General features: G+C 48.4%; 4 gene segments (V, D, J or C); all 4 read right to left on the bottom strand.

Annotated features, from left to right (window-relative positions):
- Window positions 1–14,473: 14,473 nt before the first annotated feature.
- LOC127034974 (immunoglobulin lambda constant 1-like) lies at window positions 14,474–18,239 on the bottom strand. The segment is given in 3 exon segments: window positions 14,474–15,141; window positions 17,766–17,910; window positions 18,231–18,239. Coding segments are annotated over 3 exon segments (477 nt in total).
- A 33,075-nt stretch (window positions 18,240–51,314) lies between these two features.
- LOC127035037 (immunoglobulin lambda variable 5-37-like) lies at window positions 51,315–108,127 on the bottom strand. The segment is given in 4 exon segments: window positions 51,315–52,023; window positions 55,081–55,116; window positions 107,612–107,932; window positions 108,059–108,127. Coding segments are annotated over 4 exon segments (726 nt in total).
- Window positions 60,287–76,064, bottom strand: LOC127035035 (immunoglobulin lambda variable 5-37-like). The segment is given in 4 exon segments: window positions 60,287–60,981; window positions 65,936–65,970; window positions 75,532–75,853; window positions 75,950–76,064. Coding segments are annotated over 4 exon segments (726 nt in total).
- LOC127034934 (immunoglobulin lambda variable 5-39-like) lies at window positions 100,466–101,617 on the bottom strand. The segment is given in 3 exon segments: window positions 100,466–100,506; window positions 101,117–101,446; window positions 101,572–101,617. Coding segments are annotated over 3 exon segments (417 nt in total).
- Window positions 108,128–144,179: the final 36,052 nt, after the last annotated feature.

The raw sequence follows: 144,179 nt of genomic DNA, 5'->3' as shown, positions 1-144,179 counted from the left end.
ACGGAGCCCCTGGCATATTGTATTGACTGTCTGATTACCAATAACCCCATGTAGCTTTGGCGTAACAGCACACGTACTTGCTCAGATAACTCAGTGGTGTAATTACTGCAGTCTCAGCTGGAACACAACAGTGTATTTTCTTGTAAGACAAATAGAGGAATGAGTCAGATTATCTCAATTTGATAGTTGCAAAGATCAAGTGCCTCCAAAGATCAAGTGCCTCCAAAGATCAAGTGCCTCCCAGCCCATGGGCCTTCCACCTCTGTGCTGCACCCACCCAGAACCCGACTCCTTGAGAGCAGCTGGGATCCCAGCCCACAGGCTTCCACCTCTGCGCTGCACCCACCTGGAGCCCGACTCCTGGGGCTCTAGCAGCAGGGTGGATTTCACCCTCAGGGCACATTTATGACTGTGAATATCCCCATATTCAAGTAACAGGCCTGATTTCAGCTGGAGAAGTGGGCGTAGCTGCACTGAAGAGAATGGAGTTGTGCACATTTCTACCAGCTAAGGATCTGGCCCAACTTGTTCACTGATGTAGCGAACTAACGCCTGTTATTTGCCTCTTGAAACCCTAGGGAAGCAGGCCTCAGATGGCATGTTAGCTCTTGGGTTTTCACCTCCATTGGTTAAATACATAGGCCAGATCTGTCACTTGCCTCCCTCTGGCCCTGCGCGGGGGTCATAAAGGACACTCTTTTAGGGCTTTTTCAGACACTTTGTATCTTTTAGGTCAAACATCCAATTTATTATTTTTTTTTATTCAGCAAATTGCAAAATGTTAATTCTGGACAAATCACTGATGAAAGAGACGTGTACTTGTGGCTGGGCTTCATGGTGACTTGTTTGTGTATTTGTCTCTCTTTCACATGTCAATAGCCACTGGAGACGGTTTCACTTCCTTTTTTGGGAGCTTTTTGGCTTGTATTTTCTAGTTTCTGATTGGTCATTTAGGCCAGAAGAGGTTAAATTTAGCATGGGGGCGCCCCTACAGCGGTGCAGCTGCATAGAGACAGCAAGGTGGGATGGGGCTGTTTTTTACTGTTGCAATACAGATCTGAATCACTGAAATATTGTCCTGTTCGTTCTTGAAAGCATTTGAATAGGTGCTAACATCAATGTATAGACTATATTTCAGTCCCCAACTTGTATGTTATATCTTTTTTCACCAGCCTTTGTTTTGTCTTTGTGCTTTAAAAAATAGGATATACATTAAATGTAATGTCTATAATATACACTGCCCTGGAAGAACCCTGGGGGACAGCATTAAAATGAAAGATCCTCTCTCTCCCTGTATTTGATAGGCCCAGTCCGGATAGACAACTCTCATTGATAGCTGTGGGAGTCTGGTCTGAATAAGAAGAGGAGGATTTAGTTCAATAAATTTACCTTCTTTTTCTCAAACGTAAGAGAAAAGACCCTTTTGCATTTTAATGTTGTTCTCTGCAATCGAAGCAAGAGAAAACATGTTCACTGGAAGGGCAAACACGGCCTGTGCAGATGTGATGCCTGGATTAATTTCACAGCCAGCTCACACTGACACTTTGTGAGGAATTAAACCATTGAGCTGCACAGGAGTGAACATGCACACATGAGAAGGCCTTGATTTTAGACGAGGACCAGCTCATGCTGCCTCCTCTGTGTAGGGTCTCAATGGGTAGTGCCTGTAGTAGATCCTGATACAAAACCAAGGTCCAACAGAGCTAAGGAAACAACCCGGGAAGGCGTCTCTCATGTTTTCCCCAGGGTGACATTACAGTGGAGTGCATTGCAATGGTGTTGTTCAGTCTGCACTGAGATCATTCCAGGGTGGGTGATGAGAGGCAGTTGCAATAGGATATTTTCCAGAATATTGTTGGCTACTTGTACCGGAGAAACAACCACATACTTATATCAGGCTATTTCCTGCCATCCTTCCTCTTGTGAAGTGGTACCTCACCTTGCGAGCTGTCCTGCAAAGGGTGAATAAGTGTGGTGGAATCAGACTGAGCATGATGAATTCCTGAGGGACCCAATAATTACTGAGTAGGCTTCCCAAGGGGCCTCCAGAAATGAGCCATGCACTTTACAAGTGCCTACCTTTGGCAAATGCAACCCCTGCATGTGCTCGAGGCATTGACCACTGTATACACATATTTATTACTTGTACTGCAGTAGCGCCTTGGAGCGCTAGGCATGGCCCAGGACCCCATGGTGCTAGGTGCTGTACAAACACAGAAGAAAAAGACAGTCCCTGCTCCCAAGAGCTGACAACGGAGGGGGCATTTCATTGATTAAATGGGGAATAAAATCAAACCATTCGCCTTTCATAATAGCTCAGGGGTGTGGACAGCCAGTAAGAACTAACACGATTGGAATTTGTTGACTCCAGTTAATGTAACTGAAGGACTAACACCCCTCCGCACCCCCAATTAAACAAAACTCCCCCCCGAGAGGCCAGGCTCTGTACTAGCAGATTGGCAGTGCATGGATGGCCACCAGGTTTGGATGCTGTTGAAGCAAAGGGAGAAGCATGTTCTGGAGTTGAGGGTCTTGAGACTGCACTGCTGGAAGCCCTTTAAATAGAGGGGCACTTAATTTGAGCTCTTCAGCTGTCTTGGAGAAGCCTGGGGAGAGAAGGTCTCTTGGATACTCAGGACTTGGAAGCAGATATGGAGCAGCGGCATGACATGTTCCCCTGGCTAACCCTGCTCAGCAGGCTGGTTGCCACATTCCATACCAGCTAGAGTGGTGGTCTAGAGTGGAGGTGAAAACTGCACAGAAGCCCTTGTTTGAGCATAATTGCTGATTCTGGCCCATGTGAGCAGCGTCTTTTTGGAGGCCCCTTTGTACTGAATCCAGTCCTGCTGTAAGAGGTAACGGCAGGAGTGAATTGGGCCCTTACTGTTCTATGAGGGTGAAAGAGTGTGTTTGCTTTCCCGGCATTTCCCACATCCCTTTCAAGGGAGCACACTGGCCAGTCTAGTGTTCACGGTGACTGCCGGAGGGGGCAAGGGTTAGCTAACGAACCTGACATTGCTATGAAGTGATCAGAAGAGTCACTCTGCCTGCTTGCACTGTGGGAACAAGGAGGAGGAGAATCAAAGGGGACTTTGACTCCTGGCCTTTCCCTGATGCAGTTATGACAGTGGGGGAAAGGTACGACTGCCTCGTCTTCTTCCCGTGGCCCTAGAATTTCCACCGGTTCCTCTGGGCTGGGGGTTTTGCAGGAGGGGGAAATGTCTGAGGCCTTGTCTGCGCTGGAGAGGTCGGCCACTGTAGCTAGAGCGACAAACCTTCCTTGTGGAGATGCAGCTTATACTGGCAGAAAAGCTCATTTGCCGGGAGAGCTTATATCAGTTCCCCTCTCGAAATAAGCTGTGCCGGCAAAAGGACTTGTTTACCTGTGTAACTGCATCTGCACTGGGGGTTGCGCTGGCCCAGCGCTGTCAGTTACGGGGGTGATTTTTCCCACACTCCAAACCGACGTGGCTGTGCCAGCAAAACTGACGTATAGACCAGGCCTAAGGGTCAACGCTGCCTTGCTGTGCAGCAGCTGTACTGCAGGCCGAGTCACCCTGGTGCAGAATAGACCCCCTGCCAAGGAGGACACACTGTATCTCCATAGAGAAAGCATGCAGGTACCTGCTGCGGGGAGAAGTGGATGGGAATAATGCTGTTGACAGGAGGTGAAACCTCCTTGCCCACCTAGTAGTCTGTGCTCACAGCCACCAGTGTGTGTTCCTGGCTCCCTGCACCTCAGTCTGCCTGACTGCTGACCTCTTTGTATGGCTTCCTCAGACCCGATGTGCAAATGGCCCCATCATCCCTAGGCACTTCTTGGGCCCTGCTTAAGCCCTTGGGGTGCACAGGCTTCATGAAAGGCCTTCTGGACAGAGTGAATGCCGCCCTCAGAAAATAACCGTTGCTCACATTAAAATGCGATCAACCCCGAAGGTGACAGACCAGTGGCTGCTTGATTCTCACGTTACCACCTGCTGGGTCAAGTCAGCAGAACAAAAGCAACGAATCTTGAGCTGACCCCTCCAAAATAGCCCAGAGCCACAGCTTGCCACCTGCTGCGAGCCAAAGATGAGCTGGACCCAGTGACGTTCTGAGGCCCCACCCTGCCTGGCTGGTCTTGCCTGTCCTGCACCTGTTCTTTCTCTTTCCCTGGTGCCTTTCTTTCCGTTAACTGTTGGGTCCTGTGGTCCTTGTCTCCCGGCTGGAGCTATTCTTAGTGCACAAAATTTGCTTTTGAGTTTCAGCCCCGCTGCCCTCAGGACCTTGGAAGCTATTTGTGTATCTCACAGCTGTGAGCGCCAGGCCAGTGGAAACCCCCTTTCCTGAGCTGACGTTGGCGACACTTTCTGACTGAGTTGGGAACATTGCGTCAGCCTGTCCCTGCTTGCTGTACATGATCTGTAACCTCTGTGATCCACGTTTGCCCAGATCATAGTCACAGATTTGTTCTTGGAAGAGACAACCAGAAATGAAATTGTAGGTCTGGCCAGAAATCCGAGCTGTAGCTACACACAGTGCAAGTGAAGCCGTGCTACTGACTTGCACACACTGGAGTGGGTAAAGACCATCATGACTTATGCTAATCTAGGACCAGATTCTGCCAGCTTTCCATGGAGCAGCCCTTGTTCTGCTAGTAGCCCTTGTAATTTCAAGGGCACTATTCCCAGAGTGCTTCTCAGCACGAATTAGGGGGCAGACTTGGAGGGGTGTTTTGTCTTTGTGTCTGATTTAGGGCCAGATTCTGCCTCCTTACTAGTATTGAGTAGCACCATGAGTCAGGCCATAGAAGTAAATGAGTCTCCTCGCAGATTGAGGGGCTTCGCATTGGGACTAATCAGAATCTGAGCCCCTTAGAAATATTCACTCACAGACTCAGAATCAGACCTTCAAAGGTCAGAAGACCCTAGAGCAGATTCTAGGATATTTTCTCCCTGGTCTAAGCCTCTTGGTGTTTTTCTACTTCTGTTATTCTGGTCTTATGCTAAACTGCGTTGGTATATGCGCTGTTATTACTGAAAGACGCAGTCATATTCTGCAATGACTGTCCACATTGCTACAGCTCAAAGTGCAGTGGCTGCAGGGCCTGAGGCCATCACTGGAGATTACTAAGAGCACGTGATCTACGGGTGGTCCCGGTCCTGCTCTCATAACCATGAGGAAGGACCCATATGCCTATGAGAAGCCCCTTGATGTTAATAGGGCTCTACCTGGGCATGAGGGGCTCCCTGTATTGCTCTGATTGCTGGATCACCTACAGTAGGGCTGGATTTTCAGAAGAGTTCAGCCCATTGGGTACATGGGCACTGAGCACTTGGGAAAGTCTGGCCTGTGATGTCACACTGGGAGCAGGGGTGAACTTCAGCCCCCAGGAGCATCCAGATCATGAAATCACACAGTAGGCCCTATTTGGTGCTGTTGGTATGGACCATCACAGATGGATTAGTGTGTGTGGGGGTGTGGGAGTGTGTGCTGAGTGCTGGCCCAGTACTCATGCCATTGTTCGCCTCAGAGTTTCCCCTTGGTGTCTGTGTGGGGCAGAGAACATGGTTCCGTGCTGGAGATTAGCTCTGTAAAACCAACCCCTTCTTCCTGGAGAGTTCTGCTCTCTGTGGGTCTGGGGTCTCAGATCTGCCACCTCTAGACACAATTATATTAGAACTGCCTTTCACACCAGCAGCAGAACTGGTTACTAACTTCCAATTAGTGCCACCTGTGCGACCCCACTGAAGGCCCAGGGACTGCATATGGCAATAATGGGAAGACAGTGGGCTTGCTTCAGGGTCAGTGTGGGCACTGTTTGGCCTGCAGAACCTTTGTTACTGGTGTTGATGGGTGAAGAAGAAAGAATCCAGCTTCACCTCAAGTGAGCCCAGTTGGTTGGCTGCTGAGCACTCCTGAAAAGCTGTGCACCCTGGGAGCTGAGCATGCCTGAAAATCTGCCCCCCCCCCAGCTCTCTCAGGAATGGGGCCCCATGAGCCCAGTGTGCAGGGCTGGCAGCTATAAAAACATCTGCTTCCACACTGAGCATTTCTGACAAGGAGTCACTGAGACATAATCAACATGGTGCCTTGTGAAGCTACTTTTATAATGTCACTGTTCAGAGTAGACAGCTCTGGATTTATGCCCTGGTTGTAATTGCTCTAGTATCATATGTGGGTCCCTAGCCCAATTCCAGACTTTCATCCATTTGATTTACAAGGAATCACAGCCGGTGACTGGCCTGGGAAGGCTGCAGGTTCTCTCTATAGCTCTGGGTGTGCCTTTAGCCCCTATCACCACCACAGAGCCCTTTCTGGCCTTAGAGCCCATTGATTGCTTCCCAGGTGGAAACACTTTGTTGGATCACCTGACAGGCTGGGGCTAAGGGCCCTTCCACTCTGGTGCATTCAGAGCTAGGTAACTGCTGGCTGCTGCTCTGTTTGGATGGTCCCCGTCTCTGCTCCACTCAGGATGCGCGTGTGCTCCTAGCTGTCTGTGTCTTGTAGACTGAACCAGGTACAAATGTCACTATCTAACACAGTTGTGGGGCTTTGTTTCTGGTGGGTTCAAGAAGAGATTCCTCTAAAGGAGAAGCTGCATGGGGGCTGGGGGGGAAAAGAAAGAACTGATGTGATTTGAGGTTAGTCCAACAAGTGTGTGAATAGCTCAGTTACTGATGCTGAGATTAGCCGCTGGGCTCAGCTTTGAGAGCCAGGTGAGGGTGCGGGTGGAGGCTGGTAACTGTCGAGGGAGGTTGAATGTGCCTTGGTGGGAGTGTTCTTGGGGGTAGCAAATGCTACATGTCTCCCTGTCTGCATGAGCCTCTGAGTCCTAGGGAGTGCGCAGGCGTGGAGGGGCCTGGCTTGCCCTAACGTGCCCAAGCAGACTCCCTTTGTGGGGCTGCACACTATTAGTAGGGCTACCCCACCCCTGGTTGCCTCCTGCACAAGTGCCCTGAGGGAGAGGTGTCCCTGCCCCCTTGACCCAGGCACCAGCTGTGGAAACCTGGCCCTAAACTGGCAGTTTGGTTTCTGGAAGAGAAAATCGAGGCCTTTTTAAAAAAGGAAACTTTCTTCTCACAACAGCCCCCCTGACCCCTGCCAGAAGGGCTCGGCCTGCCCGTTGTTCGTACCCCAGCCTTGAGCCAGAGATGACACTCGTGACTGGGGGAGGGGAGCTGGGTGCACAGGTCAGGCACCGCAGCTAGATGACTAACTGCCTGCTCTGCACAGGAACTGAGTCTTCTGTGAGCACAGCTAGGCTGTTTGTGCTGGGGGCGAATGGAGGATGGTTAGAAAATCTGGCTCCCAGCGTCTGTCTTTCTCTTTGGCTACCCTGTGAGGCCAGCCTTTCGCGTGGCTGGGGGGACAAGGAAGGGAGTATCTCATTAATCGTCGTATGTGACTTAAAAGGGGTTGAAAAGGGGGGTTTCCAATAAAGGTCTAGGGCTAGACCCTCCGCTGGTCTCCCTGGCACAGATCCGATGACCTCTGTGGCGTTAGATGCCCCTTTATGCTAGCTGGGGATTTGGCTCGGAGAGACAGGATAGCCAGACCGGTGCGATTGTCCTGGGTTCTGCTGCTGCCTCACTTCTGTTTTAGCCAGTGATGAACAAACTGGGTCCTCTAATATGTGCTGGCCTATTTGCTATGTTGCACATAGAACCAGGTGATCAACATGGGATTGCAGGCTCAGGGGACCAAGATCAGCTTTATTAGTGGGCTAGATGCATAAAATATGACATGTGAACTAGGAGCAGAGAACCTCATTCCCTGGCATTATACCCTTCCCCTCCTGTCTCTTCCCTGGGCATGGCACCCTGTTATATTGACTCATCTCCTGTGTTAGCAATCCTTCTGCCTCTCTCGTGGGGGCTATGTGCAGCACAGGACGAGCCTTAGCTATGCAGGGCCAGCATTTCAGCCATGGGCAGCTTCGCACTTGCATCTTCTTCTGTGCTGAGCTTGTACATCAATAACCACAGGTCTGGAACTAAAGGTGTGTGTAGGGGGGGAGGGGGCAGCTGCACCCCCTGGCTGGAAGTGGTTTCCATCATATACAGGGTTTACAATTTGGTTCAATGGCTTGCAGCACCCCTGCTATACAAATTGTTCCAGTGCCCCTGTCAATAACCTCTCAGGGAAGCAGAGAGCTGAAAATTCACAGATAGAGTTGAATTTAATGGTAAGTGAGACTTTTGATGGCATGAAGGTGCACTGCCTCTTGTTAACACTTTACATACTTCCCACTAGACCTGGTAGGGGCTGCAAAGGGGCAGGAGACTGGGTTTGGGAAGCATGGCAGTGTGCCTGGAGATGTAGAGGGAGCGGCATGGGAGGAGTTTCAGGGGACCGGGAAACCCAGAGGGACAGGATGGGGGAAGGAGAGTGAGGGGGCTAGGAGCAGAGCTCTCTGCTTTCTGCCCTCTGGGTCTGTGCCAATGCAATTGCTAAGAGCCTGGGAAACCCCCAGTTATGTTCTTCCTGCCCAGCGCAATGCTCCTTTCAGATCAGTCTTCAACCCAGCAGTACCCATCAGCCGCCCATGTTACACACACTCTGCACGCGTGGCTGTGATCACCAGGGAACACAGACCTTTATTGCTTCAAGGCTCTGCAAAGCCGCACCCTGGTGAGCAGCCTGGCTGGAACCCATGGGAATTCTCAGCTGCGTTAAGGGGTGGGACCTTACATTCCTCTCCTGACCCCCCCCCCCCTTTGCTGTCTGCCTATTAACAGCTGCTTCGATACAAAGAACTTGCTGCAAACATGGCGCGCCCTCCCCCACCCCAAATGTAGCAGCAGCCGCCAGAGTCAGCTCAGAGCAGCCGAAGCACTGAGCCTCTGGGTAGCTGGGGTGAGAGGCCTCATAGAGATGTATGATGTTCGTCGGTAGCGCTGGCCGGTCACTTGCTATTCACAAATGTATTCGAACAAACTTTTCTCCCTCTGCCAGCACACTGCAAAACCCACGGCCCTGAGCTTTATAAGATGAGGGAAATAAGAAGCAATCCAATGCATATGCAAGTACTGCGTCACCCACTCGTGTTAGGGAGGGCTAGGGCGCAGGCCTTGGCCATGCTATGTGTGTGTCCATTTTTACCTTTACTTAAAGCATTTCCAAGTTATGTACATCTGCTGGATTACGCCCACTGGCTCTCCACAGACACGGCAATCACTGAATGGTTCTGGTTTTATTAATATCAGAACAAGGCTGCATCAGAGGCTGGAAGGACATTTCCTGGGAATGCAGAGGGGTGAGAGCAGTGGGAACGTGGGAATAAGAGCAGATATCAAAGGGATTAGCAAAGTTCCCCACGTCAAACAGGAAGCAGAGTTACTGGAAATCAGCAGTTTGGTTCCTGGCTCCTCTGGGGAACCCCCTACTGATTGACACAGAAACTGGTTGAGCACCCTAGGGATTAGAGGGCTAAGAACACTCTGAGCTCTTCAGGGACTTCTCAAAGTTCTTCCCATCATGTGTCACCTGACAGGTGTAGGTGTCCTGGGTCTTCCACTGAGCTGCATCCAGAGGGGAAAGCAAGAGGCTTCCCTCCAGGCCCCTGGCAAGGGGTGCCCACAACAGCAGTCCCAGGAAGCCCTGCCCTTTGGGACATGCTCATTCCTTCGTCCTGCTCCTGGAGGAGCAGGATGCTGAGCTGGGATGGGGAAGGGCAGGTTGTTGTACCTCGGGGAGCATCCTCTGGCAGCCTAAATGGGCTCACCCTTGTCTGAGGCCTCCTGCAGCAGTAGGACTCCGCAGCACCCCCTTACTCAGGGCGTGTGGCTAAATGCCATGAGCCTTGTCCTGCGTTGTGCTGCCCCACTCACAGAACAGAGAGACTCCGAGCTATTGCATAAGCTGCCCCCCCGCTGCCTAACTCCACTACTCTGACAGGCAAAGGACCTAGGCGGGGAGCAGCTGCTGGAGTGCCCCCGTGCATGCGGCACCTGGGCCCACTCCTGTGGGGAGCCAGAACAGCAAGAGCAGTGACGGGGCCTCTTCAGCTGCCCGTCTACCCCAGCAGTGAGCCGAGGGGCATTTCCTAAGTGTCCTTCATCAAAGAGGAGGAGTGAGAAAATGCACCAGGAGCGACAGATGTTACTCGTGTAGCTCAGTGCATGCTCAGAGACTTGTATCAGAACCAGGAGACACTAGAGCCCAGGGTGAGTTTTATATCCACATCAACTAGCTGTTCCCTCTTACCGGATAGGTGACTTTGGAATAAAAATGGGGAAATTCTCGGCCTTGTGCCCTCGGTGCTGGGACACTGCTTAGAAACCCTGCACCCCATCACTTCCCGTAAGCTGCTTTTCTGATCCTGAAATCAGCTAGAGTGTGATCCAGCTCCCATAGCAGTCATAAGATTGACTGACTTCAATAGAATTGGCAGGGTCCTGCTGAACCCCCTTGTAAAAGGACATTTTAGAGGACCATTCAACAAACAAGCAACCCATAAAAAGGCATTTTCAATTATGAATGTCAAGTCTTGTTTAAAAGGCTTCTGCCTAGCAAGAGCCGCAGCAACTGACAGAACCTCTGAAGTTCATCTCGCTCGCAGAATGAAGCCAAGCAGCAGAGAGGATTCTGCAGTAGCTCACTGATGTATTATTCATTGATTATTCACTTCCAAATGGGTGCTTCAGGACACGGTTCAGCAAATCTTTTAATCAATAATTAGTGAGATTTCCTCTCCCAGCTGGAAAGCAGAACAGCCTGAGTTAAACTGGCTTTTCTGCACCTTCTGGAGACATCCCTAGTGGGGAAAATGATCAGATGAGGGGCGGAGGCTCGTCAGGCACACCAGGGCAGGGACTTGAAACGAATGGAGAGCCCAGTGCTATGACTTTACAGCTCCTGCCTGGACTCGCTGCAGAACTCTAGAGCTGACTTTTCTAAGGGGGATGGCTTGGTTTGCACTTCCTGGCCAGAGAACGTAGTCCTGATTTCAGAGCTGTTGAGCACCCAGAACTCCTATTAAAGTCAATGGCAGCTGGGAATTCCCCATATCTGAAAATCAGGTTATTTATTGGGCTCAAAAATTGACACCCTAAATCAGTGGCCACCTTTGAAAATTATGGCTACAATATGCAGGCTTTATGCAGTAAATGGCTGAGAAAGGAGACTCCTGAACCTGTCCTTTAAAAGAATAATTGTCTTCCAGTTTAGAGGAGCTATGTGCGGGCTTCTATGCAGCTTGGCCACCGGACAGTATTTTCCCCCTAACTGAAATCTAAAATTCCTGTCAAAGGCTGTTGGAAAGAGTCTAGGGGTTTTGGGACCCTCAGGCTGCCCCTAGTTGACAAACACCTTGTGGTATCTTGCAAAAGAGAACGATTTCTGAACACTCTACATAGGAGAAGCACCTGTCCAGGGGAAAAAGATTAAAAGTATAAAGATGCACATGAAAGGAAAAAATTGTCTCCATTGGAGAGGAGACCATAAAAGGCTATTCCAGTTACTTACTGAGGATGTTCAGCTGGGTTCCTCCACCACCTTGATACACACCTGTGCAAAAACCTCCCGCTCTGTAAGAGGAAGATCCCACTCGCGTTATGAATCCAGCACGGAAAAACTCCTTTGGGGTTATTCCTCTGATGCCCAAGAGCAGGATGAGATGTCTTCTCTCTGTAGAAACTTCTGGCACAAGAGGTGAAATGAGTTTTTTGGGAACACCCAGCAGGGTGGTCCTAGCAGGGTCCTGGGGATGGGCAAACTGGTTTGAATAGAATACACTCCTCCACCCCCACCCCTTCACCCATTTATAGAGCTGAATTTAAGCCAAAAGTGTTGGGGGCAGGGTTAAGGGTCCAGTCTCATCCCATTGTTCTGAGCCTGCTGGGGACAGCTGGGCTCATAGGACCTGGTCCAAACCACTGAAACTAATGGAAAAACACCCACAGGCTCTGGATCAGGCCCAGAATCATGGGGCTGTAACTGACCCCCTGATGTCCTCATCCTGACCACTGACATCCCCCTCTGTACGGAGCGGCTCTGGGCCACAGCAGAGAATCTGGCTCCAAGGGTTTGCTCTGGATGGATTCCCTGAAGGAATGTCCAACCCTCTGGGAAGTGAAGAGATTTCTGGCTAATAGGGAAGCCGTTCCAAGCCGTAAGGTCCTGTCTGCTCCCACCTGAGGTCAATGGCAAAGCTTCCATTGGTTTCAATGGAACCGGCCTGGAAACCTAATAATTGATGTCATTGAGGACATTAGGTCAGTACCTGCCTTTACCGTTCCTCAATGATTTCAAGTGCCTACCTGCATGCATGGCTTTCTGTACTCAGAGACCATCTCTCAGGGTAATGACCCATCATGCGCAGCCCGGTTCATAACTCTTGTGAGCTCCGTCCTGCTTTTACCCCTCTAACGGGCACTAGGGGTCTGCCAGACACTTTCTTTTTACCGTTCTTCTGTCTCTCTTTTTTTTTTTTTAGGCCAATGTTTTTGCCCTGGTTCCAGCTGTAGTTCTTGGCACCTCGGAGAGCCAAGCCACTCAATTTGGTGCCTGAGTATGGACTTAGGTCCCTAACTTTGGTTACCCAGGGCAGTAGGGCTTAGGAAAGGGGTTGGACTGGCAGGCCTAGAGCCCGAAGCCCTCTTTAGAGGTGTTGCATGTAGGATTTCCCCATGATGCCCTGCTAATGCGCCTCAACCCTAAGCGGGAAGGCCCGGCTCTAGGGTGAGTGGTCCCAGTTGTCCAGGCCAATTCAGCCCTTGGCCATTCCACTATAAAGGCTCATAAAGGGTCCATCTGTGGTGGTAATTTTGGGGTGTGGTGACTTGGCCGCTAGGAGCTGAACCTCGTTTCTTTATCCCATCACTGACACCATTAAAAAGCTTCGGAATGGTGCTCTCTGGTTACCATGGCTGTTAGCTAAAGGGTGCTATGGTCGCAGCAAGGGGCTAGTGAGGGGTTCATGATGCTGATCACTGACTTCCATCGTTGGAGAAAGAGGACACATCCTGGGCCTGATTTCCCCCCTCAGTTACAACTGTGTAAACTGGGAGAAACTGCACTGAAGTCCGCACAACGAGCCCTGTGTAAAGCAGGGGTCAGCGAGAGAGGATCAGGCCCAGTTTCTCCCAAGTGCTGAACTCTGGATGGCAGAGGATTCATGCCTCAATGTAGAGGCAAAAACTTGGGCTCAAGGCCCCCTCCCCTCCTCTCCTCTTCTCTCCCCACCCCACCCCACCATGATCTTTGGGGTGTTTGAGATTCAGATCCAAAGCAGAACTTTGGGTTTGGGTTCATCTCAAATTTCAATGTGGGGAGGGACAGCTCAGTGGTTTGAGCATTGGTCTGCTAAACCCAGGGTTGTGAGTTCAGTCCTTGAGGGGGCCATTTAGGGATCTGGGGCAAAAATCTGTCTGGGGATTGGTCCTGTTTTGAGCAGGGGGTTGGACTAGATGACCTCCTGAGGTCCCTTCCAACCCTAATATTCTGTGATCCTATGAAACAACTACATTATAGCCACTTAACAAAAGAAAAGTTACTCTGTGCCTGGAGCCTTTTAATAAGTAAATGTTTTAAAACATGACTGCAAACTCATTGGCTCCATCTCACAGCTCCCTCCCTGTCTGTGTGTGTGCATGTTTCTCATTGCACCATGCATAGTACTGGCCAGTGTCCATTGTACAGATCTGGGTAGAAGGAGGAAAGAAGGAGAAAGGTTCCTCTCCTGTTCTCAATTCCTAATTCCCTTTCAGAGGTGGAGAACCTGGCAGGCCAGGGAGGGGACCCCAAACACTAGTGCTAGACAGTGCATATCTCCTTCTCACATCCTTCCATGAGCAAACCGATTTAACCCATTCCCCACATGCTTTGAGCTCCTCAATCATTATTTTAAAGTGTACATCATTACTGAAGACTCTGTTTTAATAAAGTCATCTCCTTTGGTTGCATCTAACCTGGGCACTTGGAGTCCTTGATAACTCTCCCGTGCGAACTTGGTTCCCAGTGGTACCTAAGTGCTGCTGTCTGGTATGTCCACTGTATCTGCCCTAAGGGGAAATAATACCTCCACACGGTGTGCGGTTTTGATGCAAGACATTTGTATTTAAGAGTCTGATAGTTTCTGATGAGTCAGTTCACACTATGAGCAGCCTAAAGGTGTAAACCTCAGAGAAGCCTGGATTGTTCTGATTTAATTGTAACTAGAGTGTTCGCATTACACAATCAAACATCTCTGCATTCTGTCATCCTTGCTCATTTGGAATTTATCCCATTTGACTCTGGGATTAGCCCCATTGACTTCAATGGGATTTAGGCAGAATTTGGTCCTCTGTAATTAATCAACAGAACTTGCTTCAGGGGAGAGTTTCTGCAGTAGGGACCCCTGGGTTTGGTGTTACCATCTTAGATCAGATCAATCGTTAGCTCTTCTATGACTCCCAAGGAATAATATGCCAGCTCTGTGCTGTTAGCATTCACGTAGTAAGTAGCTAAGAAAAAGTGTAACACGAAAGATTCAGATGCAGAAGGATGAACATTTGAATGATAAAGGTACATGTTTTATTGGAAGATATTGTAAATAGTTCAAATACAGTCAGTAAGTGTGAAGAGGACAGTAGAGGTTTAACTCTGCACAAACACAGCCACAGCTGAATGGTTCTGGTTTTATTAATATCGTAACAAGGCTGCATCAGAGGCTGAAGCAGGAAGGACGTTTCCAGGGAATGCAGATGGGCGAGAGCAGTGGGAACATGGGAATAACAGCGGGTATCAAAGGGATCACACAAAACAGGAAGCAGTTTTGCTGGCAATCAGCATTATGGTTCCTGGTTCCCCTGGGAAACTCTCTAGTGACTGACATGGGAACCAGCGGAGTCCCCTGTTAAAAACACTCTGAGCTCTTCAGGGACTTCTCGAAGTTCTTCCCATCGTGTGTCACCTGACAGGTGTAGCTCTCATGGGTGTTCCAATCTGATGCAGTCAGAGACAGATAACTGCTGGCCATGTACTTGTTGTCACTCTGTTTGGAGGGTTTGGTTGTCTCCATTCCAGTGGAGATCTGCTGGCCATCAGCTTTCCAGGTGACTTGGACTGACCCTGGGTAAAAGCTGCCAAGCAGACACACCAGTGTGGCTTTGTTGTTTGTCTTTATCTCTTCCGAGGATGGAGGGAAGAGGTGCACGGTGGGAGATGCCTTTGGCTGACCTTCAAGACAAGGAAACTCAGTGTTAGAAAACCCAAATCCAGAGACTGCTAGTGCAGAATGTTCAACATTCCAGACCTCTGCAGTGTAACAAATCCAACTCCTCACAAGCGTTGTGGGCAGGGTAATCATCTGAGATGTAAGATGTTGTTTTGGTTAAGGTGCAGGACTGGGAATCAGGACATTTGGGACCCAATCCTTGGTCTTTCACATCCTTCCTAGGTGAACCTGGCCTAGTTAGTAACTGTCCCTCTGCCTGTAGCAGTCAGATAATATCACTTGAATCTCTGAAGGCTTGATCTCATATTCCTCTTACACCTGTATCTCCCACTGACTTAATATAACCGCTCAAGGCCTGCCAGGCATACACTGTTGGTGCTAAGAAAAAATCAGTTGGCCTGAAAGTGAGTAAAGAATTACATTCCAATCGATACCCACTGGACATCTAGCAAGAGCCATTCACAAAGAGAAACTGCAGCTGATTCTGCATTGTGCTGTGTTTTAGAAATCTAGAAGCAGCTTTCTAAGGATTTTGGACTTATTAGTTCAGGGATATTTCTTAGGATCTAAGGTTTACTTAGAGTTAATGTCTGTGGTTATGGCACGAGAAGCAACTTCAGTGCACCCAAAGAGGAATCCCTATGGAAAAATCCTGTAAAATGTAATTACAAAGATTCCAATAGTATCCAAAGGCTGGGACAGGGGATCTAGACACATTTAAGACCTAGTTACCAAGTTAGCTTGTTGCTGAAACATTTTCAGCAGCTTGTTAATGTACAGAATCCTATATGGGACCAAGCCCAGCCAAAGGACTTGAGCCAGTATGTGTCTAAGTTCCTTGCTGGATAAGGGTTCCAAGGTGAGCAAAAGAGACATTGCAAAATATCACAGTATTGGTGGATTTCACGGTGGTACAGAGTAGAATCCCCTTGCACGATGTTGTGCTATGTTACTGCATGAAGATATGGAGACAATAAAGGACCTACTTGCTTAGGAATGGATGCAAAAGTTTGGGGAATTTTTAACCCCGTAGTAAAAGGCACTTATCTTCGAACTGGGGCCAAATTGAGAAACTCTTCCTCATTCCAGGTAGCAAGGAGGTCAATGGGCCTGTTTGAAGAGCAAGGTGCTACTTAGGACAAGTAGGCTTAGTGTAGCCTGGGCTGTAGTTATTTCATGCTTTACACAGGTCAAAGCTACAAACAATGTTGTCTGAGGTAGTTCAGGCAGCCCTGATTTACTGAGCCTTGGCTAGCCGAGATCTATCTGCTCCTCAAGGTTTTACTGTAACTGAAGCCTGCTGGCCCAGCCAGCATCCTGGTCATTGAGCTCTGAGCCTGGCAGACACAGAATGCAGCTTCTAGGAAGCCGTCCAGCCTTTCCAGACTGGCCAGCAATCTCGTTCGTGTGCTCCAGGCTTGAGAGAGGCAATTAGTGCTGCCTCTTTCAAGCCCTCTTTCCCCCTGGCTGCTCCAACCCCACCTCATTTATCTGTAACTCTCCATGTTTCATACATATTGGATGTCCTTCAGCACTGTCAGAAAATCAGGTTTGAGTGGTATTTCCAAACTGAAGTCCACGATAGCTACAGTCATCCAATGTACAATGGAACCGATCCTCCGGGTCAGGAATGAGTCAGTCAGTGCAATTACACTCACTCAGTGTAAGGGTAAATCAGTGTAGTTCCATTGCTGCCAAGGGGGCTACATTAATTTACACCACATGAGGATCTGCTCGTATATTTTTAAAATTGCATCAATATCTTAACTCACTTTAAATTAGCAATTCTACAAATAGGGCTGGACAAAAATTGCCCATCAAATCTTTTTTTCAGTTGAAAATTCTGTTTTTATCTCAATGGAAATTTTTGCAGAAAGTGTTAAAAAATTTCTTGTTTCAAATGCAAAATCCCCAAACCAAAAGGTTTCTGCAAATATATAGGGTTTTTCTTTGTTTTCAATAATTATTGATAGAAAATATTTTTCAATTTTCTGCTGTGAATTTAGACAAAAATATTTTGATTTTTTTCCAGAAATTGAAATCCATTTTGTGCCTAAATTTTACTAAAATGAATAGTCTTCAGACTACTCCAGAAGATCAGATTTCAAATCACAAAGGACAAATTATTTTTTCATATCACATTAGATTTCCAGAGATTGTACATATATCTTAAAGAGGGTTAGGTGAGTTTTGGTGGAGATCTATTGAAAACAAAGGGACTATGTTGTTTTACCCTGGCTGAGAACCTGGCACTTGGTTTCTTTCACATATCGACTTAAGAAATGTCTAGTCCGTTAAAACAAAAGACAAGGTAGAAAATATTTTAGGAGGCTCGCACCAGTTATTTAAAAATTGGGACCTGACAGCAGAATCTTCATAGATTTCATGGGCAAATTCAGACACCTGTTCATTGGGAAAAGATGAGAAAATCCAGCATGGGACACGTGCACGCTACTCTGACTATCCATTGATTAAATATTATTGTTCTCAACATCATATGAAGGTCTGTGCATAAAAGGAGCGGAGACCCAAGCCTGGGACTAAGAGAGAAAAGGAGATAACAATCATGGAAACATGACAGGATTGGCATTGAGAAGAAAAGCAGGTGAGTAATTCAGTGACTTACCAAGGACGGTCAGCTGGGTTCCTCCACCGAAGATGTTCCACAATGACACACGGCTGTACAAAAACCAGTCCCAGTTGATGGCAGGGAGAGGTCGCCACCACTGCCCACGATGGGGAAAATAGACACGGGACAACTTCTGCTCGCTCTCCAAGGTTCACTGGAGTGGGAGTTAGAGTGAAATCCTGGTTCTGCCACAGACTGACTTTGTGCCCTTGGGCAAGTCACGCCATTTCTGTGCCTTAGTTCCCCATCTGTAAAATGGGGATAGTACTTCCCTATTTCACAGGGGTGCTGTAAGGATAAATTCCGTTATGGCTGTGAGATGCTCAGGTATGACAGTGATACAGGTCATAAATCTGCCTAGATAGACACACAGGATCTGTGTGCTAGGCAGCTGCTACTGCACTCGGTTCCACTGCACCTGTGCTCCCCCAGAACTCCCATGGTCTGGGGATCTGCAGGTACCTCCAACATTGCCTGTGTGTGTTGCTGTGGATGGTCCCCATGGATCTCCATCTAGCACCATTGTGAGTGGAGGAGGGGACACAGAGGGTGTTGAATTGGGGCTGCTACGCTGTTGGTCCTTTCACTGCCAGCTGCCCCTTGTAGGTCCCCAGGAGGGAGGGGCTGGCAGATTTCTTCGGGATGCTGATAGTGAACATACTGAGCCACGTTCAACCCTGATGAAATTATAGTGACTTGTGAGAATTATACCAGAGAACAATTAGGCCCATTTGCTGTGAGTATTTAATGTATCCAATTGTGTATTTCATGTGGGTGATATCCCTGTTTCCAAAGCACATGTCTGTAGCCCACACCCCTGGGAGCACTGACATCTCTACAGACATAGTGTAAACACTATCCTAGCATCACACCAACAAGTGGCAGCAAAGAAACAGATCTGTCATGCTGGGGCTGCATGTGTGTGGATAGGAAACCAACACCACGTGCTGTCCTCATCTCTCATCCGAATAGTGCAGCCTTCCCTGCACCTGTCAGTGAGAAGCTACCACATCCCATGACACGTGGTGCTGCCTTACCTGATCAGGATCTCCAGATAGTTCAAAGGGCCCGAGGTCACTCTAAAGAAGCAGTGTCATGATGTTCTCTCTTGCATTTGGCTGGTGAAGTCTCCGCACTGGACATGTAGAAGGAACAAATAAAGAATGCTCAAGATCCATGTGCCATGAAACCGATCATCACCACCTTCTGCTGGGATCCTGTTAGTACCAATACAAGGCAATGTTGGGATCAATGTCCAGTGTGCAACAGAGTTCAGCACTTTCTTGAAGGGAGCCCCAAGTTGCTTTAGAAATTAACTCAGTGCCACCACCAACAGCCACTTGCTCTGTATTTCCCAGCTGTTCTCAGCAGTAAATCCCTTTCCTGTTCCCTGGACAGAGCTTCCATGAGACTCTTACCATTGCTGGGCTATTCCCTGCCCCTCACCTTAGGAGAGAAGCTCTGGGGGCCTGCTGCCCAGCAGAGTGCCGCTGTGGGGCCCCTCTCACCAAGGGCAGGACCAGTAAACATCTAGGCTGTGAGCTGTGTCCATGCTCAGCTGGTTTCTTCTGAATTAAACCAGGGCACTGGACCCTCCTTTTGACTTTAAATACAAACTCCCCTTAGTGCCTAGTGTGTGTCAGCTCAGCACGGCCAGGGGAGTGAATGGTACCAGCCTCATTTCCGCAGTTGAAGCCAAGAGGGATCATGTGGTGTGTTTAACAATTGATCCGGCACCTACTGATGATGGTGGGGAAGCTCCTGTGACTTGAGTGGTTCCGTCTCACCCTGCGAGAATTCCCTGGGTAGTGGAGGGCAGGCCTGAGCCGCTAGCAGAAGGGCCCAAGTCCCATTGTCAGAAGTGACTTAAGCACTTGGGCCGGAGTGTTAAAGGTATTTAAGCACCTAAATGTACAGGGAGGCACCTAACAGGATTTTCCAAAGCACCTGTCTGCCAAATGCCCATTCATTTCAATGCCTTTTAATTCTGGCCCTTAGGCTCCTGAATCCTATTGATTTTCTGTTGAACTTAGACTTTTAATGGAGTGAGTCATTTTTGAAAATACCCTAAGTACTTCATGCAGTTTTTCAGTCCATTCGTCAGTCTACTGCAGTTCACATGTGTAAAGGAACAGGACCAATTCCTAAACATTGAGCAAAGAAAGTTAATCTATTTCCAGAGACTTTTTGTCAATCAAAGTGGTGTTAAAAGTCAGCGCGCACCAATAGGTTCTGGCAGCCAACTCTTTATGGCACATGCTCGCTCTCCCTCCCTCCCCTCCCACTCACACTCACACACACTCTCTGTGTGATCCCTTCACACAGATCCTTGCATTGTAAGCTCCTGAAAACTTCTGAGAGCCATTGTCCCCTCTGTGCTCTGCACACTTTTGGTGTTCCACAAGTCAATCATCTGGAAATCTTAACACACTCACCCACCCCTGTACTTGGAGTGCTATGTTGGGGTGGTATTGCAATGGTGGGACAAATAGGTGTGAGGATGTTAAAGATACTTATTTAAGAAACCATCATTCTTTAAAAGTCATTCATAGTGCAGTTCTCCCCCGCTCCCCTTCCCTCTTATTCATTTCTGGAGGAGGTAGAAGTGAATGGCTGGCCGTTAGTCCGTCCATCCATCCATCTGCATCACCTATATTGTGAGTGTCAGATCCCATTGTACTGCCACCAAATATCTGGCATAGGTGATACAAATGTATCCCTTTACCTCCGGGGCCCATGGCTGTAGGAGAACCAGTATTCCAGAGTCTCCTTTGACTGGCTGGCCCAGCACGGCTCAGAGGTCTATGATAAACGCTCTCCAGGAGGTGAGTTCCCAGCTGTACATATGCTGCTGTCTGGGAAGGGCGGGGCAGACTCCCAGGTGCTTCTCAGAGTATCCAGCCTCATATGCAAAATGAAACTTATCCCTGGACCCCCAGCACCATTTATGGGTTTTAATGGGACACAAACTGTCTGCTCTGGCCCATCAAGGCCCAAACTGTGCAACACACAACACCTACTAAGGGCCCCAGTGTTGTGAACCCAGAGAATCCCAATCATCAGGACTGTTCTGATTTACTCCTAAATAATGATGCTTTTCAAGTGTAATATCTTGAATCTGAAGGCTCCCAAAGCACTTTACACACTTACACAGCTGGTCAAACTGGACATGAGGATCACTGCCTTCACCTGTAGTTCAAATACAGGACCTATTGCACAGTGGCCAGCGGCACTAGTTTATTTCAGGCAGATTTCCCTGTACAGCTGAACCAGCTGGGAGGGCCGGTTGGGTGGGTTGAGAGCTGTCATCCAGGTTGGTGTTGGCAGGATATTAAAGGCCACTCTTCCAAAGAGGGGTTTGAGTCTCTACTGATCAGAAGTAGCCAGGAGCTCTGTTTACATCCTATCCCAGGTAACCTCCATCAGCAGTGTTGTGCCCCTCACTCAATGGGCCAGATTTGGACACTTATTTCCCTGAGTGTCGAGCTGTTCAGCCAACAGCCCATTGACTCCAATGAGGCTACTGGAAAAATGCTCAGGGAGAAGCAGGGAGCTGGAATCTGCCCCATGCAAGGGCAGAGGTTGACTCAATACTAACTCAGAGCAGGCTGTTCTCTGCAGGGCTAGTGACCCAGCGGAGCATTGACCCAGCCTATAAAGAATACCATATAGGGTGATAAGAGGTAAATTGATTTTATTGGAAGAGAAGATGAATATTGCAATTAATACACGAGGTGTAAAAGGGACAGAAGAAGTTAAACTCTTCACAGTCACAGCGATAGTCAAATTTTTCTGATTTTTTTTATTAATATCATTACTAGGCTGCATCAGAGACTAAAGCAAGAAGGACAATTCCAGAGAATGCAGGGGGGTGAGAGCAGTGGGGATGTGGGAATAAAGACGGTTTCATATGGATTGATAATATCCCCCACCTAAAATAGGAAGCAGATTTGCTGGAAATCAGCATTATGGGAATGCTACGGACAGATCCTGGCTCCCTTGGGGAGCCCCCTACAGACTGACACGGGAACCGGTCGAGCCCTCTGTGGGTCAGAGGGTTAAGAACACTCTGAGCTCTTCAGGGACTTCTCGAAGTTCTTCCCATCGTGTGTCACCTGGCAGGTGTAGCTCTCATGTCTCTTCCAATCTGATGCATCCAGAGACAGGTAACTGCTGGCCATGTACTTGTTGTCACTCTGTTTGGAGGGTTTGGTCGTCTCCACTCCAGTGGAGATCTGCTGGCCATCAGCTTTCCAGGTGACTTGGACTGACCCTGGGTAAAAGCTGCCCAGCAGACACACCAGTGTGGCTTTGTTGTTTGTCTTTATCTCTTCCGAGGATGGAGGGAAGAGGTGCACGGTGGGAGATGCCTTTGGCTGACCTACAAGACAAGGAAACCCAATGTTAGAAAACCCAAATGCCAGTGCAGAATACAAGAAATTCCAGATCTCTACAGTGTAACAAATCTAACCTCTCACAAACATTGTGGGGAGGGTAATTATCTGAGAGGTTCACCTGGTTAAGGCACAGGACTGGGAATCTGGACACTTGGTGTCCATTCCTAGTTCTGCCACAGGCTTTCTCTGTGAACCTGATGAAGTCACTGACCTGTCTGTCCATGAAAGGGGATCACATCACTGAACTCTCTGCACACAGACTTTTTCTCAAGGTTTGTTTTTTTTACATATTTCTAAAGCGCTGAGACAGTTGGTGGAACATGCTGTAGACGTGCGAATTATTATCAGTATTGTTTCCAAGCTCCCCTTTTAATTCATTGTTGGTCAGATACAGGGAAATATGACTTCTAAACAGCTGGCAACCTAGGCAGTTTGCACAAAATTCTTCATTAAGTGCTAGATTTTGATCCCCTTCCTCACATACAGTAGCACCTTCCTTCTGAAATGGTGCTGTTTAGTGCAGAGGAAGATGCCACTCATTGAAGTAGCTCGGAAGATATTTCCATGGTGAAAACTCTCTCTCTCTCATTTCTCAAGAACAGACTATCTGCGTATGAGATAGTGAGAGCCATTCACAGAGAAAACCTCTAGGTCATTCGGCCTTGTGCCCATCTTAGAAATATATAAACAGCAGATAAGTACTTTCCTAGGACTACGTTCTATTTATTATTTTGGGGCTATTTCTTAGTATCTAAGCTTAGAGTTTAATTTGTCTGTTCTGGCCTTGGGGGCTGTTTCGCTAGAGGCACAGAGGAATCTGGGGGTAACCCCCATTTTTCCTAATGAAAGAAAATGCTATAACAGATAATTACAAAAACAGTACGATTCAAAGCATAGGACAGGAGAGCTACATGCATTAATAGTGTTTTATGGAAAGCACTGTAAAATTCTGTACAGTTTTGAGAGAGAGTGAGTTTGTTTTTGAACCATCCTATGGAATTCCACAGCAGGGATAAATTCTCTATTCTACCAAGTGGGTCAATAAACCCATTGTTGAATTATCATTGTCTATCTGGGGCTGTAGGTCTCTCTGCTAAGGGTCAGATCTTCTGATTAACACCTGGGTGACAAACAACCTCCTACCACACCCTGGTTGCCTGTTCCTGGTGCTGAACAGCCGAGTTACCAAGCAAGCTTGTTACTGAAACGTTTTCAGCAGCTGTAAAGTACAGACTCGTTTATGGGACCAACGTAGTGTGCATACGAGTGCTTTGCTGGATGGGGTTCAAAAGAAGAGGAAAACGGACTTTGCAAAATCCCACAATGAGGGTTGATTTCATTGTGGGTGCAGAATAGATTCCCGGGGGCCCTAGTCTGGTGCTGTGTAACTGCATGGAGACATTGAAGGCACAACCTGCTCAGGAAGGGCCCAAAATTTTGGGGAATTTTTTAACTCTTGCTAACATTTATGCACCAGCGTTGTCACGGGGGCCAGATTGGGATGCTCGTCATCACGCCAGGTTTCATCTTACTCCACAGGTGGTTGGTCCAGTTTACATTAGCAGGACCGTATGAAAAGCAATTTGTTACTTGGCATGAGTAGAGCTGTGGCTGTCTGGGCCTTAATTATTTCATGTTTTATGTAGGTTAAGGCAGCCAGCAATGGTGTTAAAGTCAGGCTGACAATATTAGCTTACTGAGCTCCGGCTAAGCCAGGTCCACTATGTCCCCAAAGCTGTTCTGTAACTGAAGCCGGCTGGTCCAACCAGCATCCTGATCACTGAACTCTGAGCTTGGCAGACACAGAACCCAGCCTCTAGGAAGCCATCCAGCCTTTCAAACTGGCCAGAAACCTCATTAGTGTGCCCCAGGCTCGAGGGACACAATTAGTGCAACCTCTATAAAGGATAAGATCTGGCATATTTCAAAGGTTTTGGGTGGGGTTGGGTTGCATTTCTAAACTGAACTCCAGTGGTAGCTACAGTCATCCAAGGTACAATGGAACGGATCTTCCGGGTCAGGAGTAAGTCAGTCAGTGCAATCAAACTTACTCAGGCTAAGTGTAAATCAGTGTATCCATTGCTGGCAAGGAAGCGACATGGATTTACATCATATGAGGAGCTGTCTTCTATTTTTCAAATGTTATCAGACACTTGTCTAGCTCTAACTGAGCAATGCTACATATAGGGCTGGTTGAAAATGACCCATGAAAATTATTTTCAGTGGAAAATTGGTTTTCAACTGCATGACAATTTTTGTTGGAAGTATCTGCTTTTCTGAAAAAAAATTTTTGGTTGAAAATCCAAAAATGGAAAAAATTGAAATAACTGAAGCATTTTTGGTTTTCAGCTGAAAATGCTTCTTTGGGATTTTGGACCCATTGAGATGAAAATGATTTTTTTTTTGCTTTTCCTAAAATTATTAACCGTATAAAACCATATTTTCTGCCCAGCTCTCAGTGCTAAGCATTTCCCTCCAATGGCCCCTGAAAAATCAGATTTTAAATCACGAAAGACCAATGATTGGACACCTGTCTGTAGGATTTTGGGATGAGTTATGGTGGAGCTCTGTTGCGAACAATGGAGCTAGGACAGTGCAGCATCTGAGAACCTGGCTCTGGGTTTGTTTCATACACTGACTAACACCCGGTGCTACTGAAAAATAGTTTATATCTTAAAAGAAAAAGAGGGAAAATCTTTTCCTTAAGGGGCTAACTCTAGGTCATTGTAACTGGGGACCCAGTGGCAGAATCTCAATAGGTTTCATGGGCAAATTCAAACTTCTATTCATTGGGAAAAGAAAAGAAAATCCAACATGGACCGTGTACACCCGCTATCTCTATCCAGAGAGACTAAACATTATTCCCAACACTGTGTGAAGGTCCATATATAAAGTGAGAGGAGTCCTGAGCCCAGTGTGAAGACAAAGAAATCAGGGAAAAAAAACCATGGAAAATGTACAGTACAGGCAGGAGAAGGAATGTTTATGAGTAATTCAGTGACTTACCAAGGACGGTCAGCTGGGTTCCTCCACCGAAGACCCACCACAGTGACACAGGGTGGTACAAAAACCTGTCCCAGTCGATGGCAGGGAAAGGTCACTACTACTGCCCAGGTAGGGAAAAAGAAGCACGGGACAATTTCCATTGGCATCCCATGGGAGCGCAGGTTTATCCTTTCTGGAGAAACTGATCATACAATCGGAGGATTGAAGATCCACTGGGAAGTGAAGCAATGGAGTATTCCTTGGGACAACTCGCAAGAACGCCAAGTCCTGGTCCCCGCACACAGCCCATGTAAGAGAGCAGAAGATGGTCTTGTCGTTAAGGCACTGGCATGGGAGTCAAGAGACTGAGGTTCAAGTCCTGGCTCTGCCACTGACTTTGTAGCCTTGGGCAAGTCATGTCATCTCTGTGCCTCCATTCCCCATATGTAAAATGGGGGCATCACTTCCCTGCCTCACAGAGTGGTATAAGGATAAGTTCTATCTTGTCTCAGAGATGCTCAGGCACAACAGTGGTTGAAGGTGTAAAGGTACCGAGAGAGAAGCAAAGGAGCTCTGTGTTCTGCTACCGCGCTGGGTTCCCCCACTACAGCGCTCCCCCAACCCCCACACAGGCTGTGGATCTGCCTGCATGTCTGTGTGGCTGTGGCTGGAGCCCATGGAGAACGGTTGTGGGTGCTGGAGGCATGTACACAACTGGACTGTGTTGGTCCTTCTACTGCCATTTGGCCATGACAGGCCAGTACTGGGCCAAATTCATCACTGGTGCCATTGTAGTGACTTCAGTGGAACTGCGTCATGGAAGGAATGAGGTGCATTAGCTGTCAGTACTGAATGGATTCTGTGGTGTATGTTATGGATACGATAACGGTGCTTAGAAACCATGTGTCCGTGACCCCACACCTCTGGGAGCACCAGCATCTTTCTAGACACAATTAACGTACAGCATGTCCCTGTGACCCACCAGTTAGTGTCAGTGAAGAGACAGATCAGACATGCCAGGGGCTGCACACGGGTGAATTGGATGTGATCCAAACCATGTGCTGTCCTCGTCCACTCTCTGAATAGTGCAGCCTCTCTGCACCTGTCCGTGAGAAGCTAAGACATCCTCTCCCAGATTGTCCCAACTTACCTGATCAGGATCTTCAGATGGGCCAGGGGACCAGTGGGTCACTCTGAGTCACTGGGCACAGCCCTTCTGCACGGAGCTGCGTCATCACGTCCTGTGTTTGCTCTCAGCTGAGCCATGCAGGGGGTTGGTGACGTCTCCACATTGGACGTTCCAGAGGAATGACTCCAGATCCATGTGCCATGTAACTGATCACCCCACGCTCTGTCTGAACCCCAGCAGGCATTACTGGATCAGGTGCAGGCATTACTGGAAGCCAGGAGCCAAGCAGGATGCTCAGAACCTTTGGTGCTTGGAAAAGCCATGTCCACCGTACAGCTGGCATATGCTGGAAAATGCTCCAGCCCCTGTAGGTACCAATACAAGGCAATGCTGATATCATCAGAGAGCATGTCTGCTCAGCCCATGTCCAGTGTGTAGGGGTGGTTCTCACTTTCCTCAAGGGAGCCTCCCAGTTGCCTTTAGAAATTAACTCAGTACCACCAACAACAACTATTTGCTCTGTATTTCCCAGCTGTTCTCAGCAGTAAATCCCTGCGCTGTTCCCTGGACAGAGCTGCCATGAGACTCTCACTATCACTGGGCTATTTCCTGCCCCTCACCTTAGGAGAGTAGCTCTGGGGCCTGCTGCCCAGCAGAGTGCGGGCGTGTGGGGCCCCTCTCACCAAGGGCAGGGCCAATAAACATCTAGGCTGTGAGCTGTGTCCATGCTCAGCTGGTTTCTTCTGAATTAAACCAGGGCACTGGACCCTCCCTCTGACTGTAAATACAAACTCCCCTTAGTGCCTGGTGTGTGTCAGCTCAGCACGGCCGGGGAGTGAATGGTACCAGCCTCATTCCCTCAGTAATGGGCTGCAGTTGAAGCCAAGGATCATGTGGTGTGTTTAACATGTGATCCGGCACTTACTGCAGTTGGTGGGGAAGCTCCTGTGACTTGAGTGGTTCAGGCTCATACCCTGGGTAGTGGAGGGCAGACCTGAGCCGCTAACAAAAATGCCCAAGTCCTGTTGTCAAAGTGACTTTAACACTCCAACCCAAGTGCTTAAGGTATTTAAGCACCTATGTGTACAGGCAGCTAGCTAGCGGGATTTTGAGAAGCACCTGTCTGTCAAATGCCCATTCATTTCAATGCCTTTTAAATCTGGCCCTTAAGCTCCTGAATCCTATTGACTTTCAGTTGAACTTAGCTTTCCATGGAGTGAGTCACTTTTAAAAATACCCTAAGTATTTCATGCAGTTTTTCAGTCCATTCATCAGTTTATTGCAGTTCACACGTACAAAGGAACAGACCCAATTAATAAACAGTGAGCAAAGGAAGTTAATCTCTTTCCAGAGCCTTTTTGTCAATGAAGTAGTTGTATAATCAGTGCATGCTCTGGTTTCTAGTAGCCAACTCTATGGCAAATGCTTGCTTCCCTCTCTCACACACGCTCTGTGTGAACTTCTGAAAATTTCTGAGCGCCATGGCCCCTCTGTTCTGCACACTGTGCTCTGCAAATTATAACCTGGGATTCTTACACTCCCTCCACGTACAGACGTGTGTGTGTGTGTGTGTGGGGGGGGAGGGAATGGTGGGACAGTAGGTCTGGGGATGCTAAAAATAATTTCTTTCAAACTTCTCCATATTGCAGCTTCCCTCTGCTCTCCTTTCCCCTTATCCCCTTCCGTAGGAGGTGGCAGTGCATGACTGACCATCCATCTGTGTCACTCATACTGTGAGTGGTGGCACCTAGGTGGGATCTAACAAATATGTGGCATATGTGATACAAATTTATCCCTTTGCCTTTCTGGCCCAAGGACTGTAGGAGAATCAGTGTTCATGGATCTCCTTTGGCTGCCTGGCCCAGCACTGCTTGGGGGTCCATAATAAATGGTCTCCATGATGTAAATTCCCAGCTGCACACACGGTGCATGCTGTTGTCTGTCCCTTGGAGTATCCAGTCTCAAATTAAACTGATCCCCCAGCACAACTATGGGTTATTAATGGGACACAGACTGTCTGCTCTGGCCTGCCATGGCCCAAATTGTGCGGCATCCGAGAAGTATCACAGGCCTGAGTGATTCCAGAGAATCCAGATCATCAATAATGTTCTGATTTGATTTGAAAAGCATCTTGAATCTGAAGGCTCCCAAAGTACTTTAACCATTTACACAGTTGGTCAAACTGCACATAAAAGTCACTGCCTTCCTCTCTGGCTGAAACACAGCAGGTGTCACACAGTGGCTATCGGCATCAGTTTTTAATTCAGGCAGATTTCCATGTACAGCTGAACCTGCTGGGAGGGGAGGTTGGGTGCATAGGAAGCTGTCACCCAAGTTGGTATTTAACATCTTGCCAAATGCCACTCTTCCAACAGGGTCCTTTGTGTCTCTACTGACCAGATGTAGCCAAGAGCTCTGGTTACAGTCGATCCCAGGAACCAGCCTGCAGCAGCATAGTGCCCCTCACTCAATGGGCCAGATTTGGACATTTATTCCCTGAGTGTTGAGCTGTTCAGCAAATACCCCATTGACTCCAATGAGGCTTCTTGAAGAACGACTAATGCTCAGGGAGAAGCAGGGAACCAGAATCTGCTCCATGCAAAGGCAGAGGTTGACTCAATACTAACTCACAGAGCAGGCTGCTCTCTGCAGGGCTAGTGACCCAGCTGAGCATTGACCCAGCCTAGCCCTGCTGCTCTGTTGGGAGTTGCCAGGATCCCAGCACAAGCAGGGCTGGCTGCAGACCCACGGGGGTTGTGTTACAATCTCATGCAGCCCCCTATCACCCAGGGATTCCCTAACACAATGTGTGCTCTACAGAGAGATTTGTGCAGCAGCAATTGTCACACCTCACACAAGGCTGGCTGAGAGCCAGAGTGACCAGTCTTGGGGAGAACAGTCACAGCTTGGGTAATGATCCTCCCCTGATCTCCATGATATGACACATCACTTAGTGTGACTTCACATTAGCTTGTCTGAAACACCAAAGCCACAGCTCCTTACTGAAAAGAAAACCATATAGGATGATAAAAGGTAAATTGATTTTATTGGAAGAGAAGGTGAATATTGCAATTAATACACGAGGTGTAAAAGGGACAGAAGAAGTTAAACTCTTCACAGTTACAGCAATAGTCAAATTTTTGTGATTTTATTAATATCATAACTAGGCTGCATCAGAGACTAAAGCAGGAAGGACAATTCCAGAGAATGCAGGGGGGTGAGAGCAGTGGGGATGTGGGAATAAAGATGGTATAATATGGATTGATAAAATCCCCCACCTAAAATAGGAAGCAGATTTGCTGGAAATCAGCATTATGGGAATGCTACGGACAGATCCTGGCTCCCTTGGGGAACCCCCTACAGAGTGACATGGGAACCGGTCGAGCCCTCTGTGGGTCAGAGGGTTAAGAACACTCTGAGCTCTTCAGGGACTTCTCGAAGTTCTTCCCATCGTGTGTCACCTGGCAGGTGTAGCTCTCATGTCTCTTCCAATCTGATGCATCCAGAGACAGGTAACTGCTGGCCATGTACTTGTTGTCACTCTGTTTGGAGGGTTTGGTCGTCTCCACTCCAGTGGAGATCTGCTGGCCATCAGCTTTCCAGGTGACTTGGACTGACCCTGGGTAAAAGCTGCCCAGCAGACACACCAGTGTGGCTTTGTTGTTTGTCTGTATCTCTTCCAAGGATGGAGGGAAGAGGTGCACGGTGGGAGATGCCTTTGGCTGACCTACAAGACAAGGAAACCCAATGTTAGAAAACCCAAATGCCAGTGCAGAATACAAGAAATTCCAGATCTCTGCAGTGTAAGAGATCGAATCTTTTACAAGTGTTGTGGCAGGGTAATTTTCATCTGAGATGTAAGATGTTTTTCTGGTTAAGGAACAAGGCTGGGAATCGGGACATTTGGGATCCAATCCTTGGTCTGTCACAGGCTTCCTTAGTGAACCTGGCCTAGTTAGTAACTGTCCCTCTGCCTGCAAAAGGGGATAATAATCACTTTACTCTTCCTTCTTGTCCCTTGAATCATTGAAGGCTTGATCCCGTATTCCTCCTGCACCCATAACTCCCACTGACTTCCAATAATAGCTTGGGGCCTGCAAGGGATACAGTGTTGACGCTAAAGGAAAAAATCAATTGGTGTGAAAGTGAGTAGAGAATTGCATTGCAGTCTGTATGCATTTGTCTTCTAGCAAGAGCCATTCACAAAGAAAACCTGCAGCTGATTCTGCATTATGCTGCGTTTTAGAAATCTAAAGGCAACTTTCTAAGGATTTTGCACTACGTTGTACTTATTAGCTTAAGGATATTTCTTAAGGTCTAAGATTTACTTAGAGTTTAATGTGTGTGGTTAGGGCATCGGAAGCCATTTCAGTGCTCAGAGACGAATCCGGCATAACCCATATTTTTCCTTATGAAATAATCCTATAAAATATAATTACAAAGCAACCAACATGTGTAAAGAACAGGACAGAGAGCTAGGTATGCTTGTGTTTTATATAAAGTAGCATAAAATTCTATGGACTTCTAAAAGAGAGACTTTTTTTACCATCCTATGGGATACTATGATAGGAATAAAGTCTATATCTTAAGTTCTGCAAGTTGGGTCCATAAAACAATTAAGCAGTTGTTGTTGTTGTCTTCCACCTTCTGCAGGCCTTTCTACCTAGGGACAGCATTTTTGAATAAGACCTTGATAGAAAATAACCTCCTTAACTCATCCTGTGATATGCTGGCTGCTGAAAAGTCTCCTTTCCGAGTTAGCTTGCTGCTGAAATGTTTTCAGAAACTTGTAATGTACAGACTCCTGTATCGGACCAGTCCCTGCCAAAGGGCTCAAGCCAGGATTTGTCTAAGTGCCCTGCAGGAGCAGAGTCCAAGACAAGCAAAAGGGAGACTGCAAAATTTCACAGTATTGGTTGATTTCACGGTGGTACAGTTAGTCCCCTGCACCCTTGCACGATGTTGCGCTATGTTCCTGCATGGAGATATGGAAACAGTAAAGGACCAGTGGCTTTGGAATGGACACTAAAGTTTGGGGAATTTTTAACCTCCTAGTAAAAGGCACCTGTCTTCTAACTCGGGCCAAACTGAGAAGCTCTTCCTCATTCCAGGTAGCACTTTACTCCTCAGGTGGTCAGTCCCACTGACATCAGTGGGCCTGTTTGAAGAGCAAAGTGCTACTTAGGAGAAGTAGGCTCAGTGTAGCCTGGGTTGTAGTTTTTTCATGCTTTACACAGGTCAAAGCTACAAACAATGTTGTCTGAGCTAGCGCAGTCAGCCCTGATTTACTGAGCCCTGGCTAGCTGAGCTCTACCTGCTCCTCAAGGTTTTACTGTAACTGAAGCCTGCTGGCCCAGCCAGCATCCTGGTCGTTCTGCTCTGAGCCTGGCAGACACAGAATGCAGCTTCTAGGCAGCTGTCCAGCCTTTCCAGACTGACCAGCAATCTCGTTAGTGTGCTCCAGGCTTGAGAGAGACAATTAGTGCCGCCTCTTTCAAGTCCTTCCGTTGCAGGCTGTTTCAACCCCACCCCATTTATCTGTAACTCTCTCCATATTTCATGGGTGTTGGGTGTCCCTCAGCACCGTCAGAAAATCAGGTTTGAGTGGTATTTCCAAACTGAAATCCACGATAGCTACAGTCATCCAATGTACAATGGAACCGATCCTCCAGGTCAGGAATGAGTCAGTCAGTGCAATTACACTCACTCAGTGCAAGTGTGAATCAGTGTAGTTCCATTACTGCCAAGGGGGCTACATTAATTTACACCACATGTGGATCTGTCCGTATATTTTAAATATTACATTGTTCTCATAACTTGCTCTAAATTAGCAATTCTATAAGTAGGGCAGGTCAAAAATTACCCATTAAATCTCTTGGCAGTGAAAAACTGGGTTTTCATCTCAATGGAATTTTTTGCAGCAAGTGTCTGATGATGAAAAATTTCATGTTGGAAACGTAAAAACTCAAAACCAAATGGTTTATGTAAATATCTGGGGTTTTTCTTTCTCTTTTTTCAGTAACTATTGGGTGAAAATTTTTTAAAAAAAAATTTTTTTTGGCTGAAAATTCAATTTTCTTTTGAGAATTTAGATAAAAATAATGTTTTTCATTTTTTGTTGAAATTTTTCCAGAAATTTAAACCTCTTTTTGTGACTAACTCTTACCATAATGAATAGTCTTCAAACTACTCCAGAAAGTCAGATTTCAAATCACAAAGGACAAATTATTTTATCCTACATTAGATGTACAATCCTACAAGGAATTGTACATTTATTTTAAGGAGGTTTTGGATGTGTTTTGGTGGCGATCTATTGAAAACAAAGGGACTATGTTGTTTTACTCTGGCTGAGAATCTGGCCCTTGGTTTCCTTCACATATTGAAAAAACCCAGTGTGAATAAGGAATGTCTAATCCGCTAAAACAAAAAACAAGGTAGAAAATATTTTTTTAAAATGCTAACAGCAGTTATTTAAAAATTGGAAAATGACTAGAAAATCTGGTTAGGTTTCATGGGCAAAATTTTGAAAACTGTTCATTGGGAAAAGATGATAAAAATCCAGCATGGGACATCTACACCCTGTTCTGATTATCCAGAGATTAAACATTGTTCTCAACACCATGTGAAGGTCTGTGCATAAAGAGAGAGGAGACCCAAACCTGAGACTAAGAAAGAAAAGGAGGAAAAAATCATGGAAACATGACAGGATTGGCATTGAGAAGAAAGCAGGTGAGTAATTCAGTGACTTACCAAGGACGGTCAGCTGGGTTCCTCCACCGAAGACAAACCACAGTGACACACGGCTGTACAAAAACCAGTCATGTTCAAAGGTAGGGAGAGGTCGCCACCACTGCATGTGTGGGGAAAATAGAAGCAGAATGAAAACTGCTGAATCTCCTTGAGGGTGAAGGTTCATCTTTTCTGGAGAAGCTCATAGTACAGTTGATTGAATGAAGATCCATTGGAAGGTGAAGCAATGGAGTATTGGGAGAGATCACGTGGGGCCAAATCCTGGTCCCAGCACGCAGCCCACGTAAGAGAGCAGAAGATGGTCTTGTATTTAAGGCACTGGAGTGGGAGTCAGAAGATGGGGTAAAATCCTGGTTCTGCCACAGACTTTCTTTGTGCCCTTGGGCAAGTCACATAATCTTTGTGCCTCTATTCCCCATCTGTAAAATGGGGATAGTACTTCCCTATTTCACAGGGGTGCTGTAAAGATAAATTCCGTTATGGCTGTGAGATGCTCAGGTATGACAGTGATACAGGTCATAAACCTGCCTAGATAGATGCGAAGGAACTGAATGCTAGGCTGCTCCTGCACTAATTCCACTGCCCCTGTGCTCCCCGCCACACCCATGGTCTGGGGATTTGCAGGTACCTCCAGAATTGCCTGTGTGTGTTGCTGTGGATGGTGCCCCATGGATCTCCATCTAGCACCATTGTGGGTGGAGGAGGGGACGCAGAGTGTGTTGAATTGGGGCTGCTACGCTGTTGGTTCTTCCACTGCCAGCTGCCCCTCATAGGTCCCCAGGAGGGAGGGGGTGGCAGATTTCTTTGGGATGCTGATAGTGAACATGCTGAGCCACGTTCAACCCTGGTGCAATTATAGTGACTTGTGGGAATTATACCAGAGAACAATTAGGCCCATTTGCTGCTAGTATTTAATGTATCAAATCATATATCTTATGTGGGTGATACCCCTGTTTCCAAAGAACATGTCTGTAGCCCACACCTCTGGGAGCACTGACATCTCTACAGACACAGTGTAAACACTATCCTAACGTCACACCAACAAATGTCAGCAAAGAAACAGATCTGTCATGCTGGGGCTGCATGTGTGTGAATAGGAAACCAACACCATATGCCATCCTCATCTCTCATCCAGATAGTGCAGCCTTCCGTGCACCTGTCAGTGAGAAGCTACCACATCCCATGACGCGTGGTCCTGCCGTACCTGATCAGGATCTCCAGATAGTCCCTAAGGTCAGGGATCGCGCTGAAAAAGCTGCATCATCATGTTGTGTTTTGCATTTGGCTGGTGAAGTCTCCACACTGGACATGTCCGAGGATTGGTTAAATAGTGTTCAAGATCCATGTTCCAAGAAACCGATCACCATCATCCTCTGCTGGGACCCCAGCCATGGTTCGGATGCAGACGTTCCTGGCAGTCTCTCTGGAAGCCAAGATTCTGCATTTGGCATATGCTGGAAAATGCTCTAAGCCCTGTTAGTACCAATACAAGGCAATGTTGGTATCAATGTCCACTGTGCAGCAGAGATCAGCACTTTCCTGAAGGGAGCCCCTAGTTGCTTTAGAAATTAACTCAGTGCCACCACCAAAAGCCACTTGCTCTGTATTTCTCAGCTGTTCTCAGCAGTAAATCCCTTTCCTGTTCCCTGGACAGAGCTGCCATGAGACTCTCACCATCGCTGGGCTATTCCCTGCCTCTCACCTTAGGAGAGAAGCTCTGGGGCCTGCTGCCCAGCAGAGTGCGGGTGTGTGGGGCCCCTCTCACCAAGGGCAGGGCCAGTAAACATCTAGGCTGTGAGCTGTGTCCATGCTCAGCTGGTTTCTTCTGAATTAAACCAGGGCACTGGACCCTCCCTCTAACTGTAAATACAAACTCCCCTTAGTGCCTGGTGTGTATCAGCTCAGCACGGCCAGGGAAGTGAATGGTACCAGCCTCATTCCCTCAGTAATGGGCCGCAGTTGAAGCCAAGAGGGATCATGTTATGTGTTTAACACGTTATCTGAAGTTGGTGGGGAAGCTCCTGTGACTTGAGTGGTTCCGTCTCATACCCTGTGAGAATTCCCTGGGTAGTGGAGGGCAGGCCTGAGCCACTAGCAAAAGTGCCAAGTCCCATTGTCAGAAGTGACTTAATCACTTAGGCCTGGAGAGTTAAAAGTATTTAAACACCTAAATGTACAGGGAGGCACCTAACAGGATTTTCCAAAGCACCTGTCTGCCAAATGCCCATTCATTTCAATGCTTTTTAAATCTGGCCCTTAGGTTCCTAAGTTCTATTGACTTTCAGTTGAACTTAAACTTTCAACGGAGTTAGTCACTTTTGAAAATACACCTCTACCTCGATATAACACTGTCCTCGGGAGCCAAAAAAATCTTATTGTGTCATAGGTGAAACCGCGTTTTATCAAACTTGCTTTGATCCACCGGAGTGCACAGCCCCTCAACCCCCACCCGCCAACAGAATGCTGCTTTACCACGTTATATCCGAATCTGTGTTATATCAAGTTGTATTATATCGGGGTAGAAGTGTACCCTAAATACTTCAATAGACTGAATGGACTGAAAAACGGCATGAAGTTCATATTTGCAAGGCAACAGGACCAATTACTAAACATTGAGCAAAGGAAGTTAATTTCTTTCCAGGGCCTTTTGGTCAATGAAGTAGTGTTAAAAGTCAGCGTACTCCAATAGATTCTGGCAGCCAACTCTTTATGGCACATGCTCACTTCTCCCCCCACCCCCGACGCTCTGTCTGATCCCTTCACTCTCATCGTTGCATTGTAAGTTCCTGAAAACTTCTAAGAGCCATTGTCCCCTCTGTGCTCTGCACACGCTTGGCGCTCCATAAATCATCCTCTGGAAATCTTATGTCCCCCAAGTACAGTCCTGTGAGTGTGTTGGGATGGTGGGACAGTAGGTCTGACGATTGTTAAAAATATTTTTATGTGAAGGTTAAAAAAACACTTGCTGTTTAAAACTTCTCCATGGTTCGTCCTCCCTCTACTCCCCTTTCCCCTTATTCCTTTCTATAGGAAGTGGCAGTGCATGACTGGCCATCCATCCATCCGTGTAACTCATATTGTGAGTAGCAGTAGCATGGTGCGATCCAACATGTACATGGCATCAGGGCTGGCTCCAGGTACCAGCTTAGCAAGCAGGCGCTTGGCGCAGCAACTCTGGAGAGGTGTGGCACATCCAGCTATTTGGAGGCAATTCGGCAGAAGGTCCCTCACTCCCAGTTGGAGCGAAGGACCTCCTGCTGAATTGCCGCAGATCGCGATAGTGGCTCTTTTTCTTTTTTGGCTGCTTGGGGTGGCAAAACCCCTGGAGCCGGCCCTGCATGGCATATGTGGTACAAATGTATCTCTTTACCTCCCTGGCCCCATGACTGTAGGAGAATCAGTTTTCATGGGTCTCCTTTAGCTGGCTGGCCCAGCACTGCTCAGGAGTCCATGACAAACAGTCTCTGTGAGGTGAGTTCCCAGCCGCAAAAACGGCGCATGCTGCTGTGTGGGAAGGGTGGGACATATTCCTGAGTGCCCCTCAGGGAATCCAGTCTCACATGCTACTGATCCTGAAGCCCAACTGATGGGTTTTTAATAGGACACAGATTATCTGCTCTGCCTGTCAAGGCCCAAATCTTGCAGTACCCCAGAAGTAACACAGGCCTGAGTGATACCAGAGAATCCAGATTACCATTCATGTTCTGCTTTCACTTAAAAAACATCTTGAATGTGAAGGCTCTCAAAACACTTCACCCATGTACACAGCTGGTCAAACTGGACATAAGGGTCACTGCCTTCCCCTTTGGCTGAAACACAATGGGTGTCATGCAGTGGCAAGCAGCACTAGTTTAATTCAAGTAGATTTCCATGTACAGCTGAACCTGGTGGAAGGGCCAGTTGGGTGAGTTGAGAGCTGTCACCTAAGTTGGTGTTGGCAGGATATTAAAGGCCACTCTTCCAGAGAGGGGTTTGTCTCTACTGACCAGAAGTGGCCAGGAGCTCTGGTTACAGCCTATCCCAGATAGCCACCATCAGCAGTGTGGTGCTCCTCCCTCTATGGGCCAGATTTGGCCACTTATTCATCTGAGTGGTGAGCTGTTAAGCGAATAGCTCATTGACTCCAATGAGGCTTGTTGAAGAATGACTAATGCTCAGGGAGAAGCAGGGAGCCGGTATCTGCCCCATGCGCAGACAGAGGTTGACTCAATACTAACTCACAGAGCAGGCTGCTCTCTGCAGGGCTAGTGACCCAGCGGAGCATTGACCCAGCCTATAAAGAAAACCATATAGGGTGATAAAAGGTAAATTGATTTTATTGGAAGAGAAGGTGAATATTGCAATTAATACACGAGGTGTAAAAGGGACAGAAGAAGTTAAACTCTTCACAGTCACAGCGATAGTCAAATTTTTCTGATTTTTATTAATATCATAACTAGGCTGCATCAGAGACTAAAGCAGGAAGGACAGATCCAGGGAATGCAGGGGGGTGAGAGCAGTGAGGACATGGGAATAAAGACAATGTCGTATGGATTGATAAAATCCCCCACCTAAAATAGGGAGGAGTTTTGCTGGAAATTAGCATTATGGGAATGCTACAGGCAGATCCTGGCTCCCTTGGGGAGCCCCCTACAGACTGACACGGGAACCGGTCGAGCCCTCTAGGGGTCAGAGGGTTAAGAACACTCTGAGCTCTTCAGAGACTTCTCGAAGTTCTTCCCATCATGTGTCACCTGGCAGGTGTAGCTCTCATGTCTCTTCCAATCTGATGCATCCAGAGACAGGTAACTGCTGGCCATGTACTTGTTGTCACTCTGTTTGGAGGGTTTGGTCGTCTCCACTCCAGTGGAGATCTGCTGGCCGTCAGCTTTCCAGGTGACTTGGACTGACCCTGGGTAAAAGCTGCCCAGCAGACACACCAGTGTGGCTTTGCTCTTTGTCTGTATCTCTTCTGAGGATGGAGGGAAGAGGTGCACGGTGGGAGATGCCTTTGGCTGACCTACAAGACAAGGAAATTCAGTGTTAGAAAACCCAAATCCAAAGACTGCTAGTGCATAATATTCAACATTCCAGATCTCTGCAGTGTAACAAATCCAACCTCTCACAAGCACCGGGGCAGGGTAATCATCTGAGATGTAAGATATTCTTGTGGTTAAGGTACAGGGCTGGGAATCAGGACATTTGGGATCCAATCCTTGGTCTGTCACAAGCTTCCTTGGTGAACCTGGCCTAGTTAGTAACTGTCCCTATGTCTGTAAAAGAGGATATCACTTTACTCATCCTTTTTGTCCCTTGAATCATCGAAGGCTTGATCCTATATTCCTCCTGCACAGATATCTTCTACTGACTTCAAATAACAAGTTGGGGCCTGCAAGGGATACAGTGTTGGCGCTAAAGGAAAAAAACCAGTTGGTGTGAAAGTGAGTAGAGAATTGCATTGCAGTCTGTATGCATTGGACTTCTAGCAAGAGCCATTCACAAAGAAAACCTGCAGCTGATTCTGCATTATGCTGCATTTTAGAAATCTAAAAGCAGGTTTCTAAGGACTTTGGACTAAGTTCTGTTTGTTTGTTTGGGGTTATTTCTTAGGGTCTAAGCTTCACTTAGAGTTTAATGTGTGTGGTTAAGGTATTGGAGACCACTTCAGTGCCCAGAGAGAAATCCAGGGTAACCCACATTTTTCCTTATGGAACAAACCTATAAAATGTAATAACAAAGCAACCAAAATGATCCAGGGGATGGGAAAGGGGATCCAGACACATTTAAGAGTGTTTCAAATAAAATAACATAAAATTCTATGGAGTTCTAAGTGAAAGCCCCCTTTTTTTTTAAACTATACTATGATATTCTATAACAGGAAGAAAGTCTCTGTATATTAAATTCTGCAAGCTGGGTCAATAAACCAATTAAGCAGTTATCATTATCTGTCACATTCTGCAGGCCTTTCTAGTAAGGGACCACACTTTTCAATAAGACCTCAATGGAAAATAACCTCCTAACTCATCCTGTGATATGCTGGCTGCTGAACAGCCTAGTTAACAAGTTAGCTTGTTGCTAAAACTTTTTCAGAAGCTTGTAATGTACAGAATCCTATATGGAACCAACCCCAGCCAAAGGACTCGAGCCAGTATGTGTCTAAGTGCTTTGCTGTATCCAGGTCCAAGACAAGCAAAAGAGACATTACAAAATATCACAGTACTGGTTGATTTCACGGTGGGTACAGAGTAGAGTCCCTTGCGCCCACGTATGATGGGGTGCTATGTTACCGCATGGAGATATGGAGACAATTAGGACCTTCTGGCTTATGAATGGGCAGAAAAGTTGGGGGAATTTTTAACCCCCTAGTAAAAGGGAGCCATGAATGCCCAAAAGTTTAGTGATTCAATTGGTAGTGTAGACAAAGCCTAAGTAAAGCCTGCTGGCAGCCCTAGAATGCAGTCTAGGAAGCCATCCAGCCTTTCCAGACTGGCCAGCCACCTCATTCGTGTGCTACAGGCTTGAGAGAGGCAATTAGTGCCATCTCTTTCAAGCTCTCTCCCGCCACAAGCTGCTCCAACCCCACTCCATTTTATCTGTAACTCTCCATATTTCATAGGTGTTGGGTGTCCCTCAGCACTGTTAGAAAATCAGGGTTGAGTGGCATTTCCAAACTGAAATCCACGATAGCTACAGTCATCCAATGTACAATGGAACCGATCCTCCAAGTCAGGAGTAAGTCAGTCAGTGCAATTACACTCACTCAGTGTAAGCGTGAATCAATGTAGTTCCATTACTGCAAAGGGGGCTACATTGATTTACAACACATGAGGATCTGTTCTTATATTTTTAAAGTTATGTCAGTCTCTTAACTGGCTGTAAATAAGCAATTCTACAAATAGGGCTGGTCAGAAATAACTCATTCAATCTCTTGCCAGTTAAAAATTGTTTTTTATCTCAATGGGCATTTTTTCAGAAAGTCTCTGATGTTGAAAAATTTCTTGTTGGAAATGCAAAAACTCAAAACCAAAAAGTTTCTGCAGAGGTTTTTTCCTGTTTTCAGTAATAATTTGATAAAAATGTTTCATTTTTTATTTTTTTTTGCCAAAAGTCTCTCTTTTCTGTTGAGAATTTTGACAAAAATTAAATTTTTCATTTTTGTTGAAATTTTCCAGAAAATGAAACCCATTTAGTGACTAACTCTTACCAAAATGAATAGTCTTCAAACTACTCCAGAAGGTCAGATTTCAAATCACAAAGGACCAATTATTTTTATATCACATTAGATTTCAAGGGGTTGTGCATCTATTTTAAGGAGGTTTGGATGCATTTTAGTGGATGTCTATTGAAAACAACGGGATTATGTTGTTTTACCTGGCTGAGAATCTGGCCCTGGGTTTCTTTCACATAGTGGAAAAACCCAGTATGAACAAGTAATAAATGTCTAGTCCATTAAAACAAAAAACAAGGTAGAAAATATTTTCTTTTAAGATGCTAACACCAGTTTTTTAAAAATTGGGACCTGGCAGCAAAATTTGGGTAGGTTTCATGGGCAAATTCAGAAATCTGTTAACTGGGAAAAGATAAAAAAAAATCCAGCATGGGACATCTCCACTCTGTTCTGAGTATGGATGGGTTAAACAATGTTCTCAACACCATATGAAGGTCTGAATGTACAGTAAGAGGAGACCCAGCTTGGATCAGAGGCAGAAAAGGAGGAAAAAATCATGGAAATATTCCAGGATTGGCATTGAGAAGGAAAGTCAGAGAGTACTTCAGTGACTTACCAAGGACGGTCAGCTGGGTTCCTCCACCGAAGACATACCACAGTGACACACAGCTGTACAAAAACCAGTCACGTTCAATGGCAGGGAGAGGTTGCCACCACTGCAAGTGTGGAGAAAATGGCCACGGAACAACTTCTGATGTTTCTCCATGAGAGCGAAGTTTCATTGTTTCTGGAGAAGCTCTTAGCACAATTGATTGAATGAAGATCCATTGGGAGGTGAAGCAATGGAGTATTCCTTGGGAGAGCTCATATAGGGCCAAATCCTGGTCCATGCATGCCCACCACATAATAGAGCAGAAGATAGTCTTGTTGTTAAGGCACTGGAGTGGGAGTCAGGAGACGGGTTGAAGTCCTGGCTCTGCCACTGACTTTCTTTGTGCCCTTGTACAAGACGCACAATCTCTGTGCCTCAATTCCTCATCTGTAAAATGGGGATAGTACTTCCCTATTTCACAGGGGTGCTGTAAGGATGAGTTCTTTTATGACTGTGGGATGCTCATGTTGGACATACCCTGTTTCTATAGCACGTGTCTGTAGCCCACACCTCTGGGAGCACTAGTATCTCTAAACACATAGTGTGAACACTATCCTAGCATCACACCAACAAGTGTCAGCAAAAAAACAGATCTGCCATGCTGTCCTCATCTCTCATCTGGATAGTGCAGCCTTCCCTGCACCTGTCAGTGAGAAGCTACAGCATCCCATGACACGTGGTCCTGCCTTACCTGATCAGGATCTCCAGATAGTCCGTGGGTGATGGGTCACTCTGAAAAAGCTGCATCATCACATCCTGTCTTGCATTTGGCTGGTGAAGTCTTCACACTGGACATGTCCGAGAAACCAGTAAATAGTTCTCAAGATCCCTGTGCTATGAAACCCATCACCACCATCCTCTGCTGGGACCCTGTTAGTACCAATATAAACAATGTTGAGATCAATGTCCAGTGTGCAGCAGAGATCAGCCTTTTCCTGAAGGGAGCCCCCAGTTGCTTTAGAAATTAACTCAGTGCCACCACCAACAGCCACTTGCTCTGTATTTCCAGCTGTTCTCCGCAGTAAATCCCTGCACTTTTTCCCTGGACAGAGCTGCCATGAGACTCTCACCATCGCTGGGCTATTCCCTGTCCCTCACCTTAGAAGAGAAGCTCTGGGGCCTGCTGCCCAGCAGAGTGTGGGCATGTGGGGCCCCTCTCACCAAGGGCAGGGCCAGTAAACATTTAGGCTGTGAGCTGTGTCCATGCTCAGCTGGTTTCTTCTGAATTAAACCAGGGCACTGGACCCTCCCTCTGACTGTAAATACAAACTCCCCTTAGTGCCTGGTGTGTGTCAGCTCAGCAGGGGCAAGGCTGTGAATGGTACCAGCCTAATTCCCTCAGTAATGGGTCATAGTTGAAGCCAAGGATCATGTGCTGTGTTTAACATGTGATCTGACACTTACTGAAAATGATGGGAAGCTCCAGAGACCCTGCTAGAATTCCCTGGGAAATGGAGGGCAGGCCTGCGCCGCTAGCAAAAGTGCCCAAGTCCCATGGTCAGAAGTGACTTAAGCACTTGGGCCAGAGTGTTAAAGGTATTTAATCACTTAAATGTACAGGGAGGCACCTAACAAGTTTTTGAGAAGCACCTGTCTGCCAAATGCCCATTCATTTCAATGCTTTTTAAATCTGGCCCTTAGGAGCCTAAATCCTATGACTTTCCCTTGAACTTAAACTTTTAATGGAGTGAGTCACTTTTTTGAAAATACCCTAAATACTTCATGCAGTTTTTCAATCTATTTGTCAGTCTGTTGCAGTTCACATGTGCAAGGGTACAGGGCCAATTAATAAACATTGAGCAAAGGAAGTTAATCTCTTTCCAGAGCCTTTTTGTCAATGAAGTAGAGTTACAAATCAGCGCACACCAATAGGTTCTGGCAGCCAACTCTTTATGGCACATGCTCACTCTCCTCTGACTGCCCCCCCGCCCCCGCTCCGTCTGATCCCTTCTCTGTCATCATTGCATTGTAAGCTCCCTAGAACTTCTGAGAGCCATTGTCCCTTCTGTACTCTGCACACTCTTGGTGCTCCAGAAATCATCATCTGGAAATCTTAACCCCCCAACTCCGCATACAGATGGATGTGTGTGTGTGTGTGTGTGTGTGTGTGTGTGTGTGTGTGTGTGTGTGAGAGAGAGAGAGAGAGAGAGAGAGATTGTGGGGTTGTTAAAAATACTTATTTAAAAAACCATTATTCTTTAAAACTCATTCATAGGGAGGCTTCCCTCAGCTCCCCTTCCCCCTTATTTGTTTCTGAAGGAGGTGGAAGTGCATGATAAATGCTCTCCGGAAGGTGAGTTCCCAGCTGTACATACCGTGCATGCTGCTGTCTGGGAAGGGTGGGGCAGACTCCCAGGTGCCCCTAGGAGAATCCAGTCTCACATGCAACGTGAAACTTATCCCCGGACCCCCAGCATCATTTATGGGTTTTAATGGGACACAAACTGTCTGCTCTGGCCCATCAAGACCCAAACTGTGCAACACACAACACCTACTAAGGGCCCCAGCGTTGTGCACCCAAAGAATCCTGACCATTAGGACTGGTCTGATTTACTTGTAAATAATGATGCTTTTCAAGTGTAATATCTTGAATCTGAAGGCTCCCAAAACACTTTGCACACTTACACAGCTGGTCAAACTGGACATGAGGATCACTGCCTTCACCTCCAGTTGAAACATAGGAGCTATCACACTGTTGCCAGCGGTGCTAGTTTATTTCAGGCAGATTTCCCTGTACAGCTGAACCAGCTGGGAGGGCCGGCTGGGTGGGTTGAGAGCTGTCGCCCAGGTTGGTGTTGGCAGGATATTAAAGGCCACTCTTCCAAAGAGGGGTTTGGGTCTCTACTGACGAGACGTAGCCAGGTTACAGCCGATTCCAGGAACCAGCCTGCAGCCGTGTGCTGCCCCTCACTGTATGGGCCAGATTTGGACACTTATTCTGCTGAGTGCTGAGCTGCTCAGCCAATAGCCTATTGACTCCAATGAGGCTACTTGAAGAATGACTAATGCTCAGGGAGAAGCAGGGAGCTGGAATCTGCCCCATGCAAGGGCAGAGGTTGACTCAATACTAACTCACAGAGCAGACTGCTCTCTGCAGGGCTAGTAACCCAGCTGAGCATTGACCCAGCCTAGCCCTACTTCTCTCTTGGGAGCTGCCAGGATCCCAGCACAAGCAGGGCTGGCTGCAGACCCACGGGGGTTGCGTTACTCTTTCATGCAGTCCACTATCACCCAGGGATTCCCTAAAAAGATGTGTGCTCTGCAAAGAGATTTGTGCAGCAGCAATTGTCACACCTCACACAAGGCTGGCTGAGAGCCAGAGTGACCAGTCTTGGGGGGAACAGTCACAGCTTGGGTAATGATCCCTCCCCTGATCTCCATGACATTACACGTCACTTAGCTCCACTTCTCATTAGCTTGTCTGAAACACCAAAGCCAATGAGATCCTTACTAAAAAGAAAACCATATAGGGTGATAAAAGGTACATTGATTTTATTGGAAGAGGTGAATATTGCAATTAATACATGAGGTGTAAAAGGGACAGAAGAAGTTAAACTCTTCACAGTCACAGCGATAGTCAAATTTTTCTGATTTTATTAATATCATAACTAGGCTGCATCAGAGACTGAAACAGGAAGGACAGTTCCAGGGAATGCAGGGGGGTGAGAGCAGTGGGGATGTAAGAATAAAGACAGGTGACGTATGAATTGGTAAAATTCTCCACCTAAAATAAGAAGCAGATTTGCTGGAAATCAGCATTATGGGAATGCTACAGGCAGATCCTGGCTCCCTTGGGGAGCCCCCTACAGACTGACATGGGAACCGGTCGAGCCCTCTGTGGGTCAGAGGGTTAAGAACACTCTGAGCTCTTCAGGGACTTCTCGAAGTTCTTCCCATCGTGTGTCACCTGGCAGGTGTAGCTCTCATGTCTCTTCCAATCTGATGCATCCAGAGACAGGTAACTGCTGGCCATGTACTTGTTGTCACTCTGTTTGGAGGGTTTGGTCGTCTCCACTCCAGTGGAGATCTGCTGGCCATCAGCTTTCCAGGTGACTTGGACTGACCCTGGGTAAAAGCTGCCCAGCAGACACACCAGTGTGGCTTTGCTCTTTGTCTGTATCTCTTCTGAGGATGGAGGGAAGAGGTGCACGGTGGGAGATGCCTTTGGCTGACCTACAAGACAAGGAGATTCAATGTTAGAAAACCCAAATCCAGAGACTGGCAGTGCATCATGTTCAACGTTCCAGATCTCTGCAGTGTAATAAATCCAACCTTTCACAAGCGTCTTGGGCAGGGTAATTATCAGAGATGCAATATGTTCTTGTGGTTAAGGCACAGGGCTGGGAATCAGGACATTTGGGGTCCAATCGTTGCTCTGCCACAGGCTTCCTCTGTGAATCTGGCCTAGTTAGTTACTGACCCTGTGCCTGTGAAAGGGGATATCACTTTACTCATCCTTTTTGTCACTTTAATCCTTGAAGTCTTGATCTTGTATTCCTCCTGGACCCATAACTCCCACAACTTGGGGCCTTCAAAGTGTACAGCGTTGGTGCTAAAGATACAAATTATTGTTATGAAAGTGAGCAAAATTGTCGATTGCAATCTATATGCCTTGGATTTCTAACATAAGTGGTTCACAAAGAAAAACTGCAGTTCATTCTACATTGTGCCTCATTTAAAAAATCTAAAATCAGCTTTCGGAGGGTTTTGGACTATGTTCTGGATATTTGTTTGGGGTTATTTCTTAGGGTCTAAACTTTGCTTAGAGTTTTTAATGCGTGTGGCTAGGGCACCAGAAACCACTTCAGTGGCCAGAAAGGAATCTGGGGTAACCCACATTTCTCCTTATGGAAAAATCCTGTAAAATGGAATAACAAAGCAACCAGCACGATCCGCCGGGGATCTAGACACATTGATAGCGTTATATGGAAACTACTGTAAAATAGTACAGAACGTTCATAGAGAGAGCTCTTTCTAACCAATCTATGGTATTTTATGGCACAGATAAAGTTTCAATATATGAAATTCTGCAACGTTAAGTCAATGATGTCATTGAGGAGTTTCTATCACATTCTGTAGGTCTTTCTGCTAAGGGTTAGATCTGCAGGACTCTCGGCTGGGAAATAGCCTTTTATTGCAGTGTGTTATATGCTGGATACTCTTGTTGCTGCAATGTTTTCAGAAGCATTTGTGTGACCAAAGGACTCGAGCCAGTATGTGTCTCAGTGCCTTGCTGGATCAGAGTCCAAGACAAGAGGAAAAGGGACATTTTGCAGGATTTCCCAGTGGGCACAGAGTCGAGTTTCCCAGGCCCTAGGTTTGGCTATGTTACTGCATGGAGATATGGAGACAATTAAGGTCCTTCTGTCTTCGGAATGGGCAGACCAGGGGGTTAAAAATTCCTCAGACTTTTTACAGCTAGACACCTGGGATCAGATTGAGACACTATTCCACATTCCAGGTAGCACTTTACTCCTCAAGTGGTTGGTCCCACTGACGTCAGTGGGCCTGTTTGAAGAGCAAGGTGCTACTTAGGAGAAGTAGGCTCAGTGCAGCCTGGGCTGTAGTTATTTCACGCTTTACACAGGTCAAAGCTACAAACAATGTTGTCTGAGGTAGCATAGTCAGCCCTGCTTTACTGAGCCCTGGCTAGCTGAGCTCTATCTGCTCCTCAAGGTTTTACTGTAACTGAAGCCTGCTGGCCCAGCCAGCATCCTGGTCATTGAGCTCTGAGGCTGGCAGCTGGAGAGTGCAGCTTCTAGGAAGCCGTCCAGCCTTTCCAGACTGGCCAGCAACCTCGTTAGTGTGCTCCAGGCTTGAGAGAAGCAATTAGTGCCGCCTCTTTCAAGTTCTTCCGTCGCAGGCTGTTTCAACCCCACTCCCTTTATCTGTAACTCTCCATATTTCATGGGTGTTGGGTGTCCCTCAGCAATGTCAGAAAATCAGGGTTGAGTGGTATTTCCAAACTGAAATCCACGATAGCTACAGACATCCAATGTACAATGGAACCGATCCTCCAGGTCAGGAATGAGTCAGTCAGTGCAATTACGCTCACTCACTGTAAGGGTAAATCAGTGTAGTTCCATTGCTGCCAAGGGGGCTACACTGATTTACACCACATGAAGATCTGTTCTTATATTGGAAAAATATCAATCGCAGAACTTGCTCTAAAAGGATCCCGCAAATAGGGATATAAAAATTACCCATCAAATCTCTTGTCAATTAAAAATTGGGTTTTTATCTAAATGGAAGTTTTTGCAGAAAGTTTCTGGAGATCTAGAAAAAAAATCTTTTTTCTTCGCTGGAAAAGCAAAATCTGAAAACCAAATATTTTTACCTAAACTCTGATTTCTCCTGCTCACCCTCCATCCCCCCATCCCAGCTTTTCAGTAATTGTTCGGTGACAACGTTTTAGTGTTTGCGTCTTGGGTTTTTGCCAAAAAGTCAAAATTTTCAACTGAAAATTTTGACAAAAAGAGGTTTTTTAATTTTTGTTGAAAATTTCCAGCAAATTTAACCCTATTTTGTGACCAGCTCTTACTAATTTGAATTTTCTTCAATCTAACCAGACAAATCAGGTTTTAGATTGCAACAAACATATTTTCTATATCACATTAGGTTTCAAGGTATTTTATGTCCATCTTAAAGAGATTTGAATGAGTTTTGGGGTAGGTTTATTGAAGACAATGGGACTATTTTGTTTTTCCTTGGTTGAGAATCTGGCCCTTTCACATATGAGACAAAATGGAGTGCTAAAAAGAAATGTCTAGTCCATTAAAACCAACGCAAATTAAAAAATAAAAAAACTTTGGGGTGGAAATATTTCCCTGAAGAGGCTAATACTAGTTACTTAGAAAATGGTACCTGACAGCAGAATCTGCACAGGTTTCATGGGCAAATTCAAAACCCCTTTCAGAGGGAAAATATAAGAAAATCCAGCATGCGACATGTACACACTATTCTGATTATCCATGGGTTAAACATTGTTCTCAACCCCTTGGGAAGGACTGTGCATAAAGTGAGAGGAGACCCGAGCCTGGCACCAAGACAGAAAAGGAGCTAAAAATCCTGAAAACATGAGGGTATTGGCATTGAGAAGGAAAGACAGTGAGTAATTCAGTGACTTACCAAGGACGGTCAGCTGGGTTCCTCCACCGAAGACAACCCACAGTGACACATGGCTGTACAAAAACCAGTCACGTTCAATGGCAGGGAGAGATCGCCACCACTGCACGTATGGAAAAAAATGGCCATGGAACAACTTCTGCTGGCTCTGCATGAGAGTGAATGTTCCTCATTTCTGGAGAAGCTCATAGTACAATTGATTGACTGAAGATCCATTGGGAGGTGAAGCAATGGAGTATTCCTTGGGAGAGCTCATATGGGGCCAGATGCTGGTCCATGCATGCCCATCACATAAGAGAGCAGAAGATCATCTTGTCGTTAAGGCACTGGAGTGGGAGTCAGGAGACTGGGGTTCAAGGAGGGGACGCAGAGAGTGTTGAATTGGGGCTGCTAAGTTGTTGGTCCTTCCTCTGCCAGCTGCCCCTTGTAGGTCCCCAGGAGGGAGGGGCTGACAGATTTCTTTGGGATGCTGATAGTGAACACGCTGAGCCATGTTCATCCCTAGTGCAATTACAGTGACTGGTGAGAATTATACCAGGGAAGAATTAGGCCCATTTGCTGCCAGTATTTAATGTATCCAATCGTGTACTTCATGTCGAGGATACCCCTGTTTCCAAAGCATGTGTTTGTAGCCCACACCCCTGGGAGCGCTGGCATCTCTACAGACATAGTTTAAACACTATCCTAGCATCACACCAGCAAGTGTCAGCAAAGAAACAGATCTGCCATGTGGGGCTGCATGTGTGTGGATAGGAACCCAACATCACGTGCTGTCCTCGTCTCTCATCCAGATAGTGCAGCCTTCCCTGCACCTGTCAGTGAGAAGCTACCACATCCCATGACACGTGGTGCTGCCTTACCTGATCAGGATCTCCAGATAGTCCATCGGGCCAGGAGTCGTTCCGAGTTTCTGGGCACAGCACGTCCTGTGTTCACTTTTGGCTGAAGGATGCCGGGGGCTGTTTAAGTCTCCACACTGGACATGTCGAAGGAACAAGTCAAGAATGCTCAAGATCCATGTGCCATGAAACCGATCACCACCACCGTCTGCTGGGACCCTGTACGTACCGATACAAGGCAGTGTTGGTACCAATATCCAGTATGAAGCAGAGATCAGAACTTTTCTGAAGCGAAATTAACTCAGTGCCACCAAGGACAGCCATTTGCTCTGTATTTGCCAGCTGTTCTCAGCAGTAAATCCCTGTGCTGTTCCCTGGACAGAGCTGCCATGGGATTCTTACCATTGCTGGGCTATTCCCTGCCCCTCAGCTTAGGAGAGAAACTCTGGTGTCTGCTGCCCAGCAGAGTGTGGGCGTGTGGGGCGCCTCTCACCAAGGGCAGGGCCAGTAACATCTAGGCTGTGAGCTGTGTCCATGCTCAGCTGGTTTCTTCTGAATTAAACCAGGGAACTGGACCCTCCCTCTGACTGTAAATACAAACTCCCCTTAGTGCCTGGTGTGTGTCAGCTCAGCACGGCCGGGGAGTGAATGGTACCAGCCTCATTCCCTCACTAATGGGCCATACTTGAAGCCAAGGTTCTTGTGCTGTGTTTAACATGTGATCCAGCACTTGGTGGGGAAGCTCCTGTGACTTGAGTGGTTCCGTCTCATATCCTGCGAGAATTCCCTGGGAAGTGGAGGGCAGGCCTGAGCCGTGAGCAAAAGTGCCTAAGTCTTATTGTCAGAAGCGACTAAAGCACTTAGGCCTGGAGTGTTAAAGGTATTTAAGTATCTAATATACAGGTAGGTGCCTTGTGGGATTTTGAGGAGCTCCTAAATCCTATTGACTTCCAGTTGAACTTAGACTTTTAATGGAGTGAGTCATTTTTGAAAATACCCTAAGTACTTCATGCAGTTTTTCAGTCCATTCATCAGTCTATTGCAGTTCACATGTGCAAGGGAACAGGACCAATTTCTAAACATTGAGCAAATGAAGTTAATCTCTTTCAGAGCCTTTTTGTCAATGAAGTAGTGTTAAAATCAGCGCACACCAATAGGTTCTGGCAGCCAACTCTTTATGGCACATGCTCACTCTCCTTTGACACCCCCCCCGCTCTGTCTGATCCTTTCATTGTCATCTTTGCACTGTAAGCTCCCTAGAACTTCTGAGAGCCATTGTCCCCTCTGTGCTCTGCACACTCTTGGTGCTCCATAAATCATCACCTAGAAATCTTAGCCCCCAAAAGTACAGTTCTGTGAGTGTGTTGGGAGGGCGGGACAGTATGTCTGGGGATGTTAAAAATACTATATATGAAGGTTATAAAAACTCTCATTGTTGAAAACTTTTCCATAGTTCATCCTCCCTCTGCTTCTTTTCCCCCTTATTCCCTTCTGTAGGAGATGGCAATGCATGACTGGCTATCCATCCATGTAACCCATATTGTGAGTGATGGTAGCATGGTGGGATGTGACATATATGTGGCACATGTGATACAAATGTATCCCTTTACCTCCCTGGCCCCATGACTGTAAGAGAATCAGTGTTCATGGATCTCCTTTGGCTGGCCCAGCATGGCTCAGGGGTCTATGATAAACGCTCTCTGTGATGCAAATTCCCAGCTGTACACATGGTGCGTGCTTCTGTCTGGGAAGGGTCGGACAGACCCCAAAGTGCCCCTCCCAGTATCCACTCTCACATGAACCCAATCCCCCAGCACAACTCATTGGTTTTTAATGGGACACAGACTATCTGCTCTGGCCTGCCAAGGCCCAAATAGTGCAGCACCCCAGAAGTAACACAGGCCTGAGTGATACCAGAGAATCCAGATCACCATGCATGTTCTGCTTTCACTTGAAAAGCATCGTGAATGTGAAGGCTCTCAAAGCACTTCACCCATGTACACAGGTGGTCAAACTGGACATAAGGGTCACTGCCTTCCCCTTTGCACAATAGGTGTGACACAATGGCCAGCAGCATTGGTTTAATTGAGGTAGATTTCCATGTACAGCTGAACCTGGCGAGAGGGCCAGTTGGGTGGGTTGAGAGCTGTCACCTAAGGTGGTGTTTGCAGGATATTAAAAGCCACTCTTCCAAAGAAGGGTTTGGGTCTCTACTGACCAGAAGTGGCCAGGAACTCTGTATGCAGACTATCAGAGGTAAGCACCATCAGCAGTGTCATGCCCCTCCCTCTTTGGGCCAGATTTGGCCACTTATTCCTCTGAGTGTTGAGCTGTTCAGCCAACAGCCCATTGACTCCAGTGAGGCTACTTGAAGAATGACTAATGCTCAGGGAGAAGCAGGGAGCTGGAATCTGCCCCATGCAAGGGCAGAGGTTGACTCAATACTAACTCACAGAGCAGACTGCTCTCTGCAGGGCTAGTGACCCAGCTGAGCATTGACCCAGCCAAAAAAGAAAACCATATTAGCTGATAAAAGGTAAGTTTATTTTATTGGAAGAGAAGGTGAATATTGCAATTAATACACGAGGTGTAAAAGGGACAGAAGAAGTTAAACTCTTGACTATCGCTATGATGATGATTTTTTTTCTGATTTTATTAATATCATAACGAGGCTGCATTAGAGACCAAAGCAGGAAGGACAATTCCAGGGAATGCAGGGGGGTGAGAGCAGTGGGGATGTGGGAATAAAGACGGTATCGTATGGATTGATAAAATCCCCCACCTAAAATAGGAAGCAGATTTGCTGGAAATCAGCATTATGGGAATGCTACAGGCAGATCCTGACTCCCTTGGGGAACCCCCTACAGACTGACACGGGAACTGGCCGAGCCCTCTGTGGGTCAGAGGGTTAAGAACACTCTGAGCTCTTCAGGGACTTCTCAAAGTTCTTCCCATCGTGTGTCACCTGGCAGGTGTAGCTCTCATGTCTCTTCCAATCTGATGCATCCAGAGACAGGTAACTGCTGGCCATGTACTTGTTGTCACTCTGTTTGGAGGGTTTGGTCGTCTCCACTCCAGTGGAGATCTGCTGGCCATCAGCTTTCCAAGTGACTTGGACTGACCCTGGGTAAAAGCTGCCCAGCAGACACACCAGTGTGGCTTTGCTCTTTGTCTGTATCTCTTCCGAGGATGGAGGGAAGAGGTGCACGGTGGGAGATGCCTTTGGCTGACCTACAGGACAAGGACTCAGTGTTAGAAAACCCAAAATAGAGACTGCCAGTGTAGAATACAAGAAATTCCAGATCTCTGCAATGTAACAAATCCAACCTCTCACAGGCTTCCTCTGTGAATCTGATGAAGTCATTGACCTCTCTGCCCATGAAAGGGGATCACATCACTGAACTCTCCGCGCACAGGCTTTTTCTCTAAGTTTGTTTTTTTACATATTTCTAAAGCGCTGAAATACTTGGTGGAAGATGCTGTAGAAGTGTGAAAGATTATCAGTATTGTTTCCAAACTCACCTTTTAATTCATTGTTTGTCAGATACAGGGAAAAATGACTTCTAAACAGCTAGCAACCTAGGCAGTTTGCACAAAATTCCTCATTAAGTGCTAGATTTTGATCCTCTTCCTCACATACAGTAGCACCTTCCTTCTCAAATGGTGTCGTTTAGTGCAGACAAAGGTGCTACTCATTGAATTAACTCGGAAGATATTTCCATGGTGAAAACTCTCTCTCTCTCTCTCTCTCTCATTTCTCAAGAACAGACTATCTGGGTATGAGATAGTGAGAGCCATTCACAAAGAAAACCTCTAGGTCATTTGGCCTTGTGCCTATCTTAGAAATGTAAAAACAGCAGATAAGTATTTCTCTAGGACTATGTTGTATTTATTATTTTGGGGCTATTTCCTGCTGTCTAAGCTTAGAGTTTAATTTGTCTGTTCAGGCCTTGGGGGCCGTTTCACAAGAGGCACAGAGGAATCTGGGGGCAACCCCCATGTTTCCTAATGGAAAAAAAAATGCTAAACAGATAATTACAAAAAACCAGTAGGATCCAAAGCATAGGAAGGAGAGCTACATGCATTAAATAGTTTTTTTAAATAGAAAGTAGTATAGAATTCTGTACAGTTTTGAGAGAGAGAGAGTGTTTGTTTTTGAACCATCCTATGGAATTCCACAGCAGGGATAAATTCTCTCTTCTGCCAAGTGGATCAATAAACCCATTGTTGAATTATCATTGTCTATGTGGGGCTGTAGGTCTCTCTGCTAAGGGTCAGATCTTCTGATTAACACCTGGGTGACAAACAACCTCTTACCACACCCTGGTTGTCTGTTCTTGTTGCTGAACAGCCGAGTTACCAAGCAAGCTTGTTGTTGAAACATTTTCAGCAGCTGCAAAGTACAGACTCGTTTATGGGAGAAATCCCTGCTACAGGGCCCGATCCAGTGTGCATCTGAGCGCTCTGCTGGATGGGGTTCAAGAGAAGAGGAAAAGGGACTTTGCAAAATCCCACAATGAGGGTTGATTTCATGGTGGGTGCAGAGTAGATTCCCTGGGGCCCTAGCCTGGGCTGTGCTGTGTAACTGCAGGGAGACATTGAAGGCATGACCTGCTTAGGAAGGGCACAAAAATTTGGGGAAATTTTAAATCCTTGCTAACATTTATGCACCAGCCTAGTCCCGGGGGTTCAAGATTGGGATGCTCATCATCACGCCAGGTTGCACCTTACTCCACAGGCAGTTGGTCCCGTTTACATTAGTGGGACTGTATGAGAAGCAATTTGCCACTTGGCATGAGTAGGGCTGTCACAGTCTGGGCCTTACTTATTTCATGCTTTACGTAGGACAAAGCAGCCAACAGTGGTGTTTGAGCTAATACTGCCTTGACTCACTGAGCTCTGGCTAAGTCAGGTCCATCAGGTCCCCAAGGCTGTTCTGTAACTGAAGCTGGCTGATCCAACCAGCGTCCTGATCACTGAGCTCTGAGCTTGGCAGACACAGAACCCAGCCTCTAGGAAGCCGACCAGCCTTTCAGACTGGCCAGCAACCTCATTAGTGTGCCCTAGGCTCGAGGGACACAATTAGTGCAACCTCTTTAAAGCCCTCTCTCCCTGCAGGCTGCTTCAACTTCCCTCTGCATATTTTAAAGGTTTTGGGTGGGGTTGGGTTGCATTTCTAAACTGAACTCCAGTGGTAGCTACAGTCATCCAAGGTACAATGGAATGGATCCTCCAGGTCAGGAGTAAGTCAGTCAGTGCAGTCAAACTCACTCAGATTAAATGTAAATCAGTGCATCCATTGCTGGCAAGGAAGCGACATGGATTTACACCATATGAGGAGCTGGCTTTCTATTTTTAAAAATTTATCAGTCACTTGTCTAGCTCTAACAGAGCAATGCTACAAATAGGGCTGGTTGAAAATGACCCATCAAAATTGTTTTCAGTGGAAAACTGGTTTTCAATTGAATGTAAATTTTTGTTGGAAGTATCTGCTTTTCTCAAAAAGAAAAAAAAATTTTTTTTGGTTAAAAATCCCAAAATGGAAAAAATGGAAATCTTAAACCAAAACCTGTCAATAACTGAAGCATTTTCGGTTTTCAGCTGAAAATGCTTGTTTGGGATTTTGGAACCATTGAGATGAAAACTGATTTTTTTTATTTTGCTTTTTCTGAAATTACTCATAGAATAAAACCCTATATTCTGCCCAGCCCTCAGTGCTAAGCATTTCCCTCCAACAGCCTCCGAAAAATCAGATTTTAAATCACCAGGGACCAATGACTTTTATAGAACATTAGATTTCATGGGATTGGACACCTGTCTGTAGGAGCCTGGGGTGAGTTTTGGTGGAGCTCTGTTGCGGACAATGGAGCTAGGACAGTGCAGCACCTGAGAACCTGGCTCTGAGTTTCTTTCATACACTGACTAATACCCAGTGCTACTGAGAAATAGTTCATACCTTAAAAGAAAAAGAGGGGAAATCTTTTCCTTAAGGGGCTAACACTAAGTCATTGTAACTAGGGACCCAGTGGCAGAATCTCAATAGGTTTCATGGGCAAATTCAAACTTCTCTTCATTAGGAAAAGAAAAGAAAACCCAGCATGGGCCATGTACACCTGCCATGACTATCCAGAGAGACTAAATGTTATTCCCATCACTGTGTGAAGGTCCATTTATAAAGTGAGAGGAGTCCCGAGCCCAGCATGAAGACAAAGTAATCAGGAAAAAAATCATGGAAAACGTACAATACAGGCAGGAGAAGGAAAATTTGTGAGTAATTCAGTGACTTACCAAGGACGGTCAGCTGGGTTCCTCCACCGAAGACCCACCACAGTGACACAGGGCTGTACAAAAACCTGTCCCAGTTGAAGGCAGGGAGAGGGCGCCACCACTGCCCAAGTAGGGAAAAAGAGACGCAGGGCAATTTCCACTGGCAGGTTTATCCTTTCTGGAGAAACTCATCGTACAATCAGAGGATTGAAGATCCACTGGGAAGTGAAGCAATGGAGTATTCCTTAGGACAACTCGCAATAAGGCCAAGTCTTGTTCCCTGCACACAGCCCACATAAAAGCGCGGAACATGGTCTTGTAGTTAAGGCACTGGCATGGGAGTCAGGTGAGTGGGTTCATGTCCTGGCTCTGCCACTGACTTTGTATCCTTGGGCAAGTCATGTCATCTCTGTGCCTCCATTCCCCATCTGTAAAATGGGGACAGCACTTCCCTGCCTCACAGGGTGGTATAAGGATAAGTTCGATCATGTCTGAGATGCTCAGGCACAACAGTGGTTGAGGCCGTAAAGGTACCGAGAGAGAAGCAAAGGAGCTCTGTGTTCTGCTACCGCGCTGGGTTCCCCCACTACAGCGCTCACCCAACCCCCACACAGGCTGTGGATCTGCCTGCATGTCTGTGTGGCTGTGGCTGGAGCCCGTGGAGAACGGTTGTGGGTGCTGGGGGCATGTACACAACTGGACAGTGTGTTGGTCCTTCTACTGCCGTTTGGCCATGACAGGCCAGTACTGGGCCAAATTCTTCACGGGTGCCACTGTAGTGACTTTAGTGGAATTGCGTCATGGAAGGAATGTGGCGCATTAACTGTCAGTATTGAATGGATTCAATGGTGTATGTTATGGATACGATAACGGTACTTAGAAACCATGTGTCCATGACCCCACACCTCTGGGAGCACCAGCATCTTCCTTGACAATTAATGTGCAGCATGTCCCTGTGACCCACCAGTAAGTGTCTGCGAAAAGACAGGTCAGACATGCCAGGGGCTGCACACGGGTGGATCAGATGTGATCCAAACCACGCGCTGTCCTCTTCCACTCTCTGAATAGTGCAGCCTCTCTGTGCCTGTCCGTGAGAAGCTAAGACATCCCCTCCCAGATTGTCCCAACTTACCTGATCAGGATCTTCAGATGGGCCAGGGGACCAGGGGGTCACACTGAGTCACTGGACACAGCCCTTCTGCACAGAGCTGCGTCATGGCGTCCTGTGTTCACCAGCCCCCTGCATGGCTCAGCTGAGAGCGAAGTCTCCACATTGGAGGTTCCAGAGGAATGACTCAAGATCCATGTTCCATGAAACCAATCACCCCACGCTCTGTCTGATCCCTGAGGTAGGGTTGCCAGTTTTGATTGGACATATTCCTGGAGGTTTCATCACATGACATAATCTTTAATTAAAGATTAATCTTTAATTCCTGGATTAATCGACAATCCTGGATGGTTGACCAGCAGTGGATCAGATATAGGTGTTACTGACAGTCTCCCTGGAAGCCAGCAGCCAGTCAAGATGCTCAGAACCTTTGGTGCTTGTAAAAGCCATGTCCCTCGTACAGCAGGCATATGCTGGAAAATGCTCCAGCCCCTTTAGGGACCAATACAAGGCAATGCTGGTATCAATAGAGAGCATGTCTGCTCAGCCCATGTCCAGTATTGAGGAGACATCAGCACTTTCCTCGTGGGAACCCCCAGTTGCTTTAGAAATTAACTCAGTGCCCCCAACGACAGCCATTTGCTCTGTATTTCCCAGCTGTTCTCAGCAGTAAATCCCTGCGCTGTTCCCTGGACAGAGCTGCTATGAGACTCTCACTATCACTGGGCTATTTCCTGCCCCTCACCTTAGGAGAGTAGCTCTGGGGCCTGCTGCCCAGCAGAGTGTGGGCCTGTGGGGCTCCTCTCACCAACGGCAGGGCCAGTAAACATCTAGGCTGTGAGCTGTGTCCATGCTCAGCTGGTTTCTTCTGAATTAAACCAGGGCACTGGACCCTCCCTCTGACTGTAAATACAAACTCCCCTTAGTGCCTGGTGTGTGTCAGCTCAGCACGGCCGGGGAGTGAATGGTACCAGCCTCATTCCCTCAGTAATGAGCTGCAGTTGGAGCTGTTTATAGCACTTTATCTTGCACTTACTGAAGTCAGTGACACAGCTCCCTTGACTCCAATGGACCAGACTTTCCATAAGCCCCTGGACAGTGGTTTTCAGGCCTGACAGAGGCTCTAAAGCACAGTCCCCTGTTAAGTGTGGCATGGGCTTGGGAACACGTGATGAGCAGGAGAATTCTGCGCAGCCGCAGCTGTGGGTGAGCATCAGGGGTTCTGTCTAATTCTCAGCTATGGACGTGTTGCTCTTCCAGGGAAGATGTTTCGGGTTATTAGAAATTCCCTCACACCTCTAATGTGGCACTTGCTGATTTGATACGTTAAGTGACTTCATCATTCTCCCAGTTGAGGGCTGGGTAATGTGTCCCTTCCCATAGTAGGGTGAAGTCACCCCTGGGCTTAGGCTCTGCATAGGTCTATGCTCCATTTAAACTCAGTGTAACAGGCCAGATGTAGGATTTCAGTGGTGCATAGACATTATGCAGGTCCTCTGCACAGGGTGAATGTCACCCACTGGTGAGCACTTCTTCATCCGAACAGTCCTCTTGAAATCCATGGGACTAACTCAGGTGAGTAAAAGCTCACGAGTAAGAGCTAACATGCACACCCTAACTGTTGAATCATTCAGGAGTGACTCATCTAGATGTTTAACTTAATTAAAGGTCGGCACGTGCTTAACTGCTCTGCTGAATCAGGACCTCTTTTCCTTTTGCTCAGTTTCCTCAGGGTGCATTATTTGTGTCTGATGTTTGCTTTGGTTACTATTTTAATCCAGCAAATGAAGGGTTAATGACGTTTCATACTGGATGGCCACAGGCTAAATGGGGATGTAGGTGGGACTGAAGTGGTGTGTAACCCTTGTGGTGGTTCTCCGCACCACAGCTAATTTAGACCTCATAATTTCATATGTATCATTGGGATTATGTAATTAACATTGAATTTCATCTGCTATTTTGTTGAGTTTTGTGAGATCCCTTTGCAACTCTTTGCTGTGAGCTTTGGACTTAAATATCTTGAATAATTTTATATTATCTGCAAACTTTGCCACCTCACTGTTTATTCCCTTTTCCAGACCATTTATTAGTATGTTGAACAGCGCTGGTCTCAATCCAAATCCCTGGGGCACGCTACTATCTGTTTCTCTCCATTGTGAAAACTCACCATTTATTCCTATGCTTTGTTTCCTATCCTTAAGCAGTTACTGATCCATGCAAGGACCTTCCCTTTTATCACATGACTGCTTACCTTGCTTAAGAGCCTTTGGCTATCAAAGGCTTTCCAAAAGTCAAAGTATACTATATCCATTGGATCATCCTGGTCCACATGCTTGTTTACACCCTCAAAAATTCTAATAGATTGGTGAGATGTGATTTTTTTCCTTTACAAAATCCACGTTGACTCTTTCCCAATATATCAAGTTCATCTCTATGTCTGATAATTCTGAGCTTTACTATCGTTTCAACCAATTTGCCAGATACTAAAGTTAGGCTTATTGGCCTGTAATTTCCAGGATCACCTCTGGAATCTTAACAAAAATTGGCATTATAGAGTTATTTGGTTTCTTTCCCCTATGCTTGATTTAGCTTGTATACGTGCCACAGCAGACTGGGAAGTCACACGTGGGAGAAAAATCCTCAGGGGCTGGAGTAAAACTAGCTACTCCACCAGACTATGCTTGATCTTAGCCTTCTCTTTTCCTGTAGCATGGTGACCCAGTACCAGCCTGGGAGACGGGCCTTGAATTCTTGTCTCCCTGGTGGTTTCTCTCTGGGTGTAATTCAGGAGTTCTGCAGAAGGCCTATGTACTATTGAAGCCCACTCACATGAACTGTTCATGGGCTTCATGAAGGCCATTGCACAGGGTGAATTTCACCCTCCATGAATTCTGTTACTAGTTGTACCCACACTTTTGGGTCCAGGGGAGCAGGCTGACTATATCTGTGTGAGCAGCTGAGATTGCAGGCTAACAACCAGGCAAGCCATTTACATCCCATTAGAATTCTTTTCAGTAATGATAACCCTACAGCACAATGAACGACAGACCACAGATAAATGGAGCTAGGCTGAGCAATAGAATCTCTCCCTTGGGGGGCTTCGTGGCTTTATGGCTTTTCAAGCTATTACAAAGGATGTGTTTTCATTTGGAGTTCACATTTGTAACTGTAAATGTATCTATGACTGTATTTGCCAGGCCTCTGTTGGTAAATTATAACCTGTTTACTCTTACTGGAGCTGCAGGGTCACTGTTGAGACATTCACCTTTGGGAGAAGGAACAGGGACACAGCAGCTCGGAACAAAGATCTTTTGATTTAAAAAAATCTATTCAAAGCTCATCCTAACTAATAAGGTTCGTTTGTGATTGACAAGCCCCTAGCCATCCGCCCCCTGTGAACGAATAGCAGGTCCCACACAGAGAAGCACAGTGCAGTTTGACATTCAATGGGAAGGTGCATTTCCATGCTTGCACTGCTGTTTTTGTGACTTGTGGGCGGCCAGGGACACCAGCAGCCAGAGATATTCAGTGAATTGAGTGGCCTGTCGTAGCATGAGGTCTGTTCGTGGTCCAGTTATGCCATTCAAAGGTGGGTCAAGTGACGCTCTTGTGCAGAGAGTCAGCAAAAGACCCACGGCACCACTAACAGAAAGACCCACTTACACTTGCTCCATAGTGTTTAAGTGGGACTCAAGTGCCACATAACTGTGGTCTGAACTATGGCTGAGTTCAGACCATGGGAGCTCACAAGAGAAACCGGGCAGTGGTCCCACCAGAATATTTCTGCCCTGGCAGCTGCAACCTCTGCTGCTTAGAGCAGTAGCACCTTCCACCAGACTTAGGGTAACTCCCAAGCTTGGTGCTAGTTGTTTTATTGCTAGAGAAAAGCAAACAAGGCGAGATGGTCAGCGGGTGTAAATTGGCCTCACTCCACTCAATTCAATGGCTTGGTGCCAATCTAGGCCAGATGAAAATCCAAAAGAGAGTTTTATCACTATGAACACATCTTATCCAGTGGCTACTAAATCTTACTGATATTTGCTAGGAATAAGTTATTGACAGATAAATTGAGAGAAATCAGTTCAGCCTTTGGAACCAGAAGAATAAACTATTGGCAGATAAATGTCCATCTTTTTATTGCAGGATCATGATAAACAACTTTTTGAAAACATTTGAAAGAGGCAATAATTTTAACTCTTCATGAACACAGTGATCGCTGAATGTTTCTGGTTTTATTAATATCATAACAAGGCTGCATCAGAGACTAAAGCAGGAAGGGCATTTCCAGGGAATGCAGGGGGATGAGAGCAGTGGGAACATGGGAATAAAAGCAGATATCAAAGGGATCGTCAAAGATCCCCCACATCACACAGGAAGCAGAGCCTGCTGGAGATCAGCATTAAGGTGATGCTACAGACTGATCCTGGCTCTTTTGGGGAAAATTCTACTGATAGATACAAGGACCAGCTGAGCCCTCTGAGGGTCAGAGGTTTAAGAACACTGTGAGCGCTGCAAAGACTTCTCGAAGTTCTTCCCATCGTGTGTCACCTGGCAGGTGTAGCTCTCATGGGTCTTCCACTTTGATGCATCCAGAGACAGGTAACTGCTGGCCATGTACTTGTTGTCACTCTGTTTGGAGGGTTTGGTCGTCTCCACTCCAGTGGAGATCTGCTGGCCATCAGCTTTCCAGGTGACTTGGACTGACCCTGGGTAAAAGCTGCCCAGCAGACACACCAGTGTGGCTTTGCTCTTTGTATTTATCTCTTCCGAGGATGGAGCGAAGAGGTGCACGGTGGGAGATGCCTTTGGCTGACCTACAAGACAATGTGGTTCAGAGTCAGATTAGGAACAAAGCCAAAGACAATTCAGACACACAATGGAACATCAAATTCAGATGCTTCCAGTGCAGAATGCAAGGTACTAGATATTTTGAGCTAGATCCTCACCCACTATAAATCAACGTAGTTCCATGACACCAGTGGAGGATCTGGCTCTTTGGGTCTATAAAGCTTTATTTTTTTAAAATAAAATCTGTGGTGCCTGAGGGAGAAACTGCCTGAAATCTAAACCAATGCTGCTTTGTAACTACAAAGTCTTACCATTAAAAATCAAATCAAATCTCATCTACATCCCCGGATTCTATCCGGCAAAGATAGAGTGGAGTAGAACAGGAAAAGCTAAGTTCAGCTAAACCCCTGTGCTAACACAATACTACAACAGTGACTCTATTCTTTTCAAATGACTTACCAGGTATTTCCCTGATAATGTTTTTCCACTGAAAGGACTATTCTATGGATACAGATCATCCTCTCAGAGAAATCTTGCACCAAAATTTGGCAATACTCTATAATAATCTCCAGTGTTAAATATTCCCCAGCATCTCTCCCACCATCTTCCCTCTCCCACCAGCTAAGGAGCCATGTGACACTGCCACTGGATTTGCAAGATTGCCCAGGAATTCAAGGCTGAGGAATGCAGCAGGATTATTCTGAGCGAACTATGTTTGATCTGCTGCGAGCTGCCAGCAGAACATGGAAAGCAGCTGTTGCTTTCGTACACAAAATGGCGCCCGCTACCGCTGGGCTGCTGTGCTCTGGCTCTTGGGTGTCTATCTTTAAAACTGCCAGCTAGCATCCTGTGCCCAGCTGCTGGCTGTAGGAAATGTGGATGTTTCGGAGGTCTCCAGGTTTAGCTCTGATATGGAATCCTGCCTAACCTGAGAGCTATTTAAATTGGTTTGTTTTTACTGGGTGGTATTATAGAAATTTGTGCCCCTTCAGTATCTCCTCCTGCAGGATACTCCACACATGGCAGAGAACTTGCATAGCGTCTTTCAAGTTTTTATTCTTACAGTTTTCTTAATACTTTAGGGCTGCATTAGGCAGGTACTGAGGGAAATGTTAAACCACTGCCATCAATTTGACTGCATCAGAGACACCAAAAGCAAAATTTGAGCCCTTAAAATGAGAATAAGGGCCCTAATTCAGTTGAGCACTTAAACGCATGCTGAACTTTAAATGCATCAGCAATCCCCTGGAAGTCAATAGACTGACTACTCAGGTGCTTAAAGTTAAGCATGTGCTTAACTGCTCTGCTGGATTAGATTTTTTGTGCAAAGATTTAGGGTAGATTTTGGCCCACAGGCAGCATCAGAGTTTCTGCAAGTTCAGAATCTGTCACGGCACCCTACATTGCTACTTCCTGTCGGTACAGTTCTCCCGCTGCAGATTTCCTGCTTGCCTGGAATTAGGCCTTCGGTCCTAGCATTAATAATCTTGTCCATTACGACCTCGCTGGCTCTACGGCTATAACAGCTGAACACCACATTAGTGGGAATGAATGGCCCTTTACTGAGAAATGCTCAGCTGAAGGCTGACCTGGCACAAGCCAACATTTAATCCCATAGTTCCGTTACTGCAGAGTTCACAATCACACCCAGGCATTGATACGTCCGATTATTTCTGTGAGTTCAAGTTGGAGAAATTTAGCCTCTTAGGCCTTGATCCTGCAATCAGATCCATACCACCGGCCCGGGCCGGATTCCTATTGGTTTCAAAGATGCTCTCTGAGTATGCCTGTGTGGATCCAATGGTAGGAGTGGGGCAATATTTTATCTGAGTAGAGAGCCAGAAGGGCTCATTCTCCTGTGTTCAATTGTACAGCATCTGGCAATTCAAAGAGATAGCTATAGTGAACCAAATTCTCTAGAGCAAACTCTCCTCTCATCTACGCTGTGTAAATCCGGTGTAATCAATGCACTTTTACCACAGTAACCGAGAAGAATATGGCCCAATATTTTCAGAAGCCAATTTCAGCTCATGTTTAAAGAAACCTCCTTGCTAACAACTGCCAGAGCTGCTAACATTCCCAGCACTGATTGCAGAACAAACAAGAGCATCAGAGAGCAATCTAGAGTTTCCCGTGTTTCATCAATGTATTATTCATTGATTGTTCAGTGCTATGGTGCAGTTAATGTTGCAACTGATTAAATAGGGAGATTCCCTCCTCCTGAAGGAAAAGAGATCCTTCAGAGACTTATGCCCTCATCCTGCAATGAGTTCCCCCAAGGAGACCCATGTGCTAACACAGAAGCCCACTGGATTCAGTGGTCATTGATAGTCACTGAAGGTTGTGGTCAGATTCTCAGCTATTGCACATTCACGGCTTTGATTGAGAGAGGTTAATTTTTACACACACACACACACACACACACACACACACACACACACACACACACACACACACACACACGCTGTTGGAAGGAGAACCCATCATTTTAATATCTTCCAGGACAAAGCGAATCCAGTTACTCCAGATTTACACCAATGTAACCGAGAGCAGAATTTGGCCCATCCTTTCTAGATCGGGGTTCATTTTCTCTTAAATGACAATACTTTAGTTCCATCAGAATCTCAAAACCTCTTAGTTCAATGGCTTTCAGCCTTTTTCATTTGCGGACCCTTAAAAGATTTTGAATAGAGGTGCGGACCCCTTTGGCAACCTTAGTCATAGTCTGTGGCCCCCCAGGATTGAATACCACTGTCCTAGAAGTTTCACGAGACGCTTTCTAAAAAAAATAAAATAAAAAAATTCTAATGGTGCTGGTGTGACCCTGTCTGCCGCTGGTTTTCCTCTCGCTAGTAGAGAGGAATAAATATCTACGGATAAACTCTCAAAGGAAATCATCCTTTGACTTAGTCCTGCATATTCTGGTTCCACAGACATGTTCAGACCTGCACACACGGCTTGATTCTCAGAGATGCTGAGCACCCAGCACTGCTATTGGGAGCTATGGGTGCACAGCACCTCTGAAAATTAGCACCTCTTAAGCATGTGTGGTAATTGCCAGCTCAGTGGTCTGACGCTGTCAGGGCCGGCTTTAGGCCAATTCCACCAATTCCCCGAATCGGGCCCCACGCCTAAGAGGGCCCCGCGCCCAGTGGCAGGGCCACGGGGAGGGGGAGGCAGAAAGTGGCTGAGAATCCCTTCCTTGGCTAGAGACTTCTTTGTAATTTTTTACTCACCCGGCGGCGCTCCAGATCTTCAGCGGCACTTCGGTGGCAGGTCCTTCGGTGCCACTGAAGACCCGAAGCGAGTGAAGGACCCACCGCCGAAGACTAGGAGCGCCACTCGGTGAGTACAAGCCCCACGTGTGTTTTTTTTTAAGTCATCCTTGCCGGGGCCCTGTCAAAACTGTTTGAATCTGGCCCCGCACGTCCTAAAGCCGACCCTGGACACTGTACAGCAATTCCTATTGATCTGATTCTCAGAGGCACTGTGCCACCACAATTCCCATTGAATTCATAATCTGGCCCATTTCAATGCAGCTGTGCAATGCTAGGCAGGAACATTCTTCTGTCCTGTCGCAATGATCAGCCTATGTCCCGAAGCACAAGATATCAATTCCCTTGCCTTTGCATGTACAAGACACAGAACAGTGGCGTTAACTGGTCATAAAATAATTCAGCTTCTTGTTAACTCAAGATATAGTGTTTTACTCTGTCATCTCCCCTGGGGATGATACACTCTTTTACTTAGCAAATACATACTGCCAATCCTTCCATCTAGAGACGCCTCGGCTCAATGGACAGTGAGAAGAGAGGAGTGAGCCGTGTTCGCTTGCTAACAATCACAATAATTCATTCATAATCTTAAACACTTCAGCTGAATCCTCTCTTGCATGTCTCTGTTCCAGGCTACAGAGTCCTACTTGGAGCAGTTAGTTCCTCATCCATACGTGAGTCTCGCTATTTAAGACCATCTTTGTCTCCTATCTAGCTACTGCGGGTATTCCTAGCGCCCATCATGGTAATATCTAAGTATCTGCATGACAAGGAGAGATCCTCCTCTGGATCTTTTCAATCTCTGCAAACCCTGATTCAACAGTGACTAGGCAGCCAGCCAGATGCTTAAAACCGAATGGACTATTTGCAACAGAGGGTGTCTCATGTTTTAAGAAGTCATCAGAATTTGCTCTGTATCCCTTTTAATTGCAACTGAGAATTCAAAGTATCTTTTTAATTGCTTCTTCCCCTGGGGATTGACCTAAAACATCCTCCTATATTTTCAAGAGACGTTTCTAGCTCCCTCTCAGCTGACTGACCACTCCCACTTTCTTACTCTGAGTTGAAAATTCTCACGAAAACATTCTAACTTTTCCAGCATAACCTCAGAAAAAGCATTAGACATGGGGGGGGGGGAAAAAAAGCAGCTGTCTTTTTTGACCATTTCTGAAATGGAGACCCTTTTCCCCCCACTTTTTTGGCTGCAGGACTGACCAGTCTTCTACGAAACTAAAACCTTATATCTCAAATTCTTGAATATTTTCTCCTTGTTACCAAAGCCTTACCTGGGTATTTTTCCATCAGAGAATGAAAACTGACAGAGAAAGTTTTGTTAGATAAACAATTAAAATACAATTTGGCTGGGCTTTGAAATTAGGAGGTCTCCCCCGCCCAAGCTATTGCCTGTAATAAAACAAAGCCCCATTATGTGACCAAAGATTTGATCAATGGAGACTCACCAGTAACGAAAGGACAAAAACATTTTACAAGCAGAAAAATCTGTAACAACATAGGACCTGTGTTTTGTCATTCAACAGAGCAACCCCCCCTCCGCCCATGCACACATTTTCCTGGTGATTAGGGCAGAGTAGAAGAGCACCCAGCCTGGAATAGACAGAGAAGTTGAGAAGGGGAGACAAAGGAAAAAAATTCAAAACCCGCAACAACTGGGAAACAATTGTAAATGAATTTTAGAATGACTTACCGAGGACGGTCAACTGGGTTCCGCCACCGAAGATATATGCACTGTGACACACAGCTGTGCAAAAATATCCCGGCAGCTGCTTGCTTCTGCTTTGTGGCCTGGGCGTCCCATCGGTGGGGTGAGTTAGATGAGGAGGCTGATTGGCCAGAATGTTAAGCTTTGGGAGAAGGGACCCAGATTTCTTCTCTCTGAAGAAACTTGGGTGATACAGGTAGATGGATAATAGTTCAGTGGGGATTGTAATTGTGGAATCAGTTTCTCTCCCAAGGGATAAGCCACTGTGCCACCGGTCAAGGGCTTGAGTTAAATCAGCTGCTAATCCCAAAGAACGAACTCTCATTCTCTTTGAGTCCTAGCATAGAGCTTTTCTGTTCAGATCCGTTTGTCTTTGAGCGTCTTGGCCTGTCTTCTTCACCAGCTCGTCCTTTCTGAATCTTTTTTCCTCTCATTTTGACAGAATGGGGTCATTGGGACCAGCTGTGTTTCCATTTCTATGGTGCCCTGCTACATGGCACCATGCACCGTGCACACATGTAAACGCAGTTAATGTCACATTAGCGGTGCTGGTGCACAGCAATGCACAGAACCCATAAAACAAAACAGATCGCAGACATGAACAGAATTTCCGCCCACCCGTTTGGCAAAGGACCTTTCGGCCTGGAGTCCCGGAGCCTCCAGGGAACCGCAGAACAAGACGTGGAGAGCTAAGCAATAGGGGCTGTGAGGAAGGGGAGCCTGGCTTTCCGGTTATGAAGTTGACCACAGAGTGGATAAGATGGCAGGATGTACAGCTGGGGACTGGAGTATGGATCAATAATATACATTGTACTGGAGTTGATAGACGGAACGGAGAAAGAGGCTACATGACTATTCCCAATCTCTAGAATGCTGCACTGGGCCAGTTCTAGCAAAGGGCTACAGTTCCTAGATTCTCCCTTTACAAAGCCAGCACCTTATGCCCCCTCCTGTATCCATAACTCCACTGATTAGCATGAACCAGCCCACAGACCATGGCACTTCCCCCCACTCCATGGCTGCAGACTCCCCTGCTTCTCAGGCCATGTGTCTGAACCAATGTGTGATCTGAAATGCTCGGGGAGGCAAGAGGGTCACAGACAGATGTCTAGAGCATAGTGGTCCCTTTGCCCAGGTCCTGTGGAAATCCAGAGCCAGCCCCAGTGCAGCCTTGTTTTAGTTTAGGTCAAGACAAATAAACATCAAGAAACAGGCGATATTTTGACTTTAAACCTGGTTTACCTGCTTCTGTATTTCTAGATTTCCAGTGACCCTGTGGCTTGATTCCCGGTGGGTCCCACTGACACACAAGGTCAGGACAATAAGGGTCTCTGCTCTGAAATCCACCTCAATGCTGTCAGTGAATCCTGTTCTAGAAGGAGAATGCAGTGGCTAAACAACACTTTCTACTGAAGTATCAGCAGCATCCTCCATTGAGTCCCCCAGTGAAAGCAGCTCTGAAGATGTCTCTAGAACATATAAGCAGATCGGTTTCCCCAGAAAGCCGCTCAGAGAGATCCCTGTGAAGCAGCAGGTAGGAAGGCTCCTGGTGTTTGTTGCAATGCAAGGGTTACTCTTTCTGTGAACGGCCCTCCTAGCCCTGGGGCTTGGTCCTTGCTGGGAACCATGGAGTGATCCACTGCAGGGGGAACCCACAGGCCTGTTCCAAGTTTTGAGCCTGGTGGTGTCTCTTAGAGTTAGGGAGGGTCCGGCTGCCCCTCACAGAGTATGGCCCTCTGGATGTTCACACAACTGACATCTACCATAAACATCTTCTGTGCAAGCTCCTGGATCCCACGAAAGCCATAGAGATCCATCTTTCTGTATGTCCAAGGCACAAAGCAAAATGGTCCCAACAGATGCTGTTCCTACAATCTAATAATTCACTGCAGTAGTAAAATAAGTCCTTCCCTTATCTGCCCTGGAGAGGACAGACAGGCACCATCTCAGTCATGGACAGAGTCTCTTGCTCAATTGGCGTCTTCAGGAAGCCCACAGCTCCGGCTCTGCCACCTGACTGGGAAATGAAATGCTGCTTCTTAATCCCTGGATTCTCAGCCAGTTACACCTGACGAGCTGAGCTCGGTGTGCGCAGTACAGGCCAGAGACCGAGACAAGCATGGGGTGAGAGGTACAGCTAGCGATGCGAGCTTGGAGGGGAGGGGCCAGTAGCCAAGGGCTGATAGCAAGACAGGGAGGGCTGACTCAGACAGAGTCAGTTTGGGCAGTGACTGCTGATGCCTGAAGACATCTGCAATAGCAGGTTCCTGGGGACAGGTTTAAACTGAAATTGAAGCCTGCTCCGCCAACCCCAGATTCCCAAGCTCGTAGGGCTTCCTCTTGCTCTTTAAAGCCTTTCTTCAATAACATCCCCTTTGAAAGTCCCCAATCCCTAATGGTGCAGTATTCAGTCCTGACAGAGCAACTCCTCCCTTCACACACAACTGGCAGGTGCTATTTTAAATGGAAGGATTTTAGCGTTAACGTCAAAATATTTAGACACCTGATTTCATGTCCCTGGGGCTGGGGGGAGGGTAGCAGAAATCTGCACAGCTGGTTGGGGCTGGGAAAATACCTAGTGTTCAGCTGAGAAGATGAGGACACTCATGTAACATTCCTCATCCTGATCATTCTATTACTGCTCTGAGGGGCGAAACAATGAGGAGACCCTAGAAAGCCATTCGAAGCAGTGAAAGGCTCTAGCTTTTCGTAGCTTCCTGGGGAATGGGGGGTCACACTCACGGTTTTATTTCAGTCAAAGTGGCTGCCGCCACTCTGCTGTCCTTTGTCTGGAGCAGCCAGAGCTGAGAACTGTATGGATGTACTAATGGTAAGAAAATGCTGCACTGCACCTAATCTATCAGAACAAAATCCCCCTGGATCAGCTGATGATGGCAAATAGACTCATGAAATTTATCTGTTTCACAGCTGGTTGCTTGACCCTGAGTGGCAGTTTTGTATACCTGACTCATAGGCTGGGAAGTGCCGGTTGGTACCCAACACTTAGCCGATGAAAACCTGCTGTGTGCTGTAATGTGGCAGGGCAGTTACCATGTGTAACCAGTATGTGCCCTTTGCGGTCAGCTCCTGTGGTTACAAGTTGACTTGTGGTTACATGATTTCATAATTCCATTGATGCATTGAAACACTTTAGTCATGGGGGAAACACACAGTGGGGTTAAACTGTCCTGCGATTGCACACACATCTGGCAGATGGTGTGTAACTGTCCAGCTCCTGGAAAGCACTTCCTTTCTCTGTTAAACCCTGAAAGGAAATCAGAGTAGTTTCTGGGGCATGTAGCTGTCTCTCAGTGCAAGTCGCAATCATTTTGTTTATAGTTCCCTGCAGCCAGGCTCTCAGGAAAGCAAGTCTCCTGTCCTTCAGTTGGTAACTGTTCACCTCTGGGAATCTGGGTTCAAAGCCTTTTTATGGCAGGAAAGAGGCTGAGTTGGTCTTTGCCTTGCCCCTGTTCCCACGGGCAGTCTCCTCCCTTGGACAGCTTGGAGTGGAATGACCATGGTGCTGGGGGTCAGGACTAGGATGCCTTGGGTGGAGCTGCCTGGAGAAGTGGCTGGTGCTCTGGCTGGGTCTAGCCAGGGCTGTCAATCCCTCATGTGTAAGAGCAACCGTCTTGCCGGTTTGCATTAAACCAGAGCCAGGTGAAGAGACCTCTTAATTCCTTTCACTACCCCCAGGAACGGCTCGTTCTGGCTGGTGGGGAGCGACTGGGCCAGAGAACTTATTCCCTGCTTACCTAGCATGTGGCAGCCCAGCCAGCACGCACGGCTTGGGGCTGCTTTGCTCTGGGTTCAGACTGGTCAACTGGGCGCATTTAGCCTGAGAAAAACTCTGAATCCAACAAAACCCAAACCTCTGGGTGGGGGGGGGGGAGGAGTGACAAGGTGTCTTATAGACAATCCCATCCCCTTTGCTTTACTCCTTCCTGGCTTATCTGACAGGTAAGGGTCAGAGACTCAGCAAAGAATCGAACCAAAGCAGAGAGCACCAGCCTGGCTTTCACAGCCAGTAGCCCCACTGCCCACCGAGCATCGGCATTCCACACCCCTTCTTGTCCTTGGCTCAGGGCATCTGGTGGCCAGTTGAAGCTAATCAGACTCCCATTATCATCAGCTCTCCTTTCAGTTGTTTTGGTTGCAGTGCCCTGCCTTGCCCAACCCACCCCGTTCTCTCCACAGGCCAGGGCCGGGGCAGCATCGCAACACCTAGCCCCTGTTTGGAGGATTGAATGAAACTGCCATGGGGCTTGGGGCTTGTTGTTCTCTGCCAGGGTGTCCTTTCACCCTGTTGTTAGCACAGTTCACCTCAGAGCCAAGCTTTCTGCTCTCTTGGGTTATTGGTCATTGACCTTGTGCAGTCAGGGGTATTTACACGTGTCGCTTCACAATGGCCTTGCCCTTGTCACATGGAGCGAAGCCCAATTGAGCTCCGATGGCTCATCAGCTGAGTGATCAGCCACGGCTGCAGTGAGTAGCTGCGCAGCTTTGCGTGGGGTGGCTGGGCAGCCCAGCATGCCAGAGCGCCTCGTGTTGGGACCATGTCAGGCCTCTCCCACTGCAACTGCTTGAGCTGGACGCGGAGACTTCCAAGAACCACCCTAGGGGCTGCAGGAAGTTGGGTGTTGTAGACTGGGTAGGTGCTGAGGCAGAACGGAAGCCGGTGTACCAGCATGGCGTGAGGGGACACGATCTCTGGAAGAAATATCTCTTAGAGGAGACGTGAAATTGAGCATCTGTAATAAATGATACTAGTGCTTTGAAAGCACTTTGCAGCCATCTAAGGAGACTCCACCACACTTTCAGGTGTTAACTCCAGTGACCTGGCCTGTTGTAACAAAGCTAGTTCTGCCCATCTCAATTTCTTGGTGGATCAGCCGTATTATTATTCTGTGCTGCCTGCTCCAAACTCGTGTGTAGTGGTGGTGTTGGCTGTACATCAGCTGTCTCTCTTCACCCCAGAGGTGGCTGCAGATCAGTGATGGGTGATATTTGTATATCATTTTGAGAGGGGCTTTGGGAATCCCCCAGGATCAGAGAGGCTTTCTTAAGGCAAGAGACTGTTGGTTTTGCTCCGGTGCGCTTGGGCAGTCTTGCATGCAAGGTGGGACCAATTACTGTGCTCTGCTTGAGCAGCCTTGCCTAGTATTAACCGTGCCATCTCTGCACATGTGCTGTGCAGCTGGTCACGAGCAGCTCCTCCAGGTCAGTTGTTCGTCCCAGCATGTACTCGAGTCTCTTAGGGACGTGAATATGATCAGTTACTCAACTTCATTGCTGCGTAATGAGTGCAGTCTTAGCAGTTCATAATGCCTCAATTTCAGACAGAGATGCTGAGCCGTGTGCTCTAAAGAAGAGGTCAGGTAAATGTTTTGTAGCAAGCTGCCACCTCCCATCAAGTTATGCATAAGTCTGAGTCCATGCAAAGGAAAATGATTAAATTAGCCAAATACAGGAACAAGAGATGGACCCACCCAAGCCCTGAAATGCAGCAAGCAAATTGATATTGGGCAAATGTCAGACACCGACAAATAATCAGTGCAACACAGTTCCGATAATGGGAAAGGCCCAGTTCCCAGAGCTAAGCAATGAGTTTCCCTCTGCTAAGTCCCTGACAGTGCTGGGAAATTCATATCTGGATCCCTCTACTCCCCCTGCAGTCCTTTCTTCTCCCCCGCCCCATCAACTTTTTCACAAACACACAGTTTGCATCTGCTTAGATCCAGGGCTTGGGTTCAGACCTCTAACAGGAACTCAATTCAGAGGAAAGAAAAGAGATTGGCCAAGATTTTCAACGGTTACTAGTGATTTGGGGGTATCCAAAGGGGGCCAAGCATCTGTCCTGTGAAAATCAGGCCCCTTTCCCGTGTTTTTAGTTGGGCAAATAGAAACAGAGGCTCCCTGTCCTTTTTGAACATCTTAGGCAGATTATGACTCCTGGGTATCTGTGGGAATGTGCAACTCTGCCCACGCACCCCAGCTCTGCACTAACCCTGTTCCCTGGTGCACATCCCCATCTAGTGTCCTTTTGCAGCAGTGCCATGCGAAGATTCCCATGTCTATATTTCAACCAGACCCTTACAGCTGGAGACGTTTCCTGCTTGGGATGAGCCTGAAGATGGCAGCAGAGCCACAGAGATTGGAGTTGATGTGAATCCAACACTCACCTCACAGACCGTAATGTCAGACAAGCTGGGGCTGGGGTAGATAAAGCCAGGCCAGCAGAGGTCAATGTGCATGAACAAAGGAGTTGCTGTCATCATCACAAATAAGTTGGAATATGAACAAGAGGCCACTAGGCAGCTGTCTAACACCATGTTCTACAGGCCATTATTCTCTGATCCCACTGAGAATTATCAAAAGAAACTACACCATTTGCTCAAGAAACGCCCTGAAAGAGCACAGGAACAGATCCATACAGATACATGCCTAGAACCCCGACCAGGTGTATTCTATTTGCTACCCAAGATCCATAAACCTGGAAATCCTGGATGCCCCATCATCTCAGGCATTGGCACCCTAACGGCAGGATTGTCTGGCTATGTGGACTCTCTACTCAGGGTCTATGCTACCAGCATTCCCAGCTATCTTTGAGACACCACTGACTTCCTGAGGCAACTACAATCCATCGGTGATCTCCCAGAAAACACCATCCTGGCACTATGGATGTAGAAGCACTCTACACCAACATTCCACACAAAGATGGACTACAAGCTGTCAGGAACAGACTCCCTGATAATGTCATGGCAAACCTAGTGGCTGAACTTTGCGACTTTATCCTCACCCACAATTATTATACATTTGTGGACAATATATACCTTCAAGTCAGCGGCACTGCTACGGGTACTCACATGGCCCCACAGTATGCCGACATCTTTATGGCTGACTTAGAACAACACTTCCTCAACTCTTGTCCCCTAATGCCCCTACTCTACTTGCGCTACATTGATTACATCTTCATCATCTGGATCCACAGAAAAGAAGTCCTTGAGGAATTCCACCATGATTTCAACAATTTCCATCCCACCATCCACCTCAGCCTAGATCAATTCACACAAATGATCCATTTCCTTGACACTACTGTGCTACTAAGCGATGGTCGCATAAACACCACCCTATACTGGACTTACTGACCGCTATACTTACTTACATGCCTCCAGCTTCCATCCAGGACACACCACACAATCCATTGTCTACAGCCAAGCTCTAAGATACAACCGCATTTGCTCGAATCCCTCAGACAGAGGCAAACACCTACAAGATCTCTATCAAGCTTTCTTAAAACAACAATACTCATCTGCTGAAGTGAAAAAACAGATTGCAGAGCCAGAAGAGTTCTCAGAAGTCACCTACTACAAGGCAGGCCTATCAAAGAAAATAACAGAATGCCACTAGCCGTTACCTTCAGCTCCCAACTAAAACCTCTCCAGGGCATCATCAAAGATCTACAACCTATCCTGAAAGATAATCCCTCACTCTCACAGATCTTGGGAGACAAACCTGTCCTCGCTTACAAACAGCCCCCCAATCTGAAGCAAATACTCACCGGCAACCATACATCACTGAACAAAAACCCTAACCCAGGAACCTATTCTTGCAACAAATCCCATTGCCAACTCTGTCCACATATCTATTCAAGTGACACCATCATAGGACCTAATCACATCAGTCACACCATCATGGGCTCATTCACCTGCACATCTACCAATGTGATATATGCCATCATGTGCCAGCAATGCCCCTCTGCCATGTACATTGGCCAAACCAGACAATCTCTATGCAAAAGAATAAATGGACACAACTCTGACATCAGGAATCATAACACTCAAAAACCAGTAGGAGAACACTTCAGCCTCTCTGGCCATTCAGTAACAGATTTAAAGGTGGCTATTTTGCAACAGAAAAGCTTCAAAAACAGACTCCAACTAGAAACTGCTGAACTTGAATTGATATGCAAACTAGATACAATCAATTTAGGCTTAAATAAAGACTGGGAATGGCTGAGCCATTACACACATTGAATCTATTTCCCCATGTTAAGTATCCTCACACCTTCTTGTCAACTGTCTGGAATGGGCTATCTTGGTTATTTTTTTTCTCCTGCTGACAACAGTTCATCTTAATTAATTAGCCTCTTAGAGTTGGTTGGGCAACTCCCACCTTTTCATGTTCTTTGTATGCATATATATCTCCCCACTGTATGTTCCATTCTATGCATTCAATGAAGTGGGCTGTAGTCCACGAAAGCTTATGCTCAAATAAATTTGTTAGTCTCTCAGGTGCCACAAGTACTCCTGTTTTTTCAACAGGTTTCATCGTTCCTGGCAAAGGCAGAGACTGTTTCCAAGGGCTAGCTGCCCAATGGAGCAGGTTCTGCCTGCTGATGGCTGATGAAAGAGCTCAGTTCCCACCCGGGCATCTTGCAGGAAATAGGGTGCCTAGCATCCAGCAGCTCCTCCCTGGCTCTCTGAGTGCAGAGACCAACTCCCCAAGTCCTGGGCCTGGTCACAGCTTTGGAAGAGATTGCCCAGGTATTGGGACAATCACACCAGAATAAGATACAGTAGCCACCCTCGCCCAGTAGGTTTCTATATCATTTCCCCTTTTAGTGACCTCAACGGCCCTTTTCTGACCCCAGCGTCACCCCTTTGCTGAGCGGTGGCAGAAGTTAAAGCCGTTCTGGTCGGTTGCCCCAGGGAGGCACAGTCAGTGACGTGGAATCCGAGTGTGTTCTGAGTGTAACTTGTTTATTCACACACACACTAATCCAAATGGCATTCCTGGGTAGGCTGATGCTTCCCTGTGAATATTTAAGCAAACAGCCCTGCTCCATCACCCGGCCCATGGGCTTGTTTTATGCTGAAAATCTCAGGACCTCTCTTTGCTGCAGGCTCTAGTGTCCTGGTGTCTCTAGCCTCTGTTTGCTAGAAGTGGGGAATGGGAGACAGGGAATGAATTACTTGATGATTCCCTCTTCTGTCCGTTCCCTCTGGGGCACTTGGCTTTGGTCACTGTCAGAAGACAGGATACTGGGCTAGATGGACCCCTGGTCTGGCCCAGTATGGCCGTTCTTATGTTCTCTTGGCAAGATCCCTAGGTCTCTGAATAGGGATGTCACCTGAGGATGTAACTGCAGCTGTATCTCCCCCTGCTCATGCTGGAGGGGGTGATAAACCATAGCCAGTCTGAGCAAAGAGTTCCTGTCCTGCACCAGGAGATGGAGGAGGGAGATGGGGAAGGGCCATTCACACAGTGCATGGAGGGAGCTGGGAAGAGTTCTCCTCCCCGCCTCCTCACGAAAAGAGAGAGAAGGAGGAGGGAGAAGGGCAGACATGTTCCACCCGACCCTCTGCAGAGGGAACATGAGAAGGAATCAGGGGAGCGCTGTGCATCTGCTGAGTGAGGAAATGGACTTCACTGTGAAGAACAAGTGTTGTGTGATGCGTTATAGGCAGAGACCAAACACTGCAGCCTGTGCAGTTCTGTCCCCCCAACACCAGCACACAGCCCAGGCTGGGGGAGGGGAGGTTTTTGTCTCACTTCCCCATCTGTCTGTGTCACTGTGAGCAGCACCGCTGTGCCACACAGCACAGTAATAATCAGCCTCATCCTCTGCCAGGGCCCCGGAGATGGTCAAATAGCCGGTGTTACTGGACGTGTCTTTGGAACCAGAGAAATGAGCAGGGACCCCAGAGCCTTGGCCCTTGCTGGAATCCGTATAGTAATACAGCAGGTATCGTGGAGAATTCCCAGGTTTCTGCTGGTACCAGGACACAGCATAGCCACTGATGCTGGTCCCACTGCTCATGGTGCAGGAGAGTTTCACGGTGTTTCCTGGGGACACTGACGCCGAGGGCGGCTGAGTCACCACAGGCTGTGAGCTGGAACCTGGAAAAAATATGGTAGAAACCTGTCAAACCCTCCCTGTCCATCCCCAGTCGCTAGTGACTTTACTGTGTATTTAACCTGCTCTCTCTTTCTCACCTGTGCACCATGTTCCCAGTAGGACAATGAGGGGAACCCAGAGCATGGTGAGGAGATTTCAGGCCCTTGGGAGGAACCGAGTGAGAGCTGCTGACAAGGCCGGACAGTGTCTGTTCCTTATATTGACCATCCTGGGAGAAGAGCTGATAAGTCCCTTCTTTATGTTCATCTGCTCTCATCTGATTGGCCCTGACGATCACAGGGAGGAGCTGTGTGGGAGGAGGAAGAAGCTACAGCCCTGTAAGATAAAGCCTCCACATCCCAGATGAGATTTGACTATTTGTGTCACATGCATCTGAGGAAGTGGGTATTCACCCACGAAAGCTCATGCTCCAAAACGTCTGTTAGTCTATAAGGTGCCACAGGATTCTTTGCTGCTTTTACAGATCCAGACTAACACGGCTACCCCTCTGATACTTGTGTCTAATCTGTGAACAGTTTGGGGTTGAACGAAACTGCATCTTTAGCTGAATAAATTATTTGTCAGAAACACATTTTTCTAGCTCCAGTGATGCATAATTCACTTTTGCCTGAGTGGTCCCGTAGGCCTGTGTCCACTGCTTGGTTCTGCTGTGTGGTTCTCTGAGTGCTGGGCAGGCAGGTGGAGACTGCAGGGGTCTCTAGCTGCTGTGGGGTGTGTGGAGAGCCCTCAAGTCCGTGGCTGAAGAGGGCTGAGGAAGTCACAGTAAATGTTTGTCAGTCTCAGAGCCTCATTCCCAGCATATCCAGACCAGAGAGACGGGTAGGTATCCACCTTCCGCAGCACTTACTCTGCCCCAGGGGAAGGAATAAAATAGGGAGTGAGAGCTGGTGCTGTGAGGACAGGACTGGGAGCCAGGAGCTCCATCGCTCTACTTCCAGCTCCTGCACTGACTGCGCACCCTTGGGCACGTCATATGATCTCCCTGGGCCGTGTTTATCTCTCATGTAACTGCACCGAGTTACAGGGTTCTAGAGCAGGGTGGGTTTGGCCAATGAGGCCTCTCTTCCCATTTGAGAAGTGGCGACTTTAACACTCAGTTATTTGCCTCTCAGAGCCATGGGGAGAATTCATGAGTTCTTGTTCATGGCTTTGGGGTGCCATTCAAGGGGTAACTCTTACTTTGAAGTGACAGACATAACCCAGTTATTGCAAATATTAAGCAGCTGGGTGTGTGGGTGTCATCTTTAATGGCAGTCTTACCAATTAAAAACCCAGATGGCCCTCAAGAGAAAAGCAACGGGAAGGTTCTGTTGACATCTCTAATCAAACCCAGCCCAGTATATTCATACTGCCGCCCGTGCCACGAAGCCAGGGCTGTGCTCGCTAGCTTTCACCCTTGCTCTCATTGCTCTGAGAGTCTGGCACAGCTCTGTGCAGTCAGAGCCTTCCTGCTCCTGCACGTTTCACCTCAGGAATCAGCTCCCTAACATCCTGTTACTCAGAGATTGTCTCTCTCTCCCGTTGGTGGATTTTTCACAAGCCTCGGGCCCTGCTCGCACTGGGGCTGGAGTGTGGGATCTCAGGATGCTGGGAGGGCTCAGAGAGTTCTACTGCATTCAGGAGACAGATGCCCATGATTCCCAGCTGCCCCTTGGGATGGAGAGTGGGAAAAGTGAGCTCTTGCTGCTGGCTCCAGGACCCAAGTGACTATCTCAAGTGCAAGGTGTAATAGCTCTTGCCAACCAGTTATTATAACATACGAAAAGATCCGGGAGGCTTTACATAACAGTAAACACTTTAATTAACTTGTTACTGAGAACTGTACGGATACGTACTGCGGACTTGCCTGCCTGGCTCCAAGTGCTATAGCAAAGTGCTCCTGCTGATAGGCTCCTGACATCATGATTCCTTCCAGGCAGCACTACGGGTAACTTGTTCTTAGTCCAAAGTTCCTACGATTGTTATATTTCCTTTTTTTTAAAAATACACAATGTAACTAAATTTCAATTTTTTATTTAACTGTATGGACTTAATATAGCACCCACAACTCTAATCTGAATCCTTAAAAGTCTAGAACAACTAGTCTCTCTTTATCTTGCAGGGTTTCTTAGTACTCTGCCTTTAGAGGTAGAACCAGGGGCATCAGTGCCCCATTTTTCCCCTGTAGTTGAGCCAACCACTTGTGAATCAGTGGATTCAGTAGACTGGTTTAGTAGAGCTTGTATTTCTGAGCTGGATGTTAGCACAATTTCTATTTGTCTCATATTTTCATTCTCCTCCTGCACAATTCTGTTAGTGCTCATCAAATACTGTCTGTTTCTTCCTTAGACATCTCCTTCCTCTGTCTCGGCAAGATAAGGTTTTGAAGCAGGGTGTTGGTCAATCACCAATTCAGATTTCCTTACTCCTGTTTGACAAATACAGTCTCTTCATTTTTCAGTGAGGATAAAGGTTTGCACCTTGTCAAAGAAATATTTCTGCTTTGCTTGGCTCAATTTTAGGCTAGTTTGTATGTCTCCTTGTATCAGCTTAGGTTGTACCAACTTTGATGAAGTCAGTAATCAGGTACTTAGACATCTTCCCATGAGGAGTTGAGCAGGTGATCTCATACCTCCTCCAGGTGTATTCCAATAGTCCATTAGGCTAAGATAAGGATCTGTGTTAATCAGGCTAGATTTTTTTAAGAATCCTTTTTACAGTTGGAATTGCTGTCTGTCATTCCAATTGATTGTGGGAACAATGGACTTCAAGTTTCGTAAATCAAGTCCCATTGCTTTGCAAAAATTTTTAAATCTCTGGCATAAAACTGTAGTCCATTGTCACTAATGAGTTCTTCAGGCATGCCATGCCTTGCAAATATAGACTTGCGATGTCTGATGACAGATGCACTTGTGGTGTCCTGAAGCAAGTAAACTTCTAAGTAGTTGAATATTAATCAGCCAGAATAAGGTAATCTGAACCTTGAACTCAACAGGTCCATGCCAAGTTTCTGCTAAGATCTGTTTGGGGCCTCATGTAGTAGCACGGGTTGCTTTTGATTTTTGTTTCTGAAAGTTTGACATGGGCTGCAAAGACTGTACCATGTCCTCAGTTTGACAGCACTTGCTTGGCCAATAGATGGCATCTTGAGCTCTCCTTTTACATAGCTCTGCTCCCAGATCACTGTCTTGAGTAATAGCCAAGATCTCTTTTCTGAGATTTGCCGGTGCTATGATTCCAGCTCTTGATAAAGAATCAGCAAGTGCTAATTCTTTCACTGATCTGTGTCTCACGTCCAGCTAATATTTTGGGAGTGCTAACAACCATCTAGGGAACCTTGGTGGAGCACTACAAAGGTTTTCACAGCTGCTTTCCCCCACAGGTAAACTGATGAAATCAAGTACAGTGAAATACTGCTTCCAACATTTCTTTTTCCATCTGGGCATTGTTCTGTGGTGTGGAAGTTTAGAGTTTTAGCGACACAAGCAGGAGCCCCATTTTGCAGCAGTACAGCCCCTAATTGGGAGAGTTTGCACCCACTGGCAGAGCAAAGGGTTCTTTGACAGAAAGTATTTCAGCACCAGTGTCCCTGTAAGTAATTCTTTCAAGAGTTCATGTGCCACCTCCATGTACTGGCATCCCAGCAAACATGACGTCTTTCCCCAACGTTGCCTTAAAGGAATAGCTCCCGTTGACATGTTCAGCATGAATTTCCCAAGATAAGTAACCATTAGAATCTTGGCAATTCAGCCATGCAGGTTGATAAGGCCATTTCAGTAATTGCAGCAATTTTTGAGTTGTCAGGTTTTAGACCTTCATTTGGCAAACACCCCAAATATTTCATCTCTCAGATCTAGTTCAGGCACAGGTTCCTTTCATGGCAAGTGTCTAGCGCTCCCTTGAGCCTTTCATCATATTCCCATCTGATATTTCCCCACCCTGTATGTCATCCTTATAATATTCAACACCTTCCAGACCTTCAACTGTCTGTTGGATCACTATCTGGTACCCTTCAAGAGCTGAACAGGTGCCTACAGGAAGTCTGGTGAACCTCAACCTGCCAAATGCTGTGCTGAATGTACGCAGTCTAGAACTTTTGTCATCCAGCTGTACTAGCCAAGATCTACTCCTTGGGTTCAAATCTGGGGAACGGCAGTTTTTGCTAACTTGCTGGTAATTTCTTCCACTGCAGGCAATTGAAAGTGCTCTCCTTGTATTGCTTTATTCAGATCTCTCAGATCCAAGCACCTTCTTATTTAATCTCAACCTGATTTGGCTACACTTACTATAGAATTGAGTTTTGTAAGTTCTTGCAACTCTTGTTATTACTTGCAACTGTTCCATATGGTGCAGATCTTTCACTCCACTGGAACTTTACCAGGGGAATGAATTGCAGCTGGAACTTGTGAATTCACCTTTCTGGTGTGCTTACCTGGGAAGCACCCCAACCCTGCACATCCATCCTTGTATTCTCTAAATATATTCCAGTCACCTTCTGGTTCTTCCATTATCACATTGACGCTTTGCACTTGTCACAGTCTGTAAGCCCAGTATAGCTTGCGAGTGAAATTCCAGCAACACTTTCTTACCCCACTGCTGACAGTCCAAACTGCATTTACCACATACTTGCAGTTGGTCCCCTGAGTAGCTTATCAGCTGGATACTAAAAGTGCAAAGTGGTTTGGCCCTTAATGTGTTCTATGACCTTTATAGACATCACCTTGGCCTGTGCCCCAGTATCAAGTTTAAAGCTTGTTGTTTTGTGATCATTAAAGAGAGAATCCTCTTTCCACTCGTCCTTGGGAGGCTCGGACTGAGGAATAGATCTTACAGTTGCTCATCTGCTCGTGGCAGTGGGTGTGAGTCCAGTTTGTCCCTTTAATAGGAATGGAGACAAGATCCCATCGCTCTCTGGGTTGTCCTTCCACTTTAGAGCTGTGTGCATTGGGTGAGATTGTTCACAAGAATTATTAGGGAGACGCAGCGTGGTCCCAGGCTCTGCCTGGAAGGATTTGTGGGTGGATTAAATATGATATCTGCTTCTCCATCTCTGAAATGGCCCCTCACGCTGTCACAGGCCGAATGCTATTAAATGTTCCCCTTTGATGACAAGAAGTTTGTGTCTCACTTCCCCATCTGGCTGTGTCACTGTGAGCCGTCCTAGTGTCATCGTCCCACACCTGACAGTAATAATCAGCCTCGTCCTGTGCCTGGACTCCAGTGATGGTCAACGTGGCTGTGTTACCGGAGTTGGCTCCAGAGAATCGATCAGGAATTCCGGAGGGTCTGTCACTATCATCATATATAACAAGTAGTGGGACACTGCCAGGTTTCTGTTAGCACCACTGCACATTCTTGCTACCGATGTTTCCTGAACATGTCAGTTGAGCATTTTGCCCTGGAGACACAGACACTGAAGGCGGCTGAGTCAGCGCGTACTGGGTGAGAGAACCTGAGACAGTAGGAGAAAACATGGGGATAAAATCAATCTTTCAAGAGCTAACAGACTTCAGGCCGTGCAGGAACCTGAGGAAGAGAAAATCCCCTGAATAAAGAGGTGGAGAAAAACTCTCCCGCTTATAATAGCTGAGCAGTGAGTGAGCAGTGTGAGGAGCAGAGGGGCCCAGGCCATGGTGGGAATCCAGACGAACTCGGCTTCCTGAGGCAAACGGGTCTGTGCAGGGACCCTCCAGCTTAAACCCCCAGAGCTGGAGAATGGCCCCTTCATGCACATCAGCTCCCACCTCACTGGCTGCTGCCATTCACTCCCTAAGAGCAAAAGGGACCCAGGGAGAGTCTCTCTGCATAAATCCCCTCAGACACCTATGTAGGGAAGGACTGTTTTGCTTTTCATTGGCAAGGAGAACATCTAGCTTGTCCCTGAGGTAAGGCGCTCCCAATGGGTTTGGTCTTCTCAGAAAGTCAAGTACAGACCCTTCTCCCTAGAAGACTCCAATTTTATCTGCCTTGGACCTCAAATTAAACTGTGGTTTGTTCTCATGCCCCGGGCCAGAATTGTTTTCAGAGTCATACCACCATTTTTGGTCATTGCAGGAAGAAATCCTTGCCCATTTTGGGGTGATCTTAAGTGGGGTGTGGGTGCTGTTGGATAGGGGCTGGTTTTGGAGTGGGGGTTGGATGAGGGCAGTTGATATTCACAGACCTTATATCAATCCCCTGGTTTGCAGGACTGTCCCGATTTGACACGCACACTCTCTATTCCATAGGGCTGGCTGGACCTGGCTTCTCACTCTGGGAACTGGAACCTGGCCTCTAGTGAGTGGGTCACAGCCCTGCCCGGGTCTGGCCTGGCCACCCCACGGGAATGAGTGAGGAGCTGCTGGTTCGTCTTTTCTTTGTACCTCTCAGCCGTCGTGCCAAGTGTGATGGCCTTGTTTATTCCTGGCAGCCCTCGCATGGCATCCTTTGTTATTCCACAGAGTGTGTGCGTTTGTGGGCTGGGGACAGAGGGGTCTGGTGCTGGGTGCTGACAGCCCCTGACTCTGAGCGTATGGCACACGCATCTGACCCAACATTCAGGGCTGGTGCACACCAGCCCTCACAGCCCCTCCCTGCAGTGGGGTCAGCTCCCACAGATTAATATCGCCCCCCAATGGCCAGCGTCACACTTGCCACGATCACATCCCCGACTTTTCAGGGCTGTAGGTAATATCGCTAGCCACTCCCTTCCACCTTTCACGATTTTCCATTAAGGATGTCCTTCTCCACACTAACCAGGCTGGTCAGGCCCTCGGCTTAGTCACGTCGGGCAGGGATCAGTCAGTTATTCAGGCAGCTGCAGCCCCTGGATGAAGATTAAGACATTCTAGAGCTGGACAGCCGTCGGGCTGCGGCTACATGGATCTAATTCTTTGAGACGCAGACAGACCCATCCCCAGGGGAAGGTCTGGGGGGCAGAATCACCCCGGGCTCCTGCACGGCACTTTACCCTGAACTTTTGAACCTTGCCGGACAGAGTAGAAATAGATCATCACCACCTTAGAGCCTTTACACTGAGAGCGCCGAAGAACCGTAAATCTCCACAGAGTTCAGATGTAATAACAATATCCTGGGGGAGCAACTCTGTCTTTTGATGCCCCAGGCTGCAGCCAATGGCGACCTCAACAAGTCCTCTTTCGAGGGTCATATCTCCTTTGGATGGAGCCATATGATCCCTGATCTGCACAGTCCAGTACGGCAGGTGTCTGGTGCCAACCCTCAGGAGAGTTGGTAACCACATCACTGCCATATTCACCCCACTGCCCTCAGGATTTGATTCAGAAGTAGAGCAATTGAGGGCTGCTGAGGAACCTGGCCACCTCCTGAGAGGCAGGGGTGTGTCCCCTCTCCCTTTCCTCAGCACTCCCTGATGTTTGTGGTAGCCATGCTGCCTTGGCTGGGGAGGATCCCACATGAGAACTGTCTGCTGGGGGACTTTCCAATGCTCAGAATGGGCCTCTCAACTCACGGGAGCACAGAGCCCTGTCTGCACAGCAGCAGAATCTGTGCCAGGGGAGGGAAGACTCATCCCTTACCCACCCCAGCACAGGACTGTGAGTGGCCAGCACCCCAGCTTCATGTGAAACCTGCACAGACACCACGGCAAATGACCCTTGGCTGTTCTGAATACTGATCTGTGCCTTGAGGCGAACTCAAGTGGTCATTTCGGCCTGGTTTCAATCTCTGCTGATCCTCTGGCTCAGCTCTTTGCTATCTGCATTGCTGGGCAGGCAGGGCAGGTCTGTGGGGTGTCAGTGGTTGCCGAGGGGTGTATGTCATACAGGAAACCAGAACCCTTCAGTCTGGGGCTGAATAAAAAGGTTTGCATAAGCTATTGTGAAGTTGTTGTTAATGATGTTCGATCTCCATCCCAGAATGGTCCCACCAGGGAGCAGAGATGGGCAGGTACCCACCAGCAGCAGCACTGAGCCTGCCCCAGCAGGAGGGGTGAGAGGCAGCGCTCAGGGGACAGGACTTGGAGCCGGGAAATCTGCAGTTCTAGTCCCAGCTCCTGCACTGATTGGACAGTGATGGTAGCAGATGGAAGCAGCAGAAGTGCATTCTGGGACTTCTTGTTTTAAGCCAGGAGCAGTGAACCCAGCCCAGTGCATTCACACTGCCTCCCTCACCCTGGTGTCAGGGCTGTGCTAATTAACCTTTGCACTCGCTCATGGCTCTGAGTGTTTGGCGCAGCTCTATGCAGTCAAAGCCCTCCTGCTTCTGTGCGTTTCACCTCAGAAATCAGCTCTTTAACATTCCTGTTACTCAGAGACTGAGGCTCTTCTCCTTCCTGCTGGTGCCACGTGGGGGCTTGTCACAGGCCTCAGCCCTGCTCGCGGGCAGGCTGTTGTGCAGGATCTCAGGAGGCTGGGAGGGGTTTGAGTTCTCCTGGGTGCAGGACACAGATGCCCCCAAGTCCCATGGGGATAGGGAGTGGGGGAAAGTGAGCTCTGGCTGCCGGCTCCAGGAGCCTGACACTCAAGTGATCTTCTCTAGTGCCAGGGTCCATCCCCCGTTCCCATTGTGGGGAAGTGTGTGTGTGTGTGTGTGTGTGTGTGTCTCTCTGTCTAGACAAAGGTGTGAGGAGAAGAGAACTGGTCTGACTTAGCAGTAGAAGTTTGGAGAACAGTGTCCAGCCTTGGACTGTTACCAGGTAAGGGGCGTCCTCATTCCCGGGGGTATCAGAGAAGAGGTGAGATGAAAGAACTGACACGGGGCCAGGGACTGGGTGCGAGTCCAGTTTGCCCCTTTAACAGGAATGTGGATGAGATCCCGTCGCTCTCTGAATTGTTCTTTAGAGCTCTGTGCACTGGGTGAGATAGTTCACAAGGATTATGAAGGAGACACAGCGTGGTCCCAGACTCTGCCTGGAGGAATTTGTGGGCAGAGTAAATATGATACCTGCTTCCCCATCTCTGAAATGGCCCCTCACGCTGTCACAGGATGACTGCTATTAAACATTCCCCTTTGATGACAAGAGGTTTTTGTCTCACTTCCCCATCTGGCTGTGTCACTGTGAGCCGTGCTACTGTCACTATCCCACACCTGACAGTAATAATCAGCCTCGTCCTGCGCCTGGACTCCAGTGATGGTTAACGTGGCCGTGTTACCGGAGTTGGCACCAGAGAATCGATCAGGGATTCCGGAGGGTCTGCTGCTATCGCTATATATAACAGGTAGTGGGGCACTGCCAGGTTTCTGTTGGTACCACTGCACATACTTGCCCCCAATGTTGTTTCCAGAGCAGGTCAGTTGAGCCTTTTGCCCTAGAGACACAGACACTGAGGGCGGCTGGGTCAGCACGTACTGGGCGAGAGACCCTGAGACAGGAGGAGAAAACATGGGGATAAAATCAATCTTTCAAGATCTAACACACCATAGGCCATGGAGGAATGTGAGGAAGAGAAAATCCCCTGAGGAAAGAGATGGAGAAAAACTCTCCTGCTTATAATACCTGAGCAGTAAGTGAGCAGCGTGAGGAGCAGAGGGGCCCAGGCCATGGTGGGAATCCAGATGAGCTCGGCTTCCTGACGCAAACGGGTCTGTGGCTGAGACCCTCAGATTCTCTTTAACCTCCAGTGCTGGAGAACGGCCCCTTCATGCAAATCAGTTCCCTGCTCACTGGCTGCTGCTGCCTTTCACTCCCCAATAGCAAAGAGACCCAGGGTAGAGTCTTTCTCATAAATCCCCTCAGACACCTATGTAGGGAAGCACTGCTTTGCTTTGGCAAGGAGAACGTCTAGCTCATCCCAGAGATGAGGCACTCTCAATGGGTTTGGTCTGCTCAGAAAGTCAGTGAGGGCTGTTGATATTCGCAGACCTTACATCAATCCCATGGTTGTCAGGACTGTCCCAATTTGATGCACAAAATCCCTATTCCATGGGGCTGGCTGGGCCTGGCTCCTCACTCTGGGAACTCGAACCTGGCCCCTAGTGAGCGGGTCACAGCTCTGCTCAGATCTGGCCTGGCCGCCTCATGGGAATGAGGGAGGAGCTGCTGGTTCGTCTTTTCTTTGTACCGTTCAGCTGTCGTGCCAAGTGTGATGGCCCCGTTTATTCCTGGCAGCCCTCATACAGCGTCCTTTGTTACTGAGCAGAGTGTGAGTGTTTGTGGGCTCGAGCTGGAAGGGTCTGGTGCTGGGCGCTGACAGCCCCTGACTCTGAGCGTGTGGCACACGCACCTCACCCAGCACCCAGGGCTGGTGCACACCAGCCCTCACAGCCACTCCCTGCAGTGGGGTTGGCTCCCACAGATTAATATCGCCCCCTAGTGGCCAGCGCTGCACTTGCCATTATCACGTCCCTGACTCTCCAGGGCTGTAGGTAACAGCACTAGCCAGTCCCTTCCAGCATTCACCCTCTTGCTTTAAGGATGTTCTTCTCCACACTAACCAGGCTGATCAGGCCCCCGACTTAGTCACGTTGGGCAGAGCTCAGTCAGTTATTCAGGCAGCTGCAGCCCCCTGGATGAAGATTAAGACATTCTAGAGCTGGGCAGCCTTCGGGCTGCGGCTACATGGATCTAACTCTGTCAGACCCAGACAGACCCGTCCCCAGGGGAAGGAGCAGGGAGGCAGAACCACCCCGGGCTCCTGCATGGTGCTTTACCCTGCACTTGTGAACCTCGCCGGACAGAGTAGAAATTGACCGTCACCACCTTAGAGCCCGAACACCGAGAGTTCGGATGTAATAACAATATCCTGGAAAAGCGTCTCTGTGTTTTGAGTCCCTGGGCTGCACCCAGTGGGGACTCCCAGCAAACCCTCTTTCTGAGGTCAGATCCCCCTGGAGCCCTCGATCCCTGCTCTGCACAGTCCACAACGGCAGGTGCCTGGTGACAACCCTCAGGAGCGTTGGTATCGGCATCACTGCCGTATTCACCCCACTCACCTGAGGATTCGATTCAGAAGAAGAGCAACTGATGGGCTGCTGAGGAACCTGGCCACCTCCTGAGAGACAGGGGTGTGTCCCCTCTCCCTTTCTTCAGGCCACCCTAGGGTTTGCAGTAACAATGCCTGCTTGGCTGGGGCAGGAGCCCACATGAATGTTGTCTGCTGGAGGACTTTCCAGCGCTCATCTGGGAGCAGAATGGGACTCTCGATCAAGGCCGGCATTAGGAAGTGCGGGGCCCAATTCAAACATTTTCAGCAGGGCCCTGGCAGGGATGACTTTAAAAAAAAAAAAGTAAAAAAAAGTCTTTTATTTCTTCCATGTATTATTTACTTTCCACAACTATATAAATAATAAAGTTATATATTATGTACATTGCATCATATATGCTGTTGATCTGTTATTAATGAGCTCCGTTTCACATGTGTGGTTCCCCACCACTTCCTGGGGGTGTGCTAGGGTGACCAGATGTCCCAATTTTATAGGGACAGTCCCGATTTTTGGATCTTTTTCTTATATAGACTCATATTACCCCCCACGCTGTCCTGATTTTTCACACTTGCTGTCTGGTCATTCTAGTGGTGTGCACATGTGTGGGTCCCAGCTGCTCCCTGCCCCCCTCATTGAAGCAGGGGTGCAGGGTTACTCCCCTGGGAACTGCAGGGCATCAGTGGACATGGGGCTGGCTGGAGGCAGGGGCTGGTGCGGGCAGGGCAGGGGGTGTAGGGCTGGTGCGGGCAAGGTGTGTGTGTGGGTGGTTGGCTGGCTTTGGGCAGGGCCGTAGGGCTTGGCTGGAGACAGGGCAGGGGGTGCAGCAGGGGCTGGCTGTGGGCAGGGGTGCAGGGCTGGTGCGGGCATGGGGAGCGGGGTTGGAGGCAGGGGAGGAGGTGCAGCAGGGGCTGGCGGCGGGCAGGGGGTGCAGAGCTAGCTGGAGACAGGGGCTGGCTGCGGGCAGGGTAGGAGGTGCAGAGCTGGTGCAGGCAGGGGGTGCAGCAGAGGCAGTTGGAACCCCAGCCCTTTAAAAGCCCCTGAGCCCCCCGCTATTCCAGGGCTCTGGGGGCTATTTAAAGGGCCCGGGGCTCCCCTGCTTCTGTTGCCCCCTGTGGAGGGCAGGAGCCCTGGGAAAGCAGCGGCGGGAGCCCTGGGAAAGCAGCAGGACTCCAGGGGCTATTTAAAGGGGCAGGGCAGTAGAGGCAGCGGGAGCCCCAGACTTTTTAAATAGGCCCCAGAGCCCCACAGCCCTACCCTAGGGCTCCAGCAAGGTGGCTCTGGGAGCAATTTAAAGGGCCTGGGGCTCCAGCCCCTGCTGGGAGCTCCAGGCCCTTTAAATTGCCCCCTAGGGAAGCCAGGCCACCCTGGTATGGCGCACTGGCTCTTGCTGGCATGCTGTACTGGGGCTGGGCATGAGGCCTTCTTAGGTGTGGGGCCCAATTCAGGGGAATCGGTTGAATCGGCCTAAAGCCGGCCCTGCTTTCGATTCACAGGAGTGCGGAGCCCTGTCTGCATAGCGGTGGAGCCTGTGCCTCGGGAGGGAAGACTCAGCCTTTATTCACCAGAGCACAGGGGTGTGTGGCCAGCACCCCAGCAGAGCTATGCTGAGATGACATCGGTTAGGGCCCCAATACCCAGAGTGCTCTGGTGATGAGAACCTACACCAAGCAGCAGGTTCTCAGGGTTAAGCTGATTGGGAGGGTCACAGCTTTTGGAGCTATTGTTTCAGGCTCTCTGCAGACTCAGGCAGGTATCAGGGACACTGCAGTCATACTTAAAGCTTTTCTTAACAACCCATGAGAACTGGCTATAATGTCTTGCAATGAAGGCTGAGATTCTGATCTCATCCCAAGAGTCATGGAGCCAGGCAATGGGTGTGAATCCAGTTTGTCCCTTTAACAGGAATTGGGACAAGATCCCATCGCTCTCTGAAGTGTCCTTTAGAGCTCTGTGCATTGGGTGAGATTGTTCACAAGGGTTATTAGGGAGACACAGCGTGGTCCCAGGCTCTGCCTGGAAGGATTTGTGGGCGGATTAAATATGCTCCTGCACCTCTGAAATGGCTCCTCACGCGGTCACATGACGAATGCTATTAAATGTTCCCCTTTGCTGACAAGAGGTTTGTGTCTCACTTCCCCATCTGGCTGTGTCACTGTGAGCAGCGTTACTGTCCTCCACCTGGCAGTAATAATCAGCCTCATCCTGCGCCTGGACTCCAGTGATGGTTAACGTGGCCGTGTTACCGGAGTTGGCTCCAGAGAATCGATCGGAGATTCCGGAGGGTCTGCTGCTATCACGATATATAACAAGTAGCGGGGCGCTCCCAGGTTTCTGTTGGTACCAGTGCACATACTTGTTCCCAATGTTGTTTCCTGAACAGGTCAGTTGAGCCTTTTGCCCTGGAGTCACAGACACTGAGGGCGGCTGAGTCAGCACATACTGGGCGAGAGAACCTGAGACCGGAGGAGAAAACATAGGGATAAAATCAATCTTTCAAGAGATAACAGACATCAGGCTGTGCAGGAACCTGAGGAAGAGAAAATCCCCTCAGTAAAGAGATGGAGAAAAACTCTCCTGCTTATAATACCTGAGCAGTAAGTGAGCAGTGTGAGGAGCAGAGGGGCCCAGGCCATGGTGAGGAATCCAGATGAGCTCGGCTTCCTGAGGCAAATGGGTCTGTGGTTGGGACCCTCCGATTCTCTCTTAAACCCCCAGAGCTGGAGAATGGCCCCTTCATGCACATCAGTTCCCTGCTCACTGGCTGCTGCTGCCTTTCACTGCCCAAGAGCAAAGGGACCCAGGGGAGAGTCTCTGCATAAATCCCCTCAAACACCTATGTAGGGAAGGACTGCTTTGCTTTTCATTGGCAAGGAGAACGTCTAGCTCATCCCAGAGGTGAGGAGCTCCCAATGGGTTAGGTCTGCTCAGAAAGTCAAGTGCAGACCCATCTCCACAGAAGTCTCCAACTTTCTCAGCCTGGGACCTCAAAGTAAACTCTGGTTTCTTCTCATGCCCCCAGGCCACAATTGTTTTCAGAGTCATACCACCATTTTCGGTTGTTGCAGGAAGAAATGCTAGCCAGTTTTGGACTGATAATTTCTGGGGTATGGATGGGGTGGGCGCTGTTGGATGGGGATGATTATTGGGGCTCGATGTGGGGTGGGTGCTGTTGGAGGGGTACTGGTTTTGAGGCTAATTTCGGAGTGGGGGCTGGATAGGGTGACCAGATAGCAAATGTGAAAAACTGGGACAGAGGGTGGGAGGTAATAGGAAACTATATAAGAACAAGACCAAAAAATCAGGACTATCCCTATAAAAATGGGACAGCTGGTCATCCTAGGGTTGGATGAGGGAAGTTGATATTTGCAGACCTTACATTAATCCCCTGGTTCACAAGTCTGTCCTGATTTGACACACAAACTCCCTATTCTACTGGGCTGGCTGGGCCTAGCTCCTCACTCTGGGAACTCGAACCTGGCCACTAGTGAGTGAGTCACACCCCTACTCAGGTCTGGCCTGCCCCCCACCCCACCAGGAATGAGTGAGGAGCTGCTGGTTCGTCTTTTCTTTGTACCGTTCAGCTGTCGTGCCAAGTGTGATGGCCCCGTTTACTCCTGGCAGCCCTCGCACAGCGTCCTTTGTTACTGAGCAGAGTGTGAGTGTTTGTGGGCTCGAGCTGGAAGGGTCTGGTGCTGGGCGCTGACAGCCCCTGACTCTGAGCGTGTGGCACACGCACCTCACCCAGCACCCAGGGCTGGTGCACACCAGCCCTCACAGCCCCTCCCTGCAGTGGGGTCGGCTCCCATAGATTAATATCGCCCCCTAGTGGCCAGCGCTGCACTTGCCACGATCTCATCCCTGACTCTCCGGGGCTGTAGGTAACAGCACTAGCCAGTCCCTTCCAGCATTCACCCTCTTGCTTTAAGGATGTTCTTCTCCACACTAACCAGGATGATCAGGCCCCTGGCTTAGTCACATCAGGCAGGGATCAGTCAGTTATTCAGGCAGCTGCAGCCCCTGGATGAAGATTAAGACATTCTAGAGCTGGGCAGCCATCGGGCTGCGGCTACATGGATCTAACTCCTGTGAGAGACAGACAGACCCATCCCCAGGGGAAGGGGCAGGGAGGCAGAACCACCCCGGGCTCCTGCATGGCGCTTTACCCTGTGCTTTTCAACCTTGCCGGACTGAGCAGAAATTGATTGTCACCACCTCAGTGCCCCTACACCGAGAGCGCCGAGGAACCGTAAATCTCCACAGAGTTTGGATGTAATAGCAATATCCTGGAAGAGCGTCTCTGCCTTTCAATGCCCCAGGCTGAAACAATGGGGACTCCCAACAAACCCTCTTTCGGGGGTGACATCCCCCTGGAGCGCTCGATCCCTGCTCTGCACAACACCAGCACAGCAGGTGCATGGTGACAACCCTCAGGAGAGTTGGTAAAGGCATCACTGCCATATTCAAGCCACTTGCCTAAGGATTTGATTCTGAAGAAGAGCAACTGATGGGCCACTGAGGAACCTGGCCACCTCCTGAGAGGCAGGGGTGTGTCCCCTCTCCCTTTCCTCAGTACCCCTTGGGGTTCGCGGTAGCCATGCCGGTTTGGCCAGGACACAAGCCCGCATGAGAGCTATCTGCTGGGGGACTTTCCAATGCTCAGAATGGGCCTCTCAACTCACGGGAGCACAGAGCCCTGTCTGCACAGCAGCGGAATCTGTGCCAGGGGAGGGAAGACTCATCCCTTACCCACCCCAGCACAGGACTGCGTGTGGCCAGCAGCCCAGCTTCATGTGAAACCTCCACAGACACCACGGCAAATGACCCTTGGCTGTTCTGAATACCGATCTGTGCCTTGAGGCAAACTATTAAGTAACTCGCATCTGTCTCAAGTGGTCATTTCAGCCTGGTTTCAATCTCTGCTGATCCTCTGGCTCAGCTCTTTGCTATCTGCATTGCTGGGCAGGCAGGGCAGGTCTGTGGGGTGTCAGTGGTTGCCGTGGGGTGTGTGTTGTGCAGGAAACCAGAACCCTTCAGTCTGGGGCTGAATACAGAGGTTTGCATAAGTTATTGTGCAGTTGTTATTAATCATGTTTGATCTCCATCCCGGAATGGCCCCACCAGGGAGCAGAGATGGGCAGGTACCCACCAGCAGCAGCACTAAGCCTGCCCCAGCAGGAGGGGTGAGAGGCAGCGCTCAGGGGACAGGACTTGGAGCCGGGAACTCTGTAGTTCTAGTCTCAGCTCCTGCACCAATTGGACAGTGATGGAAGCAGCAGAAGTGCATTCTGGGACTTCTTGTTTTAAGCCGGGAGCAGTGAACCCAGCCCAGTGCATTCACACTGCCTCCCTCACCCTGGTGTCAGGGCTGTGCTAACTAACCTTTGCACTCGCTCATGGCTCTGAGAGTTTGGCGCAGCTCTGTGCAGTCAGAGCCCGCCTGCTCCTGTGTGTTTCACCTCAGAAATCAGCCCTTTAACGTTTCCGTTACTCAGAGACTGAGGCTCTTCTCCTTCCTGCTGGTGCCACATGGGGGCTTGTCACAGGCCTCAGCCCTGCTCGCGGGCAGGCTGTTGTGCAGGATCTCAGGAGGCTGGGAGGGGTTTGAGTTCTCCTGGGTGCAGGCTACAGATGCCCCCAAGTCCCATGGGGATGGAGAGTGGGGGAAAGTAAGCTCTGGCTGCTGGTTCCAGGAGCCTGACACTCAATTGATCTTGTCCAGTGCCAGAGTCCATCCCTCGTTCCCAAGTGTGTGTGTGTGTGTCTCTCTCTGTCTAGACAAAGGTGTGAGGAGAAGAGAACTTGTCTGACTTAGGCCGTAGAAGTTTGGAGAACAGTGTCCAGCCTTGGAATGTTACCAGGTGAGGGATGTTCTCATTCCCGGGGGTATCAGAGAAGAGGAGAGATGAGAGAACTGACACGGGGCCAGGGACTGGGTGCAAGTCCAGTTTGTCCCTTTAACAGGAACGGGGACGAGATCCCCTCGCTCTCCGAATTGTCCTTTAGAGCTCTGTGCACTGGGTGAGATTGTTCACAAGCGTTATGAGGGAGACGCAGCGTGGTCCCAGGCTCTGCCTGGAGGCATTTGTGGGCGGATTAAATATGATACCTGCTCCCTCACCTCTGAAATGGCCCCTCATGCTGCCACAGGACGAATGCTATTAAACGTTCCCCTTTGATGACGAGGTTTGTGTCTCACTTCCCCATCTGGCTGTGTCACTGTGAGCAGTGCTACTGTCACTGTTGGGTCTAAACTTTTGGTGAACTTTGGGGAGCCAAAACACACCCAGACTGACTGTCTCTGCATAATCCTTCCTGAACCCTTTTGAACAAAGCACTGACCTGCAAACTACTCATGACACCCCCTTTCCCTGGTAGCCATTAGCCTTTATCTCTATGCATTTACTTGTTAACTTGCTTTTCCTGTAAAATCTTGATTGATTATGCATGACCATTATCTTTTGTTAATCACTTTGTTTACTTCTGTGTATAAATATTGATGCTCACCCCTAATAAAGGGGCCACACTTAATCTAAAGCTTTTTAGAGCTAAGGATAGTGTGAGCCCGTTGATCAACGCATTGGTGTCTGGTCTCTGACAAAATTGTGTGCCCCATACCAACTCCGCACGAACTCGGGTGCTGAAGAGGTGAGTAAGGACTTGCTTTATTACCTAACAATTTGGGGGCTCGTCTGGGATTCCTTCTGGTGCGGTACCTCTGTCCAGTGGTCAGACCACTCATATATGAATTGGCAAGGCGCCACAGGAGATTTCTCCCAGCCAATTCAATATTGAGGGGTCGTGTATTGGACAGCAGGGTAAACGCCAGTTGGAGGGCTCCTGTCAGACACCATGGGTCAAGGGACTAGCGTGCCTCTTGAGAGTCCATTGGGGATTGTAAATAAGTTATGGAACGAAGGGAAACTCCCAGTACAGACAGGAATGTCTAGGAAGAAGTTGTACACACTATGTGTAAGGAATTGGACTGGGTATACCGCGGTATTGGCCGACCCGGAGATGAGGTGGCCTTCGTATGGCTCTTTCGAACAGGCTGCCTTAAGAGGAGTAAAGAGCCAGATCGAAAAAGACCATCCGGGACAGTTATGTTACTGGTTTTGTTGGGACACAGCAGCAGAGCTGTGGAAATCTTTAAAAATTATGGCAGTCAGGTACTCTCCCGAGAGTGAACCCCCTCCAGGTTATTTCGATGAAGGGTGTAGACCACGGCGTGTTTTGACTCGTCAGCTGGTCCCCTCTGCACCTGCCCCTATTCCTCCGCAGGGGGACTCTCTCCATGTAGCAGAGGGGAATCTGCAGAATCCCAGATTGGAATTTCTGCAGAAGGATGAGGAGGAAATGGAGGGGCAAACCTCGGGAGGAGTAGTTACTAGGCTAATGTCCAAACAGATACAGCAGGGTGCATGCCCCCCCCCTGAGGATAGCCCAGAGGATGTCCCCGTCAAATCTCTTGCAAGTAATAAAAGTATAGTTAGAGAGATGCCTTTACAGGTGCACGATCAACCTTATATGAGCAATGATGGACGGTTACAACATGCTAATATTGTGGAATATAAAGGATGGCTAGAATGGGATTTAAAAGAGTGGGGACGGTTGTCAGGGTCTTTTGGGGAGACTCCCCGAAAGATCATAGAACTTCTAGAAAGATTGTTTTTAAGTTATAATCCTACTTATACGGATGTGGATCAGTTGTTAAATAGAGTTTTGACCGGAGAGGAACGTAGTAGATTGTGAATGGCAGAAAGGACATGGGGAGATAGCAATGCAGTTAATCTTACTTGGATGGATAGGTGGGATCTGGCCGCTGGCTGGAATCCCCTAGACTGGACTCAGCCAAGGCTGACTCAGCTGCGAACAGATTGAGAGCGATTGTTAGAGAGACTCAAGGAAATGGCTCGCCGCTCGCCTAATCAGGCTAAGTTCATGCAGATTCGGCAGGAATCTGATGAGCCGCCCAGAAAGTTCTGGTCGAGGCTATTGGAGGGGGCCCGAATGTTCACTCAGATGGATCCTGAGAGAGAAGCAGACCACCCTACTCTTATTTCGTTTTTTGTGAATCAGTCGGTGCCCCCTGTAAGGGATTACTTCTTAAAGTTTCGCCCTGGTTGGGGAGGTGAGTCAGTCACTTCAGTGTTGGACGTAGCTGATTTTGCCTGGGAGAAAGAAAGGAAAAGTAGTAAAAAGAAAGAGAAAAAGGAAGAATATAAGCTGATGGCTTTAGCTTTTCACGGTGGTGTTCGAGACAAAGGCCGTGGCCGTGGCAGGGGATTCCAGGGTGCTCGGGGAAGAGGGTCCTGGCGACCCCAGCCATCAGGAAATTGTTTTCAGTGCGGACAGCCCGGTCACTTTAAACGTGAATGCCCCTGGGGACGCCCAGAGGGTCTGGTTGCATCCGCAGATGCTTACACAAGTAAGGAATACACCCCTGCACCACCAGCTCAGCCCATTCCCCAGGCCTGGATCAACTACGGGAAACAGCAGCAGCCGCAGCAAACTCAGCCTCCTCAATGACGGTACCCCGGGGGCGAAGACAAACAATGTGATGGTCTTATTTCCTTAATGTCTTTAGCCGGCTCCTTTCTCACTTTCTCCCCTCCCAGCAAAGAGCCTCGTTTAACCCTTTCAGTCCAGGGACTGCCTGTCTCTTTCCTCATTGATACTGGGGCTACTTTCTCTCTTTTAAATCATGCCCCCTCTCCCTGGCTATCCTCTGAGGTTAAAACTGCGACTGGGGTGGAGGGCAACCCACAGTCTCTGGGACTCACTTTGCCTTTGAATGTTATTTATGCTGATAAATGTTTTCCTCACCGTTTTCTTTTTTCCCCAGCTTGTCCGATCCCTTTGATGGGCCGGGATTTACTCTGTAAGCTTGAGGCTACTTTAACCTGCACTCCTGAAGGGGTAGGATTATTGATGACAGTGTTAGGAGATTCGGCCCCTACTCAGGGTAATTGGAAAACACCCCCCTCTCTCTCCCCTGACCTCACTGACTTGCCTTCAACCCTCTGGGGAATTTCTGACACTGATGTTGGCCTGCTCCTTTCGGCAGAGCCCGTAAGGATTCAGGTGAAGCCTTCCTTAACCCCCCCGTCAGTCCCTCAATACCCCCTGTCGCTGGAAGCCCGGGAGGGCATCCGCCCCATTATCGAGGAATTCATTGCACAAAAGCTAGTCCGCCCTCAGCGCACTCCCTGTAACACCCCTATACTGCCTGTCAAAAAGCCTCCTAAAAAGGACGGAGACCCTGTTCGTTGGCGCTTTGTACAGAATCTACGAGTTGTTAATCAGTATGTGGTCCCTCTTCATGCAGTAGTTCCTGACCCAGCTACTATCATCAGCCAAATCCCCTGGGATGCTGAGTGGTTCACTGTTATTGACTTAAAATCAGCTTTTTTCAGCATTCCTGTGCACCCAGACTCTCAGTATCTCTTTGGTTTCACCTGGAAGGGACAAAGTTATGTCTGGCAACAACTTCCTCAAGGCTACAGAGACAGCCCCACGATTTTCAGCCAGTGCCTCCGCCACGACTTGGAAGGTTTCACCAGTCCGCAGGGATCCACATTGGTCCTATACGTAGATAACATCCTATTAGGTAATCGCGAAGAAGCTGCCCTCCGCATCGATGGTAAGGCACTTTTATTATACCTACACACCAGAGGCCACAAGGTAGACCCTAAAAAAATTCAGTGGGTCTCACAAAAGGTCCGATATCTGGGCTTCCTGTTAACCCCAAAGGAAAGACAGATGGACCCAGCCCGCATAAAGACTATTCAAAACGGACCTCACTTTACTGGTCATGTCCTTGGCCGTTTAGAACAAGGACTGGGCATTTCACACTCCTTTCATACACCCTACCACCCCTAGTCTAGCGGGAAAGTTAAGCGTATGAATAGAAAACTTAAGTTTACATTGGCTAAATACTGTCAGGAAACAGGATTAAAGTGGCCTCAGGTACTTCCCTTGGTCCTGTTTCACCTTCGTACTCGCCCAACCCGCGCATTGGCATTATCCCCCTTTGAACTGCTCTATGGACACCCCCCTTTCAAAGGCGGGGCGCTACCACGTGCTGATGTTTCACTATTGGGAGGGGATCATATGACCGCGTGTCAGTTTCTCTCCCTACAGGCTCGCCTCCGTACCCTTTGGAAAGCCTCGCAGTTTTCCCAGACCGTGCCGCTGGAGGAACAGATCCACCCGTTCCAACCAGGGGACTTCGTCTGGGCCAAAAAGTTCGTTCGTGACGACACCCTCCAGCCAAGGTTTACTGGACCCCACCAGGTTCTTTTGACAACCCAGACTGCAGTGTTCCTGGAAGGACGCAAATCTTGGATCCACCACTCCCACGTCAAGCCAGCCGTAGTGGACCACAGTGACGGACCAGCAGCTCTTGTCACCACTGAGGACACTGCCTTCGACCAGTGGACCAGCTTACCTCTCTCAGACATTAGACTTAAATTGACTCGAAAAAAATGAGAGGACCCTTTATTCTGACAACTGTATGTTTTTTTATGCTTTTTTAGTTTATTTTCTGCTTATGAAGAATGCTGTGTTTTTGTAAATGACACCTACTCTGACACTTTTCAACGTACCAAACACCTAAGGGAAATGGCTAAAAACTACTCCTCTGGCCAGCCACCTTATAATTGGTGGGGAGCCTTATGGAATTGGCTGCCCGGATTTGGGTGGGTTAAAAAAACTCTTGGTGGGTGTTGTTGGGGCCATAGTAGTCCTTATAATACTGTGTTGCTGTATTCAGTGTGTGCCCTCCCTCATAAACTCATGTAAGTCAGTTTATTCTTTTCCCACTTCAGCTAAAAGCCTTACTCTCTTCGAATTGGCCCAGGCTGAAATTGCCAAGCGGCCCTTGAGATCTTGAAATAGGGTGTAGCTTTTTGATTAATAGTTATCTCAAAGCTACAAATGGAGGAATGTTGGGTCTAAACTTTTGGTGAACTTTGGGGAGCCAAAACACACCCAGACTGACTGTCTCTGCATAATCCTTCCTGAACCCTTTTGAACAAAGCACTGACCTGCAAACTACTCATGACACCCCCTTTCCCTGGTAGCCATTAGCCTTTATCTCTATGCATTTACTTGTTAACTTGCTTTTCCTGTAAAATCTTGATTGATTATGCATGACCATTATCTTTTGTTAATCACTTTGTTTACTTCTGTGTATAAATATTGATGCTCACCCCTAATAAAGGGGCCACACTTAATCTAAAGCTTTTTAGAGCTAAGGATAGTGTGAGCCCGTTGATCAACGCATTGGTGTCTGGTCTCTGACAAAATTGTGTGCCCCATACCAAATCCGCACGAACTCGGGTGCTGAAGAGGTGAGTAAGGACTTGCTTTATTACCTAACATCACTATCCCACACCTGATAGTAATAATCAGCCTCGTCCTGTGCCTGGACTCCAGTGATGGTTAACGTGGCCGTGTTACCAGAGTTGGCACCAGAGAATCGATCAGGGATTCCGGAGGGTCTGCTGCTATCCCTATATATAATGAGTAGCGGGGCACTGCCAGGTTTCTGTTGGTACCAGTGCACATAATTGTCCCCAATGTTGTTTTCTGAACAGGTCAGTTGAGCCTTTTGCCCTGGAGACACAGACACTGAAGGCGGCTGAGTCAGCACGTACTGGGCCAGAGAACCTGAGACAGGAGGAGAAAACATGAGGATAAAATCAATCTTTCAGGAGCTAACACACCACAGGCCATGCAGGAACCTAAGAGACAATTCCCTGAGGAAAGAGATGGAGAAAAAGTCTCCCACTTATAATACCTGAGCAGTAAGTGAGCAGCGTGAGGAGCAGAGGGGCACAGGCCATGGTGGGAATCCAGACAATCTCGGCTTCCTGAGGCAAACGGGTCTGTCGCTGGGACCCTCCGATTCTCTCTTAAACCCCCAGAGCTGGAGAACGGCTCCTTCATGCAAATCAGCTTCCTGCTCAATGGCTGCTGCTGCCTTTCACTCCCCAAGAGCAAAGAGACCCAGGGGAGAGTCTCTCTGCATAAATCCCCTCAGACACCTATGTAGAGAAGGACTGCTTTGCTTTTCATTGGCAAGGAGAATGTCTAGCTCATCCCAGAGGTGAGGCGCTCCCAATGGGGTTGGTCTGCTCAGAAAGTCAATTCCAGCCCCCTCTCCCCAGAAGTCTCCAATTTTATCTGCTTGGGACCTCAAAGTAAACTGTGGTTTGTTCTCATGTCCCCAGGCCACAATTGTTTTCAGAGTCATGCCACCATTTTCGGTCGTTCCAGGAAGAAATGCTGGCCAGTTTTGGGGTGATCATTTCTGGGGTGCTGGATGGGTGCCATGTTGGATGGGGACTGGTGTTGGGGCTGGTTATGAAGTGGGTGCTGGATGGGTGGGTGCTGTTGGATGGGGACTGGTGTTGGGGCTGGTTATGAAGTGGGTGCTGGATGGGTGGGTGCTGTTGGATGCGGTCTAGTGTTGGGGCTAGTTTTGGAGCCGGAACTGGATGAGGGCAATTAGGATGCGAGTGGGGGGGTGTAATAGGAGCCTATATAAGAAAAAGACCCAAAATCTGGACTGTTCCTATAAAAATGGGACATCTGGGAACTGGAACCTGGCCCCTAGTGAGTGGGTCACAGCCCTGCTCAGGTCTGGCCCAGCTGCCCCATGGGAATGAGAGAGGAGCCGGTGGTTCGTCTTTTCTTTGTACCGTTCAGCTGTCGTGCCAAGTGTAATGGCCCCGTTTACTCCTGGCAGCCCTCGCACAGAGTCCTTTGTTACTGAGCAGAATGTGAGTGCTTGTGGGCTCGAGCCGGAGGGGTCTGGTGCTGGGCACTGACAGCCCCTGACTCTGAGCGTGTGGCACACGCACATCACCCAACACCCAGGACTGGTGCACACCAGCCCTCACAGCCCCTCCCTGCGGTGGGGTCGGCTCCCATAGATTAATATCGCCCCCTAGGGCCAGCATCACACTTGCCATGATCCCATCCCTGACTCTCCAGGGCTGTAGGTAACATCGCCTGCCAGTCTCTTCCAGCATTCACCCTCTTCCTCTAAGGATGTCCTTCTCCACACTAACCAGGCTGATCAGGCCCTCAGCTTAGTCACGTTGGGCAGAGATCAATCAGTTATTCAGGCACTTGCAGCCCCCTGGATGAAGATTAAGACATTCTAGAGCTGGACAGCCGTCGGCTGCGGCTACATAGATCTAGCTCTGTCAGACACAGACAGACCCATCCCCAGGGAAAGGGGCAGGGATGCAGAACCACCCCAGGCTCCTGCACGGCGCTTTACCCTGTGGTTTTGAACATTGCCAGACAGAGTAGAAATTGACTGTCACCATCTTAGAGCCCCTACACTGAGAGCGCCAAGAACCATAAATCTCCACAGATGTAATAACAATATCCTGGGAGAGTGTCTGTGTCTTTCGATGCTCCGGGCTGCACCAAGTGGGGACTCCCAACAAACCCTCTTTCAGAGATGAGATCCCCCTGGAGTGCTCGATCCCTGCTCTGCATAACTGCAGTATGGCAGGTGCATGGTGACAACCCTCAGGAGAGTTGGTAATGGCATCACTGCCATATTCACCCCATTCGCCTGAGGAATCGATTCAGAAGTAGAACAACTGATGGGCTGCTGAGGAACCTGGCCACCCTCCAGAGAGGCAGGGGTGTGTCTCCTCTCCCTTTCCTCAGGACCTCCTGGGGTTCTCAGTAACAATGCCTCCTTGGCTCACCTATGTGAGAGCTGTCTGCTGCAGGATTTTCCAAGGCTCCTCTGGGAGGAGAATGGGACTCTCAGCTCATGGGAGCGCAGAGCCCTGTCTGCATAGTGGTAGAGTCTGTGCCAGGGGAGGGAATACTCAGCCCTTACCCAGCCCAGCACAGAACTCTGTGTGTGGCCAGCACCTGAGCAGAGCTATGCTGAGATAGAATCAGCCAGGGGCCCAAAAATGCTCTTGTGGTGAGAACATACACCAAGCAGCAGGTTCTCAGGGTTAAGATAATTGGGTGGGTCACAGCTCTTGGAGCTATTGTTTCAGGCTCTCTGCAGACTCAGGCAGGTATCAGGGACACTTCAGTTACACTTCAAGCTTTTCTTAACAACCTATGAGGATTGGCTATAAATTCTTGTAAAGAAGGCTGAGATTCTGATCTCATCCCAAGAGTCAGGACCCTGGGCCTGGGCATATAGACTGTGCCTGAGTTGAAATCCAGCTCTCTTCCCATTACAGGTTATGAGGAGCTGATATGTAGAGTGAAGAACAAGTATTTTTGTGATATACAGAGACCAAACCTAGCAGCCTGCACAGGCCCCTGTGGAACACAGTATGAGGGCGGGAAGACAGAGGAGGATTTTGTCTCACTTCCCCATCTGTCTGTGTCACCGTGTGGAGCACTGCCACCCCTCCACACAACACAATAATAATCAGCATCATCCTCTGCCAGGACCCTGAAGACGGTTAAATAGCCGGCATTACTGGATGTGTCTTTGGAACCAGAGAAACGAGCAAGGACCCCAGAGCCCTGGTGCTTGTCGGAGTCTGACTTGTATCTCAGCAGGTATCGTGGAGAATTCCCAGGTTTCTTCTGGTACCAGGACACAGCATAGCCACTGATGCTGGTCCCACTGCTCATGGTGCAGGAGAGTTTCACAGTGTTTCCTGGGGACACTGACACTGAGGGTGGCTGAGTCAGCACAGGCTCTGAGCTGGAACCTGGAAAAATAATGGAGAAGCCTGTGAACCCCACGGTGTCCGTCCCCGGCCGCTAGTGACACAGTTTGTGCATTGACTCCAGCAGCAACTTTAATGTGTATTGACCCTGCTCCCCCCGTTCTCACCTGTGCACCACGTTCCCAGCAGGACGATGAGGGGAGCCCAGAGCATGGTGAGGAGATTTCAGGCCCTTTGAGGATAAAAAGCCAGATCCACTGAGAATGTCCAACACCATCGTCCCCTTATATTGAGCCTCTTTGGTGAGAAGCATCCAAGCTCCACCTTCATGCTAATCTGCTCTGGTCTGATTGGTCATAATGATCACAGGGAAAGAGTCATGTGTGAGAATAACCCACCTTTGGTGAGAGTCTCTTGCCTCATAAGGTTCCTATTTCAGTTGCACTCTGAATGTGACCAATTTCACGCACAGAGCATTTTATCCTGATGCTGGTATGAGCTGATCTGTCTCCGCCATGGGAGGGAAGAGAAGTCACTGAAGATTCAGAACACCCAATAAGGCTTCTCTTATTACATGGATACATAGTTAAGGCAATCAATATATTGGACTGATGATGCTTCATGTGAAACTTGCATAGAGACCATCCCAAATGGTCCTCCAATGTGCTGTCTATTACTGTCCCGTGGTATAAGCCCCTTACACGTCTTTGGAACGGTCATTTCAGCCTGTTTCCCATGGAGGCTGATCATATGGCTCTGCTCTGTGATATTTGCATTCCTGGGCAGGCAGATAAGCTCTGTGGGTGTCAGTGGTTGCTGTCTGGTGCACGTAGTGCACTAAAGCTGCACCGGGCAGTCTCCAGTTTAGGGCTGAATGAAGTTTGCAGATGTTATGGTAACTTTGTTAATATTCAATCTCACTTCCCAGAACAGCCACGCCAGGGAGCAGAGCCTGGCAGGTATCCTCCTCAGCAGCACTGACCTGCCCCAGAGGAGGGGCAAGAGCTAGTGCTCAGGGGTCAGGACTCGGAGCCGGGAACTCTGGTGTTCTAGTTTCAGTTCCTGCACTGGCTCCTTGCGGGGCCTAGGCCAGGCTACATGATCATCCTGGTTCCTGTTCCTCTCAGCAGTAACTCCACTGAGACAGAGGGTCCTGTCACTTACTGGAACAGCTCAGGGAGAGGGTGGGTTTGGGTAACAGCCTTACTCTGTTAGCCAATAGCAGGGGCACAGAGTCCCTTCCCGTTCACTCCCAGGTGCTCTGGCTCCTCCGCAGCAGAGAAGCTCTGCTAACGTGATCTGACAAGTGCCCATCTCTACATGGGATCTTGGTAACGCTGACTAACACCCTCTGTTTCTCTCCCTGTGTGAGAGCCTGGCCCAGCTCTGCACGCTCAGTGACTGCTCCTGGTCTCGTTAGTTCTGTCAGAAATCACCTCTTTAAAGCTGTGCTCAGTGGCGAGAGGCTTGTACCTTTGCTGTGGAGCCAGGTGGTGGCTTTGCACAGGCTGCAGCGCAGCTCCCCCAGAGCCATTGTGCTGGTGCTCGGATGGCTGGGAATGCTCGGAGCCTGCGTGAGGAGTGGCTCTTATTTGGAGGAGGCAGCTGCTCCCAAACCCAGCGTGTCCTGGAGAAGGCAGAGCGGTCAAGAGTGACCTCCTGTGTCTGGCTCCCTGCCATCTCCAGGGCAGGTCAATCTCCCTGTTCTCACTGAGCAGCTCTCACCATTATGGGGAAGTGTTGTCTGTTGGTTTCTAGATAACAGTGGGAGGAGAAGAGAACTTGTCTAATGTTGGAAGTTTGGAGATGGGTGTCCAGACTTGGCCTGTTATCGGGTGAGGGGTGTCCTCATTCCATGGCACAACAGAAGAGAGGGCAGAGTTCAGAGCTGTAAAGAGCCAGGGGTGGGTCTAATTCCAGTTTCTCCCTGTAACAAGATTGAAGAGGAGACCCCATTGCTCCCTGCTTTGGATGCCCTGGGTGAAATCTTACTAAGGAGACAAACTGAGAGCCCAGACTGCCAAGGAGTGTTTGTGGGCAGATGAAATAAGCCTTCATCCCCAGCTTGGAAATGGCCCCTCACGCTGTCACAGAAAGAATGAGAATAATTGTGTCCCTTAGACAACAGAGATTTGTGTCTCACTTCCCCATCTGACTGTGTCACTGTGAGAAGAGCTGCTGTCACTGTCCCACCTCTGACAGTAATAATCAGCCTCGTCCTGTGCCTGGACTCCAGTGATGGTTAACGTGGCCGTGTTACCGGAGCTGGCCCCAGAGAATCGATCAGGGATTTCGGAGGGTCTCTCACTATCAGCATATATAACGAGTACGGGGGCATGGCCAGGTTTCTGCTGGTACCAGTGCACATACTGTTTGTCAATCTTTTCTCCTGTGCAGGTGAGTTGAGCACTTTGCCCTGGAGACACAGATACCGCCGGTGGCTGAGTCAGCACGTATTGGGCAAGAGAACCTGCAAGAGGAGGAGAAAACATGAGGATAAAATCATAATGATTAAAGCTCTTGGCCAGCAGCCTGGGGAACCAATGAGAGAAATGGCTCTAAAATCAAAGTCCCCTTTGACTGAAAGACTGAGATAAGCCCCTCTTCCCCCGCTCGCCGCACCTGAGCAGTAAGTGAGCAGCGTGAGGAGCAGAGGGGCCCAGGCCATGGTGGGAATCCAGACGAGCTTGGCTTCCTGAGGCAAACGGATCAGCAGCTGGGACCCTCCGATTCTTTCTTAAACCCCCAGAGCTGAAGAACAGCCCCTTCATGCAAATTTGTTCCCTGCTCACTGGCTGCTGCTGGCACCTCCGTCCCCTCAGAGACAGCAACTGACAGCCCCAAGAATTGTTTTGGTTTCCATTTGCAAGGAAAAATGAAGCTTATCTTGGGGGTGAGGGGATCCCAAAGTGCTATGTCTGCTCAGACTGTTACTGTTCAGAGCACTCCCCCTGGAGCGAGAAGTCTCCAACATTCCCCAGTGGGCATTGCAAACCTAGCTGGGTTTCTTGCCATGACCATGACCCACAATGTTTATGGCTGCAAGAAACTCTGGCTGGTTTGGGGCTGTGTGTTGGATGTGTCGGCTGCTGGCTGTTTAGGTGTCACTGACAGGTGTGGCTGCTGCAGACTGATGGCTTGTGGAGTGAGTGGCTACTGCCTGGGCTCTGGGTTGTGCTTGATTGGGGCTGGGACTGACCAGGATGGTGCTGCTGGGTGGCTGTTGAGGGCTATTGGAGCATGGTGCTTGGTGAGGCCCTGCTGGACAGGGTGAGGCTGAGGCCCTTCTGCGCTTCACACTCCTGGAGGGGATCCCCACTGAAAGACGGCGAGGAACCAGCCAACGACCACGGTGAACAATGGGGCCCATGGGGATCAAGGCAACTGGCTCCTGACTGCTCTCCTTTCAGTGGTACTTCCCTGCAGCAGGACAGTGTGGGCAGGGCGAGGGGAACGCTTACTCCCCCGGGTTACAGCAGCCTCTGGGTTTTAGTGATCTTGTCGTGACCCTCCCAGCACTCCAAGCAAAACTGCCAGTTGGAGAACCTGTGCCCCAGAGATCAGGGAGCAGAGGGGGCGGCTGGGAAGTTGGAATCCAAACAAGGTTCTCTAGGGTCCCTTGTCCAGATCATGTGGGCGCTGGTGGGGAATAAAAAGCTCCAAAGCCCAGAGATCTCTCTAGCCCAGCAGTGTGTAGCCTGACTCGCATTACACTGCCCTAGTACAGACTCTGAGCTCCAGTACTGTGAGGGTGAAGGGCACCCCCTGGTGCTCAAAGCTGCTGTTTCTAAGATTATTCTGACTGGGGTTTCACAAAAGCTAGGGACCCTCCATGCTGAGCTCATCACAAAACAGGCCCATACTCTCTGTCTCTCACAGCTGCAGGGAACATCATGTACAGTTGTTTCCAGCATTTATGTTGTTCCTTTTCAGGGTGTTCTCTGTGCTGGCTGCACTGATCAGGTCATCAGCCTGGTTGCATCTTTGGAAGGGATTACCCAGGGATTTCAGAAGTTGCCCCTGCCTAGATTAAGACTAATGCAACCCAAACTAAGGAAGTCACCTCTTCCTAGCTGGTTTGATATTGTTGCCTCTTCCCATGACACTAATGGCCTGTTCTGACTCCAGGGGCACCCGGAGTGAGCGGTAGCGGATGCTGGGGCCGTGCAGGCCAGCTGTCCAGTGGAGTGTCGATCAGTGACGTGCACTTCGGGTATTTGGGTTGCCAACCTTGGTTGGCTGTATTCCTGGAGGTTTAATCCCATGATATAATCTTTATTAAAGATCAATCTTTAATTCCTGGAGACTCCAGGACAATCGTGGAGGGTTAGCAGCCCTACCAGGTACGTTCTGAGAGGAATTTCTGTCATTCCCACGTACATCAGTCAGAATGTCATTCCTGGGTAGGCTGATGCTTCCCGGTGAATATTTAAACAAACAGCTCTGCTTCATCATCTGGCCCAGGGGCCTGTCATACATTGGAAATCTCAGGATCTCCCTTCTCCCTCTTTGCTGCAGGGCCTTGGCAAGATCTGTGGGGCCCTGAAGAGGGATGTCTCATGAGGGTGTAGCCAGAGTGGCAGCTTCCTCTGCCCGTTCTGAGGCTGAAGGGGATGGAGATCCTTAGTCAGCAGAGAGTGCCTGTCCTGCACAAGAAAATGGAGGCGAGAGACTGGACTGAGCAGTTCACATGGTCCATGGAGTGAGCTGGGACAAGATATTATCCCCTCTTCCCCAAGTAAAGAGAGAGAATGTGGAGGGGGAAGGGCAGAGCTCTTAGAATTCACCAATCGATTACAATTCTCTGAGAGTGTCAACAAGCACGTGGACAAGGGTGACTCAGTGGACATAATGTACTTGGACTTTCTGAAAGCCTTTGATAAGGTCTCACCCCAAAGGCTCTTAAGCAAAGCAAATCATGGGATAAGAGGGAAGGTCCTTGCATGGATCAGTAACTGCTTAAAAGATAGGAAAAAAAGAGGAGGAAGAAATGGTCCGTTTTCAGAGTGGAGAGAGGAAAATAGCAGAGTCCATAAGGATCTGGGTAGGACCAGTGCTGTTCAACATATTCATAATTGATCTGTAAAAGGTGTGATCAGTGAGGTGTCAAAGTTTGCACATGACACAAAACTAGTCAACATAACTGAGTCCAAAGCTGATTGTGAACAGTTACAAAGGGCTCTCACAAAACTGTGTGACTGGGCAAGAAAATGGCTGATGAAATTCAATGTTGCTAAATGCAAAGTAATGCACATGGCAAAATATAATCCCCAGGACCGGCACTAGTGTTTTTAGCACCCTAGGTGCACGGCCATTTCGCCACCCCGCACGCTGGTCTGCGGCTCCGGTGGAGCTGCCACAGTCGTGCCTGCGGGAGGTCCACCGCAGCCGCGGGAGCAGTGGACCATCTGCAGGAATGCCTGCGGCAGCTCCACCGGAGCCGCGAGACCAGGGGACCCTCCGCAGGCATGACTGCGGCAGGTCCACCGAAACCGCCTGCCGCCCCTCACCTGCAAAATGCCACCCACCAATAATCCTGGCGCCCTAGGCGATTGCCTAGGCTGCCTAAATGGAAACGCCGGCCCTGCATACAGTGTCCTGGTGTCCCTAGCCTCTGTTTGCTAGAAGTGGGGAATAGGAGACAGGGGATGGATCACATGATCATTACCTTTTCTGTTCATTGACTCTGGGGCACCTGGCATTAGCCACTGTAGGGAGACAGGACACTGGGCTAGATGGACCTTTGCTCTGACCCAGCATGGCCTTTCTTATGTTCTCTTGGCAAGATCTCTAGGGCCCTGAATAGGGATGTCTCATGAGGATGTAAACTGAGCTGTAGCTCCACCTGCTCATGTAGAGGGTGTGTGTGATGACTTCTAGCCAGTCTGAGCAGAGAGTTCCCGTCCTGCACCGGGAGATGGAGGAGGGAGACGGGGAAGGGCCATTCACACAGTGCATAGGGGGAGCTGGGAAGAGTTCTCCTCCCCTCAAAAAGAGAGAGAAGGAGAAGGGCCGAGATGTTTCACCCGACCCCCTGCAGAGGGAACAACTATTCACTGCGAAGAACAACTGTTGTGTGTTGTGTTATAGGCAGAGACCAAACACTGCAGCCTGTGTGGTTCTGTCCCCCCGCCCCCCCACCACAAGCCCAGGCTGGGGGAGGGGAGGTTTTTGTCTCACTTCCCCATTTGACTGTGTCACAGTGAGGAGCACTCCCACTCCACACCACACAGTAATAGTCAGCCTCATCCTCTGCCAGGGCCCCGGAGATGGTCAGATAGCCGGTGTTACTGGAAGTGTCTTTGGAACCAGAGAAATGAGCAGGGACCCCAGAGCCCTGGCCCTTGCTGGAATCCGAATAGTAATACAGCAGGTATCGTGGAGAATTCCCAGGTTTCTGCTGGTACCAGGACACAGCATAGCCACTGATGCTGGTCCCACTGCTCATGGTGCAGGAGAGTTTCACGGTGTTTCCTGGGGACACTGACACTGAGGGTGGCTGAGTCACCACAGGCTGTGAGCTGGAACCTGGAAAAAATATGGTAAAAACCTGTCAAACCCTTCCTGTCCATCCCCAGCCGCTAGTAACACGGGTTGTGCAATTGTCTTCAGCAGTAACTTTATTGTGTATTTAACCTGCTCTCCCTTTCTCACCTGTGCACCACGTCCCCAGTAGGACAATGAGGGGAACCCAGAGCATGGTGAGGAGAGTTCAGGCCCTTGGGAGGAACCGTGCGAGAGCTGCTCACAATGCCTGACAGTGTCTACTTCTTATATTGACCCTCCGGGGGGAGCAGCTGTTAAGTTCCTCCTTTATGTTCATCTGCTCTCATCTGATTGGCCGTGACGATCACAGGGAGGAGCTGTGCAGGAGGAGGGACAAGCTACAGCCCTATAAGATAAAGCCTCCACATCCCAGATGAGATTTGACTATTTGTGTCTAATCTGTGAACAGTTTTGTGTCGACCAAAACTGCATCTTTAGCTGAATAAATTATTTGCCAGAAACATTTTCCTAGCTCTAGTAATGCATAACTCACTTTTGCCTGAGTGGTCTCCTAGGCCTGCTCTCAGTCTGTGTCCACCATTTGGTTCTTCTGCTGTGTGGTTCGCTGAGTGCCTGGGCAGGCAGGTGGAGTCTGCAGGGGTCTCTAGCTGCTGTGGGGTGTGTGAAGAGCCCCCAAGTCCGTGGCTGAAGAGGGCTAGGAAGTTACAGTAAATGTTTGTCAGTTTCAGAGCCTCATTCCCAGCATATCCAGACTAGAGAGACGGGCAGGTATCCACCTTCCGCAGCACTTACTCTGCCCCAGGGGAAGGAATAAAATAGGGAGTGAGAGCTGGTGCTGTGGGGATAGGACTGGGAGCCAGGAACTCCATCGCTCTAGTCCCAGCTCCTGCACTGACTGCGCACCCTTGGGCACGTCATATGATCTCCCTGGGCCGTGTTTATCTCTCATGTAACTGCACCTAGTTACAGGGTTCTAGAGCAGGGTGAGTTTGGCCAATGAGGCCTCTCTTCCCATTTGAGAAGTGGGGATTTTAACACTCAGTTATTTGCCTCTCAGAGCTATGGTGAGAATTCATGTCTTGCAAATATAGACTTGTGATGTCTGATAACAGACACACTTGTGGTGTCCTGAAGCAAGCAGACTTCTAAGTATTTGAATATTAATCAGGCAGAATAAGATAATTTGCACCTTGAAACTCAACAGGTCCATGCCAAGTTTCTGCTAAGATCTGTTTGGGGCCTCATGTGGTAGCACTGGTTGCTTTGGATTTTTGTTTCTGAAAGTTTGACATGTGATGCAAAGACTGTACCATGTCTTCAATTTGACAGCACTTGCTTGGCCAATAGATGGCATCTGGAGCTCTCCTTTTACATAGCTCTGCTCCCAGATCACTGTCTTGAGTAATAGCCAAGATCTCTTCGCTGAGATTTGCCGGTGCTATGATTCCATCACTCTGAAAGACAAATCCTTTTTGTACACTTAGTTCCTCATTATATAACGAATAAGCACAGATATCGTCTGGTCTCTTATCCAGCCATTCTTGCAAAATAGTTTGTTTTATGGTCTGCAGGACAACATCATTTGCAGTAGCTCCTTGGAATTCCTTCAATTTCTGTTCTGAAATAGGCAAATAAGCCATCATAAGATGTATTGCAAAACTAGCTTCCTCCGAACTTACTCCTTCAGCATGAAACACGTCTGCTCTTGATAAAGAATCAGCAAGTGCTACTTCTTTCACTGGTCTGTGTCTCACATCCAGCTAATATTTTGGGAGTGTTAACAACCATCTAGGGAACCTTGGTGGAGCACTACAAAGGTTTTCTGAAAATGGCCTAAAAGTAAGTTTTCACAACTACTTCCTTCCCCCTCCACCCCCGCCCCCCGTAGGTAAACTGATGAAATCAAGTACAGCAAAATACTGCTTCCAACATTTCTTTTTTCATCTGGGCATTGTTCTGTGGTGTGGAAGTTTAGAGTTTTAGCGACACAAGCAGGAGTCCTGCTTTGCAGCAATACAACCCCTAACTGGGAGAGCTTGCACCCACCGGCAGAGCAACTGGTTCTTTGACAGAAAGTATTTCAGCACCGGTTTCCTTGTGAGCAATCCTTTCAAGAGTTCATCTGCCACCTCCATGTACTGACATCCCAGCAAACATGACGTCTTTCCCCAATGTTGCCTTAAAGGAGTAACTTCTGTTGACATGTTCAGCATGAATTTCCCAAGGTAATTAACCGTTAGAATCATGGCAATTCAGCCTTGCAGGTCAGTGTGGCCATTTCAGTATTTGCAGCAATTTTTGAGTTGTCAGGTCTTAGACCTTCATTTGCAAAACACCCCAAATATTTCATCTCTCAGATCTAGTTCAGTCACAGGTTCCTTTCATGGCAGGTGTCTAGAGCTCCCTTGAGCCTTTCATCATATTCCTGTGTGGTATTTCCCCATCCAGTATGTCATCCTTATAATATTCTACATGTTCCAGACCTTCAAATGTCTGTTAGATCACTATCTGGTACCCTTCAAGAACTGAACAGATGCCCACAGGAAGTCCAGTGAACCTGCATCTGCCAAATGCTGCGCTGAACGTACACAGTCTAGAACTTTTGTCATCCAGCTGTACTTGCCAAGATCTACTCCTGGGTCCAAATCAGGGGAAATGGCAGTTCTTGTGAACTTGCTAGTAATTGCCTCCACTGCAGGCAATTGAAAGTGTTCTCCTTGTATTGCTTTATTCAGATCTCTCGGATCCAAGCACTTTCTTATTTCATGTCAACCTGATTAGGCTACACTTACTATAGAATTGACCCATTTTATAGGTTCTTGCAACTCTTGTTATTACTCACAACTGTTCCATATGCCGCAGATCTTTCACTCCACTGGAACTTTACCAGGTGCATGAATTGTACTTGTGAATTCACCTTTCTGGTGTGCTTACCTGGGACGCACCCCAACCCTGTACATCCATCCTCGTATTCTCTAAATATATTCCAGTCACCTTCTGGTTCTTCCGTTATCACATTGACTCTTTGCACTTGTCACAGTCTGTAACAGTAACAGTATGGCTTGCGAGTGAAATTCCAGCAACGCTTTCTTACCCCGATGCTCACAGTCCAAACTGCATTTACCACTTACTTGCAGTTGGTCCCCTGAGTAGCTTCTCAGCTGGATACTGAAAGTACAAAGTGGGTTGGACCTTAACGTGTTGTATGGACCTTACAGATATCACATTGGTCTGTGCCCCAGTATTGAGTTTAAAGCTCGTTGTTTTGTGATCATTAAAGAGAAAATCCTCATTCCACTCATCCCTGGGAGGCTCAGGACTGAGTAACAGATCTTGCAATTGCTCATCTGCTCCTGGCAGTGATGGTGAGTTCAGTTTGTCCCTTTAACAGGAATGGGGACGAGATCCCTTCGCTCTCTGAATTGTCCTTCTGCTTTAGAGCTCTGTGCATTGGGTGAGATTGTTCACAAGGGTTATTATGGAGACGCAGTGTAGTCCCAGGCTCTGCCTGAAAGGATTTTTGGGCAGTTTAAATATATAACCTGCTTCCTCACTTTTGAAATGGCCCCTCACGCTGTCACAGGACAAATGCTATTAAATGTTCCCCTTTAATGATGAGAGGTTTGTGTCTCACTTCCTCATCTGACTGTGTCTCTGTGATTCTGAGCACTGCTGCTGTTCCACACCTGACAGTAATAATCAGCCTCGTCCTGTACCTGGACTCCAGTGATGGTCAACGTGGCTGTGTTACTGGAGTTGGCTCCAGAGAATTGATCAGGGATTCCGGAGGATCTGCTGCTATCACCATATATAACAAGTAGCAGGGCACTGCCAGGTTTCTGTTGGTACCACTGCACACTCTTGCTACCAGTGTTGTTTCCTGAACACATCAGTTGAGCCTTTTGCCCTAGAGACACAGACACTGAAGGAAGCTGAGTCAGCACGTACTGTGCACGAGAACCTGCGCCAGGAGGAGAAAATATGGGGATAAAATCAATCTTTCAAGAGCTAACACCCCACAGGCCATGCATGAACCAGACGAAGAGAAAAATCCCCCTGAACAAAGAGATGGAGGAAAAACTCTCCTGCTTATAATACCTGAGCAGTAAGTGAGCAATGTGAGGAGCAGAGGGGCCCAGGCCATGGTGAGGAATCCAGACGAGCTCGGCTTCCTGAGGCAAATGGGTCTGTGGCTGGGACCCTCCAATTCTCTCTTAAACCCCCAGAGCGGGAGAATGGCCCCCTCATGCAAATCAGCTCCCTGCTCACTGGCTGCTGCTGCTTTTCACTACCCAAGAGCAAAGGGACCCAGGAGAGAGTCTCTCTGCATAAATCCCCTCAGATACCTATGTAGGGAAGGACTGCTTTGTTTTTCATTGGCAATGAGAACGTCTAACTAGCTCCAGAGGTGAGGAGCTCCCAATGAGTTTGGTCTGCTTTGGAAGTCAAGTGAAAACCCCAGAAGTCTCCAATTTTATCTGCCTGGGACCTCAGAGTAAACTGTGGTTTCTTCTCATGACCCCAGGCCACAATTATTTTCAAAGTCATGCCACCATTTTTGGTCATTGCAGGAAGAAATCCTTGCCCATTTTGAGGTGATCATTTCTGGGGTGCTGAATGGGTGGGAGGCTGTAGGAGGGGCACTGGAATTGGGCTAGTTTTGGAGTTGGGACTGGATGAGAACAGTTGATATATGGAGACCATACATCAATAAATTAGACGCACAAACTCCCTGTTCCATGGGGCCTCGATCCTAGTGAGTGGGTCACAGCCCTACTCAGGTCTGACCCGCCTGCCCCATGGGAATGAGTGAGGAGCTGCTGGTTCATCTTTTCTTTGTACCTTTCAGCCATTGTGCCAAGTGTGATTGCCCCATTTATACCTGGCAGCCCTTGCAAAGCGTTCTTTGTTAATCCACAGACTGTGAGTGTTTGCGGGCTTAAGCTGGAGGGGGTCTGGTGCTGGGCGCTGTCAACCCCTGACTCTCAGCGTGTGGCACACGCACGTCACCCAACACCCAGGACTGGTGCACACCAGCCCTCACAGCCACTCCCTGCAGTGGGGTCAGCTCCCACTGATTAATATCGCCCCTTGTGGCCAGCGTCACACTTGCCACTATCACATCTCTGACTCTCCAGGGCTGTAGGTAACATCACTAGCCAGACCCTTCCAGCATTCACCCTCTTCCTGCCCCAGAGAGCAGAGAGAGGGCAGCTGGGAAGTTGGAATCCAAACTGCGTTGTCTAGGGTCCCTTGTCCAGCTCAGTAATATGAGCGCTGATGGGGAATAAAAAGCCCCAAAGCTCAGAGATCTTTCTAGCCCAGCAGTGTATAGCCTGACACATGTTACTATGCCCTTGTACAGACTCTGTGCTCCAGTACTGTGAGGGTGAAGAGCACCCCTGGTGGTCAGTGCTGCTATTACTAAGATTATTCTGGCGGGTTTCACAAAAGCTAGAGATCCTCTATGCTGAGCTCATCACAAAGCAGGCCCCTACTCATTGTCTCTCACAGCTGCAGGGAACGTCACCTACAGTTGTTTCCTGCATTTATGTTGTTCCTTTTTAGGGTGTTCTCTGTGCTGGCTGCACTGATCAGGTCACCAGCTTGGTCACATCTTTGGAAGGGATTACCCAGGGATTTCAGAAGTTGCCCCTGCCTAGATTAAGACGAATGCAGGCCAAGCTAGGGAAGGCGCCTCCTCCTAGCTGGTTTGATATTATTGCCTCTTCCTGTGACACTAATGGCCTGTTCTGACCCCAGGGGCACCTGGTGTGAGCGGTAGAGGTTGCTGGGGCCATGCAGGCCAGCTCTCCGGCAGAGGGTCAATCAGAGACATGCACACCGCATTTTAAAGAAGTGTTATTTACCCTGTCCCATAACAATAGAACCAGGGGTTACCCGATGAAATTAATAGGCAGCAGGTTTTAAAAAAACCTAAGCGAGTACTTCTTCACACAATGCCCAGTCAGCCTGTGGAATTCGTTGCCAGGGGATGTTGTGAAGGCCAAAAGAATAACCAGGTTTGGAAAAAGAACTAGGTAAGTTCATGGAGGACAGGTCCTTCAATGGCTATTACTCAGGATGGTCGGGGATGTAACCCCATGCGCTGGGTGTCCCTGTCAAAGTTAGAATCAAGACTCACAATTTGTCAGACCACTCTGTTTATTAGTGCAGGGCTTCGCCAATAACATTCAGAATATGTGAACACCATGCAAGACACAAACTATCTTATTTATACAGATAAAAGGGCAAGCACTTAACAAGATAACAAAGGAAGCAGAATCTGATAAGTTTACCTGGGCTAGGCATGCATATCTTATTTCCTTTCTTACTAACTATTACCGATCTTCTGTTAATGTTTTGCCATTAGCACCCTTGTTTATGCCTAATGTTTCTTTTCCTGGCACCTGTATTTCAACATTTCTTATTTCTGCTTAAAGGTACATATAACATTTCTTTAATCCATTCTTATTTTTATAATTTAATTCATTCTACTTTCACAATCCCTCCTTTTGGTCAAGCTCACGCCATGACCAAAATTTTACTGGTTCCACAAATCAATCATTCTTTATTTCTTCATCAGTGATATTTAAAATTATCATATTAGCACTCTGGTTTTGGGGCAGTCATCTGGGTGACACAATTCTGGATACAACAGGAGATTAACTGAAAGCATACAAAAATTACTAAGATTCCAAACAGGATAGTTAGGACTCCCTGAAACAACCAGTTTTCTATGCCAGAGAAATTGAACAGGTTACTTAGCCACTTTCATAAAGAACTCAGCTCTTCATGAGGAAGATATGCGATTTGTTCTAAGTAGCGATCTATTACCTCATTGGTATTGTATAAACACACAACATTGTTTTCCAGTGAGAGCACAGGTCCCTCCTTTGGCCGCCAGCACTATGTCCAATGCCTGACGGTTCTGGAGGGCCACCTGTCCGATCGCCCCTGTTTCATTGGCCAGGGCTTTTAAACTTTCTCTGGTTTTATTTGCCATTATTTTAACTACTGATTGTAACCTTAGGAGCCTTGTTGCCTGGTGTATTGCTCCCCCAAGTGGGATAAAGGAACTGCCAATAGCCTCTTTCCAGGTTATTACTGTTTTATATTGTGTTAAATGGACAAGGTCCTCCAGTGAGGTCTGGGGAATTGAGTGGGATAGCCAGGACAGGAACACCAGTTTGAGAGTGGGCTGGGATGTGGCTGCAGACCCAGCATTTAGAAATAATAAGGGTCTGAGCTATTCACACTTGCTGCTGGATAAAAGAATTGTCATTGTGGACTCCCCAGACCTTAAGACACCAGCAGCCGAAGAACAGGCACCACCAGAGGCGCATGTTGGAGGCAGGGCCCTTCTGGTTCTGACAACCTCAACTGAGGGAACTGCAGTTACAGTTTTATGTCCACCAGGCAGCAGGCGCTAAGCTCACTACTGCTTCTTCTTGGGCCTTGCTTTATGTAGTCATCTGCTTCTGGCAACCCTTACAAGAGCGTAGATTGTAAGTTATTGCAGGCTGTTCTTCTACGTCTTCTTCTGGAGTCAAAAAAATTGACTCTGCGTGGTCCTGAGGTGGTGGTTGGTTTACTGGGGGTGGTGCATTTTTACACTGCGAAGCATGTATCCACTCTGAGATGCCAGACAATTTAACAGCTGTCCCTTGACTCTGGCTGTAACAATTGCCTTCACACCTTGTCTTTTCCTGATGCATACATTCCTCATTCACACAAATAGATTGAGAATACAAACAGTAGTATTTTATATAGAATAAAAGGTCATTGCAAATTAAACCTTGCTAAGTTTTACAATTGATAACTAAGACAATTTACATTGAGACCCAGGCCTTCAATGTTTTTCTAATTTACTTAACATAGACACAATAGAGAATCCTGTCTCTTACTACTTAAATCTTAAAACAAAGGCCATGTCTACATCTAAAATTTTGCAGCGCTGGTTGTTACAGCTGTATTAGTACAGCTGTATAGGGCCAGCGCTGCAGAGCGGCCACACTTACAGCAACCAGCGCTGCAAGTGGTGTTAGATGTGGCCACACTGCAGCGCTGTTGGGCGGCTTCAAGGGGTTTTGGGGAAGGCGAGAGCAAACCGGGGAAGGAGACCAGCTTCGCCGCGGTTTGCTCTCGCGTTCCGCGAACCACCCTGCAAACCGCAGGGAAGGAGACCTGCTTGCTCGGGGGTTCGGCGAACGCGAGAGCAAACCGGGGAAGGAGACCAGCTTCGCCGCGGTTTGCTCTCGCGTTCCGCGAACCACCCTGCAAACCGCAGGGAAGGAGACCTGCTTGCTCGGGGGTTCGGCGAACGCGAGAGCAAACCGGGGAAGGAGACCAGCTTCGCCGCGGTTTGCTCTCGCGTTCCCCGAACAAGCAGGTCTCCTTCCCTGCGGTTTGCAGGGTGGTTCGCGGAACGCGAGAGCAAACCGCGGCGAAGCTGGTCTCCTTTCCCGGTTTGCTCTCGCCTTCCCGGAACCACCCAGCAAACCTCAGGGAAGGAGACCTGCTTGCTCGGGGTTCCGGGAACGCGAGAGCAAGCCGGGGAAGGAGACCAGCTTGATTACCAGAGGCTTCCTCAGGTATGCTGGGATACCTGCTTATTCCACGGAGGTCAAGAAAAGCGCTGGTAAGTGACTATACTTGATTACCAGCGCTGGATCACCAGCGCTGGATCCTCTACACCCGAGACAAAACGGGAGTACGGCCAGCGCTGCAAACAGGGAGTTGCAGCGCTGGTGGTGCCCTGCAGATGTGTACACCTCCTAAGTTGCAGCGCTGTAACTCCCTCACCAGCGCTGCAACTTTCTGATGTAGACAAGCCCAAAGAGTTAGAGAGGGCCCAATTTGTAATGCATATGGGAAAACAGAATCTTATAGTCCCAGGGGGTCAGTTCTTTCTGCCATTTAAAAAAAAAGTGGCTAGCAGGATGAAATCAAATTACACTTTAATTCTTATGGGACATTATAAAATCCTGCTCCTACATATCCCCCTTTTGACACTAAGATTATTAATTGCCAGTGTCACTTCTTATCTAGTCCACGTAATAGAAAATACTGGGAGGTGATTTGGGCCTGTGGCTTTAGCTTTACATACATTTGTTTTATCCACCAGCACATTTTAAACATTTTAATTAAACACATACAATTTAAAACTAAAAACAATTAGGGGTAGTAACATTAGTATGCCAGTAGTTGTGGGAGACCATCCAGAAAATATGTTATACCAATGGTAAGCTGTTATGCTTTTTTGCAGTGGCAATTTTTAACATGTCCCCATTTGCGTGTATAATATGAATAGCCCAGTTTTCCACATTTTTTTTTTTTTTTTTTTTTTTTTTTAGGAACCATGTTACCTTTTTACCTTTTAACAGATGATTGGTAACTGTTTGACATTTAATGCCAAGATTGATAGAGAACTCAGCTAAATTAGTGCTTACAGTAAGCTGAGACTTTTTTGTTGTTGTTGTTGTGGCAAATAGTAAATGTGATTATTGGTAAACACAGTACTTACATTACATTTACATTTGTCTTCTGGTGGGTTGCTAACACTTTTTAAACACTTTTTCCCATGAATTAACACATACACATAGTCCATTATACAGTACTTTGGATTATCTGAAAGACAAAAAACATTTTTCTACCCCTTTTGGGGTGGCATTGATTATTGCTTAAAGATTTCATTCTTTTACAAATACCCTTCCTGACTGCAGGCAAAACAGAGGAATTACCCCATATTTTCCTGTGGTTTTTTTTTTTTTGTTTTATAGGCAGGCCAGGTTTTAATGGCTTCTACATTTTAAGGGTTATGCAAAAATTATTCCACTGTTTAGTTATTAAATTTATGAGGTGATGTACCTTAAGTTTTTTCTCTTATATAGCAGACCAAGTTTGTAGTGTTTTCCCTGCTATGTTAAGCTTTAAGTTTATTCACAGGTAATAGCTGAGAAGCATTATTACCATATTACTTTAAAGGATTTTTCCAAAAATCATACACACTACAAGTTGTTACAGGGGTACTTACTAACATTAAAGTTATTTTAATGTTTAATATTAACAGTAACATTAGCATCAAATCTATTAAAGGTATCTTGTGATACCATGCCTTTTATGTAGGCAGTTTGTTTGCTGACCAGGTATGTTCTTTATTTGCAGCTTCTTTTGTGCTGGCAGTTTTCACCTTTCTTTATCAGTTAGGTAATTTGCATCAACACAGGCTAGGCTTTTGGATTTAAAGCCATCAGCAGAGCTCAGAGACTCTGCCCTCGTCCAGACTAACCCGCGGCATCGGCGGGTTAAAATCGATTGCTCGGGGATCGATATATCGCGTCTAGTCTGGACGCGGTGTATCGATCCCCGAGCGCGCTTACATCGATTCCGGAACTCCATCAATCCGAACGGAGTTCCGGAATCGACGCGGAGAGCCGCGGACATCGATGCCGCGCCGTCCAGACTGGTGAGTACCTCGATTTTAGAAATTCGACTTCAGCTACGTTATTCACGTAGCTGAAGTTGCGTATCTAAAATCGATTTTAATTCCTAGTCTGGACGTGGCCTCTGTCTTAACACACAGGGATCTGAAAAAGAAAACACAGCCTATTGCGGCTCTTTTTGGAGCCCTAATAGGATTTTAATTCAGCAGCATGTTTTATTTGCATTTTTTTTACATTTTTTTTTACAATATACACTGCACATGTCCTAGGGAAAATGTACATTCTTTCTATACTATAACTTTTTAAAAACATTAGCTATATTAATTTTTACATAAGGTATAACTGTTTCTTTTGTTTTTACAGAGTTTTTATGTATCCTTATTAAAGTGACAGTCTGATTCCACAGAGCCATTTTAAGGCTCAGTGTTTTTAACATTGCTTCTTTTTGTTTTGTGCACCTCACCTCTGCTGTTGCTTCAGATGGTCACTGTTAATTTCTTATTCTTTCACTACAGCTCTTATCTGCTATTGTTACAAAAAAACAAACCAAACAGACTCCAGAATCTCTACCTATTCTCCTGATTTTGACTGCCCTATTGCAGCCATTTATTTAAAAATATTTTAATTTTTGTAAAGAATCAAGTTACCCCTTAAGGGTTAAATGCTAAATCCCAAAGCCAAACAACACTAATTACCTGTGTCTTGCAAAAAGGTCTGTCAGTTTTGCAACTTTGAATTAGAGTCAAATGAACCCTGTAACTGTTTACCATCTAAAGTGCAGAGATAAACCTTTTACTTTTTTTCTTTTTTTTATTAAAAGCTTTGCTTTAAGACCTGTTTGAGTTTTCTCCTAGTTAAGGCTCAAAGGACTTGAGTCTGTGTACTCACGAGGTGGGAAGCAAGGAGGGAAAGGTAAATTTATATTGCCTCTGGGTGAGGGGGAGAGAGAAACTTGATCTCTCTGCGTTGTGTTTCAAGGAATTGATATCAGGCGATGTCCTAGTGTTCTTAGGGCGGGAAGGAGCTGGGAGGAAGAAGGGAGGGGAAGGGAATAGTTTATTTCCCTTTGTTGTGAGACTCAAGGAATCTGGGTCTTGGGGTCCCCTGGCAATGTTTTGGGGGGACCAGAGAGTATCAGGCCCTGGAAAATTCCTGAATGGTGGCAGCATATTAGATCTAAGCTGGTAATTAATCTTAGGGGAATTCATGCTAGTACCCATATTTTGGACGCTAAGGTCCAGATTTTGGAATTATACTACGACAGTTGCTTAGAGTGTTTCTGATACTTACAGGGTGTTATATATTGACAGTATTTATTGGGTTAGCAATAATATAGACATGGCTTCCTTGTCCTTGCCAATTCCCATTAAAAAAGGATGCTAATAACCATTAACTGTATTAGAGCTCTTAATAAACTTGTTGAATTGTAAAAGCTTCCTACAGGACGAATAATGGACGGGGCAGTTTGTCATAGCAACATGACCTCTGCCCACTGTTCCTTCACCACCTGTCTGGAAGTGCTGTTTCTAAGCTGTGAGAAGACAGTTCAGTTGTCTTGCCTAATTGCTGGCTTCTGTACATGGATTTCTGACAAGGGGATTAAATCTTAATATATAGACATCTGAACACTCAGATATGCTGATCCCACCTCTTACAAGGGCTGTAGAAAAGCCTTCAGATGGCAGCATTTTATCAACCTAGAATTGTCTAAGTAAGTAGAGCCCTGCAAATCCGTGGATATCTGCATGTTTGCAAATCAGATGAGGATCCAAGTTTTGGTATCTGCGCAGGGCTCTATAAATAAGAGGTGAAAGTCAAATAGTTAATCTAGTCTCACCAGCTGGTAAATTCTGAGACCCCCAAACTATGATGCTGCTGCTGCAGCGGGTTTCTATCTGGAGTTTTGTTTTGTATTTATACTTCATACCTGTTTCATGAATGACTTTTTTTATGATATGCACAGTGTTTTGCGAATCTGATTTTGGAAATTCTTTGGGATAAAATAGTGGCTTAGTTTGTGGGGGCCCAGGGCATACAGAATGCCAGAAATAAGCTCTGGGTATTGTGCAGCTACAAGTCAAGAATTTGATATTTCCTTCTTTGTTACCATTGAAGGTTTGCAGATTATGCAGTTTTGTCGGGCTGCCTGCAAGGAATTGAGCCAGTGTTCCCCACCTTTGCTCTTGTGAGGTTTTCTTTCTGGCTAAAACTCCAACTGCACCTAATTTTTATTACTCCCATCCTCTCAGTGTGTTTAGCACATTTCCTCAGTCCTCTTATCTTTTAACATTTTTATTCTGGGTGATCAATTGCTCATGAATGTGAGTGACGATAGCATAGGGTGCGAGGTGGAAGCTATCAAAATGCCTTCTGGGAGGGCATGGGGAAGGGTAAGATGGAGAGAAAAGTGAAGCTGGAACTAGGCCACACTTGGATAGGGAAACCATCCTCTTTTCCTATCCCCCAAAGGGAAACCCAGGATACTACAGGGAAGGGAGGGATAGCTCAGTGGTTTGACCTTTGGCCTGCTAAACCCAGGGTTGTGAGTTCAATCTGTGAGGGGACCGTTTAGGGATCTGGGGCAAAATAATCTGTGAGGGACAGTGCTTGGTCTTGCTGTAAAGGCAGGTGGCTGGACTTGATGACCTTTCAAGGTCCCTTCCAGTTCTACATTTCTATGATTAAAAACAAAATCAATTTATCTTACACCTACAAAACAGGAGTTTTACAAACCAGATGTGTTGGTTTAGATTCTTAGAACTTTACATATTTTCACAGACAAATAGATACATACACATTTTCTGTTCCTTAACATTTTTTTTACACTACTTTGTTTTTGCAGAGCTGTATATATATATATGGATTATTTACAGGCATTCTTCTGGAAAAGGGCCCATTTTCCCTTCAGAATGGCTACAAAGAAACCAAGAATTCTCTCTTTAACATGGTCCTTTTTAACATTTTCCACAAAGTTTAACTGCTTAATTCTTTCCAGCCTCTATAGAGTTAACTTTTTACTCTCTTTCCTTAAATCACTTGTTTATGTCCCAAAATGACACCTTTATCACCTCAGATTTCACCATTTTAAGTATTGTTCCAGGGATTTATGCCTGCACTTATTGCTTTTTTTTACTTCTGACACTATGCCCTTAGGGCTTCCAACCTGTTTTTCAGTTTCTTTATCTGTTGCTTGCCTGCTTTTCTGGGCCCGATCCTGCTTTTTTTTCAATGAACCATTTGTGAGTGATATTGTGGTCATTTCACAATTTTGAAAGAAATGTTCAAGGAAAGGGACCAGGAAGGGTGGGGGCTAGTTGAGGAGCTCCCCCTGCCCCTAGCCTTGCTGAATTGGTAGTGGGACACTATAAAGAATCAGTTTCTGAGGCAGACAACAAAGGGGAACAGAACAAGGGGCTTTTTGTCCTTCTTTTTTTACGAGATGGGAGTATGAAGGGGTTTGGATCGATCCGGGGTTTGGAGAACGGGGTAAAGGGGAGCGCTCGGTCTAGTGGTGGGAGAGGAGGCGTTTAATAAAGCTTTTAACTTATTTGAATAAGTGAGAGAGGCCAGTTTTGATTTTGTCCACCTATGATTTGCCTCTTGCCACCACTGCATGAAACAATTAACCTCTCCTTTAGCAAATTTAGTTTTAGGTTGGCCGAGTTTGTCTTTTAAGACGTCCACTCAGTCTTTGTTCCAAGATTTTAACAGTGGCCACTGAGTTTTGGGATCCCCCTGAGTTAGCCTAGACCATTTTCCCAGAAATTTACAGGAGTCTGGACCCTTTTTACAGGAGTCTGGACCCATCCTAAATACATAAAATGAGCCGGCGTTCATTTAGGGAACTGTCCCGACTTAGGGTATGTCTACATCTACAATTTTGCAGCGCTGGTTGTTACAGCTGTATTAGTACAGCTGTATAGGGCCAGCGCTGCAGAGTGGCCACACTTACAGCAACCAGCGCTGCAAGTGATGTTAGATGTGGCCACACTGCAGCGCTGTTGGGCGGCTTCAAGGGGGGTTCGGGGAACGCGAGAGCAAACCGCGGGAAAGCAGGTCTCCTTCCCCAGTTTGCTCCAGTGTTCCCCGAACCCCCGAGCAAGCAGATCTCCTTCCCCGCGGTTTGCTCTCGCGTTCCCCGAACCCCCCTGCAAACGGCGGGGAAGGAGACCTGCTTGCTCGGGGGTGCGGGGAAGGAGACCTGCTTGCACTGGGTTTCGGGGAACGCGAGAGCAAACCGTGGAAGGAGACCTGCTTCCCCGCGGTTTGCTCTCGCGTTCCCCGAACCCCCGTGCAAGCAGGTCTCCTTCCCAGCGGTTTGCTCTCGCGTTTCCTGAACCCCCGAGCAAGCAGATCTCCTTCCCCGCGGTTTGCTCTCGCGTTCCCCGAACCCCCGAGCAAGCAGATCTCCTTCCCCGCGGTTTGCTCTCGCGTTCCCCGAACCCCCCTGCAAATGGCGGGGAAGGAGACCTGCTTGCTCGGGAGTGCGGGGAAGGAGACCTGCTTGCACGGGGGTTCGGGGAACGCGAGAGCAAACCGGGGAAGGAGACCTGCTTCCCCGCGGTTTGCTCTCGTGTTCCCCGAACCCCCCTGCAAACCGCTGGGAAGGAGAACCACTTGGGGGGGGATTCGGAGAACACCGGAGCAAACCGCGTGGAAGGAGACCTGCTTGATTACCAGAGAGGCTTCCTCAGGTATGCTGGGATACCTGCTTATTCCACGAGGTCAAGAAAAGCGCTGGTAAGTGTCTACACTTGATTACCAGCGCTGGATCACCAGCGCTGGATCCTCTACACCCGAGACAAAACGGGAGTACGGCCAGCGCTGCAAACAGGGAGTTGCAGCGCTGGTGATGCCCTGCAGATGTGTACACCTCCTAAGTTGCAGCGCTGTAACCCCCTCACCAGCGCTGCAACTTTGTGATGTAGACAAGCCCTCAGACGTCTGGTTACCAGTAAGGAGGACTTTCACACACCAATCACACAAGAAGGAAATTCAGGTTCGTCAGAGCGATGCCTGCTGCAACACACAAAAGGAGCCCACAGGCTACTGCCTCAATTGCCCTTGCTTTCACACTAAGGGTTTTACCCAAGGTGTGGTGCGGCTGCAATCGTGCAGATTTCACTCACTCAGACCGCGGGGACAGGAACCCCTTGGTCGGCTGATCCCCAGACAGAGACGGCACCCAGACTCAAACACTCCACAAGAGGACAGATAGACACAGAGACAGGACAGTCCTCAGTCTGGACAAAACACAGAAATAATTACCTGACCAGATTCCTGATGTCAGATCCCGGGATCCCTACCAGAACAGAGTGGGAACCAACAGGTTCCATGGCGTAGACCTCACTGTGGCTGTGCGCCTTTCCGCTCTAGTGGGGGACCACTTGGGCCAAACGCCCAGGTGCCGGCTGCCACGGTCATCCCACAAAAACAGTCAGGAATCACACAGCCCCAGTGAAGACGGTTGCCATCTCGGTGGGACCTCCAAATTGTCAAAGTTAGAATCAAGACTCACAATTTGTCAGACCACTCTGTTTATTAGTGCAGGGCTTCGCCAATAACATTCAGAATATGTGAGCACCATGCAAGACACAAACTATCTTATTTATACAGATAAAAGGGCAAGCACTTAACAAGATAACAAAGGAAGCAGAATCTGATAAGTTTACCTGGGCTAGGCATGCATATCTTATTTCCTTTCTTACTAACTATTACCGATCTTCTGTTAATGTTTTGCCATTAGCACCCTTGTTTATGCCTAATGTTTCGTTTCCTGGCACCTGTATTTCAACATTTCTTATTTCTGCTTAAAGGTACATACAGCATTTCTTTAATCCATTCTTATTTTTATAATTTAATTCATTCTACTTTCACATCCCTAAATCTGTAACTGCCGGATGCCAGCACTGACGAGAGGGGACCGATCACTCAGTAATTGCTTTGTTCTGTTCATTCTGTCTGACACTTCTGGCACCGGCCACTGTCGGAAGACAGGCTACTGGATTAGATGGACCATTGGTCTGACCCAATCTGGCCGTTCTTCTGTTCTGTCCTGGACCCCAGCAGAGAGAGTGTGATGAGAGAACAGGGAAGACTAGGGAAGTGCTGAGCAACTGCTGAGAGTGGGGAAATGAGCTCCGCTGCAAAGAACAACTGTTGTGTGATGTGTTACAGGCAAAACCCAAACACTGCAGCTTGTGTGTTTTTGTTCCCCCCACCACAGAACCTGGATGGAGGAAGGGGAGGGAGGAGTTTGTCTCACTTCCCCATCTGACTGAGTCACTGTAACAGACACCGCTGTGCACCACAGCACAGTAATAATCAGCTTCATCTTCTGCCAGGGCCCCGGCTATGGTTAAATAGCCGGTGTTACTGGACATGTCTTCAGTTCAGCTCAGATCGAATCTGAAATGTTTTACATGCTTTGGAGTGTTGTAAAGTCCAGCTTGGAACGGGTGCAGAGCGAGGAGCTGAACGTGGGCTGCCCCTGGTCTAGGTGAGCCCCATCCCCACCGGGTAAACGAAGCGTGGGGGAGGGGGGGAATGTCAGGAACAGTAAGAGGAGCAGCAGCCCCACCTCTGGCCAGTCTGTGACTGCCCATAACCAGCCGGGTCCATTTGTGTGTTGCTTCGGTTGGACGGAAACTGCACCTTTTGCTGAATAAATTATTTGTCTGAAACGTTTGGAGCAGCTCTAGTTACGTGGAACCCACTTTGCTTTCGATGCCTAAGGCTGCACCCAGAGGGGACCCTCAGCAAACCCTCCTTTGGGGGTGAGATCCCCCCTGGAGTGCTCGATCTCTGCTCTGCCCAACTCCACTATGGCAGGAGCCCATCAACAACCCTCCAGACGCTCGTTAATGGCATCACTGCCGTGTTTACCCCGCGCCCCCGAGGATTCGATTCAAAGAAGAGCAGCTGGTGGCTACTGAGTAACCTGGCCACCTCCTGAGAGGCAGGGGTGTGTCCCCTCTCCCTTTCCTCAGCACCCCCTGGGATTCTCAGTAGCCATGCCGGCTTGGCCAGGGCAGGAGCCACGTGAGAGCTGTCTGCTGGGGGACTTTCCAGTGCTCAGAATGGGCCTCTCAACTCACTGGAACACAGAGTCTGGAGCCTGTGCCAGGGGAGGGAGAACTCAGCCCATTCCCATCCCAGGGGTTACTACAGAGACAAACTGTGAACCTTGGCTGCCAAGAAGGGTTTGTGGGCAGATGAAATAAGAAGCCTCCATTCCCAGCTTGGAAATGGCCCCTCACGCTGTCACAGAAAGAATGAGAACAAATGATGTCAACAGGCAGTTTTTGCCTCACTTCCCCATCTGGCTGTGTCACTGTAAGGAGTGCTACTATCACTGTCCCATATCTGACAGTAATAATCAGCCTCATCCTGTGCTTGGACTCCAGTGATGGTTAATGTGGCTGTTTTACCAGAGCTGGCCCCAGAGAATCGCTCAGGGATTCCGGAGGGTCTCTCACTATCCTTATATATAACAAGTACGGGGGCACGGCCCGGTTTCTGCTGGTACCAGCTCACATACTGGTTGTCAACTTTTTCTCCTGTGCAGGTGAGTTGAGCATTTTGCCCTGGAGACACAGACACTGAAGGTGGCTGGGTCAGCCCGTACTGGGCGAGAGAACCTGCAAGAGGAGGAGAAAACATGGGAATAAAATAATAATGATTAAAGCTTTGGGAGAGCAGCCTGGGTGACCAATGGGAGAAATGGCTCTAAAATCAAAGACCCCTTTGATTGAAAGACAGAGATAAGCCCCTCTCCCGCCCCCAGACTCCTCACACCTGAGCAATACGTGAGCAGCACGAGGAGCAGAGGGGCCCAGGCCATGGTGGGAATCCAGACGAGCTCGGCTCCCTGAGGCAAACAGGTAGGTGGCTGGGATCCTCCGATTCTCTTTTAAACCCCCAGCGCTGGAGAACAGCCCCTTCATGCAAATCTGTTCCCTGCTCACCTCCCTCCCCTCAGAGATAGCTACTGACAGCCCCAAGAATTGTCTTGTTTTCTATTTGCAAGGCAAAATGAAGCTAATCTTGGGAGTGAGGGGCTCCTGAAGTGCTGTGTTTGCTCAGACCGTTATGGTTCAGAGCACTCCCTCTGGAGCGAGGTGTCTCCAGTGTTGTCTGCTGGGCATTGCAAAGCTAGCTGGGTTTTTTGTCATGATCCTGACCCACAGTCTTTTGTGGCAGCAAGAAACCCTGGCTTGTTTGGGGTTGTGTGTCCTTGGTGGGACGGTTGCTGGGACTTGCTGGTGGTGCAGGTTGTGCAGGAGTCTCTGAGAGGTGTGGCTGGTGTGAACTGATGGCGTCTGGGATTAGCTGCTGCTGCCTGGGGTGTGGTGTTGTCATGGGGTTTGGCAGTGGACAATATGGCTGCTGCTGAGTGGTGGACGTGCGTCTGGGTGGTTTTGGTGCTCTTGGAAGATGCTGCTGAGGGATGTATTGCTGGAAAGGGATGGAGGAGGGGCTGAAACCCTTCTGCGCTGCACCCTGCTCAAGAGACGCTCACTGAAAGATGGTGAGGAACCAGCTAAGGATGCTGTGAGCAGTGGGACTCATGGTGAGCGAGGCAGCTGGCTCCTGACGGCTTTTAGTGGCTTTCCCTGCAGAAGGACGTGGTGTGGGCAGCAGGACAGAAATGTGGCAGCCGAAGAGGGAGATAACTTCTGCTTCTCTCCCCTTAGCTTCCTCCTCCTGGGTTAGAGCAGCCACTGGGTTGTGGTGATCTTGTCATGACCCTCCAGCCATTCCAAATAGACTGCCAGTCTGAGCACCCTGCTCCAGGGAGCTGGGAGCAGAGAGGGGAGTGGGATGGCTGGGAGTGAGAGGCTAAAGCACAGTGTCCTCCAGGGTCACATTAGAAAGGGGAAAGTTGCTGGGGTATGAAAAGCCCCATGCCCAGAGATGTCTCTATCCCAGCAGTTTGTAGCCTGACACCTGTGCACTGCTGCAGTAATCCAGACTCCCAGCTCCAGCACTGGATAGGTGACGAGCTCCCCCTGCTGGTCAATGTAGCTATTACTATGATCAGTTCTTCCAGCGTTTCACAAGAGCTCAGGCCCTGCATGCTGAGCTCATGGGAACGCTGGCCCTACTGACTGTCTCACAGATGCAGGGAACACTGGTGTACAGTTGTTTCCAGCATTCACACTGTTCCTTGTCAGGGTTTTGGGGGCTGTTGGGTGGGCTCTGGTATAGGGGCAGTTTAGGGAGTGGGTACTGGATGGTGTGGGTGCTGTTGGATGGGGACTGAGGGCTTGTCTACATCACAAAGTTGCAGCGCTGGTGAGGGGGTTACAGCGCTGCAACTTAGGAGGTGTACACATCTGCAGGGCATCACCAGCGCTGCAACTCCCTGTTTGCAGCGCTGGCCGTACTCCCGTTTTGTCTCGGGTGTAGAAGATCCAGCGCTGGTGATCCAGCGCTGGTAATCAAGTGTAGACACTTACCAGCGCTTTTCTTGACCTCCGTGGAATAAGCAGGTATCCCAGCATACCTGAGGAAGCCTCTCTGGTAATCAAGCAGGTCTCCTTCCCCGGTTTGCTCTCGCGTTCCCCGAACCCCCGTGCAAGCAGGTCTCCTTCCCTGCGGTTTGCAGGGGGGTTCGGGGAACGCGAGAGCAAACCGCGGGGAAGCAGGTCTCCTTCCCCGGTTTGCTCTCGCGTTCCCCGAACCCTCGAGCAAGCAGGTCTCCTTCCCTGCGGTTTGCAGGGGGGTTCGGGGAACGTGAGAACAAACCGCGGGGAAGCAGGTCTCCTTCCCCGGTTTGCTCTCGCGTTCCCCGAACCCCCGTGCAAGCAGGTCTGCTTCCCTGCGGTTTGCTCTTGCGTTCCCCGAACCCCCGTGCAAGCAGGTCTCCTTCCCTGCGGTTTGCAGGGGGGTTCGGGGAACGTGAGAGCAAACTGCGGGGAAGCAGGTCTCCTTCCCCGGTTTTCTCTCCTGTTCCCTGAACCCCCGTGCAAGCAGGTCTCCTTCCCTGCGGTTTGCTCTCGCATTCCCCGAACCCCCCTTGAAGCCGCCGAACAGCGCTGCAGTGTGGCCACATCTAACACCACTTGCAGCGCTGGTTGCTGTAAGTGTGGCCACTCTGCAGCGCTGGCCCTATACAGCTGTACTAATACAGCTGTAACAACCAGCGCTGCAAAATTGTAGATGTAGACATGGCCTGAGGTTGGGGCAGGTTAGGGGGTGGGTGCTGGATGGTGTCGGTGCTGTTGGATGGGTGTTGGGGCTGGTTACGGAGTTGGGGCTGGATGATCATGAGGGCAGTTGATACTGACAGACCTTACATCAATCCCCTGGTGCGCAGGCCTGTCTTGATTTGACACACAAACTCCCTATTCCATGGGGCTGGCTGGACCTGGCGTCTCACTCTGGGGACTGGAACCTGGCCCCTAGTGAGCGGGTCACAGCCCTGATCAGGTCTGGCCTGGCCACACTCCCCCCAGGAATGAGTGAGGAGCTGCTGGTTCATCTTTTCTTTGTACCGTTCAGCTGTCGTGCCAAGTGTGATGGCCCCGTTTACTCCTGGCAGCCCTCACACAGCGTCCTTTGTTACTGAGCAGAGTGTGAGTGTTTGTGGGCTTGAGCCAGAGGGGTCTGGTGCTGGGCGCTGACAGCCCCTGACTCTGAGCGTGTGGCACACGCACCTCACCCAGCACCCAGGACTGGTGCACACCAGCCCTCACAGCCCCTCCCTGCAGTGGGGTCGGCTCCCACAGATTAATATCGCCCCCTAGTGGCCAGTGCCACACTTGCCATGGTCCCGTCCCTGACTCTCCAGGGCTGAAGGTAACATCGCCTGCCAGTCCCTTCCAGCATTCACCCTCTTGCTTTAAGGATGTTTTTCTCCACACTAACCAGGCTGACCAGGCCCTCGGCTTAGTCACATCAGGCAGGGATCAGTTTGTTATTCAGGCAGCTGCAGCCTCGTGGATGAAGATTAAGACATTCTAGAGCTGAGCAGCCATCGGGCTGTGGCTACATGGATCTAACTCTGTCAGACCCAGACAGACCCGTCCCCAGGGCAAGAGGCAGGGAGGCAGAACCACCCCGGGCTCCTGCACGGCACTTTACCCTGTGGTTTTGAACCTTGCCAGACAGTAGAAACTGACCATCATCACCTTAGAGCCCCAACACCGAGAGTGCCGAGGAACCGTAAATCTCCACAGAGTTCAGATGTAATAACAATATCCTGGAAGAGCATCTCTGCCTTTCGATGCGCCAGGCTGAACCAATGGGGACTCCCAACAAATCCTTTTTCAGGGGTCAGATTACCTCTGTAGTGCTCGATCTCTGCTCTGCTCTACTGCAGCACAGCAGGTGCATGGTGAGAACCCTCAGGAGAGTTGGCAATGGCATCACTGCTGTGTTCACCCCACTCCCCTGAGGATTTGATTCAGAAGTAGAGAAACTGATGGGCTGCTGAGGAACCAGGCCACCCTCCTGAGAGGCAGGGCAGGGATGTGTCCCCTCTCCCTTTCCTCAGGACCCCCTGTGGTTCGCAGTAACAATGTCTGCTTGGCTGGGGAGGAGACACGACAGCTGTCTGTTGGAGGACTTTCCGATGCTCCTGTGGTAGCAACGAACAAAATGGGCCTCTCAACTCACGGGAGTGCGGAGCCCTGTCTGCATAACAGTGGAGTCTGTGTCTGGGGAGGGAAGATTCAGCCCTAACCCACCCCAGCCACCCCAGGACTCTGTATGTGGCCAGCACCGCAGAAGAGCTATCCTGAGATGGCATCAGCCAGGTCCCCAATACCCAGAGTGCTCTGGTGGTGAGAATATACAACAAGCAGCAGATTCTCAGGGTTAAGATGATTGGGTGGGTCACAGCTCTTGGAGCTATTGTTTCAGGCTCTCTGCAGACTCAAGCAGGTATCAGGGACACTGCAGTCACACTTCAAGGTTTTCTTAACAACCCATGAGGACTGGCTATAATTTCTTGTAATGAAGGCTGAGATTCTGATCTCATCCCAAGAGTCAGAACCCTGGGCCTGGGCATATAGACAGTACTTCTCTCTCATCCCATAACAGGGCGTGAGGAGCTGGTACTTACTGTGAAATACACATATTTGTGTGATATGCTATAGGCAGAGACCAGATCTAGCAGCCTGCGCAGGCCCCTGCGGGACACTGAAGGTAGCTGAGTCACCATAGGCTCTGAGCTGGAACCTGGGAAAATAATGGAGAAGCCTGGAACCCCATGGTGTCTGTCCCCGGCCGCTAGTGACACACTTTGTGCATTGACTCCAGCAGCAACTTCAATGTGTATTGACCCCACTCCCCCCTCCGTTCTCACCAGTGCACCACGTCCCCAGCAGGATGATGAGGGGAGCCCAGAGCATGGTGAGGGAATTTCAGGCCCTCGGGAGAAACGCAGCCAGATCCACTGAGACTGCCTGACAGTACCTACCCCTTACATTGATCCTCCTGGGGGAGGCAAGCACAAGCTCCACCTTTATGCTAATCTGATCCTGTCTCATTGGTCCTCGAGATCACAGGGAAAGTGCCCTGTGTGAAGGGGGGGGCATCCTGTGATGAGGGACTTCAGCCATCGCAGGCCCTGTTCAGTCAGTTCCCCCAGCGTGGGTCAGTGTCCTGCAGACAGGGTTTTACAGACAGCACAGCTTGGAGGTGGTGTGAGTGGCACTGTCCCAGACAGGGCAGGGAAGTCACAATGGGCTGATGTCACTGACACTTCAGAACACCCCAGAGGCCTTCTCCTCTGAAACGGCTACACAGTAAAGGCAATAAATGTATAGGGCTGATGATGCTTCATGTGAAACCTGCACAGACACCACCGCAAATGATCCTTGGCTGTCCTGAATACTGATCTGTGCCTTGAGACAGATGGGAGTTACTTAATAGTTCACATCAAGTGGTCATTTCGGCCTGGTTTCAGTCTCTGCTGATCTTCTGGCTCAGTTCTTTGCTATCTGCATTGCTGAGCGGGATGGGAAGGTCTGTGGGATGTCAGTGGTTGCCGTGGGGTGTATGTCGTGCAGGAAAGCAGAACCCTTCAGTTTGAGGCTGAATAAAGAGGTTTGTATAAGTTATGGTGAAGTTGTTGTTAATCACGTTTGATCTCCATCCCAGAATGGCCCCACCAGGGAGCAGAGATGGGCAGGTACCCACCAGCAGCAGCACTGAGCCTGCCCCAGCAGGAGGGGTGAGAGGCAGCACTCAGGGGACAGGACTTGGAGCTGGGAACTCTGCAGTTCTAGTCCCAGCTCCTGCACTGACTGGACAGTGATGGAAGCAGCAGAAATGCATTCTGGGACTTCTTGTTTTAAGCCGGGAGCAGTGAACCCAGCCCAGTGCATTCACACTGCCTCCTTCACCCTGGTGTCAGGGCTGTGCTAACTGACCTTTGCCCTCGCTCATGGCTCTGAGTGTTTGGTGCAGCTCTGTGCAGTCAGAGCCCTCCTGCTCCTGTGTGTTTCACCTCAGAAATCAGCCCTTTAACGTTCCTGTTACTCAGAGACTGAGGCTCTTCTCCTTCCTGCTGGTGCCACATGGGGGCTTGTCACAGGCCTCAGCCCTGCTCGCGGGCAGGCTGTTGTGCAGGATCTCAGGAGGCTGGGAGGGGTCTCAGAGTTCTCCTGGGTGCAGGGCACAGGTGTCCCCAAGGCCCATGGAGTTGGAGAGGGGAAAATTGAGCTCTGGCTGCTGGCTCCAGGATCCTGACACTCAGGTGATCTTCTCCAGTGCCAGGGTCCATCCCCCATTCCCAATGCAGGGAAGTGTGTGTGTGTGTGTGTGTGTGTGTGTGTGTGTGTGTGTGTGTGTGTGAGTCGCTGTCAAGACAAAGGTGTGAGGAGAAAAGAACATGTCAGACTTTGGCAACAGAAGTTTGGAGAACAGTGTCCAGCCTTGGACTGTTACCAGGTGAGGGGCGTCCTCATTCCCGGGGGTATCAGAGAAGAGGTGAGATGAGAGAACTGACACGGAGCCAGGGACTGGGTGCGAGTCCAGTTTGTCCCTTTAACAGGAATGGGGATGAGATCCCCTCGCTTTCTGAATTGTCCTTTAGAGCTCTGTGCACTGGGTGAGATAGTTCACACGGGTTATGAGGGAGACACAGTGTGGTCCCAGGCTCTGCCTGGAGGGATTTGTGGGCAGATTAAATATGATACCTGCTCCCCCACCTCTGAAATGGCCCCTCACGCTGTCACAGGATGACTGCTATTAAACATTCCCCTTTGATGACAAGAGGTTTGTGTCTAACTTCCCCATCTGGCTGTGTCACTGTGAGCAGCGTTGCTGTCCCTATCCCACACCTGACAGTAATGATCAGCCTCGTCCTGCACCTGGACTCCAGTGATGGTTAATGTGGCCGTGTTACTGGAGTTGGCACCAGAGAATCGATCAGAGATTCCGGACGGTCTGCTGCTACTACAATATATAACAAGTAGTGGGGCACTGCCAGGTTTCTATTGGAACCAGTATACACTCTTGCCCCCAATGTTGTTCTCCGAGCAGGTCAGTTGAGCCTTTTGCCCTGGAGACACAGATACTGAGGGCGGCTGGGTCAGCAGTACTGAGCAAGAGAACCTGAGACAGGAGGAGAAAACATGGGGATAAAATCAATCTCTCAAGAGATAACAGACCTCAGGCCGTGCAGGAACCTGAGGAAGACAAAAACCCCTGAATAAAGAGATGGAGAAAAACTCTCCTGCTTATAATACCTGAGCAGTAAGTGAGCAGCACGAGGAGCAGAGGGGCCCAGGCCATGGTGGGAATCCAGATGAGCTCGGCTTCCTGAGGCAAACGGGTCTCTGGCTGGGACCCTCCGATTCTCTCTCTTAAAGCCCCAGAGCTGGAGAATGGCCCCTTCATGCAAATCTGCTCCCTGCTCAGTGACTGCTGCTGCCTTTCACTCCCCAAGAGCACAGGGACCCAGGGGAGAGCCTCTCTGTATAAATCCCCTCAGATACCTGTGTAGGAAAGGACTGCTTTTCTTTTCATTGGCAAGGAGAAAGTCTAGGTCAGGGGTCGGCAACCTTTCAGAAGTGGTGTGCCGAGTCTTCATTTATTCACTCTAATTTAAGGGTTTGCGTGCCAGTAATTTTTTGGAAGGTCTCTTTCTATAAGTCAATAATATATAACTAATCTATTGTTGTATGTAAAGTAAATAAGGTTTTTTAAATGTTTAAGAAGCTTTATTTAAAACTAAATTAAAATGCAGAGCCCCCTCGGACCAGTGGCCAGGACCTGGGCAGTGTGAGTGCCACTGAAAATCAGCTCACGTGCCGCCTTTGGCACGAAAGCCATAGGTTGCCTACCCCTGGTCTAGGTCATCCCAGAGGTGAGGAGCTCCCAGTGGGGTTGGTCTGCTCAGAAAGTCAAGTGCATATCTCTCTCCCCTGAAGTTTCCAATTTTATCTGCCTGAGACGACAAAGAAAACTGTGGTTTCTTTTCATGCCTCCAGGCACAGTTGTTTTCAGTCATACCACCATTTTCAGTCATTGCAGGAAGAAATCCTGTCCAGTTTTGGGGTGATCATTTCTGGGGTGCTGGATGGGTGGGTGCTGTTCTATGGGGTCTGGTGTTGGGGCTGGTTACAGAGTGGGGGCTGGATGGAGTGGGTGCTGTTTAGGGTGAGCAGACAGCAAATGTGAAAAATTGGGATGGGGGTGGCCAGGTAATAGGAGCCTATATAAGAAAAAGACCCCAAAATCAGGACTGTCCCTATAAAGTCTGGACATCTGGTCATCCTAGTGCTGTTGCACGGGGACTGGTGTTGGGGCTGGGTACGGAGTGAGGAATGAATGAGAGCAGTTGATATTTGCAGATCCTACATCAATCTCCTGGGGCACAGAACTGTCCCAATTTGATGCACAAACTCCCTATTCCACTGGGCTGACTGGGCCTGGATCCTAGTGAGTGGGTCATAGCCCTGCTCAGGTCTGCCCCGCCTGCCCCACGGGAATGAGTGAGGAGCTGCTGGTTCATCTTTTCTTTGTACCTTTCAGCCATTGTGCCAAGTGTGATTGCCCCATTTATTCCTGGCAGCCCTCGCATAGCGTCCTTTGTTATGTCACACAGTGTGAGTGTTTGTGGACTCGAGCCGGAGGGGTCTGGTTGTGGGCGCTGACAGCCCCTGACTCTGAGCGTGTGGCACATGCACCCCATCCAACACCCAGGGCTGGTGCACACCAGCACTCACAGCCACTTCCAGCAGTGGGGTCGGCTCGCACAGATTAATATCGCCCCCCCATTGACCAGTGTCGCACTTGCCATGATCACATCCCTGACTTTCCAGGGCTGTAGGTAACATCACCTGCCAGTCCCTTCCAGCTTTGACCCTCTTCCTGCCCCAGAGACCAGGGAGCAGAGAGGGGGCCGCTGGGAAGCTGGGATCCAAACAGGGTTCTCTAGGGTCCCTTTTCCAGATCATGTTAGCGCTTTTGGGGAATAAAAATCCCCAAAGCCCAGAGATCTCTCTAGCCCAGCAGTGTGTAGCCTGACACCTGTAACTATGCCCTTGTACAGACTCTGTGCTCCAGTACTGTGAGGGTGAAGAGCACCCCCTGGTGGTCAGTGCTGCTGTTCCTAAGATTATTCTGACGGGCTTTCACAAAAGCTAGAAACCCTCCATGCTGAGCTCAGCACAAAGTGGGCCCCTGCTCACTATCTTTCACAGCTGCAGGGAACATCACTGTACAGTTGTTTCCAGCATTTATGTTGTTCCTTTCCAGGGTGTTCTCTGTGCTGGCTGGACTGATCAGGTCATCAGCCTGCTCACACCTTTGGAAGGGATTACCCAGAAATTGCCCCTGCCTAGATTAAGACTAATGCAACCCAAGTTAGGGAAGGCGCCTCCTCCTAGCTGCATTGTGGTTGTTGCCTCTTTCTGTGACACTAATGACCTGTTCTGACCCCAGGGGCACCCGGTGTGAGCGGTAGCGGATGCTGGGGCCATGCAGGCCAGCTGTCCAGTGGAGGGTCGATCAATGACGTGCATTCTGGATATTCGGGTTGCCAATTTTGGTTGGCCGTATTCGTGGAGGTTTCATCCCATGATATAATCTTTATTAAAGATTAATCTTTAGCTCCTTGAGAAATTAGGAAACTCCTGGAGGGTTAGTAGCCCTACCAGGTAGATTCTCAGTGGAATATCTGTCATTCCCACGTACATCAGTCAGAATTCATTCCTGGGTAGGCTGATGCTTCCCGGTGAATATTTACACAAACAGCCCTGCTTCATCATCCGGCCGAAGAGCCTGTCTTACATTGGAAATCTCAGCATCTACCTTCCCCCTCTTTGCTGCAGGCCTTTGGCAAGATCTATGGGACCCTGAATGGGGATGTCTCAGGGGTGTAGCCAGAGTGGCAGCTTCCTCTGCCTGTTCTGAGGCTGAAGGGGATGGAGACCCTTAGTCAACAGAGAGTGCCTGTCCTGCACAAGGAAATGGAGGAGAGAGACTGGACTGAGCAGTTCACATGGTCCATGGAGTGAGCTGGGAGAAGTTGTCGTCCCCTCTTCCCCAAGTAAAGAGAGAGAATGTGGAGGGGGAAGGGCAGAGCTCTTAGAATTCACCAATCGATTACAATTCTCTGAGAGTGTCAAGAAGCACATGGACAAGGATGATCCAGTGGATATAATGTACTTGGACTTTCAGAAAGTCTTTGATAAGTTCTTACTGCAAAGGCTATTAAACAAAGTAAGCCATGGGATAGGAGGGAAGGTCCTTGCCTGAATCAGTAACTGCTTAAAAGATAGGAAACAAAAGAGTAGGAAAAAATGGTCAGTTTTCAGAGTGCGGAGAGGCAGATATCGTACGCTCGTGTTAGATAGATGAAAACAGCGCCTGTTTTCAAGTTTCCGTGGAAGCCATTTTCAACAAATGCGATCAGTGTGAGTACTTGGTCTCATGTGTTACGGCTCAGCGAAAGCCGGCTTCACCAGGGCACAAAATTCTCTCTACATCAGGTAATATGCACTGTAGGACCAATCGCTCCAGTGCCTTGAAGCACATGGACAGTAATGATATGAGACAATAGCTTGATGCTTGACTTGGGTCCTTTCCAGGCTTTAGGAAGCCAATGTTTCTTGCGGTTTGCCATATCTTTGGTGGCCTCCCTTCACAGATGACTCTGGTGACGAATTTCACAACTCAAAGCCGCATGTGGGGTACAAGGTTTTTCAGGAATTCTGGAGATATGGTGTCGTAGCCCGGAACTGTTCCACACTTGATGCTACCCAGTGTCTGTTCCAGCTCTGTTACGGTGAATGGTTCTGGACAGCTTCTGATCTGGTGTACACATTTAAACATATGCCATTCGTTCCTCACTTGTCTTCACACCTGTTTCTCCAAAGGTGCTCTGGCCACTTTCAGTAGGTGTCTGGATATCTGGTTGGGTGTCACTGAGGGTCGGCAGAGTGCAGGTGGCTGCCGCACTGTTCCAAGGCATCAACGCTAACTTCAATACCTGCAGCTGGAGCAGATAAAGCTCATCCTCTCGGTCGTCTCCTCCCATCTGGCACAGCGAGCAGTGTCCAACGATTCGATCAGATGGTCAGCGACATCTGGGTCATCAGATGCCTCACACTGCTCGAGCACGGCAGCGCTCTCCTCGTCGAGACAGGGGATATAGACCGGGCGGCAACCGCGCGGGATGGCTCTGCAGGCTGCTTTGTAGATAGCACCACAGAAGCAACGGTAGGTCTCATATATCAAGTGATGCTGGGCTGGTGTTGTCACCACTCTCTTCTCTAGTGCTGTCCGGTATTTTACCTGGCTAGCCTTTCGGAAGCTCCACCGCTTCTTTCTTGATACCTGGGAGCTGTATCCCGATATGAATCAGGTATAAAGAGGAGCAACAAAAATGGTTTGAGTTATGGATCAGCTTCCATCTGAGGAGAGATTAAAAAGACTGGGATTGTTTATCTTGGAAAAGAGATGGGAGTATGATATAGGTCCTGTAATAACCTTAGTCCCAGATTTGGACCTTAGCGTCCAAAATATGGGGGTTAGCATGAAAACCTCCAAGCTTAGTTACCAGCTTGTACCTGGTACCTGCTGCCACCACCCAAAAAATTAGAGTGTTTTGGGGCACTCTGGTCCCCCTGAAAAACCTTCCCTGGGGACCCCAAGACCCAAATCCCTTGAGTCTTACAACAAAGGGAAATAATCCTTTTTCCCTTCCCCCCTCCAGGTGCTCCTGGAGAGATACACAGACACAAGCTCTGTGAATCCAAACAGAGTGAATCTCCCTCTCTGTTCCCAATCCTGGAAACAAAAAGTACTTTCCTCTTCACCCAGAGGGAATGCAAAATCAGGCTAGCCACTTCAACACACACAGATCTCCCCTGATTTCTTCCTCCCACCAATTCCCTGGTGAGTACAGACTCAATTTCCCTGCAGTAAAGAAAAACTCCAACAGGTCTTAAAAGAAAGCTTTATATAAAAAGAAAGAAAAATAAGTACAAATGTTCTCTCTGTATTAGATAATACAACACAGGGTCAATTGCTTAAAAGAATATTGAATAAACAGCCTTATTTAAAAAGAATACAAATCAAAGCACTCCAGCACTTATATTCATGCAAATACCAAAGAAAAGAAAACCATAGAACTTACTATCTGATCTCTTTGTCCTTACACTTAGAAACAGAAGACTAGAAAGTAGAGCTACTTCTCCAAAGCTCAGAGAAGGCAGGCAGACTGAAAACAAAGACACAGAGACACAATTCCCTCCACCCAAAGTTGAAAAAATCCGGTTTCCTGATTGGTCCTCTGGTCAGGTGCTTCAGGTGAAAGAGACATTAACCCTTAGCTATCTGTTTATGACACGCCCCCCAAATTGCAGACAGTGGGGAATCTCACTGGCGGCGATTTCCTTCTAGAACTTGAAAATAAACAGATTAATACAACACATACACCTTTACATATACTCCTAAGTATATAACTAACAGACTTCTACATTTTAAGAACACTTTTTTAACTACTGAATTCTGGGAAACTCTCACGGGAGAGTGCATCAGCAACTTTATTAGAAGCTCCTGTGATGTGTTGAATTTCAAAATCAAAATCTTGGAGAGCTAAACTCCAACGAAGAAGTTTCTTGTTGTTCCCCTTGGCAGTATGAAGCCACTTTAGTGCAGCATGGTCAGTTTGTAGTTGGAACCGCCGTCCCCAAACATATGGGCGTAGCTTTTCCAGGGCGTACACAATGGCATAGCATTCCTTTTCACTGACTGACCAGTGACTTTCCCTCTCAGACAGTTTCTTGCTGAGAAACACGACAGGATGGAAGTTGTGATCTGTTGCTTCCTGCATGAGCACTGCTCCTATACCACGCTCAGATGCATCCGTGGTTACTAGGAATGGCTTGTCAAAATCCGGGGCCCTGAGCACAGGGTCAGACATGAGCGTTGCCTTAAGTTGGGTAAAGGCCTTTTGACACTCATCAGTCCACTTAACTGCATTTGGCTGGGTCTTTTTGGTCAGGTCGGTCAGTGGGGCAGCGATTTGGCTGTAGTGTGGTACAAATCGCCTGTAGTATCCGGCCAAGCCTAAGAAGGATTGGACCTGCTTCTTGGACCGTGGGACAGGCCACTTTTGGATAGCATCCACCTTGGCCTGTAGGGGGTTTATGGTTCCTCGACCCACCTGGTGCCCCAGGTAAGTCACTCTGTTTTGGCCTATTTGACACTTTTTGGCCTTAACAGTTAGTCCTGCCTGCCTGATGCGCTCAAAGACCTTTTCCAGGTGTAGTAGGTGTTCGGGCCAGGAGTCTGAAAAAATGGCCACATCATCGAGGTAGGCAACTGCAAATTCTCCCAGTCCAGCTAGTAGACCATCTACCAGCCTCTGGAAGGTTGCGGGTGCATTTCGAAGGCCGAAAGGAAGGACATTGAATTCATACACCCCCGCATGGGTGACGAATGCTGACCTCTCCTTGGCAGGTTCATCTAGCGGTACTTGCCAGTACCCCTTGGTTAAGTCTATTGTAGAGATGAACTGGGCACGTCCCAACTTCTCCAATAGCTCATCGGTACGTGGCATTGGATAGTTGTCCGGACGAGTTACAGCATTTAGCTTACGGTAGTCCACGCAAAAGCGTATTTCCCCATCTGGTTTGGGTACCAGAACCACTGGAGATGCCCATGCACTGGTAGATGAGCGGATTATACCCATCTGTAGCATGTTCTGGATCTCCCGTTCTATAGCGGCTTGGGCATGAGGAGACACTCGGTAGGGTGGGGTTCTGATTGGGTGAGCATTACCTGTATCAATGGAGTGGTATGCCCGTTCAGTCCGTCCTGGGGTGGCTGAGAACAGTGGGGCGAAGCTAGTGCACAGCTCCTTGATTTGTTGCCGCTGCAGACGTTCCAGGGTGGTTGAGAGGTTGACCTCTTCCACGCCACCGTCTTTTTTCCCGTCGTAGTAGACACCGTCAGGCCACTCAGCATCCTCTCCCTGGACTGTAAACTGACAAACCTGTAAGTCTCTGGAATAGAAAGGCTTGAGAGAATTAACATGGTACACTTTAGGCTTTAGTGAGGAATTGGGAAATGCTATGAGGTAGTTTACAGCTCCCAGGCGCTCTTGGACCGTGAATGGCCCTTCCCATGATGCTTCCATCTTATGGGCCTGTTGCGCCTTCAAGACCATAACCTGGTCTCCTACCTTGAAGGACCGATCTCTGGCATGTCTGTCATACCAGGCCTTTTGCTCTTCTTGAGCATCCTTTAGGTTCTCTCTAGCAAGGGCTAAAGAGTGTCGGAGGGTGCTTTGTAGGTTGCTTACAAAGTCCAGAATGTTAGTTCCTGGAGAAGGCGTAAACCCCTCCCATTGCTGCTTCACCAACTGTAATGGCCCCTTAACCTTGTGACCATACACAAGTTCAAATGGTGAAAACCCTAAACTGGGATGTGGTACAGCCCTGTAGGCAAACAGCAACTGCTGCAACACTAGGTCCCAATTATTGGAGAATTCGTTGATGAATTTTCGTATCATGGCCCCCAAAGTTCCATTGAACCTTTCCACCAGGCCATTGGTTTGATGGTGGTATGGGGTGGCAACCAAGTGATTCACCCCATGAGTTTCCCACAGTTTTTCCATGGTCCCTGCCAGGAAATTAGACCCTGAATCTGTAAGGATGTCGCAGGGCCAACCTACCCTGGCAAAGATGTCTGTTAGGGCCAGGCACACAGTGTTAGCCCTGGTGTTGCCTAGAGCGACTGCTTCTGGCCATCGGGTAGCAAAGTCCACTAAAGTCAGTACGTACTGCTTTCCTCTGGGCGTCTTTTTTGGGAAAGGGCCCAGAATATCCACAGCTACTCGCTGAAATGGGACCTCAATTATGGGGAGTGGCTGGAGAGGGGCCTTGACCTGGTCTTGAGGCTTTCCCACTCTTTGGCATACCTCACAAGACCGGACATACTTGGCAACGTCCTTGCCCATCCCCTCCCAGTGGAAGGACTTCCCCAACCGGTCCTTGGTTCTGTTCACCCCAGCATGGCCACTGGGATGATCATGGGCTAAGCTTAAGAGCTTCCCCCGGTACTTAGTTGGAACCACCAACTGTTTTTGCGGCTGCCATTCTTCCCGGTGTCCACCAGAAAGAATTTCCTTGTATAAAAGTCCTTGGTCTATAACAAACCGGGATCGATTAGAAGAGCTGAGAGGCGGTGGGGTGCTCCGTGCCGCCGCCCAAGCTTTTTGAAGGCTGTCATCTGCTTCCTGCTCAGTCTGGAACTGTTCCCTTGAGGCTGGGGTCACCAGTTCTTCCTCAGACTGTGGACTTGGGCTTGGTCCCTCTGGAAGCGATGTAGGTGATGGGGTTGTTTTCGTTGCTGGTGAACCGCTCTCTGCTGGTGCACCTGAGGGTATTTCAGGCTCTGGCTGAGCCTTTTGGGTATGGCTGTCTGTTGCTTCTGCCAGTTGTGGCTCGCTGGCGCCCACTGGCGTTGAGTTTGAAGAGGGGGTTTCACTTGCTGGTGCTGGTTGCTGTTCCAGTTCCGGGCCTGGGACTGGAGATGCTGTGGCTGTTTCAGTGGTAGGCATGGAATCCGGGTCCACTACCTCTGTCTGGGTCTCTGGTAACACAGACGGGGCCTCTGTGGACGGTTCAGGAACAGGAATGGGTCTGGAAGCTTGCCTGGTTGCTTGCCTGGTTGCTTGCCTGGTTTGGCTACGTGTAACCATTCCCACTCTCTTGGCCCGCCTCACCTGGTTGGCCAAGTCTTCCCCCAGTAGCATGGGGATAGGATAATTGTCATAGACTGCAAAAGTCCACATTCCTGACCAGCCTTTGTACTGGACAGGCAGTTGAGCTGTAGGCAAGTCTACAGCTTGTGACATGAAGGGGTAAATTGTAACTTTGGCCTTTGGGTTGATGAATTTGGGGTCAACGAAGGATTGGTGGATAGCTGACACTTGTGCCCCCGTGTCTCTCCACGCAGTAACCTTCTTTCCGCCCACTCTCAAATTTTTCCTTCGCTCCAAGGGTATTTGAGAGGCATCCGGGCCTGGGGATCTTTGGTGTGATGGTGGTGTAATGAATTGCACTCGCATGGTGTTCTTGGGACACTTGGCCTTGATATGTCCCAGTTCATTACACTTAAAGCATCTTCCATCTGATGGGTCACTGGGCCGAGGTGAGTTACTGGAGACTGGTGAGGTTGAAGGGTAGGGTATCTGTGGCTTTACTTGGGTGGTATGTGGGGTCTTTGGCTGTCCTCGGTTGTAGGGTTTATGGTCTGTGTGCCCCCTGGGGTAATCGTTCCCCTTGACAGTAGCTTTCTTGCTTTTTGCCAGTTCCATCCATTTGGCTCCAATCTCCCCCGCCTCAGCGATATTCTTGGGGTTTCCATTTTGTATGTACCGTGTGATGTCTTCAGGAACACCATCCAAGAACTGCTCCATTTGTATGAGGAGGTTCAGTTCTTCCAAGGTTTGAATGTTGTTTCCTGTTAGCCAGGCCTTATAGTTTTTTGCAATGTAGTAGGCGTGTTTGGGAAATGACACCTCTGGTTTCCACTTTTGGGTTCTGAAGCGCCGACGGGCATGATCTGGGGTTATCCCCATCCTGTATCTGGCCTTGGTTTGAAAAAGTTTATAGTCATTCATTTGCTGCTTAGGCATTTCAGCTGCCACCTCTGCTAAAGGTCCACTGAGGTGTGACCTCAATTCTACCATGTACTGGTCTTCGGGGATGCTGTACCCAAGACAGGCTCTTTCAAAATTTTCCAAGAAGGCCTCGGTGTCATCACCTGCCTTGTAGGTGGGAAATTTCCTGTGCTGTGGAGCAATATTTGGCGCCGGGTTGTTAGGGTTGGCTGGCACATGCAGCCCAGCTTTTGCCAACTCCAGTTCATGTTTTTTCTGTTTTTCCTTCTCTTCATTTTCTTTTTGTTGTTTTTCCATTTTTCGGCGGTGGGCCGCCTCTTTTTCTCTTTCTTTTATTTCCATCTCTGTTTGTTTTATTTCCAGTTGTCGCCTGTGTTCAGCTTCTCTGACTTGCTCTTGGGCCTCAATTTTTGCCTTAGAAGTCATGATTCCTGTTTTCTTGTGTTGGGGTGCCCTCCGGTGTTTATCTTCTGAACTGCAGGTTCTCTGTTGCCTCCTGAAGTCTGCCTAGCAACAGTGTTTTTTGTCCTTTTCTCTCTCTAGCTAATGTTCAATGAAGGGAAACCAGAAAAACCACTTTATTTGCATGCCTATAAGTGCTGGTCTTGCCTCCTAATGGGAGGGCTATTGCATGACAAAAGACCCTTAACAGGTTCTTAATGGCTTCTCGCTTAACATGCAAGCCACAAACTGCGAGAGAGAGCAGAAAAAAAATTCTCTCTGGTTCCCTTTTAAAACCAACTGTTTCTCTCTGCTAAAAAGCCCTTAGCAGAGAAAAGAAAAATATAACATTCCTACTGGCTTCTGGATTCTAATCCCACCGCTGCCACCATGTAATAACCTTAGTCCCAGATTTGGACCTTAGCGTCCAAAATATGGGGGTTAGCATGAAAACCTCCAAGCTTAGTTACCAGCTTGGACCTGGTACCTGCTGCCACCACCCAAAAAATTAGAGTGTTTTGGGGCACTCTGGTCCCCCTGAAAAACCTTCCCTGGGGACCCCAAGACCCAAATCCCTTGAGTCTTACAACAAAGGGAAATAATCCTTTTTCCCTTCCCCCCTCCAGGTGCTCCTGGAGAGATACACAGACACAAGCTCTGTGAATCCAAACAGAGTGAATCTCCCTCTCTGTTCCCAATCCTGGAAACAAAAAGTACTTTCCTCTTCACCCAGAGGGAATGCAAAATCAGGCTAGCCACTTCAACACACACAGATCTCCCCTGATTTCTTCCTCCCACCAATTCCCTGGTGAGTACAGACTCAATTTCCCTGCAGTAAAGAAAAACTCCAACAGGTCTTAAAAGAAAGCTTTATATAAAAAGAAAGAAAAATAAGTACAAATGTTCTCTCTGTATTAGATAATACAACACAGGGTCAATTGCTTAAAAGAATATTGAATAAACAGCCTTATTTAAAAAGAATACAAATCAAAGCACTCCAGCACTTATATTCATGCAAATACCAAAGAAAAGAAAACCATAGAACTTACTATCTGATCTCTTTGTCCTTACACTTAGAAACAGAAGACTAGAAAGTAGAGCTACTTCTCCAAAGCTCAGAGAAGGCAGGCAGACTGAAAACAAAGACACAGAGACACAATTCCCTCCACCCAAAGTTGAAAAAATCCGGTTTCCTGATTGGTCCTCTGGTCAGGTGCTTCAGGTGAAAGAGACATTAACCCTTAGCTATCTGTTTATGACAGGTCCATAAAATCATGACTGGTGT

Source organism: Gopherus flavomarginatus, chromosome 15 (genome assembly GCF_025201925.1).
Source record: "Gopherus flavomarginatus isolate rGopFla2 chromosome 15, rGopFla2.mat.asm, whole genome shotgun sequence".
In the NCBI taxonomy this organism is placed as follows: domain Eukaryota; kingdom Metazoa; phylum Chordata; order Testudines; family Testudinidae; genus Gopherus; species Gopherus flavomarginatus.
Note: the sequence above shows the minus strand (reverse complement) of the source record. Positions and strands in the feature narration are given on the sequence as shown.